Below are 144,179 nucleotides of genomic sequence, written 5' to 3'. Positions count from 1 at the left end.
CACTCATCTATCAGTGGGACCAATATACTTTCCAGATAATGATTGCTGCAATTTGTATTTAGAGAAATAGTTTATGTAATGCAATATGAAAATATGTGATTTCTATTGGTGACAAATTTACAGGTACTGCTAATATTACTAAAACATGTTACTTGCATTTATAATTGAAGAAAATGTTCATTTTCCAATTGACATCAGTAAAAATAACCACATTCTTTTCTCCCATCCAAGTTTATACAGTAAATTCTATCCCCAGACATCACTCTAGAACATTGCTTTAGAGTCATTTTCATACACTCAGAAGTCCATTTCTTTTCCCTAGCATCTGTCCTAGGAAAGGTAGGGTCAGTGTTTGCCAAGTGGAAGGTTCTATTTCAACTTGTTAGGGGCAAAGGATATCCTGAGCTAATTCCATGCAGGCTTTGTGGACTCCACCCCCACTCCAGATCAAAGCCATCAGGACATCGGGAAAGATGAATCCTATCACCACCAAAGGGAAGGTGGCTGGGACCTGAAGGTGGAGTTAAGCAGCCAGGTTGGGTATAAAACCAGACACGTGGGCCTTGGGGTCTCTCACTCTGTTGCTCACCTCCTGGCTTCACAGCTCCTGGCTCCCGGCCAGCTCTCAGAGCGCCATTTGGGATTCCAGATCCGCGGATCGGGTAGGACGCATTTAAAACTTTGTCTCCCACTTTTCTCCCTGAGCTGTACATTTCCTCATTTGCCCTTCCCTTGTAAATAAACCTTTTATTAACCTTTCGTGTGTGCCTGCAGTGGAGTATTGATAAGTCCTTTTAAGTGCGGGTGAGGACCCACAGTCAGGCACCCCGTTCTGTATCGGGGCTGCCCTGTAACAAACTAACTTGTTTCAGGGGTAGGAGGAACAATCCTTTGTTTTTTCCGGCTTACTGTCTTTCAAATATTTGACTTACATCCATGATAGGAAATGTGTCTTACAGATAAGAGTTGACGGGCTAGCTTCTGTGGAAAAGAGAAACTAATATCTCTTGAATTATTTCTTGAAATATATCAGACTCCATTGTAGAAGCTTTACCAATGTCATTTATTAATCCTCACAGCAATTTCCAGAGACAAGCACTAACTAACCCTACTTTACAAAAGAGGAAATGAAAACTAATACACAGCATACTGCAAGTGTGCTCGTCTCTAAAATCACGGTGTCTGCTACTCTCAGGCTATAGAGGTTGCAGAGAAAGTCATTTTCTCTGCCCTCAAGGAGATTCCAGGGAAATTAAATGTACTCAAGTAATTGAGTAAAACAAGATAGGAAGTAACAAAGGTTTCCAAGTTTTTGTAGAAGAAACTACTCCTTGATAAAAAAAAGGTGACTGGATGGATCGGCCTGAGTCTATGCTAATAATAAGAAACCTGACCCAATAAAAACTAAACTTCCAACATAAAAGCCAAAATTGGGATTTACAAAAATTTCTGCACCTATAAACCAAATAAATAACCTATGAGTAGCCTGTTTATATGTGCTTTGCTATAAACGTTTTTTTTTTTTTTTGAGAATATTCACTTTTCTCCTTGATAGTTTACAGGTTGAAAGGGAAAAACTGGACATCACTGAGGTTTGATACATAATTCTAAGAATTCCAGATATGTAACAGAGATATGTTATGTCAGACACACAAGCCCCATGTGTATGGAAAGAGAAAGAAATGTATCTTACACACATACACACCCACACAATTGACACTGTGTCATAAGTAGTGCATGTATAGTGTATTGCTTGCCTGTGCTGCCATAACAAAATATCCCCGACCATGTGACTTAAGAAGCAGAAATTTTATTTTCTCACAATTCTGGAGGCTGGAGTTCCAAGATCAAGAAGTTGGCAAGTGTGGTTTCCTCTTGGGGCTCTTTCTGTGGCTTGCACACAGCCTTTCTTCTGTGCTGTATACCTCCCTGCAATCCCTCTGCCCTTATCTGCCCTTCCCATAAGACCATCAATCAGATTGGATTAGGAACTATCTTAACAGGCTTCACTTTCTCGTCTTCTTAAAGGCCCTATTGATTTTTACTAGGTCAGGGATTAAAATCGAGGTCCACACAAGTAGACCGTGAACTGTGAGTAGCATAGCAATACATTCTTTTCACTTAACAACTGAAAATTTTTCATCTTACTTAATGTCTTACAATCATGCTTCAATGTAAGAAAAATCAGCTTATTCTTCAGACTCTACATTTAATTCAACTATCAGCCAACGGATATTTTATCTAAATATTTTTCTTTAACATTTCAAATTGTTCTTGGGCAAAGCAACAAACAAAAGTTTGCAGCTAATGTAACAAAATCTCTAATTGTGTTTGTTCAAAATATCTTCACTGTAGCAGTTTCTTTATATTGTAACCAGGGCAATCACTTTTTGTTTAGGCTTTTTTTTATTTGCTGTAACAATAAATTCTTTCTTTTTTTTTTTTAAAGATTTATTTATTTATTTATTTATTTATACAAGCACTGGGTACAGTCAGAAGCGCAGGAGGGTGACAGAATTCACCAGAGCCAGACCGGGAAACAGAACAGGCAGACTGATGAAATGCACTGCTGAGGGGAGCAGCGGGCGTGGCAGGAGAGGTCTGATGCGCCTTGTGGGACCCTCGCCAGTGGCCCGGGATCGAACCAGTGCTGCAGAGGCTGCAGGCAGCTTCACAGGCTTGCGCTCAACCACTGCACCACCAGGGGAGGCCCTGTAACAATTCTTTTGAGCCCTTAATTATTTTTGAACATGTGGAAATCATGCCGCTTCTTTGGTTTCAAATTTAATTTATGAAGAACAACAAAAAATTAACTAGTGATGCTAATTTTGCTGCCTGGATATCACCTTTAAAATATTTGCCAAGGGCCTCCCAGCTGGCACAAGAGTTATCCCAGCGCTTTGGAGCTATTGCCAGCCACCTTGGCCTGAGTTCAGTCCCCTGAGTTTGATCCCCAGCCAGGGGGCTGACCCACATATGACATAGCAGACCTCTCCTGTCTCACCCGCTGCTCCTCTCAGCAGTGTATTTCAGTCAATCCACCTGTTCTGCTCCCTACTCTGTCTCTGGTGAGTCCTCTCACCCCCATATCTCTGGCCTGTACTCCAGTTCTTGTATGCCTGAATATAAATCTTTTTTATAAAAACTTGTCAAATGACATTGTTTTTCACTTGAAAATGGGATTCTTCTTGCTCTGACATCCCTTGCTTAGTTAGCGTTGTTCCTCACCTTGACTTGAATAGGATACAGTCAGTGGGTCCCGTCTCCCATCTGGCTCTTCAGCAAGTTTCTTTTACTTTAATAAAATTTAAAACTTTCACTGCAGGGCCTCCCTGGTGGCGCAGCAGTTGAGCGCTGGGTTGCGAAGCTGCCTGCGGCCTCGGAGGCGCCGGTTCGATCCCCGGCTGCTCCCCGGCCACCGGAGGAGGGTCCCACATGGCGTGCAGACCTCTCCTGCCGCCCGCTGCTCCCCTCAGCAGTGTGCTTCGGTCCTTCTGCCTGCTCTGCTCCCCGCTCTGGCTCTGGTGAATTCTCTCACCCTCCCGTGCTTCTGACTGTGCCCAGTGCATGTATAAACAAAAACAAAACAAACAAATAAATAAAACATGCCTCTATTAAAAAATAAATAAATAAATAAAACTTTCACTGCATTTGGCAGCACATCTACAAGAATTGGCAAAATTTATTCAGCTACCAAACTCTCATGGTGTGTTAAGTTAATATTGCTATTAGCAGTTATAGATATTAGTTCACTGTGTTATGTTTTCTGGTCATTTTTACTACTCCTTCAATTCTTTTTCTTTTAATTCTCATTGTTTTCAAAGATTTATTTATTTATGCATCTAAGAACTGGGGTCAGGCCAGATGTGTGGAGGGTGAGAGGATTCACCAGAGACAGAGTGGGGAGCAGAACAGGCATATCTACTGAAATCCACTGCTGAGGGGAGCAGCGGGGAGACAGGAGAAGTCTGCTGCGCCATGTGGGTTGGTTCCCTGGTCAGGTATGGAACGTGTGCTGCTGTGGCTGCCAATAGCTTCACAGTGCTGAGACTTAACCCCTTGCACCACTGGGGAGGCCCTTATTCTTTTATTACACTTTAAGTTTAACTTAAATTGCTAAACACTGTAATTTTCTATTTATATAACTTTCCATTTGTAGACAGCACTAATCCTTAAGTGTCATGATAGAGGTCTGTTTTGTTCACTGCTATATCCCTACTGCCCAGAATAATGTCTGACTCACAAGGCATTAGATAAATATGTGACAAATAAACACACGGATGCTCCATATAGCATCTTGCCACATAAGTTGGATAAAGGTAAAGGTGCAAGACTTAGACCTTTATTATTCTCATAAAGTTGGACTGCAAATTATAAAAGTATTCTTTCTACTATTTGTACCATACAGCACATGAAACAGTTACTTAGAGATATTTTAAAATCTATTAATTTATCAAAAATAACATATATCCTATATACATGCATGATGGGCAAGAACTTCTTACATGACCTCTTTGTCACAAGGTGTTTTCTTTTTTATAATTTTTTTCAATTTTTTTTATTAATTAATTTTTTACTTTTTTACATCATTGTTCATTTTGAAACACTATTTGCTCCCCCCCACAAGTGTAGCCCCCATAGAGTTTCTTTCCCCAAGGCACCCATGCACCATCACCTCAGTCCCCTGTGCTCCTCCCTCCCTCCCTCTGATCCCTCTCCCGCCTCCTCCCCTGCAGCATGACTGTGATTTATAATTGTCTGATTTTGCTTTGTTGTGTTTTGTACTGTTATTATTTTTTTACACTGATGTCTTATTGGGTTCCCCTATATTCCTGCGATAAGTGAAATAATCCAATATTTTTCTTTTTCCTTCTGGTTTATTTCAGGAATGCACATCATTCCTTCTAGCTCCATCCACATTGCTGTGAACGGCATGAGTTTATCTTTTTTGATTGCTGAATAGTATTCCATTGTGTATATATGCCACATCTTCTTGATCCAGTCATCTATTTTTGGGCATTTGGGTTGTTTACAGGTTTTACCTATTGTAAATAGTGCTGCAATAAACATAGGTGTACAGGTATTCCTTTGGATCAATGTTTTTGTGTCCTTTGGGTAGATCCGTAGGAGTGGAATTGCCGGATCGTATGGTAGCTCCATTTTTAGTAGACTGAGGAACCTCTAGACAGATTTCCACATTGGTTGGACCAGTTTGCACTCCCACCAGCAATGTCGGAGAGTTCCTTTTTCACCATATCCTCACCAACATTTGTTGTTGCTTGTTTTTTTGATATGTGCCATTCTCACTGGTGTAAGATGGTATCTTAGTGTGGTTTTACTTTGCATTTCCCTGATTACAAGTGATGTTGAACATTTTATCATATGCCTGTTGGCCATTTGCATTTCCTCTTTGGAGAAATGTGTTTTAAGTTCTTCTGCCCATTTCTTGACTGGATTGTTTATTTTGTTTTTGTTGAGCTGTGTGAGTTCTTGATATATCTTTGTGGTCATTCCCTTATCAGTTGACTGGAGTGCAAAGATTTTTTTCCCAATCAGTGGGGTGTCTCTTTGTTTTGGTTAATGTCTCTTTTGCTGTGCAGAAGCTTTTCAGTTTTATGTAATCCCAGCTGTTTATCTTTGCCTTGTCACGAGGCATTTTCATAAAGCCTTGTGTCATAATACATTTTTACTAATATTTCTATAACAACTCAGAAATTGAAATGATTGCATTACTTCTTTTTCCTTTCTTTGAACATAATTCAGGATGAGTTAATTTTTATTTATGGTTTGAATTATGAGTCAATCCCCCCCCCCCACAACTATCCAATTGTTTCAGGAACAAGTATTTTAAAAGTGATTTTATTCCCATTGAATTACCTTTGTACCACTTTGAAACACACTTAGTCATATATTAGGGGAGTTATTTCTAGATTTTCTATTCACTTCCATTGAACAACACATCTATCCATACTGCAAAACCACATTGTCCAAGTTACTATAGCTTGAAAGACTTGAATTCAGGGAAAGAAACCCTCAGACTTTATCTTCATTGCCAAGATGTTTGGACTCATTTTAGTCTATTGCATTTCCTGACTCTAAAATGTATATCTCCATGACAACCATGGAGATGGTTTTCATATCTACCATGGTCCATATCTACCATGTATCTCCATCTACTTAAAGGTGCGCAGCTTGACCATTAAGCCCTCACCAAGTTGGACTGAAAACTCAATCAGAATTCTCATATGTATATACATGTCCATTTACTTTTGAAAATTGACTTGACAATTTCTGCCAAAAAAAAAATTTGCTGGGGTTTCATTGTGATTTTGCTCAATCTATAGAACAAATCAAGGAGCCCCTTAACAGTTAATCATGGAATCCAAGTTCAAGGTATATATCACTATTAATTTCATTCTTTCATTTCTCTTAGTACATCTTTGGAGAGTTCACTTATGTAGGTCTTACATACATTGTTATGTTTACCCCTGAATATTTTAAATGTTGCTATTTTAAATGGCAAAAAATTCATTTTCTGAAAGTTCACCTTCAGTTTATAGATATACAATTGGCTTTTATATAATGACCATATATTCAATGACCTGGCCAAGTTCACTTATGTTGTTGTTGTTCTCTGGTCCTGTAGATTTCCAGAATCCAGGCCCATTTGATTTCACTCCCCAGCCCATAGGCACTTGAGGGAAGCCAATCCCCTGTCCCCATATGTGCCATCCCAACTTTTCAAGGCTGCAGTGATCAAGTGATGCAATGGTGGATCAAGAGTTCAAGTCCAGCATTCATTTTTGTTGGGATAATACAGACGCACCATTGCTACAATGGACATATTATTTTTGGTGGGCAGAATTCATAAAATGAGAAAAAATAAAAAACAAACATTTGTCAATATTGTAAAATGTCTCTCCAACCCCTCCACATTTTGCTTTCAGTCCCTCCACTCAGAAACCTTGGGAGTGTCCATTTCTGGCACCCAGAGGGCTTCTCTGCCTGCGTACGTGCCCCTGGTCTGTGCACTGGTCAAGAGAACTGGCTAAGGACTCAACTTCAGCCTGAAGTTGAGGGACTGAACTGAAGTGCTTTTCATTTCTCTTCCACAAATCTGGGACATAGCCTGGCTCCTGACAAACTCTCGTGCCTCCCTTTTCCCATGTCTTTTCTTGCGTCCCTGCTCAGTTCCTCCCTCCCTCCCTCCCTCCCTCCCTCCCTCCCTCCCTCCCTCCCTTCCTTTCTATCTTCCTTTCTTTCTGTCATGGTGGGCAGTATGACATATGGGAGGGGGCTAGGATGTTGTCAGAGCTGAGGGGTAAAGAACTAAAAGAGCAGCAAGGGTGGTTGAGGAACACTGAAGGGATTAGAGATTGAGCCAAGAAGGTAAACAGAGGAGCTAACCAATATCTGGTTAATGGTATATAGCCACAAAGAGGTGACTATTGAGGTAGATGAAAATAGCATGGGCATGGAGAAAAAGAAAGAGCAAGGTATACTCACATGCTGAGAGGCAGCATTGCCAGCTTGAGAGTCATCTGAAGACACTTCACAAGAACACTGGACCCCAAGAATCAGGCCTCCAAAGGTGACTATCACGTTAAGTTGGTTTCTCTTAAAGCAGGTGATTTTTCTTAAGGTTAGCTTTCTGGAAAAAGAGGGCTGGGCATCGATTTTGAGCAGGACATTTCAGGTATTATGAGAGAAGCCAAATGACTTGGAGATCTGTGAATGAGGGAAAGGGTAAGGCCTTCACAGATTTGCCAGGTCCCCTGTATTTCCCCTTGTCCAGATCCAAGAGAGCTTGCTGCGGAAGTCTCTGTGGATCACCTGCTTCCTGAAGGGACTGGACCCAACTCGAGCTTTCACTGACCAAAAGTATGATCAAAGCTGAGCAGTGGGAACCCTTGGGGGCTTGCAAAATAAAGCCTGTAGGATGTGCAGGGACAGGCTGGAGCACATCTCTGCTCCTGGGTGAGCACCTACTGTGCACCTCTGTGTGGTGGGGAAAGGGAAGTAAGGTATATGGGAATGGGTCACAACCTCACTGCTTGGGGGGCCTTAGTTCACAAGGCCACTAGGTCAAAAGGAGCCCGGGAGCATGAAAAGGTGTCTGGAGTCATTTGAGAGTGGGGGTGTGAGCCAACCCTGCCACCTGTTGACCTGCCTGTTCCCTGATGCTGTATGACCTGCCACTCACGGTGTGGCTGACATTCACCATGTTAAGCTCCAAACGCCCAGCCTCTTCCTGCCTTTGTGGGGGTACCCCACTCCAGTGCTCTTGCTCTGCCTTTCTGACTTCCCCTTCTAGGAGCAGCCTCAGTTCTGCCATCCAGTGCAATCTAGCCTGATGCCTCTGGGAAGCCCATCTGCCCCATGTCAGCTACTTGGGCAGCTCTGCCAGTGAGGCTCACCAGAAGAGGAAGAATCCGAGCCAGTGTCAGAGAGCTGAATAGAAGCAAGGTTGATCTAGAAATCAGTTCCTGGAATTCTGGGGATTAATCGGCATGTAGAACAATGGCCCACGAAAGATGCCCACACTCTCACACCTGGAGCCTCAAAAGGCAAAAAGGAACCTACAGCTGTAACTACAGGTGTGAACTTTGAGATAGGGAGCGTCGTCTGAATTATGTGGGTGGGCCCTGTTTAAGTTTAAAGCAAAAGACCCTCTCCTGGCTGTTATCATTTAGATGGGCTAGAAGAGATTCAAAATGTGAGACGGACTCAGACACCTGCTAGCTTTAATAATGGAGAAAGAGGGCCTCCCCTGGTGGCGCAGGCGGTTGAACGCAGTGCTGTGGAGCTGTCTACAGCCTCTGCAGTGCTGGTTCGATCCTGGCCAGGCAGGGAGATTCCCACATGGCGCGGCAGACCTCTCCTGTGTCGCCCACCGCTCCCCTCAGCAGTGAGTTTCGTCAGTCTGCCTGTTCCCCCGCTATGTCTCTGGTGAATCCTCTCACCCTCCCATGCGTCTGGCCTGTACCCCAGTTCTTATATGCATGAATAAATAAATCTTTTAAAAATATATTGGAGAAAGATTTTTTTCATGAAGATGGCACTGAAAGCAAAGAAGGACCTGCCCCTCCCACAGCTGAAGCCAAAGCAAAAACCTTGAAGGCCAGGAAAGCAGTCCTGGAAGGACACCACAACCACCGAAAAAAGGAAAAATAATCAAAGAAGAGGTGTCACATATCACTCACCTTCCAATGGGCACTCCAGTTCCTAAGGCAGCCAAATATCTCACAAAAGCACCCCCAGAGAAAACAGTCTTGACCACTGTTTTGTCAAGCTCCCCTGACGACTAAGTCAGCCATGAAGAAGAGTGAAGACATGAGCAGATCTGTTCTTTGCAGATGACGCCCAACATCCAACAAGCACCAGATCTCACCAGCTCTGAGGAAACTCTATGACATTGACTGGCCAGGTCAATGGCCTGATCAGACCTGATGGAGAGATAAAGGTATGTGTACAACTGGCTCCTATAACGCTTTGGATGCTGCCAACAAAACAGGGATCTTCGAAATGGAATCCCATGGGCTAATTCCAAATATAAATCTTTTTACCATTAAGCAAATACCGAAGTAAGAAGTAAGAAATGGCCAAGTCATAAGAAACATGGGTGATCCCTGGGCACTGGGAATTGGCCTTAGTTAACAGCAGAGGAAACACAGATTTCAGTCCTATACCCTCAGAGAACTGAATTCTGGCAACAACCCAAATGAGTTAGGAAATGGATGATCCCCAAGAGCCTCCAAAAGGAAAAGCGACCCAATGGACACTCTGATGAGTTTTACGTCACATGGATGACCCCCAAACGGCAAGAGCATCCATGTCGGTTCTTTAAGTTTGTGGTGATTCCACAGCAGCAATAGGAAAAAAATAAAAATTCAGATACATACTGGAGAACAAACACAACCAAAGGAAGAGCTGAAGAAGCAGACTCCAGGGTGGCAGAAGGCCCGGCACTGCCAATCGCCTGTGAGCTGAGGCTTTGAGGGGCTGCCCTTAGGGCTGGGCTGCACGCACAGTCAGCGCCTGCGGGTCTGTACACAAGAATCCAGTTCACGGGAGAGAATGCCCTCTCCCAGGGGGAGGCCCGCACCCATCCCGGTGGTCAGAGCAAAGGGACATGGTTGTCGTTATGTTTGGGGTGTGAGGGTGAGCAGTTCCTGAAAGAAAGGGAAGTGGGTCAGTCGAGACACCAGTCACTCACTAAAATGTTCAGTCCTGTTGTTCAAGAACATTTGAACAAGAATTCTAAAATGGAGATTTCTGTGGCCACATGGCCTCAGAGTAAAAATATTATCCTAATAACGATCACAAATCATTGGTTCTTAGACTCCATCTTCACCCCTCTGAGGGGAAGTTTTTTGTCAGTGATGGGGCTGTTTTATTGGTTCTGCCTACCCAGCTGCAAAGCCTTTCACTCAGGCAGCAGCCCACTCTTTCTAGTTGTTCCATGAGATGTTTGCCATTGTCTTTTCCCTGCTGTCTACTGGGGTGATCTCTGCTGACGCTGCAGATACCACACACAGTAACCCTGTCTCTGATATAGACACACTCAGCTCTACTACTAGTTGCCACTGCCAAATTTCATGGTTGGGGTCCAGGACACTGGCATTGGTTGCCATAGAAACTGCTCACAGCCACAGTAGTGGTTTAGTGGTTCCTCGACATCTCAACTTCCACAGAGACTGCAGTGAAAAAAGTTCTTTCTTCCTTTTGTGTTTTTCTCTATTCTTTTGAGTGAGTTCTATGCATATTTTAAATACAACCGGTTGCCTATTGAATAGTCAATCTTCCCTTCTTTCTTAAAAATAGTATGTTTTCAGTTGTTAGCTGTCAAGGTAAAGACCTACATTCCCAGCCTCCTTGCAGCTCAAGGAGGCAATTGAGATAGAAGTGGAGCAGCCTGTATAGCTGCCCATCGTGCTCTTAAAGGAAAGGGATAAGGCCTTCTTGACTCTTTTTTCCTGGCTGGGATGCAGATTGGAGACTGTGGTGTCATAAATAATCTGTCTGGTCCTTGTGCTGGGTTCCTGGCATTGAACTTCAAAGACCTTAAGGATTTCCTGGGTGATAGGAGAGTCATTGTAATAGTAAGGCAGTAACTAATTAGCCTCTAGGTACCTTTAGAATGGGGGTAGAGAACAGGGACTTCAAGCTGTCTGACCACCAGGAATTGAAGACAAGCTGACTTTTTGTTCAGTCATGTGGCCAGTGATTTAATTCCTCATGCCAACATGGTAAAACCCCAATAAAGACTGTGGATATTATTCAGAGGAGCTTCCCAGTAGGAACACATTGTTGTGCGGGGAGGGTGATGCATCCAATTCTACAAGGAAAGGAAATAGGAGCATTTCTTGGGAGGCAAATGGTTCACAAAGCAGCATTATCAGGAAAACCCTTGATGCTATTTAAAGTTATTTAGTGGGGCCTCCCCGGTGGCGCAGCGGTTGAGCGCTGGGTTGTGAAGCTGCCCGCAGCCTCTACTACGCAGGTTCGATCCCCGGCTGCTCCCCGGCCACCAGAGGAGGGTCCCACATGGCGCGCAGACCTCTCCTGCTGCCCGCTGCTCCCCTCAGCAGTGTACCTCGGTCCTTCTGCCCGTTCTGCTCCCCGCTCTGGCTCTGGTGAATTCTCTCACCCTCCCGTGCTTCTGACTATACCCAGTGCTTGTATAAATAAATAAATAGATCTTTAAAAAAAAAAGTTATTTAGTGAAGGGCAGGTATATATTCCGGCCCAAAACCTAAATCAACAATCTCAGAAAGAACCCTCTGCAAGCTAACATTACCTTAGGTCCATTAGTATTCATTTACATACTAACACCCTTGCCAAGGGAGCATAATCGGCCATTTTCTGAATGTGCAATCCATGCAGAGGTATGATCTGGTCACAGAGCTACACTGCACCTGTGCAACCACGATTCTCCCAATCCAAGTACCAAAGTCCTCTAAGAGTCCTAACTCCTTTTAGAAAGGAAGACGGTGCTTTGAGAGGGATCTCATATCTCTTACTTGATTCAAGTAATATTATTTATCTTATATATATATTTACATTATTATTCTTTTTTGTACAATGTATGCTTTCTCCTCTCAGGTGTAGTTCCCGTAGAATTCCCACCACCCATTCACATGTGCACCATAGTCCCTTGTGCTCTCCCCTCCCGTTTTAATCCCTCACCCTTCCCCTCCCTGACAAAGTGTCTCTGATTTATAGTTTCCTGTTCATTGTTTTTTAATTTATTGTAAATATATTTTTCCTGATCCCTTATTTGGTTCCCCTACATTCCTCCATCTGATAGTTTTCTTTTTCCTTCTGGCTTATTTCACTGAGCATAATCCCTTCCAACTCCATCCCTATTGCTGGGAATGGCATTAGTTTATCTTTTTTGATTGCTGAGTAATATTCTGTTGTGTACATGTACCACATCTTCTTGATCCAGTCATCTATTTTCGGGTATTTTGGTTGTTTCCATAGCTTAGCTATTGTAATTAGTGCTGCTATAAACATAGGGGTGCAGGTGCTCTTTGGAATTAATGATTCTGTGTCCTTTGGGTAAATACCTAGGAGTGGAATTGCTGGATCATATGGAAGCTCCATTTTTAGTAGTTTGAGGAACCCCCAGACAGCTTTCCATAGTGGTTGGATGAGTTTGCACTCCCACCAGCAATGTAGGAGAGTTCCTTTTTCACCACATCCTTAGCAACATTTGCTGTTGATTGTTTTTATTTTTTTTTAAAGATTTACTTATTTATACAAGCACTGGGGTACAGTCAGAAGCACGGAAGGGTGAGAGAATTCACCAGAGCCAGAGCGGGGAACAGAACAGGTAGACTGACGAAGTGCACTGCTGAGGGGAGCAGTGGGTGGCAGGAGAGGTCTGCACGCCATGTGGGACCCTCGCTGGTGTCCGGGGATCAAACCGGCGCTGCAGAGGCTGCAGGCAGCTTCGCAACCCAGTGCTCAACCACTGCGCCACAGGGGAGGCCCTGTTGACTGTTTTTTAGTATATGCGGTTTTCGCTGGTGTAAGTGCTATTTCATTGTGGTTTTGATTTGCATTTCCCTAATTACAAGTGATCTTGAACATTTTTTATGTACTTGTTGGGCATTTGCATTTCCTCTCTGGAGAAGTGTCTTGTTAGCTCTTCTGCCCATTTTTTGACTGGATTGTGTCATGTGAGTTCTTTGTAGATCTTTGTGATCAGTCCCTTATCAGTGTGAGTTCTTTGTTAGTATTGAGATAAAAAATTTTCTCTCAGTCAGTAGGGTATTGCTTTGTTTTAGTTAATGTCTGTTTTGCTGTACAGAAGCTTTTTAATTGGAGGTAGTCCCAGCTGCTCACCTTTTCCTTCACTTTCTTTGCTTTGGGGGATATGTGTTTAAATATGTTACTGAGGTGTATGTCATGTAGTGTTTTACCTATATTTTCATCTATGCATTTTAAGGTTTCAGGTCTTATGTTCAATTCTTTATGCATTTTGAGTTGGTTTTTGCACATGTGAGCTTCATTCTTTTGCATGTAGCAGTCCAGTTTTCCCTGCACCATTTACTGAACAAACTGTCCATGTTCCATTGCATATTCTTTGCTTCTTTGTCAAAGATTAGTTGCCCTTAATATGTGGGTTTATTTCTGGGTTTTCTATTCAGTTCCATTGGTCTGTGTGTTGCTTTTGCTCTAGTACCAAACAGTTTCAATTATTATGGCTTTGTAGTATAGTTTGAAGTCTGAGAGTGTGATACCTCCATTCTCCTTCTTTTTAGTTAGGAGAGTGTTGGCTAGTCGTGGTTTTTTTTTTTTTTTGTTGTTGTTGTTCCATATGAATTTTGTCAATATTTGTTCTATCTCTTTGAAGAACGTCATTGATATTGCTATTGGAATAGCATTAAATATGGAAATTGCTTTTGGTAGGATGGCCATTTTGATAATGTTAATTCTTCTAATCCATGAGCAGGGGATGGCTTTCTATTTCTTAGTGTCTTCTATTTCTTTTAACAATGTTTTAAAATTTTCCTTGCATAGTTCCATCACCTCTTTTGTTAGGTTTATTTCCAGATATATCATTTTTTTTGTTTCAATTATAAAAGGGAAGGTTTTCTTGATTTCTTCATTTTCATTGTTTGCATATAGGAAGGCTACTGATTTTTGTGTGTTGATGTTGTATCCTGCTACTTTGCTAAACTGGTTATTTTGATTAGTTTTTCTGTGCAGTTTTTAGGGTTGTCTATGTATATTATCGGGTTGCCTACAAATAGTGATAGTTTTACTTCTTTCCCTATTTGGATTCCTTGTATGTCTTTCTCTTGTCTTATTGCTCTGGCTAGGACTTCCAGTATTATATTAAAAAGCAGTGGTGAGAATAGACATCCTTGTCTGTTCCAGATCTTTTATTTTTAAAGATTTATTTATGTATGCATACAAGAACCAGGATACAGGCCAGATGTGCGTGGGGTGAGAGGATTCACCAGAGACAGAGTGGGGAACAGAACAGGTGCATTGACTGAAATACAACAGGTGAGACAGGAGAAGTCTGTTGAGCCATATGGATTAAGTCCCTGGCTGGGGATTGAACTCATGTTGCAGTGCCTGCAGATAGTTTCGTAGTGCTGAGACTTAACCCTATGCACCACCAGGGATGCCCTTGTTTCAGATCTTAAGGGAAAGGCTTCCACCTTTTCATCATTGAGAATGATAGTGACTATGGTTTTGTCATATATATGGCTTTATTATGTTAAGGTATGTTCCCTTTATTTTGAGAATTTCGAGGCCTTCATCATAAACAGATGTTGAACTTCGTTGAATGCTTTCTCAGCATCTATTGATATGATCATATGGTTTTTATTTTTCTCTTCATTGCTGTGTTGGATCACATTAGTTGATTTTTGGATGTTGAACCACCCTTGTGCCCCTGGAATAAATCCCATTTGGTCATGGTGAATTATCTTTTTGATGCATTGTTCGATTCTGTTGGCTAGGATTTAAAAAAAAAAAAAAAAAGATTTATTTATTTATTTATTTATTTATTTATTTATTTATTTATATAAGCACTGGGTACAGTCAGAAGCGCGGGAGGGTGAGCGAATTCACCAGAGCCAGAGCGTCAGAAGCGCGGGAGGGTGAGCGAATTCACCAGAGCCAGAGCGGGGAGCAGAACAGGCAGACTGACAAATGACAAAGTACACTGCTGAGGGCAGCAGCGGGCGTGGCAGGAGAGGTCTGCGCACCATGTGAGACCCTCGCCTGCGCCGGGGATGGAACCGGCACTGTGGGCAGCTTCAGAGCCCAGCGATCAACCACTGCACCACCAGGGGAGGCCCTTGGCTTGGATTTTATTCAGGATTTTTGCATCACTGTTCATTAGAGAGACTGGCCTGTAGTTTTCTTAAAAAAAAAAAAAAGATTTATTTATTTATGCATATAAGAACTGCGGTATAAGCGAGAGGATTCACCAAAAACAGAGTGGGGAGCAGAACAGGCGGATCTACTGAAATACACTGCTGAGGGGAGCAGCGGGAAACAGGTCTGCTGTGCCATGTGGGTTTCTCCCTAGCAGGCCTGGAATGGAACTCGTGCTGCAGTAGCTGGCAATAACTTGATAGTGCTGTCTTTAACCCCTGCACCACCACGGTGGCCCTATAGTTTTCTTTTTTTGTGTGTTGTCCTTGTTTGGTTTGGGTATTAGTGTTATGTTGCCTTCATAAAATGTATTCCTTCCTTCTCAATTTTTTGAAAGAGTTTGTGTAGGACAGTCATTAGTTTGTTTCTGAATACATTGTGGAATGCATTTGTGAAGCCATCTGGTCCTGGGCTTTTGTTTTGGGGGAGGGTTTTGATTACTGCTATAAATTAACTGTAATTGGTCTGTAGGTGTTCTAGTTCTTTATCTAGCTTTGGATGATTATATAGTTCTAGGAATTTGTCCATCTCATCTAGATAGTTGAACTTGTTTGCATATAACTGTTCATAGTAATCTCTGATCATTCTTTTGATTTCTGCTATATCTGTTGTAATTTCTCCTTTCATACGATCCTATTTATTTATGCTTTCTCTCATTTTTTCTTTGTGAGTCTAGCTAGAGATTTGTCTATTTTGTTTATTTTTCAAAGAACCAACTTTTGGTTTCATTGATTTTTTTGGATTGCTTTTTTAACTTTAATTTATTTGTGCTTTTTTATTATTTCTTTTCTTCAACTGACTTTTGGGGTTTAATTCTTTTTCTAGTCCTTTAAGGTGGGAAATTAGGTTGTTTCTTTGAGTTATTTCTTGTTTCTTTTTTTTTAAGATTTATTTATGCATACAAGAACTGGGGTACAGGCCAGAGTTGTGGGGGGTGAGAGGATTCACCAGAGACAGAGTAGACAGAACAGGCAGACTGACTGAAATACACTGTTGAGGGGAGCAGCAGGTGAGGCAGGAGAGGTCTGCTGCGCCATGTGGGTTGCTCTGCAGCCAGCGGGGATTGAACCGGCACTGCAGAGGTTGAGGACAGCTTCACAGCACCGTGGTCAACCACCTGCACCACCAGGGAGCCCCTTTCTTGTTTCTTGATGTGCGCCTGTATTGCTATATATTTTCCTCATATAACTGCTTTTGCTGTGTCCCATATGGTCTGGAGAGTTGTGTTCTCATTGTTGTTCATCTCAGGTATTTTTGAATTTCTTCTTTGATCTCACTGATCCAATGATGTTCCAGTAGTGTGGGTTTCAATCTCCATGAGGTAGGAGGGTTTCTTGCTTTCTCTCCATGGTTTACTTCTAGTTTGATGCCTTTATGGTCAGAGAAGATAGTTGGAATGATTTTGATCTTAGTATATCTGTTGATGTTTGTCTTGTGACCCAGTATGTGATTGATCCTGGAGAATGATCCATGGGTGCTTGAGGAAAATGTATACTCAGATTCATTTGGGTGCAATGGTCCTTATTCAGAGCTCTAGTGTCCTTGCTTAGTTTTTGTCTCTTTGATCTACCCACTGGTGAGAGTGGTGTGTTGAAGTCTCCTACTACGTATGTACTTTCTCTAATGTCTGTTTTCAGAGATGATAGTAATTGTCTGATATATTTTGGTGCTCCTGTATTTAGTGAGTATATGTTGATTGTGTTATGTCTTCTTGATGTATTGTCCCCTTAATCACTACATCTATGTAGTGACCATTTATGTCTGTTTTTACCTTTTTGTTTGAAGTCTAATTTATCTGACATAAGAATAGGAGTTCCTGTCTTCTTTTTTAGCCCATTTGCTTGTAGGGTTGTTTTCCCTCCTTTTATTTTCAATCCATGTTTATCTTTTGTAGTTAAATGTGCTTCCTGTAGACAGCAAAAGGTTGAGTTCTGTTTTTAATCCATCCTGCTACTCCATGTCTTTTTATTGATGATTTTAGTCCATTTACATTTAGAGTTAATATTGATACAGTGGCATCCGTATTTGCTATTTTGTTTGCCTTTTTGTGATTTTATTCCTTACCTCATTCTGTTCTTCCTATTCATTCCTCTGCTGGTTTTGGCTTTAGGGTTTCTTGCAATATATTTTGGAGTGGGAGTTAGTAGGAATTAATTTCTGGAGGTTTTGTTTGAGAAGGTTTTTATTTTTTCTTCATAGAGGAAGAAGAGCTTTTCAGGGTCAAGTATTCTTGGTTGGAATTTGTTGACTTGGAGTTTGCTAAATATGTCACTCCATTCTCTTCTTGCCCATATTGTTTCTTCAGAGAAGTCTGATGTTAGCCTGATTGGTTTTCCTTTATAGGTTAACTGTTTCTTTGCCCTCATCAGTTTCATTATTTTTAACTTGTCTTGGACCTTTGGAAACTTTACTATTATGTGTCTTGCTGTAGTTTTCCTTTCATTTTGGTAATTTGGTGTTCTTCTCACTTCCTGTATGTCTATTTTCATTTCCTTCTTCATGCTTGGGAAGTTCTCTTCAATTATCTCCTTGAATAGTTTCTCGGTTCCTTAGTCTCTCTCCTCACCTTCTGGGATTCCTATGACACTAATATTTCCTTTCCTCAATGTGTCAGGTAGTTCTCAAAGTGTTCCTTCATTCTTTTTCCTCTGTACTTTCATTTACTTTTCTTTCTTGGTTCTTTTTTTTTTGTATCTTTGAGAGTATTGATTCATTCTTCCATTTCTTCTATTTTCACAGCTTTTCCCAGAATTTTTGAGCTCCTCTGCTAATCTCTGGATATCCTCCAGTTCTTTCACTTTCTTCCTTAGTTCACTGATTACATCTTATCTCTTTCTGGTTTTACTCTTAACACTTTGTTTTCATTATGGCCTTTTTGAATTCTTTTTCTGTTAGGTGGAGATAGTCTTCCATGTCTGTATTATCAGGTTCTTGAGGTTGACTTCCTTTCTGTGTTGTATTGTTCCCACAAGGGCCTGCTTGATCATTTGTATATTTCTTTCTTCTCATTGTTAGCCTTTGGCTTTGCTCTGTTTGTAGTGCTCCTGTACCACGGGTGCTGGTGGGCATGACTTCTGATTTCTCTTGCTGAGGCGTGGATGTGTCTGCCTAGTGTCTGAGCTGCTGTGGCTGGTGGGTAGAGGTGTAGGTGAGGGCTCTTGTAGCTGCCCCTTCCTCTCTCGTTAGCTGTACCCCTGCTCCAGGCAGGTGGTAGTTCCCGTCGCTCTTCCCAGGGTGTTGGGGGTTACCAGACTTGGGAGTTGGGGGTTCCTGCAGTTCCCACCTATAAGTCCGGACTCTCTTCTATTAAGGTAGGTGCTGTTCTGAGCTCTGCTTTGCTCCAGGAGCCCCTGCTTTTCCAGCCCCCACTATGTAGGATGGGACCTGACGTCTCAGCCTGTGGTAGTCGAGAGCCGCATGTGGAGTGCTCCACCTGCAGACACATGCTGAGGCCAGGTCCACTTGGAGGTGCGATGTGCTTCTCTGCTGAGCTGCTGGGTCCCTCGAGGCGTGTCTCAGAAGACCAGGATGGAAAGGGAATAAGGAGTGAAAGAAGGGAGAAGAGGAAAGGGGCGGGTGACCAGGAAATGTAAAAGGAATGAAGGTGGGAGAAGAAAGAAAGGGCTAGATGCGGGGAGAGGAGAGACTGTAACAGAGAAGAGGACACGGTGGCAGCGATGTTAAAGGAGAGAAAGAAGAAAAATAGGATGGTGCAGTGCAGTGGATTGAGTGCTGCGCTGTGATGCTGTCCGCAGCCTCTGCAGCGTGGGTTTAATTCCCGGCCGGCAAGGGAGCTACCCACATGGTGCGCAGACCTCTCCTGTCTTACCCGCTGCTCCCCTCAGCAGTGTCTTCAGTCCGTCTGCCTGTTCTGCTTCCCACTCTGTCTCTGGTGAATCCTCTTCCCCCCCCACCCCCTCCCCGTGCCTCTGACCTGTACCCCAGTTCTTGTATAAATAAAATCTTAAAAAAAAAACAAAAAATGTTAAAAAAAATAGAAAAATAGGTGAATTAAAAAATATAAATACAAAAGGCAGAAAGGAACAGCAGACAACCCACTGACCAGTGAGCAGACAGAAACGATGGGGGAAGAGTCACTTCTCAGGCCTCTGAAGTCCTTGCTGTTCTGCCTTGTCCCCTGGGGGTGCCCTAGGCTGAGTATGATGGTCTTCCCAGGGGGTAAAAGAAACAAGCACAGAAGGGCAGGGAATGAAGTGTGGGTGTGGGTGAGGGGGGGTTGGCACTCTTTCTGGGCCTGTGAGGTGGTTGGGCAGGTGATGGAGCTCCTCCGGCCTCCTTCACCTGAGGGTTTGGGGTACCAAGAGGCCCCCATTGTAGGTATCAGGCCTTTGAGGCTCCTCTTGATGTCCTGCCTGCTAGTAAGTGCCACCAGGTAAATGGTCCCAGCAGTCTCCAGGAGGGGGAAGGGAGGGACACGCCGTAATAAAGGGGACCAGCACCTGGCCCTGTGTGCCTGTGCCATGTGCCCATGCCAAGCCTCGTTCGCCTACCTGTCACTGTCTGGACTTCTCAGATGTCCCAGGATTCTTGGGGTGACATTGCCTCCAAGCTTTTCCTCCTTTTCTTCTAAATAAAGTGATCTGGCTTGGGGGGGAGGGGAGTAGGGGTCTAATGATTTCTCTCCTTCCCCTCTCTTTTCACATTTCCTCTGCATCCAGGCAAATCACCAGACTTACCAAGTTTGTCTAACGTGTCTGGGTCCCGCCAGGAACTCACCATTATTTCTCCCTGTCAGATTTTTTTTTTTAAAGATTTATTTATTTGTTTGTTTGTTTATTTATTTATTTATACAAGCACTGGGTACAGTCAGAAGCGCGGGAGGGTGAGAGAATTCACCAGAGTCAGAGCAGGGAGCAGAGCAGGCAGAAGGACCGAAGTACACTGTTGAGGGGAGGAGTGGACGGCAGGAGAGGTCTGCACGCCATGTGGGACCCTCCTCTCGTGGCCGGGGAGCAGCGGGGGATCGAACTGGCGCTGCAGAGGCTGCGGGCAGCTTCGCAACCCAGTGCTCAACCGCTGCGCCACCGGGGAGGCCCCTGTCAGATGTTTTTATGGGAGGGCTTGAGCCTGGCATCCCTTCATCACCACGTTGATCTGAGCCAAGTGATAAACTCTTTCTGCCACCAGTCTGACTTGGTTTTGTCAAGGGACTGACACACCAGATGAAGAACATCTTAAGCAGGATGACAGCAGCTCTGTGCTCCCTTTCGGGAGCATTATAATGGTAAGACTAGAGCTTTCCTGAGTTCTGTGAGTCATCCTAGCAATTGCTGATCAAATTAATGGGAACACCTGAAATTTTGGCCAGTCAGAAGTACAGGTAGCCAGGAAACCCCCTGAGTCAGGTGACACCTGAAGTGAGAATAGCTTTGTGGAGGACTTTGACCTCAACCTGCAGGGCCTGTGTTGGCTCTGGCTGGTCATGATCAGGATTAAATTGAAGTTCACTGCGGGTAAAACAGAGACCATGGCTTGAGTTAGTGCTGTCAACTTGGATCATGAGCAGTAGATGAAATTTGAAAGAGCAGAAGTAGTAATCATACCTTTATAGATTGTACAATCACACCTTATTAACACTACAATGCCTACCTTCAGCCTCCACATTTGGCTATGAGAAACTCACTAGAGTTGATGCAATTTATCAAGTTAGCGTTATGCATGCCTGTAAAGAAGATGGATGTTCATTCTGTCTCCAGAAGAGTGAGTTGCAAAGGAAGACCCATGAGGCTCCTGGTAGGTTCCAGAGACTGAGTTAGCAGGTTATTCTGGCTCCCTAAGAGATCTTTCTCCATCTCCCACCTACTGCCTATCAAATTGGTCCCTCTCTCTTTCTTCTTCTAGAAGCACTCTGCCAGTTGTCCCTGGAAATTCCATGCTGTAATTTTCTATTTTATGACTTCAGCCTGTTTTTGGTTTAACTTTCGTATGACTTTCATAGTACTCAGGTTTTTCAGCTTCTGTTCCTTCTACTCGTCTCTCCTCAACATTTGCAAATTCTGGAGAGAATTGAGAAGGTTGGTTAATTGTATTCCTCCTAGTTTGCAGATAACTTTCCTTCCAGATGGCCTAGAACAGCTACACTAGGGTCAGAGATGACCTTACTCTTGAAGTATTAGCTATTGTTGTGTAACAAATTACCACAAAGTAGCAGCTTAGAACAACCCACATTTATTATCTCAGTTTCTGTGTATCAGGTGTCTAGTGTGTCTTAGCTTACTCTGCTCAGCCTCTTAGTTATAGTTAGGCTATACTAGGCTCTCATCCGAAAGTTTGACTAAGGGAGCTTCCAAGCTCATTCAGATTGTTGGTAGAATTCATTCTGTTGCTCTGTAGGCCTGATCTTCTTGCAGGTGTTTGGCTGGAAAACACCCTCAACTCCTAGAAGTTGCCTGCAGGCCACCTGCAGGTCCTTATTGCCAGAGCCACATGGCAGCTTCATCAGGCCCTCTAGGAATTATGCAGGGGCATGAACACCAGAAGGGGGATCATGAGGGAGAATAGAGATGCTGAGTTTGGCTTGGGTAATAAACAGACAATGATTATAAAAACAATGAATGTGAGTTCAAAAGCTTCACATCCCTTCTATGCATGACTCATTTAATTTATATAGTATCATTGAGATAATTATTGGCATTCTCATTTTACAGATGAGTGAACTGGAAGGGACTAGGGTTTCTCTGGATGGAGAGTTGGGCAAAAGGGAGTTTTAGACTTAAAAGAACAAAAAATTCATTATCTCTAGAGCACCCAGGCTCTGACAGACTGAGAGTCATCTGGAGTCAGTGGCAAAAGCCCACCAGAATGCCTCCAACCTTGCAGACTACCTGCTGACACTTGCCTGACCACCACAGGACATCTGTATTACCAGCTTGTACTCCTTGTGGGCAAAGGGTAGTAGTTACTTGCCCATTTTTAAGTAGTCATCCACCAGAGGTGGCATCTGCTGGCCCTTTGCTCAATCCACCGAAACTATCACGTGCAGACTACATCATTCTCAAGAAACCAAGATACTATTAAGTCCTTGAAACTGTCAAGGGGCTCTAATACCTGAGACAATTTCAGACTGACCAAAACACAAAAAAGACTCAGTGAGTGGGAATTTTAAACCCTGACAATAAACCATCAGTGAAATTATTTCCTCAATTGTCCACTTCTTGAGGCTATTTGAGGTCCACTATTTGAGGCTATTGAAATAGTGGTGAATAAAGTAGCAGAAACTGTTCCTAGGAACTAAACAAAATCAAGGTTTCATTCATGTACCAAGGATATGTGACTATACTGTTAATATTTAGTGAATCCTTCCTTTGGTAAGCAATTATAAAGATGAGTGATTTCTTTTTCTACCTATTCCAGAAAGAATACATGGTAGATAGGTTACTGCTATAACAGAGGTACTAAGTTTCCACAGAGTATCCAGTTGGGTGGGTGAAGGAGAAGAATTCAAAGAAGGCTTCTTGGAGAAGACAAATAATTTTCTTTTCACTTGGGCATTGTAAAACTGGCTGTGCTCTAGTAGATGACTGCTGAAAGGTTGAGTAAAACCCCTGAAGACAAACTGTGGAGAATTGGTGGAAACTATTATTAAATCCCTTGCAGAGGAGGGGGGACAAAACTATTATGGCCCTTAATACTACACTTAGGGGGATTGAATGTATTCTGTATTCTGAAGTTATTGGATTATCATGGATGGGAGGGATACTCAGCTTAGTACTTTAGAGAAAGAACTCTGTGGAGGACAGAAAGAAGAAATTTGAGAGGGGGCAGCACCACTGTTGTTCAGATAAGAAATAGTGAAAGCTTGCTTAGGCTACAGATGTAATTGGAAATGGGGTACAAAAGTTGCTTTTCAAGATGAAAGAGTGGAAAATAACAAGAATAAAACCAAAGACACAAAGAATAATGATGTCATTAAGCAAACCCAGAAATCAAGAGGAGGAACACATAACTGAGGCAGATGAGTAATGGTGTTCACTATGTTGTGCTTCGAGGGTTTGTAAAACCCACGTATATGGATTGGGATAGCAGGTGGGACCGTGGTTGTATAACTCAAAGAGAAGTCACCACATAGGTTAAGCTTTGAGTCATTTTCGAGAATATAAGACACTGTGAGGAGCGTGCTAAACCAGTTAGGAAGAGAGTGCAGCACTGAAAGAGGTTGGAACCTTGAAAACGCTACACAGAAGTGTTATGCTTTGGGCTGCAGACAACCGCACGGAAGCCAGGAAAGCTGGAAAGCAAGTCACACGAATTTTTGGGTTTCCCCACTGCCTATGGAATTACGGTTACACTGATGTTTCTACTAAGTGTGCACTATTATGTCCAAAAAAATGCATGTGCCTTCATTTAAAAACTCCTTATTCCTAAAAAAAAAAAAAAGCCACCGCTCACCATTCGTCGGGAAGAGTCCATGCCCGGGTCGGTGAGGACGCCCGGGCCCGGCAGACACGACGCGCCCCGCCCGCCCGCAGACGCGGGGGCCGCGCCGAGCCCGGAACGGGGCGGGGCGCTGCAGGGGCCCCGGAGCCGGGTCCTCGGGGACCCCTGGCGCGGCCGGGCCCGGCGGGGCGCGGGGACCCGGGGGGCGGCCGGGCCGTCCCGTCAGTCACGCGCAGGGCTTTAGGATGTTTATTTCTCGACGCTGCCAGAGCCGGGGTCCGGGCCAGAAGTGCCGGGGGCGCTTTGAGAAGGACTCAGAGGGGCTGGGAGGGAAGGGCTGGGGAGTGCGGGGCGCTCCGTTCCCTCCGCCGCCCCCGCCGCGGCGCCCCGGAGGCGGGAGACGCTGTCCCGCCGCGAGAGCCCGCGCCGCCCCGGCCCCCGCCCCGGGCTGTCCAGGCGCGCGGGCGCCGGCGGGCGCGGGCGGCCCCGAGGCGGGAACGCGGCGGCCCCACGAGGCCAAGCCCGCCCGCCGCGGCCTCCGCGGGGAAGCCCGGCCCTGCCGCGGGCCCCGGCTCGCTCGAACGGCGCCGCGCTCCTCGCCCGCGCCCCGCCCGCCGCGGGGGTCCAGAGCCCCGGGGCCCCCGAGGGCAGGACCCCGTCCCCGCCGGGACGGAGCAGCTGCCCCGACCCCGGGAGGCGTGTGAGTCGCGCGGGGCGGCCCGGACGCCCCGCCCAGGCCCGCCCCCGAGCCGCCGGGACTACGTTTCCCGGAGGCCTCTGCGGCCCGGGGGTGGGCCCTCCGCTGCGCGCCTCACGGCGAGCTGTGACTGGCCGGCCCGATGAGGGCGGAGCCTGCACTGGCCAATAGGCGCGAGGCTCGTTACGGCGGCGGAAGCGGCGGCGCTGCTGCGGGGCGGGGGCAGAGCGCTCGCGCCCCGGCGGCGGCGGGTCCGGACCCGAGGACGGCGGCCCAGCGGCGGGAGCGCACGGAGCGAGCTCGGCGGCGCGGCGGCCCCTCGGCGCAGCGCGCAGGTAGCGGCGGGGCGCGCCCGGGAGGCGGGGCGGGGGCGAGGGGCGGGGCGGGCCCGGGCTGCGGCGTCCGTCCCGCGCGCGTCCCCGGGGAAGGGCAGCGGCGCCGCGGCTGCTGCGGCTGCAGCTCGGGCTGCTCGGCTGCGGGCGCGGCGCCGGCCCGGCAGCGGCGGGCGGCGGCGGGGCCGCGGCGGGCGGCGGGCGCGGGCGGCGGGCGCGAGCGGGGGCGTGGCGGGCGCGGGGCGCGGGCGGGCGGGCGGGCGGGCGGGCGGGCGGCCGGCCCAGGGAGTTTGGCTCCCGGAGCAGTTTAAAGTGACTCCCCACATCCGGGCCCTGCGCCCGCCGCTTTCAGAGCCGGCCGGGGCGTGGCCTCCCGGCCCCGCCCCCTCGCTGAAGCGCGCCTCTCCCGCTGCCATTGGCCCGGGTGCCTGCGCTTCGGGCGGCCCGGGCGAGGCTCGTGCCTGATTGGCTGGCAGGCGGCGGGAGGGGGCGGGACCGTAGCGCTCCCGCCGCCGCGGATTGGCGCGGGCCCCGGAGTGACGCTCCCGGCGACGGGCCAATGGGCGCGCGGGGGCGGGCTCCGGGGAAGGGGCCGGGGCGCCCAGCGGCGGTGGCGGCGGGGCGCGGGGCGCGTCTTCCCGGGGCCTCGGGCTCCCGCGCCGCCGCCGGCATGGCCCCCCGCGGCACCCGCGCCCGGCGGCTGCAGGGGAGCGGCGCGGAGCCCCGGAGCCCCGGCATTCCGGCGGCCGGGGGCGTGCCGCGGGGCGCCCGGGGCTGGGGGACCGGCGCCCCCAGAGCCGAGGCGGCCCCAAACGCGGGGCGCCGGGGGGTTGAGGGGCGCTTGGGGGGCGGGGGCGCCGGGGAGTGAGCGGGGCGCGCCGGAGAACACCGCCTGTGCCTTCCCGAGGGGAGTCGTCGGGCCCGAGGACGTGCGCACGCCCCGTCGCCGACCCGCCCGCCCGCAGCCGCGACGCCCGCGCCCGGAGATGAGCTCGCAGCAGTTCCCGCGGCTCGGCGCCCCCGCCACGGGGCTCGGCCCGGCGCCCGCGCAGATGGCCGGCGGCGCCCCGGGCCTGCTGAGCCCCGCCGCCGCAGGTGAGACCCCCCGCCACCCCCGCACCGCGGAGAGGGCCGCCCCGCCCGGCCTCCGCCCCAGCGCCCTGCCCGGCCCGAGGCCCTCGCCGCGGCTGCAGCTGCTGCTGGGCGCCCAGCCCGGCTCCGGCCCGCCGCCCTGCCCTCCGGGGGCCCTGGGCCAGGCCGCGGCGCTGTGGGCGGGGGCTGCTCGCGGTGGGCTCCGGGGCAGGGACACCGCGGAGCCGTGCGGGCTACGGGCCTGCCGCTCTCGGCCCAGCCTCCGCTGGGGAGGCCTCCGGACACTCCCCCGGGTGTCCAGGTCGTCGGGGGACGTGAGCGGAGGAGGCCCGGGGTCCTCCTCGGGCGCGGTTGCTCCCCCGCCTCGGAGCCCTCGCGCGTGCAGCCGCGTGCTCTGTGGCTCCGCTGCCCTCCTGCCGGCGTAGATTTTGATACAGGTTTATTTTAATTCTTTTTCGCCTTAAAGTAACTTCCAGCTGCTTTGTTCCTCCTGCTTAGTAATAGCGCCTCATGTTTTCAAAATGCGAGATAAAAAGTCCCCGATTTTCTTGAGTTTGGTACTTCAGGTTCTGTCTTCCTTCTTCCACTGTCCTCACCTTCATTTCTAATCTGTCAGATTCTTGTTCTTCCTTGGAACGTCACCTCCGATGTCACTGCGCCTCAGCAGGCGGCTGACTCCCTCACCCTCAGTCCAGGCCCGCACCCCCCAGAGTGACGGCGCCTGGGTGTGTGCCCTGGCTGCAGTGTCGGGCACAAAGAGGTGACCAGCAAGTTCTGGTAGACCCACTTCAAGTTTTTTAATCCTTAAAATATATTTTGCAGTATTTTCTCTTTGGTGTAAGTTGACAGCACAGCAGTTAAAAGAACGCAGCTAAGGGGAATAGTTTTGAACATTGATTTTTAAAGGAATTATACTGCTCAATTAAAATAGCCAATAATTTTCCTCAAATTTTGATAAGAAGGAAGTCATTGATAGAGACCAAAGTTGTCTATAACTTTACTAGTAGGTAGAATGTGTTTTTACCTTTAGTGGCTCTTGAAAAAGAAAGTAGGAGTTATCTATAAGTAGATCTCTCTCTGTAGTTCTTGTTTTTTTACCAGAAAACATAATTTGGAATCCTAAGCATATCATGATTTCTAGTACATGTTCACAGTATGGCTTAAAATCTCTTAACTAGTGCTTTAAGATTTTTTTCTTTAGAGAAATAACTTTTCTTAGTTCTTTAGAATTCCAAATGTGTGGAAAGAAATGGTAAAAATGATAGCAAAAAGAGTTTAATGGGAAATGATCAGTAAATTTTTTCCTCAATGAAAATGTCAAAAATCAAAATCTTTTTGGACAAATGAGTTTTGAGGAAAGTATAAATTGTTTACTTCCTTTAAAAACATAATTAAGGGAAAATCTGAGTAACGGGGAAAGAGAGCTGGGGTGTAGGCCTGAGGTGCAGAAGAGGGGTGGGTGAGAGGATTCACCAGAGACAGAGTGGGGAGCAGAACAGGCAGATACACGGAAATTCACTGCTGAGGGGAGCAGCAGGCAAGTCAGGACAGGTCTGCTGTGCCGTGTGGGTAGTACTGGACAGGTCTGCAGTGCCATGTGGGTAGTGCTGTAGTGGCTGCCTATATCTTCATAGTACTGAGACTTAACCCTTTGTGCCAGGAGGGAGGCCCCACAGCAGTAAAGCTTTTTATTCACAAACAGCATGATTAGATATACAGAGAATCAGAGAGAATTTTAAAAGTTGTTAAAAAGGTGAATTTTGTAAAGCTTGCAGGATAAAAGTTCAATATACAAAATCAATTTTATTTCTAAAAGTAAATGAAAATGAAAAATTTAAAATGTCTGTTACATTAAGACACAGCCTATGATGCTATCCACAGCCACTGCAGCATGAGTTTGATCCCCAGTCAGGGAGCTACCCATATGGTGCAGCAGACCTCTCCTGGCTCTCCCGCTGCTCCCCTCAGCGGTGTATTTCGGTAGGTCTGCCTGTTCTGCTCTCCACTCAGTCTCTGGTGAATCCTCTTACCCCTCATGCCTCTAGCCTGTGCCCCAGATCTTGTATGCATAAATAAATGTTTTTCTAAAAAAAAAAAACATTTGTGAGAGGAAAAAGATCTAGGTAAATGAAAAGATTTGTCATGTTAGTGGTTTGGAAAACTCTGTATTTTTAAAATACCAGTTCTTCCCAGAAGGATCTGTATAAATTTAAAAAAAATCCTAATCAAAATCTCCTCAAACCTCTTTGTAAAAATTGACAGCCTGAATCTGAAATTTGTGTTTAAACCAGATGACCTGGAGTGGTCCAAGCAATTTTGACACAAAGAAGAAAATTGAACCCCCCACTACCATATTTCAAGACTTACTGTATAGATAACCAAGATAATGTGATACTGACAGAAAGATAGAAGGATAGATCATTTTAACAAAGTAAAAGACCCAGAAATACACTCACAGGTAATGGTTAATTGATTTTAACAAAAGAAATGGTAATCTCTTCACCCAGATACTAATTTAACTCCACAATGTCCATATGGAAAAGAAGTCATCAGCCTTAACCCTTGCCTTGGTCATATGCAAAAATGAACTCAAAATGTATCATGGACCTAAATGTAAAACTTAAAATTTCTAAAAGATAACATAGGAGAGACTGAGACATTGGGGAAAATAAAAGTTGCTTAAGTCATAAAATACACTAATTATAAAAGAAGCAAGTAATGCATTGTGCTTCATCAAAGTTAAAAATGGGTGCTCTCAAAAGATGCCATTATCAAAATAAAAAGACAAAGTACATGCTAAGAGACTACGTTTGTGACAAAAACATTTTGAAAGACTTAAGTTACGAATATATATAGAGCTCATAGCTCAGTAAAAAGACACACAGCTTGATTTTTTTAAATGGGCAGAATATTTTAATAGACACCAAATAAACTATATAAATGCCAGAGAAACGTGAAAGATAGTATTACCAATAAGTAGGGAAATGCAAGTCAAATACACAGTGAAAAACTACACATTCATTTAGAGTGATTGAAATTAAAGATGGATAATACTAAATTTTGATGTGATTGGGAGCATGTACAACTCATACATTGTTGGTGGGAGTAGAAAATAAATCTAGCCACTTGAGAAAACAGTTTAGCAATGTCTTATAAAATTAGACTCAAACTTACTGTACTGCCCAGCATTCTATTCCTAGATATTTACCCAAGGTAAAAAAAAAAGTATGTCATACTAAAAAATACTTCACTTTTTGTGGAAGCTTTATTCATAATAACCCTAAACTGAGAACAACCCAGATTTTATCACCTGTAAGTAGATAAGCAAAGTTTGGTTTATCCATACAATCAAATACTACTCTGCAAAAAGAAAAAAAAGGACGGGGGTAGACTACTGATTGATACATGTGAGAACCTCAGCAACATATTGAGAGAGAAGTCTGCTACAAAGAGCCACGTATTGAATGATTCTATTCTTTTAAAATTCCAGCAAAAACAAAGCTGTGGTGATAGAAAGTGATTAGTGATTTCTAAGGACTAAGGATGGGAGGGAGGGAGCAAGGGAGTGGTAGAGTTGACTGCAGAAAGAAGTGAATGGAAAACTGTTGGTGTATCATAATTGTGTTGTGGCTACACTACTTTACACTTTAGTGAAGATACAAAGTATTAGTGAAATTTGTAAGTAAATTGTACTTGAATAAAGCTGATTGAATAATGGACAAAAGATATAGTCATATACTTCACAGAGGAAGATATATGAAATGTGGCCTATGATCACATGAACAGAAGTTCAGTATTACTAGTCATCTTGGAAATGCTCATTAAAACCATATAAAGATAACCCACTATACACCCACTAGAGAGACTATCAAGAATTGATGAGGATGCTCTAAGACAAGACACTGCTGATGGGACTATAAGATGGTACAGCCATTTTTGAAAGTTCATAGGCAGTTACTTACAAAGTTAAACACACATACCATTTGACCTGCATTCTACTCCTAGGTGGTAGGTGAGAGAATTTGTAAAAAAAAAAAAAAAATCATTGAGCTCTGTAATCTTAGATTAGCCATTTTTATTATATGTAAATTGTAATCCTCAATAAAATGGTCTGGAAAGTCAGTGTATTGCAAAATGCATAAATCTTTACACCCAGCACTTGTACGCTTGGAAGTTTTTTCTTGAGATCATGAAACAAGGGCATAAAGTACATACAAATATTTAACCTGGAGTTACTGATGAAAGCAAAAATTTGTAAATAGAAGCCTGTGCCTGATAAAATGGATTAAAAAGCTGTGATGGTCTGATACATGTATGCAATGGAATTCCATTTAGCATTTTTTAAATAATGCAGTATATATTTCATATTATTCGTCATTTCTACTCCTGGGTTTATATCCAGTATCTGCGTTCACCAAAAGAAACATACAAGAATATCATTGACACTTTTATTCAAAATAGCAAAAAACTATCAGTGCCTATTAATTGCATAGTGTGTAAGTTATCATTCATACAATGGCCTATTTGCATCGTTGGTAATAAAAATATTACGCCTATGTGCGGTAACATGGGAATCTCATTCCTATATAATAGGATCTATTCCTTTATGACTCTAATATTCAAAGATAGGCAACAGTAATCTATAGTGTTAGAAGTTGGGGTAGTGAGTGGAATGGGGCTGAACAGGTGGTTTTTGAGAAGCAGTAATGTTCTATCTCGATCTGAGTAAGTGCACTTACTCAAGTATACTTAAGCCTGTGAAAGTCCATTGAGCTACATAGTTAATATTTGTGTACTTGTATTTATGAAAGTTTTAGTTCAATAAAAAATTAAAACACTCCCAGAAATAGATGGGAAATGTCTGAAGGCTTTATTAAAATATTAAATATTGGTGTCTTGGGGGCATAGATTTGGGAGCAGCTTTACTTTCTTTGTAGTGCTCCAAATAATACAAATTATCATTTTTATGTCCATAAGAATGTTAGTGTTATTTCAGAAAAATTACGAATAAGACTAAATATTTTACAAACTCAATTACATTCATTTCTGAATGTTTTAAATGTAAAATTTAAATGTTACTTGTCTTTATGGCCCATAATTCCAAAAGAAAAAGCATTCAATGAAAAGTGTCCCCCCAGTCCTATCTCGTGGTCATCCACTGTCTTTCTCTCCAGTTAAGATGATTTTGATATGTTATCCATATTCAAATGTAAATACATAAGCTTGTATGTATTTCATTTACTTTTTCATTCTTCTTTACCTTTTTCATTCTTCTTTTCATTTCTGTATCCTTAAAGGCTTGCTTGTTTTATTTTTACAGTTTTCATAGTTTCTTGTGGGAGTATACTTATATAGCTCATACCCTATTGATTGACTTGTGGGTTTTCTTCAGTTCTTTTGCTAGTATAAAAATGCTGAGACCAGTAATCTAATGCATAAATGATTTTACACATTTGCTATGTATCAGTAGGATACATTCCTGCAAGTGGAATTGTTGCATATCCAAGGACATGCATTGTAATAATCATAGAGATTCCCATGTTAATTCTGCAGGAATTTGGACTGAGACATATGTTTTGAAAAATTACATGTTCTTGAATATAAGATTTTCATTATCTTTCAAAGGCTTTTGAAATTTTTAAAATATTTAAAAAATATATTTTTTGTATTGTACTTCAACTACATGAGTTCATTTTAGGTAGTTGTCAGCCTCTTTGTTCATAGGAGTGGGCAAACTACAACATTTAGAACAAGTTCTGTCTGCCACAAGCATGCCTTTTGGATATGATCTCCATATGGGAATGTAATGTCCATTTCTCCTTGTTAAGAAGTTTTCACAAGGACTCACATTTATCAATCCTGAGAGACTCATGACTTTCTATGTGCTGTTGCATCAGTTAATGTTGGAAGGCTGTGACGTGCTGTTTTACCCTTAATGTTTTTCCTAGTCAATGAAGAATCTAGTCGAGATGCTGAAGTCACTGCCAGGGAGCACATGGGTGGTTCCAGCAGCTCCCTACAGTCCCGAGAAGAGAAGCAAGAGCCTGTAGTGGTAAGGCCTTATCCACAGGTGCAGATGTTGTCTACACACCATGCTGTTGCATCGGGCACACCTGTCACAGTGACAGCCCCACCAGCACATCTGACGCCAGCAGTGCCACTCTCATTTTCGGAGGGACTTATGAAGGTAACGGAGAGGTTTAAAATTTCACATTGAACCACAGCTAAAGGCTGGCTAATATTCCTGACAGTTTTCACGAAGTCATAGGCTCATGTTATTTTTAACCTATCAATTCAGCTTTTCTCTGTAACTCAGAGTTGTGCTGTTCTGCAGTGCCTAGTCTTGTGTGGCAGTTGGCATCACAGGATCTTTTCTAGTATTCACTCAACATTGATTTTATTCACGTTATGGGCGTGTTAAGTCAGTTTTTATCTTGGAGTGATACTCCAAGGTGTGTTTTAATAGCTTTCTAATTGGGGGGTATTGAAGAATGTCACCTGGTGTATTACCTTGTAGTTATGTTTCAAGGCACTGGTGATTTTGTTTACTTCTGCCCAAACTTGGGAGGCAGCATTGTCTAGGAGAAAGAATTAGGCTCTGAGCCATGCAGATCTGGGCTTTCTTCCCAGTTCTAGTTTTTGCTTTCTTCCCAGTTCTAGTTTTTAACTGTGTGGCTTTGAGCAACTCACTTGGCCTTGGCTTCGTGTTTCCTCATCTGTAAAATGGAAATGCTAGTACTTCAGCAGAAAAACTCTGATGCTGATATGATATGTAAGGCTTCTGACATCTTTCCTGGCACTTTGCAGGTTTAATTTGTAGACTATTAACTGTAGCATAAAGTGCGTCACTGGTAAAAAGCTATTGATGTGTTTCGTGTGGTTTTCTGTTTGCAGCCACCCCCGAAGCCCACCATGCCTAGCCGTCCCATTGCTCCTGCTCCACCTTCTGCCTTGTCACTTCCCCCCAAGGTTCCCGGGCAGGTTACCGTTACCATGGAGAGCAGCATCCCTCAAGCTTCAGCCATTCCTGTGGCAACAATCAGTGGACAACAGGTTTTTTTCCTCATAAATTGCTGGTTTTTTTGAACTGAGATGCCAAACTGTTGATTATAATTTATCAAATGCCAGCAGTATATTAGGTACTGTACTAAATAAAATATTTTGTAGTCACTGATATCTGTAAGAGGAACATAGCAGGTTTGGGAGGGAAGGCCCGCTCCAGGTAGTAGAAGTCCATGTACTTAGTGGCGTGTTATGTATTGAGCACCTACTGTGTGGGGGGCACTAGCCTCAGTGTCAGACAACAGTCTGACTAAGAAAGGCCAGGTCTTCGAGGGGCTCAGTTTCTAGTTGTGCTGGGTAATGGTGGGGTGAGAACAGCCTATAGCAGTGTTTCACTAGGTTCTTCTCTGAGGAGTGTGAATTTGCATCTCTTGGATGGGTTTCCTCAAACAGCCCACCAGTCATGAAAATTTATTTTCAAGTCTCATGTTCTAAGTTAAAAAAAAATTTTTTTTTAGACTTAACAGTCTTACTCTGTAATAGACATTTAACTTATTTATTTAAATTACTTCCAGTTGGAGGGGAGGGGAACAGACCTGAATCTCAAAACTTTCCCTTCACGTTTTCACGAAAAAAAAAAAAAAAAGGTATTCCAAAAAGATGCACTATAGTTTACCTTTTTGTCATACTGCTAAAAGTACTGGAACCCCCTACCTGAGCAGCACTGGCACCTGCGTTGGGAGAATGAATGGAAGGGACATTTCAGGGGTGATTTGTAGATTTGATAGGGGAGTACCTGTCGGATAATTTTTTTTAGAAATTCTGTATAGCACAAGAATGAATGAATGCAGTGGCACGTACAGGAAATAGTGAAAATAGGAAAAAAGCTTCGACAAAGACAGAAGAACAAGTATGGCAGACTAATACTGAGATGAGTGTGTCCAAAAGTGGACAGTGAGGTGTGTCATCTGTTCCATATCTAGCAGCTCACTGGACTGGAGGCTGTTGGTGGGGCCTCACAGTCACTTGCACAGGTCTGTTGGCCTAAAGCAGTATGCTGTGTAAAAAAGACAGCCCAATATTCTTTCCCTTGGGGTGCTTACTACCTGAAAGGAACAACATTTAGAATCAGTTGACATCCTAGAAGCAATGGCTAAGTTCCACTGGCTAAGACCAAACACGTGAAAATAACATCACATCCTATTTCTTGCAGGGACATCCCAGTAACCTGCATCACATCATGACCACGAATGTGCAGATGTCTATTATTCGCAGCAATGCTCCTGGACCCCCGCTTCACATCGGAGCTACTCACTTACCTCGAGGTAAAGACTGACCGTTTTGTTCAAACTCTCAAAATACATTGACATCTAAACATTTGGTTGAAGATATGGTAGCATAAAACATAACCAGAATCAGTTAAAGTTGCAAGACAGCAGAAGGAAACTTAAAGCGGTGTGCATTTTTAGCATGGTCTAATATGTGCTTATTATAGTTGCACTGCGTGAGAGAGAAAAAGTGTGTGTGTGGGCCTCCCCGGTGGCACAGCGGTTGAGCACTGGGCTGTGAAGCTGCCCGCAACCTCTGCAGCGCCGGTTCAATCCCCAGCCTCCGGCAAGGGTCCCACATGGCGCGCAGACCTCGCCTGCTGTGCCCGCTACTCCCCTCAGCAGTGTACTTCATCAGTCTGCCTGTTCTGTTCCCCGCTCTGGGTCTGGTAAATCCTCTCACCGTCCCGCACTTCTGACTGTACCCGGTGCTTGTATAAATAAATAAATAAATAAATCTTTTTTTAAAAAAAAAAAGAAAAGTGTGTGTAAGTTTAAGGCAAATTTCAAAAATTTTAATTTAAAAATATTCTTGAGGGACTCTAAAGCATGGTCCAAAAATTGTCCTTTATAATGAAGAACTCCTTAAAACTATGATAGTCTAATCATGGTCTTCAGTTTAATAAATCATAATATCAATAATGATTTTTTTTTAATGCTGAGAATTTTTAACGTTTAGTGATAAGGTGTACTCAATCTTTTTTTACAATAACAGTAAGAAAAATTTATTCTTACAATTAAGTTCTAAAAGTTTGTAAGGTGTTAAATTTAGTGAGTTTTCTCAATAATTTAACTAGATGTTGTTAACTTCTGTTGGAGAGTGTAAAATCATTGTTGGCAAAATCATGGCAACAAATGCAAAACCAGATTAACTTGGTCATAACATAACACAGTGCTGCTCAGAATTGAGCCCGCAAGGGAGTCTGAGGTCAAAACTGATTTCATGTAAATATTAAAGCAGCGTTGGCCTTTTGCCAGTGTGTGACAGTTGCACTGAGGGCGCATGCAGTGGTGGCTCAGGGAACACTCTCTGGCAGTCACACTGCTGGTGCCATGGCCTGATCAGGACAGTGGCTTCACACTGGTTTTCTTTTTTTTCTTTTTTTAAAGATTATTTATTTATGCAAGCACTGGGTACAGTCAGAAGTGTGAGAGGGTGAGAGAATTCACCAAAGCCAGAGCGGGGAGCAGAATAGGCAGAAGGACCGAGGTGCACTGCTGAGGGGAGCAGCGGGTGGCGGAGAGGTCTGCGTGCCATGTGGGACCCTTGCTGGTGGCTGGGAATTGAACCGGTGCTGCAGAGGCTGCGGGCAGCTTCGCAACCCAGCGCTCAACCGCTGCGCCACCGGGGAGGCCCCACACTGGTTTTCATTGTATGCTTTGCTGCTACATGTGTGCAGTTAAAATACAAAATAGTTTTCCTTAATGTCCTTTAAGAAAGAAGCAATACAGATTTTTAACTATTAAAAATCTACTCATGAGTACATGTTCATGTTCATTTTCTCTTGGGTGATAAAATGGGAACTATTCATACGGTGCTTCAGCTGAATACTGACATACTGAGGTTTAGAAATTATTCTGAAAATATTCTTAGGGAATCTAATTGGAACTATTTAAATTGTGAGCCTGTAAGCCATATTAAATGAAATTTCTTTTTTTCCAGGTGCAGCTGCTGCTGCTGTGATGTCCAGTTCTAAAGTAACCACAGTCCTAAGGCCGACTTCCCAGTTGCCAAATGCTGCTACAGCTCAACCAGCAGTGCAGCACATAATTCACCAACCAATCCAGGCAGGTCAAGGAGATGGGTGGTCAGCTAACAAGTGTAGAGGACCCACTCTAAGTTAGTCACTCTGCTAGCACTGTGAGAGCACCTTTGCACTCCAGCAACTTTACCTATACAGTTCATGTTTAGTTGTGCAAAAGAGATACTAAGGGAAGACATTTCGTCAGGAGGAGTTTGGTAATAGGAATTTAAGGAATTGAAGGGGGCAATGCTGTGAACAGTGGTGAGGAAGACAGCGATGGTTACATACAATGTACAGCTAGAACTGAGGGGTTCTGATTTCCAAAGGAGTTAATGAATCCCTAAACATCTGGGGACATCTGTGCTTTTCAAGGAGGTGGTCTAAGGCTTTCAACTTTTTCTTTTTCCCCAAGGAAATCTGTGGTGTAAGTATTGGTGAAGTGCTATATGCTATTGCATGGGAGAGTGGTGTGTCTAAATTCAGAACTTGAAGATACGGAGTGTAAACTTGATTTTGTACATAGCAGAGAGTTTTTAAGTATTTGAACTCAGTAATGTGTAATCAAGGAAATGTCTTTGACAGCTTTACCTCGCTGAATTATATACAGGAAGAAGAAATTCCAGTGCCTTGGTGACCAGACTCATAGTATGTGTGAGAGAGTTGGGTTTAACACAACAAGGGAGAGTGCCTATTAGGATATTGGGTAGGACTTGTCCAGCCTAGAGCTTTCATTTTTGAAAGATTTATTTTACATCTAAGAACTGGGGTGCAGGCCAGAGGTGTGGGGGGTAAGAGGATTCACCAGAGACAGAGTGGGGAGCAGAATAGGCGGATCTGTTGAAATACACTGCTGAGGGGAGCAGCGGGCGAGACAGGCGAGGTTTGCCGTACCATGTGGGTCAGCAACCTGGCTGGGGACTGAACTCACTGCAGTGTCTGCCAGTAGCTTCATAGTGATGAGGCTTAACCCTTGCGCCACCAGGGAGGCCCCTAACCTTTCAGTCCTGTAACCATATTAATGAATTAAAACATCTTGCTGACTAACAAAATAATTTGGAGAGTGGTTAAGCTCCCAAGAGTATATAGGGAGAATTGGAGAAAGAGCAGAAGCAAAACAAGAAACTCACCAATAAGGAAGACAGAACAGTAGTCGTAGTGAGACGACAAGCTGTCCCTGTAGGAGCCGTGGCGCGTGGTCTGGCAGTGAGAAGCAGACCAGGAATGATAGTTTGCTGATTTCATGTATTAAGTCAAGAAAGAGGGGCTACTCAGAAATGCTCAGGTGATTGGAAGAATGGTAGTGGAGCAACAGGTGAAGCCCAGTATGGAACTTGTTTGTCAGGTGAAGAGTTTACACACAGATGTAGTTTGAAGAGAAGTATGTCCTTGTGGAAGCACTCAGAAAGCCTCTGGCCACTGGATCTTCAGCCAGCGAAGAAGACTGTTCCCATGTGTTTGCCTTTTGCACACTGACTTGATGACCTGACAGCACTAGCTCCATCCAGCACTGGCGTAGGCCCTCTGAAGAAAGTTCATCATGGATAGAAGCATAATGCCTGTACCAGGACCAGTAGCAGATCTGTGGGAACTCAGATCAGCAAGAGAGATCCCAGTTTGTACAAATACTAAAACAAAATTTTGAATCCAGTCCCACTTGGAAAGGAGGGACTGTGTACTATGCAACTAAAAAGGGAACTTTTGGGTAATTGTGGCTCTTGGTACTCCAACAACCCATCTGAGAAAAGTATTCCTTAATTAGAATGGCAAGAATTTACTTTCATGTGAGCACAACATACTTATTCTGAGGGCCAAGTTTCAGATTTTGCTTTTAGTGTTTGACTTACTGTGTTTTGTTTTAAATGAATTATTTTTTCTTTTCTCTTGGTAGTCTCGTCCACCTGTGACCACCTCTAATACCATCCCTCCTGCTGTGGTAGCAACTGTGTCAGCCACCAGAGCCCAGTCTCCAGTCATTACTACAACAGCAGCACATGCTACTGATTCAGCGCTTAGGTACATATGGGAGTTTGAAACTAGCCATCCTGCTGTCCTCACTCATTCTCTCCCTTTCCTTCATTTAACTCAACTGTTGATTGAGTTTTGTTTTTGATAAGTTAGGTAGTGTTCTGGATGCTGAGGATAAAGTAGTGAAAAAAAATAGAAAAAAATTCTTACCCTCAAAGTCTTTGTCTTTAGGGACTGCAGACATGCAATAAGAGAAAAAAAAAATACGTAATACGCACACACTTCTCTGTGCGTGTGTGTGTGTAAGTAGTGCTTTGGAATAGTAAGAAGTGCTTTGTGGGGGAAATAAAGTAGGGTGAGTGGGATTTGGAGCGACAGGGCAGGCAGTAATTACTAATTTCCTATAAAGTGATCAAGGAGGGCTTTGTTGATTGATTACACACAAGCCAAAAAGTAAAAGAGGTGATGAAGCAAGTCAGGCTGCTGTCTGGGATAAGAGCATTGTAGGCTAAGGAACAGCAAGGGCAAAGACCCCAAAACAGCAGTATCTTCACCACATACAAGGAACAGCAAGAGGTTATTTCAGGAGGTACCAGACTTCCTGGATCACATCAGACCTTATGACCATGCAGAGGATTTGGACTTTGCTGGGGTACAGTGGGAAGCCTTAGCAGAGTTTGAGTGGAGCAGTGTTGTGACATTTTACTTATATCAGCCTGGATGCTGAAGAGTAGACTGTAGAGAGGCATAGTTGGAAACAGATTTTTTAAAAGAGTATGGCAAGAATCCAGGAGAGGTGATTGTTGGAGGTGGACAGACATGGTTAATTCTGGATAGATTTTGGAACTAGTCAAGAGTACTTCAGAGGAATTGCACAGGATGGTGTGAGAGAAGAGCCATGATTAAGCCAGCTCTAATTAGCCTGTGCGGTAAGGAGTTTGGAGTTGTGTTAGCTCAGATTGGAAAACAATGGGGAATATTGGCCTGGGGGAGGGATTTCAGGCTTTGTGGGAATCTTAAGGTTGTACTGACTTCTGTGCATACATATGGAGATTAAAATAGGTTAATATTTGAGTCTGTAGTCCAATGAAGAGATCTGGAGGGGATAATCTAGGAAAACATTATAGATGGGAAAGCGAGAAAATGGCTCCGAACTGAGATGGCTGTAGTGGGAGAGCAGTATTCTTAGGGGAGAAACCTGAGGGGTAAAGAATCTATTCAGAGAGCTAGAGGATACAAGGGATTCTGCTGAAGAAAGAGTCCAAAGGAAAGAGAGGAAGGGTTGATGTTTGGAAAGCGGGAAAAAGTACAATTAAGAGATTGATAGAGCCATACACGAATAAAATCTTATGGATGAAGGATTATCTAGGATGCTGCTTTGTGTGACACAATAGGGATGAAGACTTGATTCCCAAGCCCTTTAGTGAAGATGAGGCTATGAAAATTGAAGTGGGCAGTGGGATAGGAGTCTTACCAGGAACACACAGCTCCAGTGGTCTTTCCTTATTGTTGCCATTGGTTATGTGGAAGCCAGGAAAAGAGCCTTCAGCAATACTAACAGGTAATTTACGGAGCATAAGAAGGGATCATAGGCATGGAGAACACAGCTCTCAACAGCTAGAGAGGCTCCCCAGGACTTAATTACCAGTTGGCAGGGGGACAGAGTGGTGAGGAAGAGGGAGAAGTCTGAGATACCTTCATGTTTCTCCCTGATTGGACTAAGTAAATGAAAAGGAAATGAAGGAAAGAAAGCTGTTTTCAGAAAGAAGGTTGAGTTTGTGGTACTGAGTTTATCTGTGGAACAGTCAAGTGGCTGTTGTCTACATGCTTGAAGAGATACTTAAATCAGAAATAAATGGGTTTATTAGGAGTCATCAGCATGTAACCACACTTCAAACCTTGACCCTATAGGGAATGAATAGCGTGAAAGAGGTCCCGAACAGAACTCTGAAGAAAATATTTAAATGCGGAGTAGTGCCTCAAACTTAACCTTTAAGCATTAGCTCTACCATATAGTAACATGTGATCCTATACAAGTTTCTCAACTTCCCTGACCCTTAGACTCCTCTTCAGGAACAGTTTACTTTTTGGTAATTGGATATATTGCTTGAGGTATAAAGAGATAATTGCCTAACATACTGTGAGTTGTTAATTTTAACTTCATATTACCTTTAAGGATTAATATATTCAGATGGTGTAAGAAAATTCAAAAAGTATAAATACGTGTATAATAACTAGGGTTAGGTTTGGTTTTTTCAAAGTCTATTTCTTCCAGATAATATTGTCGTACACTTTCAGCATACACCCTTGTAACAAATAATTGTGTTCCTCTTATGTACCAATATCTGCTTTAGGGTATAGCAAACCTAATTGAATTACACAGACAGAAACCCTAATGAGTGATTTTTCTACATATACCTGTAATTATGGTAAATCTCCAATATGTGCCTTTGAATTCTGGAGATAGACATGATAAACAGGCCTATTTCCATAGAAAAAATGGAAAAAATTTCAAAGCCCTATTTCCCAGAAAAGCACCAATGTTTCCATTAAATTTGACCAAACTATCAAAGATCAGATAAACCAGTGATAACTGTATTGGTTCAAGACACAGAAAAAGGAAAATTTCCCTCAAAATTTAAGTGTTAAATCTTACTCCTTCTGTTAAATAGATTCAGTACTGCCAGACAGGTCTTTGATAATTTTTCACTTATAAGTTGATTAAATGAAATTGTCTCTTCAAGAAGGGCTTCCAGGTGCAACACTTTGAGTTTTTGCATGCTCAAAATAATTTCCGCCAATGTTCTTAGTTTGTTAATAAAATATTGTTTCACTTTTGTGATCTTTCATGAGTATTTTCTAAGTCCTTTTCTTCTGCCTTCCATAGCTAGACAGTGCTGTGGAGAAGTCTGAGGACAGCCTGATGATTTTTAACCCCTTAAAAGGATATTGATTGCCTTGATATTTTTGCCTTAGATTGTTTATTATTTATCTTTGAATTTTGGCAGCTTTAACAGACTGTGCTTTATAGTGACCATTATGTATTGTTTCATTCTGGAACGATGATGTGTCTTCTTGAAATATAGCATGAAATTATATGAAAAGTTTCTTGAATTGTATCTTTCTGGCTGGGGATAGGGTGCCCAAATATGTGTATGTTGGATCTTTTTGTATGACTTCCTTATCTAATCCTTTTTTAATTTTTCTACTTTCAATTCTGCTTGTTTTCCTCACCATCTGCTCTGTCACTGAAATTTCAATATTGTCTCTCTCGTGTCCTACTTTTAATTTTGCTTTTATTCCTGCAACGGTGAGTGGTTTTCTTTGGCTTCTCTTTTAAGCTCTGCCCGTTTATTTTGTCTCCTGTTATTGTCATCTCTTCCACTGAGCTCTTACATCTTTGTTTTCATTTCATTAAGTTTTTAAATTTATGGCACAGTTGTAATCTGTTTGTTGAATGCATTTCTAGTGAATTTCCCCCATTTTGCCACCTTTTTTCTTAAGACATTTTTAAATCAATCCTGTGCTGGTTCCTTTAGAATTTTTCCTGGTTCCTTTACAGTTTCTGCTGAACTGGCTGTTTGCAATTGGCTTTTTGTTGGAGGCTGAGCTATATACTGGTTTAGGAGAAATTTTCCTTAACGATTCCGTATTCCACATTTCTGTGGCTGTTCTCTCCTGCTGGTGAGGTAGACTGCTTGAAAATGGCAAGGTTTCTCTCTTCCCTAGGTCTTACCAGACAACTTTCCCAAATGAACTTACTTCTCTTTGTGTAATTCTTAGTGCAACTCTATACCCGCGAGTCCTATTTCACTGTCAGAAAAGATTTTGGTTTCCTTTGTCAGAGTGTACGCCTCTCTTTGGAGAATTACACTTTTCTGCAGTTGTAGCGGCAGAAATCCTCTCCTTGGGTTCCTGTGTTGTTATCATTGCTTTGGCAGTTCTGTTGTCTATTCTGCAGTTTGACGTTTTAGATGGCTCGTCATTTTGTGAAATACAGGGATGCATTCCTCCTTGTTTTCCTTGTTACTGTTCTCAGAGAGAAGTAGAAAGTTTGAAACTGGCCATCTCTGCTTGGATTACTCCCCCCACAACAAACAAGGACCCAGCTGATCACTGGAGGGTGTCATAACTCTACTTTCTGTCAGTTTTCTCTGTTTTAATCAAAATCTCTCATTTTCACTTCTCAGTTGCCCCAAATTTAACTAGTGAGGACCCCTTCAAACTGGCACGGGTGTCCTTTTGCTAACTCTCCTGTTAGTCAATGAGCACTTTCTTGTCTCTGATTCATAACAAATTGAACTGTTTTTTTACTTCCTGTTTCCCTTGTCTTGAAATTAGTTATATCTTTAAGGATCCTTGGTTCCTGTTAATTTAGAACCCAAGATCTGATTGCTTCCAAGGTATTACTACTTTTGGGCTTTTCCTATGGACAGAAGTAGTCTGTGTAGTAAAGATGGCTGTATCTTCAAACTGGTATTTCCAAATAAAATTTAGCCATACAAACTTTTTGTTGCTTTCTTAGATTTTTTTTTTTTTTTTGGCTAAAGATTTTTATTTATGCATACAAACACTGGGGTGTAGGCCAGAGGTGTGGGAGGGCAAGAGGATTCACCAGAGAGTGGGGAGCAGAACAGGCAGGTCTACTGAAAAACACTGCTGAGGGGAGCAGCGGGAAGACAGGAGAGGTCTGCTGTGCCATGTGGGTTAGCTCCTAGACCGGGGATTAAACCCATGCTTCAGTGGCTGGTGATAGCTTGATAGTGCTGACTACAACCCCTGCGTCACCAGGGTGACCCCGCTTTTTTAGATTTTATAGCAGCAGTTCCTTAAATAGCATCACTTCATTCAACATCATTTTTATAATATGGATGAGAAAATAATTCCAGCTGACATTGAAGAAAACAGTATTATTTAAGAACCTGCTTTTGTCAGTTTCCAAGAACCTATTAAAGACATTAAATGAGGAATTACTATATATTTGTGTATCTTTTACTCTGAAAACCATGTTTCCTAAAGATACTAAAATAGCTACCTTTCTTCATAATATACAAAAAATATTTTCAGAGTTATAATTCAGAGTCCTAACTTCCTTGTCTTAAATTAACCCCTTGTTTTTGTAGGTTATAACTAACAACAGGACTACTGAGTAAAGTTTTACATTTCTTTACAGTACTTTTTATCTTCAGAATAGACCCAGAGTGGGAAAGTGCTCCAAAGTCATTTGATGTGACTTTTTTTCTGTGGGATATAGAATAACATCTTATTTTTCTTAATTTACATTCACATACTTCCAAATTATAAACATACAGAAAGGTATATGAGGAGTATCCAACTCAAATACCATTTTCCCGTTTTCTTATCCCTTTGCTTTTAAGGTAACATTTTAGTAGTTTAGTTATCTTTCCAGTATTTCTTACAATTTAGTAATTACTGTAATTACAGTTATAATTTAATAGGATTGTTTGTTTAAATTTGTTTTTAATTTTAGGATTTTTTTATTTATCTTTTTTAAAGTTGTAAAGTATTTTTCTGGTGCACGAGTCTAAGTTATATCCATAGATGGACTCATGAGTGTCCTTGTCCTTTGCCAAGTTACCTCATGCTCTTGGTAGCTCACCATTGACTTATCCTCTAATTTGCCCTCACAGAGTTCTTTTATGAGATAAAATAACTTTTATGTATATACAGATAAGCACAGAATATTTTCTTTTTTTAACTTTGACATATGCTGTTGCATGTTTATAATGGTATGTTTCTGAGGTGTACTTGTGGGAGTGGGAATTGTAGGTCATAGTAAAGGCAGTAATACCTACCTCAGATATCATTTTGAGGAGTAACTATTAATATGTGTAAAGCATAAACATACCTGGCATGTAATGTGAATTATTTAATATTAACATTTATCATTATAGTGCTATATGTAGTACCACATACAGACTGTTATAGTCTATTTTCAAAAGCACTTGAAAACATATCTAAACATCTAATATATGTTATCTTTTGGGGGTATATTTTTGTAAAAACTGAACCTCTTAAAGTGTAAGTTTGTATTGTGGAGATCCTTTCATGGTGATTTGTTGGCATTCTTCTTTGTTACTAGATCCTTAAATTGTTTACATAATTAGGTTCATCCATCCTAATATTTGTTACTGTTTCAGTTACGTATCCTTGTGTCTCTGAATATTCTTTGTTGTAAACACCAGGAGTGATGGTTTTCATGGCACTGTGCTTGGTTACCTGTGTCATCAGCTATTAAAAATCCAGTCTCCAGGGCCTCCCCCGGTGGTACAGTGGTTGAGCACTGGGCTGCCAAGCTGCCCTCTGCTTCTGCAGTGCCAGTTCCATCCCCCCTCGCTGCTAGCGAGGGTCCCGCATGGTGCGCAGACCTCACCTCCGCGCCCACTGCTCCCCTCAGCAGTGTATTTCGGTCCATCTGCCTGTTCTGTTCCCTGCACTGGCTCTGGTGGTTTCTCTCACCCTCCCGCACTTCTGACTGTACCCAGTGCTTGTATAAATAAATAAATCTTTTTAAAAAAAAAATCCAGTCTCCAGCAGTCAGCTTTCCCCTCAGTGAGTTTCTCTAAGTTCTGTGGTTTCATCTATTGCCAGATTTCCAGCTTTCCTTTGAACTTCAGCTGTCTACCATTTAGCTCGCTTTCTGCAGCTAAAGGATAAACTAAATAAAGAGTTTATAGGTTTGTAAACTCTATTCTCTGCTGTCCCACTGGGTCTGATTTCAAAGCATTTTGGGGAAACCATTGCATAGTTCGGGTCTCATGGAGTCTCAGTTGAGTTTTCACCCTTACAGCTCACTTACCCGGCTTCCTTTTTCCTGACTTATATTTACATGGTTCCAAAATATAAAAGCATAAAAAGTTGTACAGTAAGGAATGTCATTGTTCTCTCTCCCCACCCGCCAAGTTCTTAAAATCCTTTCCCTTTGCCTTTTCTAGTAAATTTTTGGGTATCTTTCTTGTGTTTGTTAAATTCATATTCAGTTGGCATTCTTTTATACATTTTACCCAAAAGATTGTTTGATTCATCTATTCCTCTGCACCTTACTTTTTTTCACTTAACAGCATATTTTGAAAGCTTTCCATTTTAGTATATGGAGTGTTTCATTATTCCTTGTAGCAGTAACAGTGTATAAATGGATTTGAGGCATTTTCCAGTACTTTATTATTTTAAATAATAAATAATAATAATAAATAATAAAGTGCATTGAATGACCTATCACTTGTGTCATTATGTATGTGTGCAAGGATATTTTGTAGGATGAATTCCTAAAAGTGATCAGAGTACATGCAATTCTAATTTTGATACCTACCATCTACTTTTATACCAATTTACACTCCTAGATTATTTAGAAGTGCCCATTGTTCTTGTAGCTTGAACAATAGTATACATTTTTGGATTTTTATCAATCTGATAAGTGAACAATGATAGTGTTTTAAATTAGTGTTTTAAATTACATTTCTTTTCCTGTGAGTGAGAATGAGCATCTTTTCTATATTAATAGGCCATTTGTGTTTTAGTGAACTAGCTAGTCATGTCCCTTGCCTGTTTTTATTAGACTGTTATTTTCCTCTGATTTTTCTAGGAACTCTTAGTACAATAAGGTTATGCTTTCCTCTTTGAGTCTTTTGACTCTGGTATGTTTTGTTATGTAGAAAGTTTGCTTATTCACTCAGAGTCAAATTTACTGATCTTTTATAGCTTTTAGGTTTCAGAGACTTTTAATAGAAAGCTTTCCCCAAGGTTATAAAAAGAATATGTTTTCTTCATACATTTTTTAATTTGCCATTAAATCCTTGATTCTTTTTGTCTTTGTCCTGTGTACTGTGTGAGGTGTGGACTCTTTTTTTTCCCCAAGTGACTATGTGATCTTCCCAACATGTTTTTTAAGTACTTCATTCTCCCCTTCTGCTTTGAGATGCTAGTTTTGTTTTGCTGCCAAATTTTCTTGCCATTATTGCAGTTTCAATGGCTAGCTGCCAGTTAATTTTACATGCTGTGTTAGTATCCCTTCTAATAATTAGACAATCATAGTTACAAATTTTTATCTGGTAAGGAATGACAAAACACTGGAGTTGGGTTCAGTGCTTCATGGTCACAAGTTAAGCTTTTGTTAATCAAAGTTGTCTGTCATCTTCCCTCATAACTTAAACTTAATATGGATCTTCATCTTTGCTCACGATGCAGTCTGTCCATTACAGCAGCGCTCACTGTAGAGGTGCTTGAGTTGATTAATTACATTGAGGATAGTAAGAATAGCCAATAATTAATTTATTCAGATCATGGTGCTTATTGATATTTTTAAAATGAGTCTTGAAGCACTTTGAGGAGAGAAACTCAATGGTTCTGCTGTGGATTTCACATACTTCTAAAAAAATTACGACTGTATGACTGTGATCTCACATGAAATCGTTAATGGCTTGTCTCCCTGCAGTGTCTGGAGACAAGTTATAAATTATAATGTCTTTTCTGCCTTCTCAGTCGGCCAACTTTGTCGATCCAGCATCCACCGTCTGCAGCAATTAGTATTCAGCGTCCTGCGCAGTCACGGGACGTGACGACAAGAATCACACTGCCATCCCACCCTGCATTGGGGGCGCCAAAACAGCAGCTTCACACCATGGCACAGGTGAGGCCAGAGGCAGAAACCCTCTATATACTCTGTGGGCTAAAGCATATGTAAAGCCTCCTATGAACCTGACAGTATTAAAGGCGTGATTGCTTTTAAACTGCAATGGGAAATGTTCTTATTCATAACTCTGTGTTTGGGGTCCCCCTCCCAGAAAACCATCTTCAGTACTGGCACACCAGTGGCTGCAGCAACAGTAGCTCCTATTTTGGCAACCAACACCTTGCCTTCAGCAACCACAGCTGGTAAGTTGATGACCAGTGTTCTTCCTGCTCAGAAAGATTGAGGTATAAGTGATACCTTAATTCTTCAAAGCTCGGCTTCAGTCAGAGAAAAAGAATCGGCTAGAAAAATTCTTTCAACTTAACCCAAGTGCTTTTTTAGGTTTTTGAGATTCTGTAATGTGTGCAAGGAGACCATTGTTGAAGAATTTCCTTTTTTCTCCCATTTCAGGATCTGTGTCACACACACAGGCTCCCACAAGTACAATTGTTACCATGACAATGCCCTCACATTCATCCCATGCTACTGCTGTGACCACTTCAAACATCCCAGTTGGTAAGTATCATGCAGCCTTAAAACACTAGTTTGAAAGGACTTCTTTAGCCCCTCTGAATGGGTCTTCATGTTGATAGCTAGTGCTGGGGGGTCTCGTTGTTGATTCTCTAAGCAATGCTGAATTTAGCTTTTAACATTTGACATACAGATTCAACATGGACAGTGGGGGGAGATAGGGTTTAACGATCTGTGAGTGCTCAGAGTATACTTAACTCTACTTTTGACTCATTTATCAAATTTTACCTCTTCCAGGGGTACCTTTTAAAGAATCAAGTTTTAAAATATATTGAAACTGACATAGCTAGAGAAGAACAGGAAAACAAGAAAGAAGCAAAGGTCTGGAATGCAGAAAAAATTGTACACTGATAGATTACTCAGGAAAAACCCTGGATAATGCAACTCTGGGAAGAGTACTAATCCTCTGGGCAGTTAGCCTGGCTACTCATCTGATTGCTCCCTCAATACTGCATGGCCATCCTGTTTGACTTTTATTCCCCTTTTAAATATGTTTGTGTTCTATTAAAAATATATTTAGTGTTTCTGGCGATTAGGTCCTAGTCATCAAGAGCAGATATTGGTAAACATTTTCTATAGGGCTGGACAGTAAATATTTTAGGCATTGTAGTCCACATTGTCAAACTGTGGACAATGTGTAAACAAATGGGAGTGTGTGTTTATTAAGACATTTTATGGGTGCAATCATTTGAATATGATGTAGTTTTCATGTGTCATGAAATATTCTTTCGAATTTTTTCCCCAACCTTTTAAAAGTATGAACCCATTCTTAGTTCACAGGTTATGCAGAAACAGGCAGGTTAGGTTCACAGGCCAAGGTTTACCAATGCCTGTTCCATGGGCTGCTACTCATAAGCCTATGAGGCAGAACAAGCCTCTCTTTAAACCATGAACCACAGGGTTAATAACTGTTTTTACCTTTGCCTCTGTTCTGTACCAAAGAGCATGTCATCTTACTGTCTCCACGCCTGAAGAGATCAGATAGCTGCTATATATTTACTTTCGTGTACTTTTAGAAGTAAGACTGATTTTTGTGCGAGGATACACTGAACTGTCAGAAATTGGGTTATCAGACACAAAGTGTGGCTCCCCCAGCTGTGGTATCCAAACACTGTGGTGTGCTTTTTCACCCCCCTCCCTGCTTCACTGTGTGAGATAGGCTGCAGCTTCACAGCCTTCTTAAGCAAACTTTAAGGACACTTTTCTAATGTCCTTAGTGTCTAGTTTCTAATAGGAGGACCAGAGAGATCCTGATTTCTCTTGTACGTAACTGGGTCCTACCAGCCCTTAAACTGTTACCAAACCCCACAAAAGCTTGTAGCAGACAGAGCACTGCTCACTACACTTTGGTATCTGAGAGACCAAACTTCTCTTATATTTGTCTGATGGAATTTCACAACTCTCTGAATATCGTCTTGGCACGTGTGTGTGTGTGTGGTTAGCATTCATATACTAGTTGAAAAAGATAGTTAACAGGAATAGTTGTCATTTCAAGCCATTTCCTGACTGTCGCTAAAAGTAGCCTCAGTTTCCTTGCACTTTAATGGCAGAGCCAAGCCCATTCTTCACCTTTACAGTCTAGAACCTCACTAGGGTCTCTGTAGATATGAAGAAAGCCAAACTGGTAAAGAAGGGGTAGTGTCTCACATTAGGGCCTCTCTGGTGTCATGTTGAACTCTCTCTGAAAAGAATTATTTTATAGATTAGTAATTTTTACTAATGCGACTGTATCTGCCTAAGAGATCACACTGGGAATAAACTCAGTAAAAAGTACCAGGAGACAGAAATAGTTTATTTATTGGCCAAAACCAGCAACTTTTTTACCCATCCTAAGTCGTTACATTACTCAGTTTTAATCTTTTCAGCTTGTTTATCTTTTAATTTTAATCATTTCCTAATTTCAGATAAGAAAATCCGGCAGAAGTATTCTAACAGATATAATATCTATTATATAATGTGGCTGTTTTTGTCCAGGTCCCATGAGCTTTATGTTCTGCTTTTTTGTTTTCCTCTTTCATAATAACCCAAATATTTCTTTGCCACATCATCGTGGGATCCCTGTACAAAGTTACCTTAGTTGAAAAGGGAAACTTGATAGTAATTCTCAAATTGAGGTGTAGGAGATATATTGAAATCATTGCTGAGTGGTACTTGGTATAGATAAGATTTAATATAGAATTTAGCCATTATTACTAACAGGAATGTGTTAAGATAGGGAAAAATACCCAATCAATCACAAGCAGAGGGATTTTGCCTCTAATGAATGCTAGTTTCCATCCTCATTTTCTCCAGCCCACAAATAACATTGATCTCCAAATTATAAAAAACAAAATCAGGGCCTCCCCTGGTGGCACAGCCGTTGAGCTCTGGGTTGCGAGGCTGCCCGCAGCCTCTGCAGTGCCAGTTCGATCCCCGGCCACCAGCGAGGGTCCCACCAAAAAATAAATAAATAAATAAAAATAAAAAACAGACTCAGATAATCATAATCACAGCATTCAGTAAATAGCCATAGTCTTTGGATATGGTATTATGACCCACTTATACTGATTTCCGCAGAATATTTTTTAGTTGATTTTTTTTCAATGATTCAGAATATATGGCTTTTTAATCAGAAGAAAAATAAAAATAAATTCATGGGTGCGTGTTTGGTTGCCAACCACTGGTTAGTTACTCTTCCAAATGACAGCTGCATTCCTGTTGGAAGCATTGTTTTTTTCACCCTTTCACGGGCACAGTGAACACAAGGCCTGGTTGCTTTCCGCTTGGCAGTCGCTCTTCTATGGCCACTTCTCTCCACATCAGCCAGTAGAAGTGAGCGCCTGTGGTGGGTTTGGGGGGGGTCCCAGCGGTCATCCTGCACAGGCTTCTCCAGCTGTGTTGTTGCAGAAGGAGCTGCACATCATGGAGAGTCTGTGCTGCTTCCCTTGGTGTTCTGTGCTCTGTACATGGGGCAGCATGGTGACCTCTTCCTGGCCTCTAGTGTCTACTGCTGGTGTGACTCGCATCTAGATGGAAGCTGTTCCTCTATATCTGTGATGTTTTTCTCAAATTTCCTTCGCAAATTCCCAGACACAGAAGTAATAGTTTGACAATAACCGTGAAGTATGTCCCAGTTCAGCTATATTTTCTAAACAAAATTTGATTGCAAATTGTGGAGAGTAGACTCTGAGACTCAGAATTAATTAGAACTCTTTGGTAATTTTGATTTTGCTGTAAAGTATTACATAAAATCATTGACATTCAAAACATCGTAGACATTACTAAGTGATAATCTTGAACAAGTCTCCTCACAGATGAGGAAACTGATGAGGAATTAAATTAATTGATTCATTACTAATTAGGGAGCCTGGAGTAGAATCTAAGGTCCTTTTTCTATATGTTTGCTTTCTAAACTCCCCTTAGTTGTGTTTTGTTGTTGTTGTTGTTGTTTTGTGGGCCCCTCGCCGTGGCCGGGGATCGAACCGGCGCTGCAGCGGCCACAGGCAGCCTCGCAACCCAGCGCTCAACCGCTGCGCCACCAGGGGAGGCCCTTCCCTTAGATTTTTAGGCTTTATTTTCGACCATAGAGACTTCATCAGACTCCTATCCTTGGTGTTCTTGCCCTTGCTCTTGGGAGTGAGGCTGTGCATTCATATCCACAGGGGGGTTTTGTAATCTTTACCAGGCAATGTGCAATGGCTTTTTTTTTTCCATTGTGCAAGTTTGAGAGTTATTTTTTAATCACTTGATTACCTTAATGACCTCTTTTGTAAATTAGAGTAAGGCATTCAGATATAAATCTGAGGATCATCTTTTGTTTACTAGTAAATGGATCACTAAGGGCCTGTGTGCTTGGTGTTAGTCACCTGTGTAGTCAGAACAATTTGTAAAACAAATTGAAGGAACACCAGAACAATCTGTCTTCACCATTTCTGTATTCAAAATTTTATTGTTTCTTTTTTTAATTTAATTTTTTTTCTTCTTTTATTAAAAGGTCTTCTAGAAGCTAGATTCCTAGTTATCTGGTTTTTTAATTTTTTTTTACGATTTATTTATTTATTTATACAAGCACTGGGTACACTCAGAAGTGCGCGAGGGTGAGAGAATACACCAGAGCAAGAGCAGGGAACAGAACAGGCAGACTGACAAAGTACACTGTTGAGGGGAGCAGCGGGCGCGGCAGGAGAGATCTAGTCGCGCCATGTGGGGCCCTCACCTGGCCGGGGATGAAACCGGTACTGCAGAGGCTGCGGACAGCTTCGCAGCCCAGTGCTCAACTGCTGTGCCACCAGGGAGGCCCATTGTCTGGTATTTTTATTAAAAGATTTACTGTTGCATACTGCTTTGACAAATAACAACAATATGACTATATCAGTGGATTATCGTGTGAGATAATTCATTTGAACCTTATACTCATCTTTCATTTTTCATTTTTATTAAAACTTTAAAAAACAGGCTTCTTATTTCTCTTTGCATCCTTAAGATTGCTTTGGCATGCCAGTACAAGCATATGAATGGTAATGAAATTGGATTTCACTTCTTTGTAGCTAAGGTGGTCCCTCAACAGATCACACACACTTCTCCTCGGATCCAGCCTGATTACCCTGCCGAGAGGAGTAGCCTGATTCCCATCTCAGGACATCGGGCCTCTCCAAATCCTGTGGCCATGGAAACCCGAAGTGACAATAGGTAAGAGGGAACAACATACCAGTTACACTACCCCACTGTGTCCTCATTTTGATTTTTTCAATAAAACAAAATATTCCACAGAAAAGACATGTATGTACTTTTATTTTCAATTTTTCCTCCAGAAAATAATACATTATGTAATTTCCTTTTCAGTTTATGAAAATATGTCATTCTTCTTTGCCCTATTGGTATCATTATTTTTGTTTTGTATGTTTATTTCGAGAGAAAAGGTATGCAGCTACGTGACCATTTCTGCCTACATGCTTCCATTCTTGTCTCCTGAGAACAGAGACTCTTAGGTCACCCAGGGCAGTGACCAGTTACCTGAAACCATTCTTATTCTTGTATTGACATTTTTGAAGAATCTAGATAGGCCAGTTATTCTTGTGGAAGATTTTTCAATTTGACCTGCTCAGATTGTTTCTTCATAGTGAGTTACGTATTTTTGGAGTGAATACCACTTAGGCACTATCTTTTTGCCATTGTTGTTATGCGCTTTCCCTTTGTCCCATTGTTAGTTATGTCAACATTAATTATTTAGTGGAGGTGATGTTTGCCAGATGTTTCTACTACAAAGATAGTTTTCTCTTGTAAACAACTAATCTGTGTGGAAATAATTTGAGACTTTGTCCTGTTCCCCAATAAACTCTCACTCAATAGTTTTAGCATCTATTGATGATTCTTGAATGAATCACACGATGGTTGCAAACTAGTGATTTTTGCTAAGTATCATATCTTTCATGTTTATCAGTTATCATTCATGTCCCCAATTTTTTTTTTTTTTAAATCAGAATGGACTTTAAAGATTTGGGGTTAATTTTTTTCCATAATCAAAACAGTACTGTCTTCTGTTTCAGTGTTCTGGTGACTCTGACTTAGTCCTTGAGGGCCCACTCATCCTGTGGGTTTGTCATGCCCCATTGTTCAAGCCCTTCTTGATGTCCCACCAGAATAAAACACTCCTGGGTTCTTGTGATTTTGGTCTGTCTGAACCCTGGAATCTGCCATTTCTCAACACCCCATGGTATCTTTTCATTATTTAAATACCAAGATTGAGACATTCACTCTGCTCATCTAGGCCCTTTCAGCAGGCAGATGTAGAAGTGTGTAACTTTTCAAAAAAAACTACTGCATGCAGATACCTCTGCCTCACCCCCTTACCCCCACTTTCCAGATTTCTGCCTCCCTTCTCCCGCAGTGATAACTTGCTACAGTGCATGGAAAATAGTTTCAGAATTGGATCATTGATAAATTTCTTAACTTGATTATCATGGTATGTAGGAATGCTTATAGGGTTTCAAACATTGATCTGTGGCCGTCCCTCTTGCTGAACACATCTATTAGCTCTAAAAGTTTGAAGATTCTTTTGTATTTCCTATAGATATAATTTTTATATTAATCTACACATAAGGACATTTCTTCTAAGGACTGAGGGAGCTTTTTTCATTTCCATTGTGTATATTTTCGTTGTTGTTGGCTAAAACTTCCAGTGTGATGTTTAATAGAGCAGAGATTTTGAGCATCCCTCTTATTCCTAACTTGAATGGGAATTCTGAAAATTTATTAGAGAATTTGGTAGAATATAGGGAGCACAGTGAAGTATGGTGGTGGACCATGGATGAGTTGATGGTGGGTATAGTACAGTGAGGAATACCTGGGAGGGAGGAATCTTATACTTCCAACAATAACAACCCAACATTCATTTTCAATTAATTTAAATTTTTTAATTAATTTTTAATTTGGTAGAGTACTATTTTTAATTTGAAAAACACAATTTTTTCTTTCCTGTCTTCTTAAGCATTTACATCATGAGTCAGTATTGAATACTGTTAAATATGTCTTGTATACCTCTTCCAGCATTGCAAATGAGTGTTCCCTTTACTATTTTCTAATATCTAAAACATTAATAGGATTTCTGATATTTAATCATTTCTAAATTTCTGTGATAAACCATTATTTGGTCAATATATTTAATTTTATGTAATTAATTCAGTTTCATGTGGGAATTTTTTTCATTAATGTGGACAGAGAGATTTGTGTTGTGTATAGCCTTTCTCCTGCTCTTCCTGTCCAGTTTTGGTAGCAAGAATACTTAGAAAGTAAGTGGATCTTGTCTCTTTTTGCGACAAGATCAATTTCTGTATGTTTGGGATTATCTGTTTCTTGTATATATATGTTTAATGATGTTTGTCAGTAAAGCATTCTGAGTTTAGTCTTTCAAGTAGAATTAAACAAGGAGGAGCTTTGACTACTGGGTTTTCTTTTTTTTCAGTCCAGTTTAGTAATTATTCTCTGTATATTTTTACATGTACTTAGTATAGTTGTTTGTAGTACACTTTTTTTTAAAGATTTATTTATTTATAGTAGCACTGGGTACAGTCAGAAGCACGCGAGGGTGAGAGAATTCACCAGAGCCAGAGTGGGGAGCAGAACAGGCAGGCTGACGAAGTACACTGCTGATGGGAGCAGCGGGTGCAGCAGGAGAGGTCTGTCGCGCCATGTGGGACCCTAGCCTGCGGCCAGGGATCGAACCAGCGCTGCAGAGGCTGCGGGCAGCTCACAGCCCAGCACTCAACTGCTGCGCCTCCGGGAAGGCCCCACTTTTTTATTTTTTAATTATGACTTTCTCTAGATGCGTGTCCTTTGATCTAGAAGTTTGGGACATAATTTGGGAAATGTTGATGTGGCAGTAAAGAATGTGAAGAGCATTTGAGAGATAGGATCGTTAGAAGGTAAAGAGGAAAATAGACCCTTTTGATTCATACTATTTGTTTTCTATCAATAGACCATCTGTTCCTGTTCAGTTCCAGTACTTTTTGCCAACATACCCACCTTCTGCGTACCCGCTGGCTGCACACACGTACACCCCAATCACCAGTTCTGTGTCCACCATCAGACAGTACCCAGGTATGAGCCTCCTGTTGAGTTGGCTTAGCATTTTAATTGTTGCATTTAATGAGCTAGACGTTGATCAGTGAGTATGTCTAGTATGGGATTTAATAATCCCAGCTTCTTTTTTCAAGTTCAGGTTATGCTAACATCTATAAAAAAGATTTTTACTTACCATCTTTGCATGGTTTTATCCCACCCTAAGGATAATTACATTAGTGATTTTTGCTAGACCTTAAAATAGTAGTACAGTTAAAATGGACAAAGCTGTACTTTTATGGGACTTGTCTCACTTTGTAGGCTACCTCTTTTTAGTTTTATTTATGCAAGAACTGGGGTACAGGCCAGAGGCGCAGGAGGGCAAGAGAATTCACCAGACAGAGCGGGGAGCAGAACAGGCAGACGGACTGAAGACACTGCTGAGGGGAGCAGCGAGTGAGGCAAGAAAGGTCTGCCACGCCGTGTGGGTTTCTCCCTGGCGGGCCGGGAATGGAACCCGCACCACAGAGGCTGCGGATAGCTTCACAGTACTGCGCTCAATCCGCTGCTCCACCGGGGAGGCCCGTCTCTTTAGTTTTAGTTATGCTCTACACTCAGCATCTTAAGTGTAGATAGTGTTCTTTTTCCAGACAAAAGCAATGCTTAGAGCTAAGGGTTTGTGTAATCTTTTACTGTGGGGCCCTTAGCTACCTTTTCTAGATTATGGGTGTCCTGCTGTGAAATCGAGGATTATAAAAGGGCTAGGGGTGACCGCAAAGCTGGCAAATGAAGACAACGTTTTGTTTTACTACTTTCCCACTGGTAGATTTTATGCAATCAAAATGCAAACCAAAGATTTTTGATGCAAGCTTAGTGTCTGAATTAAGCTACACTTTAAGAATAAAATATATCCTGGATTTTGAAGACTTGGTAATAAGCAAAAGAGAATATAAAATATCTTATTAAGTTAATTTTTATAGTGATCACATTTTGAAGTAGTATTTTGGATATTTTTAGTTAAATAAAATGTCATTAAAATGAATTTGACCTGCTGCTTTTTACTTTTTTAATGTGGCTGGCAAATTTTAAGTTGGGTATTTGACATATTTCCCTTGGACAGTGCTCTAAAATTGTCAAATACTCCAAGGTATTTAAGTAGCTTTGGAGATATACTCCTCGATCTCTGAATTGCTTTGATAACCCAAAAAAAAAAAGTCTTTTGTGTTTGTTTTTGTTTCACAAGTAGCGCGAAATCCCTTTTTTGTTGCTTTCTGGAAATCATTTGCAGTTTTGTTGGGTGTTAATATCCATAGTAGAATGTGTGTTTGTCTTGTAGAAAAAAGGGCAAATTTCTTGTTCTCTCCACAGTGGATTTTTTATAACTACTATATTTCAGAAATGCCCATGATAGTAGTTCTGTCAATTAAAGATTTCTGACCTGGAAGCCATGGCTATATCTCAGAAGCTTGAGGGTTTTTGTTTGTAACCTCAGAAGTCTTATGTTAATAATTTGACACAATTGTCTTGCCCACATTTAAAATTGGGTATTTTTTTTTTCCTTGTTTTAAGTCCTGTTCCCTGTAGTACAGAAAGAGCATACCAAAGTGGCAAGCAGTTGAGGGGGGAGGGGAGACATTCCGTATGTATAGTTTTAAGTAGTGCTTTTTTCTCCTGAGGATTCAGATGGTACCGTGAAAAAGTTCTGTTCTCACTTCAGTTTTTCTCTTTATGCGAACTATATCATATCAGAACTAATAATTTTGTAGTCACTTTATGCACCATTTTTAGTTTCAGCTCAGGCTCCAAACTCTGCCATCACAGCTCAGACTGGTGTTGGGGTGGCATCTACAGTCCACCTAAACCCCATGCAGTTGATGACGGTAGATGCGTCTCATGCTCGACATATCCAGGGGATCCAACCAGCACCCATCAGCACACAGGGAATACAGCCAGCCCCCATTGGAACCCCAGGAATACAACCAGCTCCAATTGGCACACAGGGAATTCACTCAGCAACCCCAATCAGCACACAGGGACTTCAGCCTGCACCACTGGGTTCTCAGCAGCCTCAACCAGAAGGAAAGACTTCAGGTAATTTTAATTCTTTGCCTGATACTTCTTGTGTAGGAAAGAAATACATGTGGGTTTAAATCCTGGTTCTGCCCTTTACTGACTTAGTGGTCTCAGTTAATTTCTCTAGGCTTTAGGTTCCTCTTATAATACAAGTAGCTTAGAACTTCCCTGTCAAGTTCATTATAAGAATTAGAAATTACATTAACATCCCAATTTGCTATTTGGCGAGATACATTTTATAAAGAGCTCTTAGTTGAGACAACAGATTTACCCAGTAGCAGTAGTCTTCTCATAGTTGAAGGTTTTCTTCAGAGTTGCTTGAAAAACTGTAGAACTAAGATGCACTGAAATGTTTGGAATTGAGCGTCAGCATATTTTACAAAAACTGTACGAGAGTATTTCTCGAAGCATACTATGTACTTTATGTATTTTTTCCTCATTTATTAGTAATTTCAACTATAAAGCAAAGAAAATTGTTTATGGATCATGCCTCAGTAGACTTAATAACTCCCACTTTGCCATCTGGTTTTTAGCAGATAGACTTTGTGCTCCTCCCACCCCTTCTCGAAATTAGGCAGTCATAGCAAAGGTATTCTGGTTCTGGTGATCCAGTCATTTTTCTTTTACCTTATGACATTTTAGTAATGTCTTCTATTTTTCTCTCTCCATTGTTCTTTTCTGCCCCCTCTCTCCTTCAGCAGTGGTGTTGGCTGATGGAGCCACAATTGTAGCCAACCCTATTAGCAGTCCATTCAGTGCTGCTCCAGCAGCAACAACCGTGGTGCAGACCCACAGCCAGAGTGCTAGCACCAGTGCTCCAGCCCAGGGCTCATCCCCCCGGCCAAGTATACTCCGGAAGAAACCTGCCACGGATGGGTAAGTAGACACACAAGTGCCAAGTGGCCACTCTGGTGCTGACTATAATTGGTAAAAACAACAGGCACTCTACTAGTGCTGGCAGTAAATTGTAATCGCTCCTCTTCTGTGGCATTTTTTAATTTCTTCTAAAGTAACTTGATCACAGGGTTCTTTAATAGAGCCTTGCTGAGCTCAGACTGCAGGATGCACAGAGCCCCAGAGTCACTGGAGTGTCAGTGTATAAGCATCTGTTGAATACAGTTGTGGCTGTTCTCTGGTTCTGGAGATTTCATCTTAAAACCCCTGAAGAGCCTTGTAGTGAACACTTTCGGCTTGTTTAGGTGGGACTACTAATGTGTGCCACATGAATTACTGCTCAGGGCAGGCAGCTTCCCATAGGCATTAAGAATCATATTTGACAGCAAACAGCATTCTGTGTTGCCATCTAAGCCTCTGAGTTGATGGGTCATAAGCAGCACAGTATGTGTTACGCTTTTCTTAAAAACTTTGCTGGTAGGAGGTGAGCAGTCACATTTGAGACGGGAGTTTCTGTGGTTTAGCTGAGCTAATAGTATCAACATCAGCAGATTAAAGCCTAGCAAGAACTTACTGCTGGATCTGGACAGAATTTTCATATGTGCAGTGCTTGCTTAGACCAGCCTCTGTTTTAATGATAAGTCAGTCCATGGCATGGTGAAATATCCGTTAATGAAAACACAAGGTAAAGTTTGTAGTTAGGATGGTAGAACACATACTTCTAAACTTCCTTTCAAAAACTGTACAGAACTTTAATAGAAGGACTTAGCAAAAATTATAAACACACAAGGAAGGAGAGATGAAGGATGCAACAGCATCAAAACTTTGAAGTTAAGAGGTTAGACAAGTGATGGCTGTGAGGAAACTGAGTGTTCAATCTGCAGAGGAGAACGTTGAGGGCTGTCCTCACTTAAATTGCTGAATCTTCAGAAGAACCATGAAGAACTGGGCATAAAAGAAGCTGACTGAAATCTGAGTGATAAGAGCCCTACACCTGCCTGTTTACTCACACTGTGGTGTGCATTCCCCGCTCCTCCACACTCAGCCTGCCGGATACCTGCAGGCGGTCCATTGGAGCAGCCGTGTAATGGAGCCGTGAGCACATTCCTGGAAGCAAAGTAGTGATCATGCATTTCAGAATGCTGAGGCTTCACACCAGCTCTCCCTTCTAGCTGACAGAACCCCAGCAGGTGAAGTTCACTGCAGGGACAGAAAGCGAAGAGAGGACTGTTTCCCTGCATCTGTTCAGCCCAGCGGGGCAGACCTGAAGATCCCAGGGCTAGGGGTTCCCTCCAGACGGGGTCAGATCATCCTGTAGAGAACCGTAAAGTGCATAAGCCCTTCCGCAAGCTCAGAACTTTCAGGTAGCTTCTTTTTTTTTTTTTTAAATTTTTTTTTTTTATAGAGGCATGTTTTATTTATTTGTTTGTTTGTTTTTGTTTATACATGCACTGGGTACAGTCAGAAGCGCGGGAGGGTGAGAGAATTCACCAGAGCCAGAGCGGGGAGCAGAGCAGGCAGAAGGACCGAAGTACACTGCTGAGGGGAGCAGCGGGCGGCAGGGGAGGTCTGCGCGCCATGTGGGACCCGCCTCAGGTGGCCGGGGAGCAGCCGGGGATCGAACCGGTGATGCAGAGGCCGCGGGCAGCTTTGCAACCCAGCGCTCAACCGCTGCGCCACCGGGGAGGCCCTCAGGTAGCTTCTTAGTACCCCTCGTCATCATGGACATAAAGCCACAGATACCTGAGGGGCCTTCTAATAATGTAAGATCAAGACTACAGCAACATGCTTTTAAAAGTACTGAGGAAAAGAGGGTAGGCAAAGACAATAAAGCAAACAACCAAAAAGAAAAAAAAAAAAACAAGATAAAAGCTGTCAGTGACATCTTCCATGAACGAATGAAAAATTGCATCCACAGAAAGGGAAGGCCACACTGCACAAGGTATATTGAGAGGGCCTCTCTGTGGCACCGGGGTTAAAGACAGCTCTAGCAAGCTATTGCCAGCTTCTGCAGCATGGATTCAATCCCGGCCAGCCAGGGAGCAACCCACATGGCGCAGCAGACCTCTCTCTCTCTCTCTCCCCCCCTCCCCCCCTCTTATACCCCAGTTCTTGTATGCATAAATATCTTTTTTTAAAAAAAAGTATATTTTAGAGAACAAAAGAGTATATCCAGAAACTAAAAGGAGGATAGCAGAAATAGAAAATTGGTGGTATAATTAAAAATTGGGGAAGTCTCTCAAAAGTAGAACAAAAGGGCCTCCCTGGTGGTGCAGCAGTTGAGCGCCGGCCCGCAGCCTCTGCAGCGCTGGTTCTATCCCTGTCTACCAGCGAGGGTCCCACATAGCGCGCAGACCTCTGCTGCGTGCCCGCTGCTCCCCTCAGCAATGTACCTCAGTACTTCCTCCTGCTCTGCTCCCCGCTCTGGCTCTGGTGAATTCTCTCACCCTCCTGCGCTTCTGACTGTACACAGCGCTTGCATAAATAAATAAATCTTTAAAAAAAAAAAATAAGGTAGAACAAAAAAATAGAAAATTAAAGAACTAGGGCCTCCCTCGTGGTGCAAGGGGTTGAGAGACAACCTGTGAAGCTATCCATAGCCACTGTGGCACAAGTTTGATCCCTGGCCAGGCAGAAGCCCACATGGCAGGCAGACCTCTCCTGTCTCCCCGCTGCTCCCCTCAGCAGTGTACTTTGGTCAGTCTGCCTGTTCTGCTCTCCACTCTATCTCTGGTGAATCCTCTCACCCGCCACACTGCTGGCCTGTACCCCAATTCTTGTATGCATAAACAAATAAGTCTTTTAAATAAAAAAAAGAAAAATAATTAGTTCTTACCTTTAATTATGGGATTTCAGCAAGAAAGGAGATGGGCAAGTCATTTAAAAACAAAATACAGAAGATCTCCCATTAAAAAAAGTTATAGGGAGGAAAAGCGGCAGGTCCCAGTGAGAACTGGGACACGGAAGATAAACGGGTGACTCCAGCAAACTACCCGAAGAAGAAAGTGGCCATAAAAGAGGACTAGAAGGGAGGGAAGCGCAGAACCCTGCTCCCCTCCCCCGCCCATAGAGGCGGCACTCTCCGACCGGCAGAGAGGAGGAAAACAACAAACCAAAACGGCCAACAAGAACAAACGACACAGCAAGCGGGACTGTGAGTGGAAAGGAACTATTGCAGCCACCACACCCCGTGAACGGGAGCTGAGGCGAACCCTGCAGGATTCGCCGCGGCGGTGAGCGAACGGCTCCGGGCGCCATTAGAGAAGAACAAAGACCCCGGGAGACGCGCACACAGCCCAGGCTGCCGGTAAGCTTGCGCGGAAAAGCGGCGCGCTTGGCGCGCTTGAAAAGCAAATGCAGACCTGGATCGCGGCTGCCCAGGTACCCGCGCCTGCGACCTAGGCTTGCGGGGAGATGCACAGAGGTCCTCACTGAGGTGAAGGTCCCTCCCTGAGTAAGCAGGAACCAGGCGCCCAGGCACGGGAGCGGTGCAAAAGGTGCCATTCCCGCACCACTGAACTGGGCTACAGCCCGCGTCCTGGAACTGAGGGCTTTGAACTGAGACCCGGGGCACAAAAATTCGGGGCGTGGGTTCTCCACGACGGTGGGGCACGAGGCAGACACAGCACCCCAAAGCTGTTGAGGTGTACCCTACCATTCCCGCTCTGTTCCCTGTCCCACGGGGTGGGGGTAGGCGAAAAACAGCCCCCCAAGGACAATAGGAGAGATCTCTGGCGCCACCTAGCGACCAGGAAAAAAAAGTCACTAACACCCCATAGAACAGGAAATTTCTTAAGACTGCTTGAAAAGGGCAGAAGGCTTCTGGAGGACCCAGTGGCCAGCCGGGAAGTTAGCCCACACCAGGCCCCTTCCGACCAGCAGTCTGAGCCCACAGAGGGAGCAGGCACCCACGTCCGGGGCAGGCTGGGTGCGCAGAAGAGTGTGCCTGAAACCGGAGGCGCAGGGACTGCATCCCGCTTCGCCATTTTAGAACAGGGACATTTCTTCAGTAAAAACTGCCTAAAACCAGCAGAAAGCTCCCCCAAAAGACAGAGATGGCTCCTGGAAGAGCCAGAGGGGAGTGGAGAAGTTCATCCAAGATGCCAGTCAGTCCGAGCAACACAGTGTCCCAACGCATACGACAAATTAGAAAACAGACAGTAGGGAGTAGAAGAACCACAGGCAACCTAACAACTCCTCAGGAAAGAAGCACACCACAAAAAGAAAACCACTCCCCAGATTGCAACAACAGCAACTTGGAAGAACTTCTGAGCCTTCCAGAAAGAGAATTTAAAATTGCCATGATTAAAAAAGTGATAGATCAGAAGAAGGAAATTGAGTCCCTAAAGAGGGAAGTAGATCAAAGAATTAATGGAGGAACTAAGGAACTCTGGGAAAAGCAATGAAAGCAGAATAGGTGAAATGGAAGAGCGAATAAGTACTCTTGAAGACACAGAAATAAAAAGAACCAAAACAGAAAAGGAAAGAGAAGTACGAAGGAAAAAGAATGAAGAAAGACTTCGGGAACTATCTGACTCCATGAGGAAAGGAAATATAAGAGGTATAGGAATTCCAGAAGGAGAGGAGAGAGATGTAGGAACAGAGAAAATATTCATGGATATAATTGAAGAGAAGTTCCCAAATGCGAAGAAGGAGCTGAAAATTGATATACAAGAAGCAAGAAGAACACCAAACTTCCACGACGAAAGGAAAAACACAGCAAGACACATAATAGTAAAGCTCCCAAGAATCCAGGACAAGGAAAAAATAATGAAGCTGACAAGAGGGAAGAAACAGATAACATTCAAAGGAAAACCAATCAGGCTGACATCAGACTTCTCTGAAGAAACACTACGGGCAAGGAGAGAGTGGAGGGACATAGTCAACAGACTCCAAGAAAACAGATGCCAACCAAGAATACTCTATCCCGCAAAGCTCTCCTTCCTCTATGAAGAAAGAATATGGACCTTCCCAGACAAAGAGAAACTCCGGAATTTCATTACGACTAAACCCCCACTCCAAAAAATACTACAAGGAATCCTAAAGCCAGAACCTCAGAGGGACGAATAACAACGAAAGAAGACCAAAAAAAAAAAAAAAGTTATTAAAAGAATAAATAAATGAAATCAAAGGAAAGACAAACATAATGGCAAATACAGATGCTAACATATCAATATTAACTCTAAATGTAAATGGACTAAACTCTTCAATAAAAAGACACAGAGTTGCAGCCTGGATTAAGAAACAAAACCCAACCTTTTGCTGTCTCCAGGAAACACATTTAGCTACAAAAGATAAAAATAGGCTCAAAGTCAAAGGATGGAAAACAATCCTACAAGCAAATGGGCCAAAAAAGAAAGCAGGAAGGGCCTCCCCGGTGGCGCAGCGGTTGAGCGCTGGGTTGCGAAGCTGCCCGCAGCCTCTGCAGCGCCGGTTCGATCCCCGGCTGCTCCCTGGCCACTAGAGGAGGGTCCCACATGGCGCGCAGACCTCTTCCTGCCGCCCGCTGCTCCCCTCAGCAGTGTACTTCGGTCCTTCTGCCTGCTCTGCTCCCCGCTCTGGCTCTGGTGAATTCTCTCACCCTCCCACGCTTCTGACTGTACCCAGTGCTTGTATGTATAAATAAATAAATAAATAAATAAATAAATAAATAAATAAATAAATAAATCTTTAAAAAAAAAAAGAGGAAGGTGGTCTTTAAAAAAAAAAAAAGAAAGCAGGAACAGCTATACTTATATCAGATAAAACAGACTTCAAACAAAAAAAAATAAAAAGAGACCCCAATGGTCACTACATTATGATTAAGGGGACAATACTTCAAGAAGAAATAACACTCATTAACATATACTCACCAAACGAAAGAGCACCAAAATATATCAGACAACTGTTGTCCTCTCTGAAAACAGACATCAGAGAAAACACATACGTAGTGGGAGACTTCAACACACCACTATCAACAATGGATAGATCAACAAGACAAAAAATAAGTAAAGAAACTAAAGCTCTAAATAAGGACCTAGAGCATTTGGGCTTAACAGACATCTATAGAACACTAAACCCCAAAAAAAACGGAGTACACATTTTTCTCAAGCACACACGGATCATTCTCCAGGATCGATCACATACTGGGGCACAAGACAAACATCAACAGATACACCAAGATTGAAATCATATCAACCATCTTTTCTGACCATGAAGGCATCAAACTAGAAGTAAATCATAAAAAGAAGGCAAGGAACTATCCTACCTCATGGAGATTAAAAGCCACACTACTGGAAGACCACTGGACTAACGAGGAGATCAAAGAAGAAATTAAAAAATTCTTTGAATTGAATGACAAGGAGGACACCCATATCCTAAATGTATGGGATGCAGCAAAAGCAGTAATAAGAGGAAAATATATAGCAATAGAAGCTCACATCAAAAAACAAGAAAGAACTCAAGAAGAAGACACAAAGAAATGGAAAGACATCCCCTGCTCATGTATTGGAAAAATAAACATTATTAAAATGGCCATCCTACCAAAAGCAATATACAGATTCAATGCTATTCCAATCAAAATCTCAATGGTTGGGCCTCCCCGGTGGCGCAGCGGTTGAGCGCTGGGTTGCGAAGCTGCCCGCGGCCTCTGCGGCGCCGGTTCGATCCCCGGCTGCTCCCCGACCAGCAGACGAGGGTCCCACATGGTGATCAGACCTCTCCTGCCGCCCGCTGCTCCCCTCAGCAGTGTCCTTTGGTCCTTCTGCCTGCTCTGCTCCCCGCTCTGGCTCTGGTGAATTCTCTCACCCTCCCGGGCTTCTGACTGTACCCAGTGCTTGTATAAGTAAACAAACAAATAAAATAAATAAAAACATGCCTCTATAAACAAACAAAAAAAAATGGCATTCTTCAAAGAAATAGAACAATTATTGATGAAATTCATATGGAATCACCAAAAAACCCAAATAGCCAAAGCTCTACTGAAAAAAAAAAAAGAAGGGAATGGAGGCATCATACTCCCAGACTTCAAACTCTACTACAAAGCCATAATCATCAAAACTGCATGGTATTGGAACAAGAACAGACATACAGACCAATGGAATCGAATAGAAAATCCAGAAATAAACCCACAGATTTATGGTCAACTAATCTTTGACAAAGGAGCAAAGACTATGCATTGGAGCAAAGAAAGTTTGTTCAATAAATGGTGCTGGGAAAACTGGGTCGCTACGTGCAAAGGAATGAAGCTTGACCACTACCTCACACCATACACAAAAATCAACTCAAAATGAATTAAAGAACTAGACATAAGACCTGAAACCATAAAATACATAGAAGGAAATATAGGCAAAACACTACGGGATTTGCACATCAAAGACATCTTTACAGACCCATCACCCAAAGCAGTGATAGTGAAGACAAAGATAAACAGCTGGGGGCCTCCCCGGTGGCGCAGCGGTTGAGCGCTTGGTTGCGAAGCTGCCCGCGGCGTCTACAGCGCCGGTTCGATCCCTGGTTGCTCCCCGGCCACTGGAGGAGGGTCCCACATGGCGTGCAGACCTCTCCTGCCGCCCGCTGCTCCCCTCTGCAGTGTACTTCGGTCCCTCTGCCTGCTCTGCTCCCAGCTCTGGCTCTGGTGAACACTACGGGATTTGCACATCAAAGACATCTTTAGAGACCCATCACCCAAAGCAGTGATAGTGAAGACAAAGATAAACAGCTGGGGGCCTCCCCGGTGGCACAGCGGTTGATCGCTGGGTTGCGAAGCTGCCCGCGGCGTCTGCAGCGCCGGTTCGATCCCTGGTTGCTCCCCGGCCACTGGAGGAGGGTCCCACATGTCGTGCAGACCTCTCCTGCCGCCCGCTGCTCCCCTCAGCAGTGTACTTCGGTCCCTCTGCCTGCTCTGCTCCCCGCTCTGGCTCTGGTGAATTCTCTCACCCTCCCGCGCTTCTGACTGTACCCAGTGCATGTATAAACAAAAACAAACAAATAAATAAATAAATAAAACATGCCTCTATAAAAAAAAATTAAAGATAAACAGCTGGGACTACATCAAATTAAAGAGCTTCTGCACAGCAAAAGAGACAATAACAAAAACAAAGAGAAACCCCACCAACTGGGAGAACATTTTTGCACCCAACACTAATGATAAAGGACTGATCACAAAAATCTGCAAAGAGCTGATGAGACTCAGCAACAACAAAGAAAATAATCCAGTCAAAAAATGGGCAGAAGAGCTAAAAAGAAACTTCTCTGAAGAGGAAATGCAAATGGCCAACAGACATATGAAAAAATGTTCAACATCACTTGTAATCAGGGAAATGCAAATCCAAACTACCATGAGATACCATCTCACACCAGTGAGAATGGCACATATTAAAAAAACTAGCAACAACAAATGTTGGCGAGGGTGTGGAGAAAAAGGAACTCTCCTGCACTGCTGGTGGGAGTGCAAACTGGTCCAACCACTATGGAGAGCTGTGTGGAGATTTCTGGACCTACTAAACAAAGAGCTTCCATATGATCCAGCAATTCCACTCCTAGGTATTTACCCAAAGGACACAGAAACATCAATTCCAAAGAGCACCTGCACCCCTATGTTTATAGCAGCACTGTTTACAATAGCTAAGCTTTGGAAACAACCCAAATGCCCAAAAATAGATGACTGGATCAAGAAGATGTGGTACATATATACCATGGAATATTACTCAGCTTTCAAAAAAGATAAACACATGCAATTTGCAGCAACATGGATGGCGCTGGAAGGGATCATGCTCAGCGAAATAAGCCAAAAAGAAAAAGAAAAATACCGGATGGTCTCACTCATAGCAGGAATCTAGAAAACTTAAATAAGGGACCAGGAAAATGAATAACTATAAGAAAGTGAAAATCAAAATCAAAAAACTATGAACCAGAGACACTTTTTGGGGGGTGGGGGGCGGGAGGGGAAGGATTGGGGTCAGAATGGGGCGTTTGCAATTGTATGGGGGAATATAAAAATAAAATTTTATTATTTAAAAATAAATAAATAAATAAATAAATAAATAAAAACAAAATACATAGAAAATTGTCCAAACTAGGCCTCCCTGGTGGTGCATCGGGTTGAGTGCAGCACTGTGAAGTTGTCCGCAGCCTCTGCAGCACGGCTTCGATTTCCAGCCAGCCAGAGAGATTCCCACATGGTGCGGCAGACAGACCTCTCCTGTGTCCCCCACTGCTCCCCTCAGTAGTGTACTTTGGTCCTTCTGCCTGTTCTGATCCCTGCTCTGTCTCTGGTGAATCCTCTTGCCCTCCTGTACCTCTGGCCTGTACCCCAATGCTTGTATATTTAAGGAAAAAAAATTTACATTTGAAAAAGTAGTTTCACGTAACCAAATTATTCTAGACACAGTGAAAGGTTTGCCAATAACCAGTCAGGTATTAACCTTTACATTTAAATTAATCTAAGTGAAATATCATTAAGATTTTTTTTTTTTTTTTGGCTGCACTTGCTACCCCTCAAGTGCTTAGTGGCTCCTGTGGATGGCTAGTGGCTGACATGTTGGACAGAGCAATTCTAAATGCTTAGCCATTCAGGTGTGACTTCCAAAGATGGTTGTATGTCTGAAGTTTCTGTCTTTAACTTCATTAGCATTATGAGACCTCAGCCAGGCTTCTCAGTTGCTTGACTGCTTCTCCAAGTACTGGTCCTCCTCAGCACAGAAGTTCAGCCTGCTTTCCTTGACCTTTTTCTGTCCTCAGTGTATCACAGTCTGTCACCTCTCTGCCTCACTAGCAGCTGAACCTGCCTTTTCACTTGTCTCCCTGCCTTTCAGCAACCCTTCTCTCCTCTTAGTCAGGTTCCAGGGCCAGTTTGCAACCATTTCCTTGCACACTGCCTCAGCTTCCTTGCCTTCTTCACTTTGTCAAAACCAGAATTAAATCACTTAATTTTTGCTTGCAGATTATGGCAAGGAAGGCAACCAGGTTGACTGGTCTAGTTTCACCTCGCAAACCTCCGGCAGGACCTTACAGACCTCCACACACATTTCCACTAAACCACTCTGTCTGCTGGGCGGTTGTTACACGCTTGCCTCGCTCAGAACCTCACACCTTCTCCCTGGGTCACTATAACTGATGATTTTGCTGCCTTTGTTTGCTTTTAAGAAAATGGAAACAACTAAAAGAACTCTCCGGCCTCTAGTTATCACCTTCTCTAACCTGCTAGCATCTGTACCCCTGCTCTGCTTCACACCTGTCACTGTAGATGGACTGTAGGGGTTCTCCCCACAGCACCTGAGAGCTCCAAAACACTAAGCTCCCAAAGCTCTTGTCCGTTCACCTCCTCAAGAACAGTGCTGTAGCGTTTGTCCCTTTCTCCTACACAATCATCTTTTCCTTGCTAGTGGGACATTTACAGAGAAAGTATAAAGATATCATTTATGTCGTCTTAAAAAAACTCCTTATGTGGAGTCACTTGGTGCCACTATCTACCTCATTGTTTTATTTATTTATTTTTTTGCTCCTATTTGCAAAGAAAATAAAAAGTCCATCTCTCAGTCTTTCAGTATTTTCATGGAAGTATGGAAAACCACACAGATAATGTGTGTACAGCATAATGGGTTAGCACAAAGTGAACACAATGTACAACTCTATAGGACAAAACAAAAGCCAGAGCATTTTCAGCACTTTCTTCCAGAGGTAACCAGCCATTTTTCCTCTCCACCCTATTGGTTGGTTTTTCGTCTTTCTGAACATACACAGAATTATACATTACCCGTTTTTTTTGTGAGTCTGTCTTCCTTCACTTGGTTTCGTGTGATTCATCCACATTGTATTTTTTTGGTTTTGCATTTTGTAAAATTTTTATTGAATTGTGATTATAATTTTTTATTGCCATATAAAATGCCTTTATATAGTAATACCATAGTTAATCCAAGAATATTTTTATTTTTCCAGTTTTTGGCCATGATATTGTCCTGGGCATTTTTGCGCATCATCTTTGATGCATACATAAGTGCATTTCTTCTGTGTACCTGCTGGGTTGTAGGCTGTGATAATGTTCAGCTCTGGCAAGTACTGCTAGCAGATTTTGCAAGGGCTTGTCCCCATTTATGCACCCATGGGTGGATTCTAGCCATTTTCTCTTGAAACCCACTCTCATCTTAAATTTGCGCTCACCCCCTTGGCAAAACTAAGCATGTCAGGATGACTAATGGTTTCCATTGCTAAAACCAGTGGTTAACTCTTCGTCTAAGCCAAATGTGGCCTCTGTTGCGTAATGCAATTAGTTGGTCATACCTTACTCAACTTTTTCCACATGATCTTGCGCAGGTCATCATAAATACATAGACATATAAACACTTACTGTGGATTTAAAGTTTAATATCAAGTAGAAAGAAGATGTGGTATGCCCGAAGAGGCAGCTGAAAGAGTCACAACAATTGTTTCTTGAGAGAGATGAGTGTGTGAAGAGAGGTGGTGGGGAGCTCTGGAAAAGGGATCTGCTGTATTTTGTCAAAAGCCTTTTAGTCCTGTTTGACTTCTTTAGTTGCGTGCCTATATTTGATAACATTTTAAAATTAATTGAAAAAACACTTGGAAGTACAGTGCTTTTATTTTACTATAGGGTCTGCTAGTAAATGTGTCTTATATTTCTTGTCCTCTAATGCCCTCTGCCCTCTGATAGCTTTTCTCCGGGTTTGTCTCTTATTTTTCAGAATGGCAGTTCGTAAAACCCTCATTCCTCCTCAGCCTCCTGAAGTGTCTAGTCCTCGAGTGGAGAGCTCTATGCGGAGTACATCTGGGTCACCTAGGCCTGCAGGGTGAGAACATAAATGTTCTATCACTCTTCCAGCTGCACGTAACTAGAGAGGAAACAGCCTAATGCAAGTGACAAATTTCACAGTTTGCCTGTGTGCATCTTTTATAATGTACTCTCTAGCCCCGGGACCTGGATGTGTTTTTCTTTTTATTTATTTTACTGAAGTGCCATTGTTTTATATCCTTGCTAGTGTTTTGTTGTTTTTCAGCCTCTGATCTTTATGTACAAAATGGAGAGCCTTACAGTATTTACTTCAGAGGAGTCGTCTGTATTTAAATGAGATTACGCTTTCAGAACATCGCCTATCACAGTTGTTACTGATGTCCAAAAAAGACTTCATGACAATAGTTAACACATGTTTTTTTTTCCTTTTTTTCTTTATAGTCTTATTTCCAAATAATTGGGGGGGGAGGGGAGTGATAATACTTAAGTGAAAATCATTGTCCTCTTTCTCACCGTGCCAGGCCCACTCTCTCGAATATAATCTATTATTAACATAATTGCCAACAGTTTAGGTATCTTTCCACATCTTTTTCTACATACACATTTAGATACCTTGATTTTTCTTTTTAATCGAGGTAACAGTTTTAGGGGTATAGGGTCACACCTCTTTGAAGGTCTATTCCCACACCATGCACACCTCCCACCAAAGCACCGAGTAACCCTCTCCCCCTTCCATTGGGTCCACTCTACCTTTTGTTCCCCTCTGGCAGTCTCTGTCCTGCAGATGCCAAGGGTTTGTTTTGGTTTAGTTTGATAGTCTTAAAAAACAGAATCTTGCTGATAAGAATGTTCTGTATCTTGCATTTTTACCTATCCCAATAATAGCCTAGCATGTGAATATACTTGAATCCATTTCTTCAAAAAATTTCAAGAAAAAAGTTATGTGTACTGTTTTAGAATTTGGAGATTTATAAGAGTGACTAAAACGAAGTGTCCATTTTCCTTCAGTTTACATTCCAGTGAGTATAGAGAAGTAATAAATATATGAAGAAAAAGAAAGCAGTTTAAAGGAAATACAAAGTGAGGGGAGGAAGAGGTCGCCACTCCTTACAGTAAGGTTTCTCGTGTAGAAGTTTAAAAGCCTGAAGGAAAAGCCCTGTGCACCCAGTGTTGGCCTGTGCAGGCTGAGGGAAGAGCAGGGCCAGGACTGGGACGTGGGAGAGCTTGTGATCATCAGTGCAAGAGTGCAAAAATGTGCCAGCCCAAGCCGTGCATGGGGTCTCAACGGGGGAAATTATGATTCTTCTGAGACGTTTAAAATATTTGTGGAAATGTTTTTAAATGTCAGTTATCATAGCTAAAGAAATGAAAAAAGTAATAAAATTAATATTGATGCAGTACACTCTAATCTTCCATATTGAGAAGTAAACTTTTTGTTTCTAGAAATAAAAGCAGTTCAAGAGCAGTTGAAACAATGTTTGTTTCCCATTGGCTTGGTAAATTGTCACACCCCTTTGTAAGTTTAGATCTGCTTCTGATGAGCAGGAGTTTTTCCAAAAGGGCAGATTTATTATAAAAAGGAAGAGTAAAGGACACTTGCGCAGACCCAAGCAGACAGAAAGGGCTGCCCCTGGAAGGGACAGGTGTGCTAAAAGAGAGGCCTGCATGGTCATAGGCAGACAGTCTGATGGGGAGAGCTGCCTCTGCTGCTTTGCACAGGAGGAAGGTTGGTGAAGAGAAGCACCTGCATCGGCGCAGCTGGGCAGGAGAGCTGCTGCCTCCAGGAGCTCCTTTAATGGGAACTTTTTTTGTCCATCGCCTCCAGGGACATCTTCATTCTGTCCATCAAAATCATCACCACCTTAACTAGACCTTGGGGTCTGGCTGCACGTTTCACAACAGCCTCTTTGTACTGGCAGCTTCTGTAGACAGCTTAATGTTAATCCCAATCCGTGCTCATTTTTGAAGCAATTTTTCTCATTCTCCTTGTAAAGGCCAGTTTCAGCATGATGACTAACTTAACACTTTGGCCCCCAATGATTAGGTTTTGTTGTTTTTTTTTTTAAAAGTTTTCAAGGTAGAAGTAAATACTCTGTTTCACCATAGAGATTTTCTGTTTCTACTGCACTTCAAACTGTCATTTCCAATCTGTACCTGTTTGTAGCATAATGAAATATGTGTCTCCATTTTCTCCACATTGTTGCCAACAGTAGATATTAAGTTTTTCAAATGTAATATTTTTAATTATTTAAAATGTTTTAATAAGCAAAGTAATGTACGAAGTCGCTTTTAAAGTGCTAGAAAAGGGGCGTCCCTGGTGGCGCAGGCAGTTGAGCGCAGCACTGTGAAGCTGTCCACATCCTCTGTGGTGCCACTTCTATCCCGGCTAGCCGGGGATATACCCACATGGCATGGTAGACCTCTCCTGTCTCCCCCGCTGCTCCCCTCAGCAGTGTATTTTGTCAGTCTCTCTGTTTTTTTTTTTTTTAAAGATTTATTTGTACAAGAGTTGGGGTACAGGCCAGAGATGCGGGGGTTTAGAGGATCCACCAAAGACAGAGCAGGGAACAGAACAGGCAGGCTGACTGAAATCCACTGCTGAGGGGAGCAGCGGGCAAGACAGGAGAGGTCTGCCGCGCCATGTGGGTAACTCCCTGGCTGGCCGGGGATCGAACCGGCACTGCAGAGGCTGCGGACAGCTTCACAGCGCTGTGTAAAACCGCCTGCGCCACCAGGGAGGCCCCTGCCTGTTCTGTTTCCCACTCTGTCTCTGGTGAATCTTCTCACCCTTCTGTGCATCTGGCCTGTACCCCGGTTCTTGTATAAATAAATAAATCTTTAAAAATAATAAAAAAATTATGCGCTAGAAAAAAATGTCCTGAAGGAGAAAAGCACATTGAAGCATGAAACTCTGTCCCTTGTAAGCACTAACATGTATGGAAATATGGTGAGATGGGGGTATTTGTAAAGAACCTTCCCTGGACTTTATGGTGCCAACAAGTTGTAGAGGCAGGGACCACGCAGCACCCATTCTGGCCATACGTATTTGCATCAGCAGTATTTATGGCACCTAGAGGAAAAGAACATTTGTGTTGTGAAAAATAATGAGCTGAAAGCAGGACCCCCACACTCCCACGCTCAAATAAAGGAATCTCACATAAATAGCTGCTTTTAGAAATAGCCCAAATCATTTACTGATGAGTAATAAAATAAAGATTGCTATGAATAGAACTAAAATAGTAGGAAAAGAACAACAAAATATCCTAGTTTGTTCACAAAGAACACTCCATGGAGGGGACAAATGAAATTTATAATAAAATATTTGACTATGAATTTAAATTATGTAATGAAGTGACCATCACCTCTATGAATGGAAACAAAAGGATGAAATGCAAAGACTTCCAGGAGTAAATGATGAAACATGACATAAGTTAACACAGCTCAGTAAGGATCTAGGAGAAGCCGTCACAGATTGAAGGCAAAATTAAAACAGAAACTATGTAGACATTGAAGATAGAAATGAAAATTTAAATACTCAAAAAATTTTAAAGAGAAAATTAAAATAGCCATTCAGGCATATACTGTGATATAAAATCAATCATGTACAACATAACCTTGAAAGATTGCTTTAACATGTTTGTAAAGAAAATGTCCTTTTTAAGTTAATTTTATTGCTGCTTATAAAAATTTGGGGTAAAGCAAAGGGAATTTTTAAAAATTTTGAATTCCCGTTAAAAGGTCAGCTTTTAAAGTCAAGGAATAGAGCTTCCTTTTTTCTGTGTTACACCAAAAAAGTTGGGCAAATAAATACCCATCTGCTAAGATGTTGCGTATTAAGGCAGTTTCCTGTCATTTGTTGTATCATTTTTGCCTTTGTCTTTCAGTGCCAAACCTAAGTCAGAAATCCACGTGTCGATGGCCACGCCAGCCACTGTGTCCATGGAGACTGTGTCCAGTCAGAGTAATGACCAGCCCACCATTGCAGTCCCTCCCACCTCGCAGCAGCCTCCACCAACGATTCCCACCATGATCGCAGCAGCCAGTCCCCCATCACAACCAGCAGTGGCCCTTTCCACCATCCCTGGGGCAGTCCCCATCACTCCCCCCATCACCACCATTGCAGCGGCCCCGCCACCATCCGCAGTCGTGGGTGGCAGTCTCTCCTCTGTTTTGGGGCCTCCTCTGCCTGACATAAAAGTTAAAGAAGAAGTAGAACCAATGGACATCATGAGGCCAGTTTCTGGTAAGTTCATTCAGAGAACACGTTTCTTTGTCAGTTGCTTCTCCCCCCTTTTCAGAACCCTTGACCCTTAGCTAGGAAGCCCTACTCCTTTATGCCCATTTTATTTTATTTTATTTTTTTTTAAACAGAGGCATGTTTTATTTATTTGTTTGTTTGTTTATACATGCACTGGGTACAGTCAGAAGCGCGGGAGGGTGAGAGAATCCACCAGAGCCAGAGCGGGGAGCAGAGCAGGCAGAAGGACCGAAGTACACTGCTGAGGGGAGCAGCGGGCGGCAGGAGAGGTCTGCGCGCCATGTGGGACCCTCCTCCGGTGGCCAGGGAGCAGCCGGGGATCGAACCGGCGCGGCAGAGGCCGGAGGCAGCTTCGCAAACCAGCGCTCAACCGCTGCGCCACCGGGGAAGCCCTATGCCCATTTTAAATTTGCATTTCATTGGTTTTTAATACTTAAAAGAAAGCATTCAGCTGCTTTTGAAAACAAAGTATTTGCTGCCCTTTTATTTTTTCTTAGCAGAATTTAAAAAAAAAAATTACTGTTTCCCTAAGAACATCCTTAAATGTAGCTTTTTGGTAATTAAGAAAATACTTCCATTTAAATGAGTAAAGAACTGATCATAGCTAAGTGCTGGTTATTTACAATTTATTTCCTGGCAATTTTTCTTGCCTTGTTATGCAGTAAAATAAAATGTATGTTGTTGAAAATACTCTCGATAAGCTTACCCATGATTAGTAAAATATTAAAACTACATATTCTGTTTCCTCATAAATGTCACCTTTGTCAAAGGCAAGTAACTTTGGAGATTTTCTGTTTCTACGTTTTTTATAATTGATGGTAGAATCTTGTTTTTCCTGACTATGAAAGCAACATTCATTGTATGGAATTCATGAATTACAAAGTCAAAGTGGAAAGCAAGTTCATGTGCTCATTGCTCAGCATCACCCTCTCACCATTTTGGCAAGAAAATTTCTATTTCCCATTCCATTTTTTAGTAAGAGCTATGGTTGTGCTCTATCTATGGTTTTTAAAACTGCTTTTTTTTTTTTTCCCCTGCTTATTTCTTTATTTTCATTTATTATGCTTTAACGTATTCTTCTGTAGTACCCATAGTTAGCCTCAGCACTTCCATCGAATGATTCCATGTGATCTCCCTGGTGGCGCAAGGGGTTAAATAAGCACAGCACTGTGAAGCCATCTGCAGCCTCTGCAGCACGAGTTCCATCCCCAGCCAGGGAGGTGACACATGGTGCAGCAGACCTCTCCTGTCTCGCCCGCTGCTCCCCTCAGCAGTGTACTTCAGTCAGTCTACCTGTTCTGCTCTCCACTCTGTCTCTGGTGAATCCTCTAACCCTCGCTTGCCAAATTTCTTTGGCAAGAAATTTTCTTGCCAAAATGGTGAGAGGGTGATACTGAGCAATGAGCACATGGGCTTGCTTTCCACTTTGACTTTGTAATTCATGAATTCCATACAATTCCATTCCCCCGCACCTCTGGCCTGAACCCCAGTTCTTGTATGCATAAATAAATAAATCTTTAAAAAAAAAAAAAGGATTCCATGGATAACCCAGGAGGAAAAGGTAAATGTTCTGTTTTACTGTTCACCTACTCTCTCATTTATCTAGTTCCTGTTGTCTCTCAGTGCTAGGAAGTGCTGCCTCAAACTATTGGGCTCGGTACCAGACTTGTTTTGTTTTTTTTTTTTTAAGAGTGACAGCTCACATTTGTTTAGTTTTTGGTTTTTTTTTTTAATTAATTAATTATTTATAGAAGCACTGCGTACAGTCAGAAGAGCGGGAGGGTGAGAGAATTCACAGGAGCCAGAGCAGGGAGTAGAACAGGCAGAAGGACCGAAGTACACTGCTGAGGTCTGTGCGCCATGTGGGACCCTCGCCGGGGATCGAACCGGCTCTGCAGAGGCTGCAGGCAGCTTCGCAGCCCAGCGCTCAACCGCTGCACCACCAGAGAGGCCCATCAGACTTGTTTTCTTGCGCTTTCCACCAGGGCAGTGATGATACAGCCTTACCTAAAACAAGCACTTCTCCATCCTCTTGAATCTTACTTTCTAGTAAGGATGACAAACAGTAAAAGTGGGGGCAAAACATAAGAGGAAGTGAGGGCTGGAGCTATGATTTAAAAAGAGTTCTAAAAGGAAGGCCTTACTGGGCCTCTTCAGTGGCGCAGCAGGTTGAACGCAGCACTGTGAAGCTGTCCACAGCCTCTGCAGCTTGGGTTCGATTCTCGGCAGGCCAGGGAGATTCCCACATGGTGCAGCAGACCTCTCCTGCCCTGCGTCAAGAAGATGTGGTATATATATACACAATGGAATACTATACAGCAATCAAAAGAGATAAACTCATGCCATTCACAGCAACATGGTTAGAGCTGGAAGGGATTATGTTCGGTGGAAAAAGTCAGAAAAAGAAAAATATCGGATGGTCTCACTTATAGGAGGAATATAAGGGAACCAAATTAGGAATCAGGGAAAAAAATAATTATAATAAATTAAAAAAACAAAAATAATCAGACTTTCTACAGGGAAGGGAGAGGGATCAAAACGAGGAAGGGGAGAGCACAGGGGACTGTGGTGATGGGGCACGGGTGAACTGGTGGTGGGAATTCTATGGGGACTACACCTGAGAAAAGAAAGGAAACATTGTAAAAAAATGAAAAATGATGTAAATATATATATATATAAATAAAAGCAAAAAAAAATAAAAACATCTACATAAGCCAAAAAAAGTAATCCTCTCAGTTCTGCTTTAAAATTATTCTGACGTTCAACCACTTCACGTAGGATTGCTGTTATTCCAGCTTAAGCTTTCATTGTTCCCTCAATTATGAAAACCCCCCTGATTCCATCCTTGTTCCCAGGCTGTTGTCTAGCAGCAGCCAGTGTGGTCTGTTTAAAATTGAAAATGAATGCGAAGGCTCTCTCTGCTCAAAACCTTCTAAAAGCACCAGACCTCGCAAAGCTTAGGTCCTTCCAGGGTCCTAGAGGAACCATCTATTTTTGGACATTTGAGTTGTTTCCATAACTTGCCTATTATAAATAGTGCTGCAGTAAACATAGGGGTGCAGGTATTCTTTTGAATTAGTGTTTTTGGATTACTTCAAAGGTTGGATGTTGAGTGTGAGAGGATGGCATCAGGGTCAAACTACAAAGTTTTTAGCCTTAGTAATAGGAAGCATAACGTCTTTGTTAGCTGAGATAGGGACAGGTTGCAAAAGGAACTGTGTTTTGTAGGACTAGAAAAGGAAGGAACTGATACATATTTGGGAGTAATTGCTATATGTATAAATTATATTTGAAGTCTCGAGCCTGAATAAGATCACCTGAATGCCAATAAAAAATAGAAGCAGCTGTGGCCTGGCCCCTCGGGCACTGTACTATTTCTGAGCAGGAAGAGGAGGCAAAAGCCAGCAAAGAAAACTGAACAAGGGGCCAGCGTAGTTGGAATAGAACTTTGGAGTTGGTGTTGTCCTGGTCAGCTAGGGCAGAAGTAGTTCAGAGAAGAGGGAGTGATGAGTTGGGTCACATGCTTCGTCAGATCAGACAAGGACTGAGCGTGACCACTGGGTTTAACGACACAGAGTTCGTGACGATCTCGAAAAGACCAGTTTTCATCGGGTCCGTTGGTCAAAGCTTGGTTGAGAGAGAAAGCTGGGGAAGAAATATTGCAGACAGTGCGTGTAGACAACAGTGGAGGAGTTATAAAACAGATCTACAAAACGAAGTTATCTTTAAGGGGAATAGTATCAGTGTTAGTGGGAATGATCCCGTGAAGAGAAAAGAATTGATGGCAGAAGGGAAAGAGATGAAAGTTCCTGAGCAAACTTGAGAAGGATTTATTGTGTAAGTGACCTTGCTCAAAGCCCAGAGGCGAGGAAATAACACGGCCACAATGCCTGTAAGTGGGTATGTGCGGAAGGCATTTATGGGGATTTTCTTTTGATTGTTTCTTGTTGGCTTGGTTTGTTTTTTAATCTAAAAAAAGCAAGGTCATCAGCAAGCGTAAGGGGCTTAAAGGAGGTGCTGGAGGTATGATAATGTGTGAAATAATCATGTAGAGAATGGATGGTCTTCTCAGGGTAGAACTGTCCTGGAGCAATTAGTAACCACTGGAGATGTGTGAGCATTACGACATGAGAGAGTCAGCTTCACTTTCTGGCTCCTTCGATCTGCCTCGGTGCAGGCTAGTCGGAGAATTGAATTTGAACTACTATGCTTTTGCTAAGTACAACGCAATGCAATGAATACAATTGATGGGAGAATTAGAACCCAGTGATGGGAGAGCGAGAACACTAACTGATGAGTGACAACAAAAGAATTGGTAAGGTGAATTGATATTTTCTGGTGGGTCTAGGGATTGTTGGGGACTGGTGACTTAAGAGGAGTGACTTGGAAAGATGGTGGGGCTAGAGAGTCAGATGCAAGGCATTGAGGTGTGATGATAGTGTAGGGTATGACTATTAAAAGTATAAAGGAGAGGGCTAGGGTGAAGAAATGGTAGTGAAAACAAGAGTGGAGATGAACTTACTCATGTTTTGTAATTCCCTGATGTATGATCCATACAAGCACTAACAGATGTTGTCGACTCCATCCTATGAATCCCATTTTTCTGGACTCACTGTACTGTGCTAGAAGTGCTGTGAAGCCAGACTGCATCTGTGTACTGTCCACTCTGCCGCTCCCTACACTATGATCTGTGCAACATTTATCACCTTTAAATTGGGGAATGGTAATCCCTGCTTATTCTGGTTATTTTTAAGACTATGTGAGTTAATGGGATATCTCCTAGGAATTTATGCTAAAGGGCTTGAAAAACAGTGACTTGAACATAGGTTCTATTGTCTCCCTTGAGCAAGTCCTCGGACCGCCCAGGGATGGTCTGTGAATGCCATAGAATTGTTAGGGACCCAGGTTCTACCATCCCTAAGATTTGACCCTCATCCTCTTCATTCAAGGAAGCTCCTGGAACTATAGCTGTCACAGACAGAAGATGAGGTGTAGACAGTCAGACCTTCTCTCAAAGAAACGTCTTAAAATGCTACAGGACATGTCTGTGTTTACTATCACCAAAGCTAACTGTGAGAGCCTGGTAAATAGTCTTTGTGCTGAGGAGCAGAGTACCCTTTTGAACTAGAGGGGCCCTGTGCTGAGGCCAGGGGAAGACAGGAGACACTAGGAAGCAGAGTGCTTGGCCAGTGCAGGCACATGGGAAGACTCGGTGTTTCCTCTTCCCTGCCTTCTTAATTGTGCTCTTTGGTGGGAACAAGTGAGGCCTCCCACGGTGTTTGGGCTTTCACATAGGAGGTCTGTGCTCTTCTTCCTGACAGCAGTGCCTCCGCTGGCTGCCAGCACTGTGTCTCCATCTCTCGCGCTGCTGGCTAACAACCTCTCCATGCCGACAAGTGACCTACCACCTGGTGCCTCCCCAAGGAAGAAGCCTCGGAAGCAACAGCACGTGATCTCAACGGAAGAAGGAGAAATGATGGAGACCAACAGTACCGATGATGAGAAGTCCGCGGCCAAGAGTCTCCTGGCCAAGGCTGAGAAGCGCAGGTCGCCGCCCAAGGAGTACATTGGTACGATCGCTTGGGTTAGCTGCATGAAGCTGCCTTGCTTATGTCGGGGACTGTCCCTGGGGCTGTTCATATAGTCTGGTTCACACGTGGCTCGCTTACTGAGACCATTCCTAGAGGGTGGTTGCGGGTCTGTACTACGCTATTTACCGTCTCCTTCCCTTTTGGATAGATGAGGAAGGCGTGCGGTATGTCCCAGTGCGTCCAAGACCTCCCATTACTTTGCTGCGTCACTATCGGAACCCCTGGAAAGCTGCCTACCACCACTTCCAGCGGTACAGTGATGTCCGGGTCAAAGGTTGGTTTCCCCAGACACATCCAGTGTCAATGCATAGAACTGGTCTTCCACTTGGTTATACTGCAATCACAGTAGGCCAGAAAGACAGCCAAAATTTGTCATTTTCCAAAAAAATTTACGTTTTTGTTATAAAATATTGGGACTTCAGTGTTAGGGAAGATACCCAGTTGAGCATAAACTTTGGAAGTTTGTCTTTTGCCTTAGGAACCTGTATGTATTTATTGAAAACAGTCGAATGAATAAATGACAACATTGGTTTTAGTAAAATTCATGATAAACCCACTCCCCTAGTGGTGACAGGAAGAGCAATGCTGGATTGTTGATGTCGTTCACAGTAGTCCCCAGGGAACTCGCATGTCCATGTGTCATGAGCCCTGGAAAGTTTATTTTCCAACAGAATTTTGCTGTTGAACTTGAGGCTAGCATTTTAATAAATCCATATATAGTAAAAATGGCTGATAGTATCTTGCAAATACCTATAAATATTCCCACTGATTTAACATGACACTCCATAATGAAACTTGTGTCATTAATCTCAATATAATCAATGCACAGAAAAGTATAAGTTTTCCTTCCTATCTACTTTGAAACTTCTGAGACTTCACTGGAAGCTTCAAGATGATTCAGAATTAGGTGGTACTGACTGATTTCTGTGAGCAGCAGTGAAGGTCCCAGCGGTGAGTATGGACTCTGAATGGAAGTACAGAGGTGGCTCTGCTTCCCAGATATTCCTCACAAATATACCAAGGTTTGAAAGATGGTACGATTTACAAGAATCGGAAAATGTTGATATTTGATGGAAGCCAGCTGTGGGCCACTAAGTATCCCTTCACAATACTATGATAGTATTCCCTATCATAGCAGTAAAATTTTTAAAGGTTTGCCTGGTAAACGCTTAAGTTATACTAAAGGATTCTTACTGTTTATTGGGATTCATCATTCAGAAAGTACTGCAAGAGGGGGTATAGCTCAGTGGTAGAGCATTTGACTGCAGAAAGTACTGCAAGAAAGGTAATTTTGACAACTGAAAAATATCAGAGATTCCTTAACCTTCCATTTAGGTAGGTATATACTAACTGCCTCCTTGCTCCAAGTAAAGTAACTTCACCTCACTCATATGACTAAGTCAAGATAGATTGCTAGAAATGGGTCAGGTAATTCACAGGAAGGACAAAACAAAAACAGGAACAAAAAGTGTAGGAAACAAACAATAAATATTAGCAGGATAGTTAGCCTTGCATATCAGTGACTACACTAAATGTAAATAATCTGAACATACCAATTAAAGCACAGATTAGCAGAATGGATTAGAAAAAAAGCTCCAAGTACACTCTGCCTATGTAGTCAAATAGAATGATGATAAAAGAATGGGAAGATACAGTACAAAAATAAATCAAAAAAAGCAAGAGCGGGCCTCCCTGGTGGCGCAAAGGGTTAAGCACTGCACTATGAAGAAATCCGCAGCCTCTGCAGCACAGGTTCGATCCCCGGCCAGCCAGGGAGAAACCCACATGGCGCAGCAGACCTCTCCTGTCGCGCCCGCTGCTCCCCTCAGCAGTGTATTTCGTCTGTCTGCCTGTTCTGTTCCCCACTCTTTCTCTGGCGAATTCTCTCGCCCCCCACATCCCTGGCCTGTGCCCCAGCTCTTGTATGCATAAATAAATCTAGACTTCATGGGAAAGGATACTAGAATAAAGAAGGACATTACAGATTGATAAAATATATACATAGGCAACAAAAACCAAGAGCTTCAGAATACATGAAGCAAAAAGTACACAAGAAAAGGCAAATGTGCAGTAATGGTTAAAACTAAAACACCACATTCTTGGCAGTTGATGGAACTACTTGTCAAAGAACTAGCCAGGATATTGAAAACTACAAACTAGTGATATCTAGTAGACATTTATGAAACACTCAAACAGCAGTATTTTTTCACGTGCCGACAAAACAGAGATATACCGTATCCCAGATTATAAAACAAACCTCAACAAATTTAAAAGACTTGAAATCAACAGATATCTTCCCTGTCTGTAATGAAATTAAACCAATAACAGAGAGGTAACAAAAAAATCTCTATACCGTGGAAATTAAACAACACACATCTATATAATGTGTCAAAGATATCTTAGGGAAATTGTTTAAAATACATAAAGCTGAATAAAAATAAAACATGACATAGAAGAATATGTGGGAGGCAGTGCTCCCTGGTGGCGCAAGGGGTTAAGGCACAGCACTATGAAGCTATCCACTGCCACTGTAGCATGAGTTCGATCCCTGCTAGGGCACAACCCACATGGCGCAGCAGACCTCTCCTGTCTCCCCGCTGCTCCCCTCAGCAGTGTATTTCAGTCAGTCTGCCTGTTCTGCTCCCCACTCTGCCTCTGGTGTATCCTCTCACCCCCCCACACCTCACCCCAGTTCTTGTATGCATAAATAAATCTTTAAAAAAAACCTGGTTCTTTGAAGACAATAAACTTAATAAATCTGTAGCAGGACTGAACAAAATAAAAAAGACACAAGTCAATAATATAAGAAACGAAACTGGCATATCAATTAGGCCACCATTGAAAGCATAATAATGAAATACTATGAACAACTTTGTGCTCAGAAAGTCAACAACTTAAGATTAAACAGACCAGTTCCTTGAAAACTTCAACGATTAAACCTCAATCAGAACAAATAGTTATTGTGAATATTGAGATAAGCATTAAATAAGTTTAATTACAAGCTTCCAAACAAAAATCTCTAGGTTAAGATACTTTCACTGGGTGATTCTACCAAACTTTTAGAGAAGAATCAGCATCAGTTTTCTATAATCCCTTCCAGATATAGAAGGAAACACTTCCAGGATCATTTTATGAAGGCAGCATTTTCCCTGGTTAAGACCAGACAGTGAAACAAATAAAACTGCAGATCAGTATGCCTCAGGAATGTAGATACAAAATCCCCAACAAAATCAGCAAGTTGAGTCCAGTAATACATAAATAGAATTTCACACCTTGATCAAGTGGAATTTGTTTTAGTTATGCAAACCTGGTTCTGTTTTTGAACATCAATGTAATTTACCATCATTAACAAGCTACCATAGTTTCTAGGGCTGCAGATTACAAATTACCACAAACTAGATGGCTTAAAATACCAAATTTATTCCTTCTGAAGTCTAGATGTCCAAATTCAGTTTATTAATGGGCTCATGCTTCCTCTGACAGTTAATGGAAAAGAATCCATCCTTGCTCCTTTTTAAACTGGGGTTACCAGCAAGCCTTGATATTGTTGGGTTTGTAGCTGCATCACTCCAGCCTCTGCTTCTATCTTTGCAGATCACATTTGTCAGTGTGTCTTGTCTCATTCTCCCTCTCTTGATGAGGACATCAGCCATTGCAATTAGGGTTGTCCTAATTCAGTATGAATTCTTAACTTGATTACATCTGCAAAGGCTCTGCTTCCAAATAAGACACATGAAAAAGTTATTTGACAAAATTGAATACTTTTTCATGATAAAAACTCAAAAACAGGAGGACTTCCTAGCTTGGTAAAAAGTCTGCAAGAACTTACAGCTAATATTGCACTTAGTGGTGAGACTGAAAACTTTCTACCCGAGATTAGATTTGGTGACTGGTTGATTAAATGAGTGACTGCTGATGGCCTCCACCCTATCACCAAGTGCTAAGTCTCTGATATTACTCCTCAGGGAAGCACAGTTTTGGCTACATCCATAGTCACCCTGGGATGACAGTGGCACTCACAGTTTTGGAATTTGTGCCAGAACACAAATTCCTCTGTACACTAATCCTATCAGATTGTAACTCCTTGACTGGTTTTTGAGGTCAATGTTTGATATTTTGCCCACAGGAGAGTTCCTCCATCTGCCTTATTCTTTGTTCTCTTCTGCAGATCAGCCACCACCTACAGTCTAGACTATCTTCAGCTGATCTACAAATTACCTCCTACTTGCCTTTCAGTACAGCCCCACTGTACTTGGGAGTACCTTTATATTTGAACTTCATCATTGCACATGGAGTTAACTCCTTTGGGAAGAGATTAGAAGCCACCTGTTTCATGGCCTCATCCTTCCCTGACCCCCAGATCTCTGAGCCTAGGGCCCTGGTGATAGGGGTCAAGACAAAAGCAACCTTGTCTGTGAGTAACACCCTACTCCAGGAGGTGAGCACCCAGTGGAGGGGAAAGAGAAGTAAACAGCCTGGGTCCTCTTGGCTTCCCCTAGTGTGAAACCACAAGTCAGAAAAGATTTCCACTGCCTGAGGTACAGTTTCCATTCCACAAATGGGGCCTGAATGGAAAAAAGGCGCCCCACATCTGGATTGTACATCTGGGACTTGGCTTCAGCAGCAGGTAGAGAAGAGCAGGATGAGACTCGCTGGTGCTCTGCTCCTCCTGAGGAGAGAAACCACCAGGGAGCTGGAGGAGAGAGAACCCTATGTTCTTGGCTACAGTAGTCTGGTTGGAGTCTGCATCGCTGAGCTGGAAGAGGGAGTGACAGAGGGGATGATCTTGGTTCAAATACCTCAGACTCACCATTTCTTACCACATTTTAGTAGATTTGCTTGAATAGAAGTTTCTTCATTTGCTGTTTGCCCTTAGGGCCTTTTCCAAAAGTTTAAATTTATATATTTTTTAAAGATTTATTTATGCATACAAGAGCCTGGGGTACAGGCCAGAGGTGTGGGGGGCAAGAGGATTCACCAGAGACAGAACGGGGAGCAGAACAGGCAGACTGACTGAAATATACTGCTGAGGGGAGCAGCAGGTGAGACAGAAGAGGTCTGCTGCACCATGTGAGCTGCTCCCTGGCCGGCCAAGGGATCAAACTCGTACTGCAAAGGCTGCGCACAACCCCACAGGTCACGTAACACCTTGCGCCACCAGGGAGGCACAATTTATTTATTTTTTTAAAATACTACTTTATTATGTTTTTTTAATTTTATTTAAGATTTGTTTATTTATTTATACAAGCACTGGGGTATAGTCAGAAGCGCGGGAGGGTGAGAGAATTCACCAGAGCAGAGAGCAGAACAGGCAGACTGATGAAGTGCACTGCTGAGGGGAGCAGCAGGCAGCAGGAGAGGTCTGCGTGCCATGTGGGACCCTCGCCCAGTGGCCGGGGATTGAACCTGCGCTGCAGAGGCTGCGGGCAGCTTCGCAACCCAGCGCTCAACTGCTGTGCCAACAGGGAGGCCCGGCACAATTTATTTTTTAAACAGCCTGGGGAGCAATTTGCTGAACCACTGTCTACCACATGTCAATTGTCTCTTATACACTGCTGAGCTACTTTGGAAAATAATATGACAGTTTCATAAAAACTAAACATACACTTACCATATGACTCAACAGTTATATTTCTGGGCATTTATCCCAGAAAAAATGAAAACTTCGGTACACACAAAACTCTACACAGCAATTTTTTGGTAATAACCAAAAACTGGAAAAGCACAGATGACCATAAACAGGCTAATGGTTAAATAAACTGTGGTACCATTGACTACTACTGAAGAATGAAAAGGAAAGAAGCATTAATCACGCAGCAGCTTAGAAGGATCCCAGCAAGCATTCTGCTTATTGGAAAAAAGCCATTCTTAAAATGATGCGTCCCTTCCCCCTCCAAAAAGACATACCATGTTATTTCATCAATAAATTATTCTCAGAATGACAAAGTACAAGACAGATCAATGGTTTCAGTGCCCAGTAGGGGCGGGGGGGGGGGTGGTGGTGACTAAGATGTCGCTCCAGGGAGCGCTTTCGGTGGTGCAGTTGTTCTGTGTCTTGCTGGCAGTGGGGTTGTGTAAAAGCAGATGAGATGAATGCCAGAACTATCCTCACACTTCTCATCTGTTGCCTTTTCCTGGTGTGGTGCTGTGCTGTGCTTCTGTGAGCTTCCCAGTGAGGGAAGTTGGGTGAGAGGGAGACACTTGACCTCTTTACAATCTGTTTTTTTTGAAATGCATTTCACGTGGTATACAGTTCACAATTCAGTGATTTCAGTGCATTCACAGAAGCACCACATCCCCAGTCCTGCTAGCGCCACTCACCCTCCCTGGGGTGAGAGAGACCCTCTTACCCGCTTTCTATAAATTGGCCGTTGTTGGGCGTTTCATGCAACATGATCTTCTGTTACTGGTTTATTTCTCTGAACATTATTTTCAGGATTTGTCCATGTTGTAGCGTGTGTCAGTACTTTTCCTTCTTGTTGCTAAATACTGTTTCACAGAAAAACTACATTTTATTTATCCATCACTTGGTAGGCATTTGGGTTCTTTATACTTTGTGATTATTGTGACTAATGGTGCTCCTAGCTTTTGTGCACAAATTTGTATGTGGATACCTGTAACTTGTTTCTCTTAGTTATATAACTTGAAATAGAATTTCTGGGTCATTTACTAATTCAGTATTTAACTTTCTAGGAACTGCCAGACTGTTTCCAAAGCAAATAGATCATTTTACAGTCCCACCAGCAACACATGAGGCTCCTCCACAATTAACTGTTTTTGACTTTCGCATCCTAGTGGGTGAGATGCAGTACCTCCTGGTTCTAACTTGCATTTCCCTAATGCAGACGTCCCCTCTGACTGCATACCTACTAAAGTTGCATATCTTTGTGTGCTTACTGGCCATTTGTGTATCTTGTTTGGAGAAATGTCTATTCAGATCCTTTACTCTTTTTAATTGGTTTGTGCTTATTATTGAGTTGCAAGAATTCTCCACATGTTCTAGATTCAAGTCCCTAATCAGATATATTGCTATACTATCTTTGCAACTTTCTGTGAATCTGTAATTATTTCAAACCCAAAAATTGTTTAAAATGTTTATAAGGAAATACACAAGTACCTCTAAAATGAAGAGTGTCAGTAGACTATGTCAGTGTCATAGTTATGATATTACAGTTTTGAATTTACCACTGGGCAAAACTGGGTAAAGAGTACACAGGCTGTTATTTCTGACAACAGACTGAATCTCAATAAATTTTAGAATTACTTAAATTACATTTATGCTGATATTTGCCTACTAGATAGAATGGTTATTTTTAGTTGATAAGACTTACTTTTTAGGCACTTTTAGACTTGCAACACAATTGAACAGAGGGTAGAGATTTCCCATCATCCCCACTTCCACACACCTGCACAGCCTCTCCCACTGTCAACATTCCCCCCACAGTGGTTCATTTGTTACATTGATGAACCTACACAGACATGATTATCACCCAAGTTGATTGTTTACCTGGGGTTCAGTCTTCTTGTGCGTTCTGTGGGTTTTAAAAATATATAGGTGGGGCCTTGTCAAGATTAATTGTTGAATTTTTTAACAATATGTAATGTGTGAATACATTTTAAGTCCTAATAACCAGTAACTAAAACTTCATGGATAGAGATGAATTCAACTTGGGGGAAGCAATCCTCAATCCTGATTTGTCTCTCTAGGTGATACTTTTCATATTCATTTTATTACATATACATTTTATTACTGGACTCCTTTACCCAAATTTGAATATTATTCACATATGAGTCCTGTGATTTCTCCAATATCTAGATAATATCAAAGAGCTTCTGGGACTTCATATCCACATGCTTACAAGCATCACACATGAGCAAGGCTTCAACTCACTGAAGACTGTTTCCTCTCCTTAAAAGATTAGAGTATTACTCTGTTTTGAATTGACAAGATTAGCAGAATATGCTTTTGAAGCATTTTTCTAGGATGGCCCCCCCCCCAAAAAAAAAAGCTTTTATTCACATTGTGATCTCTGTAAGGGTCTTAAATACAAAGGGTTAAAACTAGCACACGGTGATTTTTGACTTTATAAAATTGAAATATGCTGTTCTTTTTTTTTTTTTTTTTTTTTTAAATGGTTCCAGAGGAGAAGAAAGCTATGCTGCAGGAAATAGCTAATCAGAAAGGAGTATCCTGTCGTGCCCAAGGCTGGAAAGTGCACCTCTGTGCTGCCCAGTTGCTACAGCTGGTAGGTGGAGTTCTACAGTGATTATGTCCTGCTGAAGAGAGGGACAGATGCTGGAGATGTTTGAGTTCAGAGAGTTGTTTTTTGGGTTTGTTTGTGTTTTTTTTTTTGTTTTTGTTTTTTTTTTACTAATTCTGAAACATTCCTAATTAACATGGATAATAGAATTTTTGTGCATGCTAGATATTATTATATCTATTTCATAGATGTAATTATAGTCTAAATATATTTTAGTTCTGATGCCCAGAATCAAAATATATGGAATAACTGGTTTAAGTTGAAACCACAATTAAAAATGAAGGGTTAATATTAGGTGTTCTCATCACATGTGAAATAGGTGTAGCCTCAAATGTTCTAACCCCTCCACTCTGCTCTGCTCCTTGCCACAGATACCAGATAGGGTTCCCCTTTTCCTTGAGCAGTGGGCTTCATTTCCTGCCAGCTTAAAATATTATTCAAATAATCCAACCACATCCTTCCACAGAAACCAGGGTGTACCTCTCCTTGATGCTGCAAAGCCTGCCTCCTTTAGCCCCTACTTGTTTCTGAGTGCAGCCCCCAAGTGGCCCTGTGTGGTTTGTATGAGGCTGAGTATATTGACTAGCAAACAACAGTTGACCTCATCTGTCCTCTGTCATTAGGTGATAGGTGATCAGCCATTTCCATAACCCTTGGGTGGGAATTTGTTCTTCACCAGTAAGGTGAAGGGGTGATGACCAAAACATCAGGCTCCTGAGGCTTTTCCACCTTTGGATTATTGATCTTGAGAACATTGTCTGTTACGAGGATCTCAAGAAAAAAAAAAAAAAAGTATTCAATAGTTTATGAATTTTGCAGAAAAGCTTATTTCTATGAAACTAAGAATTATTTTCGGAGAAAATGTGAATTCAAGGTAGGCTTTACAAGTTATCCTAGATGATAGATTCTGAATTATGACAAAGGGTGACACGAGTATTATTGATCACTTTCCTTGACTGTACCATAATCTGCAGGAGAAAGGATTTTATTACCCCAGTAGTTCTTATGCCAGTTTCCAAAGTTGATTTAAGGTGGGCTTGTTTGCCTGAGGTTAACGGAATTATCTCTAGCATCACAATGCCTTCCCTCTGTGTATTGCAGACTAATCTAGAACATGATGTTTATGAAAGACTCACCAACCTGCAGGAAGGGATTATCCCAAAGAAAAAAGCAGCAACTGATGATGATCTACACCGAATAAGTGAACTAATACAGGTTTGAATGAGCCCTTACCCTTCTAATCATCCACTTCCCGGAGCCATTCACATGAAGTTTCACTTCTCCCATGTGCCTCCCTCATCAGCTGACATCTTTAGTTAAACAAAACCTTTCTACTTCAGCCTGCATTACTAAGAAACACTAAAACTTTAGGATTTTTTTGAGGTGAAAACCTCAAAATGGTTCCCATACTGTCCTTGGTTAGTGATTGAGGGTATACTGTCTTTTGTTTCAGGGAAACATGCAGCGGTGTAAACTTGTCATGGATCAAATCAGTGAAGCCAGAGACTCCATGCTTAAGGTTCTAGATCATAAAGATCGTGTCCTGAAGCTTTTAAACAAGAATGGGACTGTCAAGAAGGTTTCAAAATTGAAGCGAAAGGAAAAAGTTTAGACTCAGAAGAATCAGGACTTTGAAAACAGAATTTATGAAGAATGATGTTGGGAATGGGGGAGGGTTTTGGTTATTTTCAAAGTGGAACATTGAAATAAAGGAAGCGTTTCACACGTGACAGCAGAGTGACCCATGCCATCGAGTGGCACAAAAGGATCTGGGGGAAGTGACACAGTGAACTCCACTCTCTCTGGCACGTTCCCTCATAACCCTGCTGTGTCATGATGGCTCCTGGCACATTGGTGTCCGACAGTTGGCATCAGTGACAGTACATGGCTGGCGTGTTCAGCTTCCCGGTTCCTGAGCTGTATTTATCTGCTGGAGTCCTGCAGAACCCATGCTGAGCCTGGACTGAAAGTATCCACTTGGACCATCTGTTGTCTCTACGCTGAGAATCCAAACTCTTCTCCCCACCTTTTTCTGTCTGACCTTCAAATGCCCATGCTGGCCTTTTTCAGCAGTGCCATGGCACCCAGAGACCTGCCACATCTCACTCTCTGAAGGGGTTGAACTATCAATTCTTGTCATTTTTTTAAAGAACCATTTCAAGGTGAAATTGTTCTCGTCTGTCCCGCGTGTGTCAGGTTGGGTTTTGTGGTGGCAGAGCAGGTCCCACCATAGCTGCTCTGAGACCCTTGTTCTGAAGTATGTTTGGGTTCTCTGTACTCCCCTAGCTGGTATGATGCTGTTAATGTATGCACCGCGCATCTCCAGATGTTAATAAAGGACTCGAAGAGGTTTTTGTACATGAGCAATTTGCAACTTTTTATTTAATCAGTGCTGTGCTGATCATTTGTGTGTTTACTGTGGTCTTTCAGACGTGGACAGTCTGTTCTGTTAAAATTTTATTCTCAGCGTTCCACTTTCTCTGGTATTTTGAAGATGTCTTGATGGTGAAGTCTACTGGCACTTTTTATCTTAAATCCAATTACAGACACATGGTCAAGTATAGGCCAGCTCCTGCTGCAGTGGTGGGTGTGGAGCTTCCAGCAGGTGGATGTACTCACAAGGTGATTCTTGCTACTTTTGAACCAGTCTGAGAGGTGAGGCAGCCAGTCCCTTTCCCGTGGACACAACTGTCTCTATCCCTGCTCTCCAGGTGTTCTTAGAAATGTGTTTCCATTTGCCAACTTGGGGGCTGGAGCTCTTCTCTCTGCTGTCACCTGACAGGTTGAGACAGGAAGTCTGTGCTAGTTCTGACCAGGGCTTGGAAACCAATGCCTGGGCTTCCCTTGGACTACCTCACCTGCAACAGCCTCCCTCTGAGGACTAAACAAGTATCTGATATGAGTTGGAGGGGGTTAAGGGGGCGCCAAGAGGAAAGAAAGCAGACGTTTGGCCTTCCTCACATTAGGTCGACAAAACCCAAGCTACAGAAGTCATCAGAACAATGAAGGCTGCTTCTAGAATGGAGCCAACTTTAAACAATGCTACTGATTGTTCACTCAACATGACATCTCAAGCGACATGCTAGAGAAGGACGGGATTCAGGCACTGGAGACCCTGCATTCCAGCCTGTTCTCTCCAAGTCACCTCATAAGTGCAATCTAGGAACCTTGACCAAAGAAAACTTTACAGCGCAAGCTTTAATGTCGGTGTGGGTTAGAACAATTGTCTTCAGTGCTCCCCTACCTCGTGAGGCCGGCAGAATCAGAAGTTGGAATAGGCAGGAGGGATGAATCCTGTCTGTGTACAACTTAGCTGTACTGAGGATTACTTGACGTACGATACACATGTTGAAGTGTAAAATTTGATAAAATTTGATGTTTATACTCATGAAAACAAAGTAATGAAAATACGGGACCGAAAGCTTTCCTGTACTTGCTGTTTGCCCTTCCTCCCTGCTCATCTCCAGGCAAACATTAATCTGCTTTCTGTCACACTAGATGACTTTGATTTTCTGGAATTTTATATGAATTAAATCAGTATATTATTTTGGGGGAGGAGTGTCACATTTCGCACCATGGAAAGTTATGCTGAGATTTAATTCATTTTGCTTACTCCAGTAGTTTATTGCTGAGTAGCAAATGTTCCATTGTATGAATAGTCTACAAGTTGTTGATTCAGTTACCTGTAGGAAAACATTTGGCTGCTAGCAGGGTTACTTATTACAGATGACTTTTTTGCACATTTTTGTTTTTTATATGGACACGTACACAACTTTTCTAAATGGTGATTTTATGTTAGTTGTTCTCTCAGGGATTTATGACCAGGAGATAGTGCTGAGAAGTCTGGAGACTAAGTAGCTCTTGATATGGAAATATAATTGAGGTAAGACTTGAATTTGCCTTCTGTTCTTAATAATGGAAAATCAAATCTGGGGTAAAAAAGTATTATCTGCTATAGAAAATCATTTTTAGGGGGGCCTCCCTGGTGATGCAGGGGGTTAAGTAAGACCAGCACTGTGAAGCTCTCCTCAGCCACTGCAGCACGAGTTTGATCCCTGGCCAGGGAGCTACCCACGTGGCACAGCAGACCTCCTGTCTCCCGGCTTCTCCCCTCAGCAGCATATTTCAGTAGATCTGTCTGTTCTGCTCCCTGCTCTGTCTCTGGTGAATCCTCTCACCCCTCCCCCACACCTCTGGCCTGTGCCCCAGTTCTTATATGCATAAATCTTTTTTAAAAAAAAAAAATCATTTTTAGGGCCTCCCTGGTGGTGCAGGGATTAAGTCCCAGCATTATCAAGCTATCACCAGTCACTGCAGCACGAGTTCGATCCCTGGCCAGGGAGGTGACCCACGTGGCGAGGCAGACCTTTTCTGTCTCCTGTTGCTCCCCTCAGCAGTGTGTATTTCAGTGGATCTGCCTGTTCTGCTCCCCACTCTTGTCTCTGGTGAATCCTCTCACCCCCACACCTCTGATCTGTACCCCAGTTCTTGCATGCAAAATAAAAATAAGTCTTTAAAAAAAATTTTGCTGGTCACCTCAGAAGACCCACAACTGCTCAATCCCAATCACAACTCTTTAGCTCCTGATGTTTTTGGAGTCAGTGAATTTGGGGTCCTGGGGTTCACTTTGGGAAAGGTGTCCCCAGAGCTCCCGTTTCAGCAGCATGCAGCGAGTTTCTCCATTAGACAGAGATGTTAGTTATATTTAAAGAACAGGTTTATTAGGGAAGGGATAAAACAGTCAAAGACACTTGCATAGACACCAAACGGCAAAAAGAGCTGCCCCCAGAGGGACAGGTTTGCTGAGAGGGGCCTGTGTGGTCGCAGGCGAGGGCCTTGAGAGCAGCCTCCGCTGAGGGAGGTCAATGAGGAGCAGTCCTGACAGGTACAGGTCACGGGCAAGCAGGAGTCTGCTGTATTGCCCTGCGTAGGAGAGAGTGGGTGACAGGAAGCACCGGCATAGTCACAGGTGGGCAGAGGGTCAGCTGCCCCGCGCCAGAGCAGAGACTGCGCCAGAGCAGAGACTGCACGGGCACAGTCTTTTTCTCTTTGGGAGGCGTCACTCCTCCGTGGAGCGGCCTGTTTGTTGCTGATGTTGGATAACTTGGCAAAAGTAGAAAGGGGCCATGGGTTCCAGGTTGGACCCAATCTCCCCATCTTTCCCCTCAGGCCTGTGCGCCACTCCCTAGAGCATCTGGTCCCGCCTGGGCCTTAAGCCTTGTGATAGGGCACTGGCCTGGGGGCCTTGATTCCCAAAATGGGTTAAAGATCATGTTACATCCCTCTACCCCCACCTTGTGAGGAGGGTTCTTGTCCTCCATCACCTCCCCCCAAGATAACTATTATCTTGACTCTTCAAATAATTTTATTGTGGTATATTTATACCCAAACCTTACCATTTTACGCATGTATTTTGACAAGTACATAAACCTAACATTGGAATGAAGACATTAACCCCAAAATCAGTGCCCCTCTTCAAAATACCCTGCCCCAGCTCCCCAGAGGCAAGTATGCTCTGCTGTGCTAGCAGAGGCGCACCTTGTCTGTTCTTGAACTTCATGTCGTGGGGGTCATGGAGCACACACATCTGGCTTTTTTCGCTCAACATAGTTTGAGGTTCTGTTGGTGGAAAGGATGTCCTGGGCCAACTCCACACAGGCTTTGCGGACGCCACGCCCGCCCGCCGCAGACCCGAGCCGCGAGACAGCGGGCTTGGCGGCCCCGTCATCACCGCGGCGGGCGGCCGGGACTGCGGGCGGGTTAAGCTACCCGGGCGGCTGTAAAACCTGACCCTGGGCCTTGGGGCGCTCTATTGGCCTCAGGGCCCTCTCAGCCGCCCCTGGGGTTCCGGGTTGGGTAGGCTGCGTTTAAGACTTGATCGCCCTCTTTTTCTCCTTGGGTTGCTCATTTCTTCCTTTTCCCCTTCCTTTGTAAACAAACCCTGTATTAACCTTTGAGCGCCTGCAGTCGGGCCTCAGGAAGTCCCTGCGAAGCGCGGGCGGGGGGCGGGGGTCCCCACAGTCAGGCCCCCCGGGTGCCCTGGGGCAGTCCCGCCCCGCGCTCGTGTCCTGGGTTGCTCCTTCTTCCTTCGGGGCGGTTGTCCGTGAGCGCGCCGCCCTGTTCCCCCGCCGCCCCCCGCGGCCGTCTCGAGGCCGGCCCGGCGGTTCTCCCGAGGCCGAAGGCGGCCCGCGCCGAGCACGCCCCCCACACACACACGACCGCGGGGAGAAGCGGCGGGGCCTCGGGAACCGACACCTCGGATACGCCGGCGCAGGGCCGCGAGGAGGGGAGCTGCGCGGCCCCGTCGACCCCCGCCCCCGGCGCCCCGGCCCCCCCAGGCCGCGCTCGGGCTACGGGAGGCGCCGAACAGGGGCAGCCAGAGACCGAGGGGCGGTGGGCGGCGGGGGGCGACGCGCCCCGCGGCCGGAACCCCGGGGAACCGCGGGGAGCCCTGGGGGGCCGTGGGAGCCATAGGGAACCCTGGGGAGCCGCGGGGAGCCCTGCGGAGGCGCCTCGGGGTGAGCGGCCCGGCGCCTGTGGGGAGACGAGGGCTCCCCGGAGCGCCCCAGTGGCCCGGCCTGGGGGCGCGGGGAAGAGGCCAGGCAGCCGCGCGGGGGCGCCGCGGCCGGCCCGGGACTGAGGGGGGCGGGGCGCAGGGGCCCCGGGGAGCGGGCGCCCGCGGGAGGCGCCGTGTCTGCGGCGCGGGTTGGGCCCCGCCGGGCCTGGGGGCTCCGGACGGAGACGCGGGGCTCGGAACGCGCGGCCGGGAGCCCCCCACGGCGGGTGCGGGCGGACACGGCCCCCCGCCACTGAGGCCCCGCGCCGCCGGAACCCCGCCACTGGGGCCCCCGCGCCCCGAAACCCGAGGCGCGCAGCGCAGCTCGGGGCACGGGGCCTCGCGCCGCCTCCGGCCGGGCGACTCACCCCGTAGCTGAGGCGGGACGCGGGGTCCGGCGCGCCCCGCCCCCAGAGGGTGGCCGCGCGAGCGGGCCGCTGGACCCCACTCTGGAGCGGGGAGCCGCGCGCAGGATGGGGTGCCGGCCAGCCATGAAGCGGGTACCGCCCGGGGCGACAGCCGGCGTCTCGGACTTGACTTCCCCCTGCCCCCGCCCAGCGCCAGGCCCCCCCCTCGCGCCAGGGCCCCCCCAGCGCCAGGGCGGGAGCCGCAGGCCGGGCACCGCACCCGGGGGGCTGGGGGCGCACGCGGCACCCGGCTTGAGTAAAAGCCCGCGTGGAGGCGCCCCCTTCGCGGACAAGCGCGAGGGGCACGAGCGCAGCCTCCCGCTCGCGGACGGGGCGGGGCGGGGAGCCGGAGGGGCTGGGGGCGCCCCCAGCTCTCCAGCGGCCCCCGGCGGGCGTGGCCTGCAGTGCCGGCCTCCGCCTGGGGAGCAGCTCCCGCGCCCCAAGAGCCGCCCCCAGCCCCGGCCCCGCGCCCGGGCAGGGAGCCCGTGGGAGAGGAGCGGCGGGAGCGGGAAGCGCGACACCCCCGGCCCCGGGGCCGCGGCGGGCAGAGGGTCTGCGACCGTCCTGGTTAAAAGCAGAAAGAAAACGGAAGGAAAAACACGAGCTGAGACACGTGATCACTGGGCTGAAGCCCGAAGCTGAGCCGGCGAGGACGGGCGGGGCGGGGAGGCCGCGGGAGCTGAAAGACCCGGGACAGGGGGGCGAGGAGGCCGCGCGCCCACACCCAGAGCAGCCGCTGCCGGCGCCTCGCGCAGTTTCTTGTGCGAAACTGGAATCGGAGACGGGCGACGCCGGCGCCCGCGGCACGAAGCGATTCCGTTTCCCGAGCACGCGCGAGCGGCCGGGCCCCCCCGGCGCCGCCGCCCCTCCCGGCCCGCGGGCCGCGCCCGCCGCGGCCTCTGCCCGCGCTCCAGCTTCGCCGCCCGAGAGGCGCGTGGCGGCGTCTCGGCGCTGTTTGGATGTGCAGTTTCTCAGTAACATGGTCTGGAGCCTTTTTCCGTACGTTCACCGGCCGTCCTCGCCATCTCGGCGCGGTGACTGTCCGGCTCTGCTCCCGCCGAGTCTCCAAAGCCCGCGTGTGCCCCGGACGCCGCTCGGGCCTCCCCGCGCCTCGGGCGCCCCGGTCCTGCTCGGGGACCGCCTGTGCTTTGGGGTCTGCCTGCAGGCTGATCGTCACACCCGGGCTGGCTGGAGTGTCTCTTCTGTTTTGTAATGGTTTTATAGTCCTTCATTTTACAGTTAGGTCTGTGACCCATTTTGAGATGATTTGTGAGGGAGTTGCTAGGTCCTTGTAAAGATCTTTTTATTTTGCGTGTGGACATCCAGCCGCTCAAGCACCATTTGTTGAAAAGACTATCCTTTCTTCATGAAATTGCGTTTGCTCCTTTACCAAAGACCGATTGACCGTATTTGCGAAATTCTATGTCTGAACTTTCTATTCATGGTTCTCATTGTTTATTCCATCGCCAAAAACACTCTGTTTTGATTTGCTATTGCTTTATAGTAGGTCTTCAGGGTGAGAGGTGTCAGCTGTCCAGCTGTTGTTCTTTGCTATCATGTACGCTATTCCGGGTCACGTCTTCTCATACAAATTTTAGAACCTGTTAATATATACAAAATAACTTGCTGTGATATTTTATTAAGATTACATAGAATCTAGATCAACTTGGGAAAGAATAATGAGGAGTGTTTTAATCCACAAACAAGGATTGTTTATTTTGATCTTTGATTTATAGTTTTCATCTTATACATCCTATACTATTTTCTATCATATTTATAGCTAAGTAATCTTTTGTGCTATTGTCAAGGTACTGTGCTTCTAATTTCAAATTCTAATTGTTCAAATTCAAATTCTAATTGTTCACTGGTGGTACATGGGAAAGAAGTCAACATCTATAATATGGTGTTTAACCTTATGTGCTATGATATTGATGTTTTCACAGAATTTTTTTTTGTCAATTATTTGGGACTTTCAACATAGTAATACCATCTGTGAACAAATACAGTTTTATTTCTTTCCCAATCTGTATGTATTTTTTTTTTCTTATTGTACTAGGCAGGACATCCAAGTAAGATAATTGAATAGGAGAGGTAAGAGGGGATAGTCTTTCCTTATTCCTAAGCTTAAGTGAAGGGTCCAGTTTCTCACCATTATGATGTGAGGTGTAGGGAGGTTTGTAGATGTTATCAAGTTGAGAAAGTTTTCTATTCCTAGTTTGCTGAGCATTTTAAATCACACAATGGATTGTGATTCTGGGCCTCCCTGGAGGCGCAGGGGTTAAAGACAGCGCTATCAAGCTATCACCAGCCACTGCAGCACCAGTTCCAGCCCCAGCCAGGCAGCTACCCACATGGCGCAGCAGACCTCTTCTGTCTCGCCCGCTGCTCCCCTCAGCAGTGCATTTCAGTAGATCTGCCTGTTCTATTCCCCACTCTGTCCCTGGTGTATCCTCTCACCCCCTGCACTTCTGGCTTACACCCCAGTTCTTCTATGCATAAATAAATAAATGTTTAAAAAAAGAATGGATTGTGATTCTATCATATTGCTTTTCTTTGTATTTCTGCATCAACTGACTGATATGTTCATATTTCTTCTTCAGCATGTTCATATGGGAAGTTAATTGATTCTTTTATTGCTGAACCAGCCAGTCAAGCCAGCATGTCTGGAATAAATCCCATTTGGTTATGGTTTATATAATTCTTTTAACACATTGTAAGTTTGTCAATATTTATTTACATCTATATTGATGAGAGATTTTAGTCTGGTTTACTTTTTGTACCATCTTTGTCTATTTTCAATATCAGGGTAATGCTGGCCTCATAGAATGAGTTAGGAAGTTCTGCAAGAATTGTAGAGAATTGGTTTAATTCTGTCCTGAAATATTTGGTAGAATTCACCAATGGACCCATTTGGATTTGGTGCTTTCTTTTTTAGAAAAGTATAAACTATTAATTATTAACTAGTTTTATATGTAAAGGCTTATTTTTAAACTTATTTCTGAGTAAATCTGGCCCATTGATCTATATATTTAGGTTTAGGCCTCTCCCACACTGGCTTGTTTACTGAAGCTTTGCACTAAGTTTTGAAATTGGGAAGTGAGATAACTGTTTTGTTATTCTTTTTCAAGATTGTTCTGGCTGTCTTAGATACCTTGAATTTCCGGGTAAATTTTATGATCAGCCTGTCCATTACTGCGAAGAAGCAATCTGGGACTTTGCTAGGCTTTATATTGAATCTATTGATAAATTTGGGAAATTTGCCACCTTAATATTAAGTCTTCTGAGCATAAATGTGAACTGTTTTTCCACTATTTCCCACTAATTCAAATTCTTTGGACAACGGTCTGTATTATTCAAAGTTTTTCATTAAACTCATTCCTATTTTATTGTTTTGATGCCACTGTACATGAAATATCTCCTAATTTCATTGTTGTACACTCACAGAAAATTGTCATAGAAAGAGAATTGATTTTGTATTTCTATGTATAGAATTACATGAATTTCTGTGTATAATAAATTTATACTATATGTTTTGAAACAACTGAAATACAATTCATACATCATATAAATAGCCCACTTAAAATGTACAATTCAGTGACCTTTGATGTTTTATATTATTAATTTTAAACAATACATAAATTTTGCTACATTAATTCTTTTAAGCATACAATTCAGTGGTATTATTTACATTCATAATACTGTGGCAGGGTGGTGCCCAGGAAAGTGGGAGGTTCCAGGTTCCCTGCCCCACCCACAGGAGAGTGGATCGGAGCAGGGAGGAGAAGCTGGAGGGGAGACTGAGAAGGAAGGAGCAGGATGGAGCCAGAAGGAGATCTGAAGGAGGCACACGGAGCAGAGACACGTAAAGAAGCTGCGCTTGCCTTGTTATTGTGAATGGGGTGACACAGATGTGGATGAGACCTGTGGAGAGGTGACGATGGCAGCCTTTACCTTGATTTTGATTTTGTTCTTTTCCTCCCAGACTTGTCTAGTTGTTTCTGACCCTTTTCTGTGGGTCCCCACCGGAAGGTGTTTTAGACTTGGGGCAGCTTTTGGGCCTTGCTCTGGGCCAATCCCACTTGGGTGGACCTTTACCCAAGAGGGGACAGGCAACTTTGGGTGCTTGATTTAGGAACTATATTCTTTGTCTTTTCTGTATTGTTTACTAATTGTATTAAAGTTCCTTTCTATTTTTTTTAAAGATTTTATTTTTTTATTTATATAAGCACTGGGTACAGTCAGAAGCATGGAGGGTGAGAGGATTCACCAGAGCCAGAGCGGGGAACAGAACAGGCAGACTGACGAAGTACACTGCTGAGGGGAGCAGCGGGCAGCAGGAGAGGTCTGCGCGCCATGTGGGACCCTCGCCAGTGGCCGGGGAACGAACCAGGCTCTGCAGAGGCTGCAGGCATCTTTGCAGCCCAGTGCTCAACCGCTGCGCCATCGGGGAGGCCCTAAAGTTCCTTTCTATTAAAAGTCTCTACGTTTTGTGTTGATGCGGCAGACAACAGAACATATTTATAACAGGCATGTTTGGGAGTTCGGGTCTGCCCTGTAACAATAATATCATTATCTATTTCCAAAATGTTTTCATTACCCCTTTGTAACCATGAAACAATGACTTCCCATTGGGTAATCCCTTCCCCATTCCTGTTAATCCCTAAAAATCTTTTCTGTTTTTAATGGATTTGTCCATTTTAGATACCTGTATAAATGGAATCATACAATAATTGTTCTTTTGTGGCTAGATTGTTTCACTTAGCATAAGGTTTTTAAGGTTCAGCCATGGTGTAGCATGCATCAGAACTTCATTCCTTTTCATGTCAAGTAATATATGTTTATGTCACATTTTATCTTATCCATCATCATCAGGACAACATGTATTGATCCTGGAAAGTCATTGAATTCCTCAGGATTGTTGATGTGATGCTGGACACAGGAAAGCGAGGCATTTGATGTATCCAAGAATAGTCACCCAAAGCCCTCTAGTGCTCCTGGACCACTTGGTGTCACTGCAATAAGAACATATCACATTTGTGACAATTCCACCCTCATGACCTAATGGTGTCCCAAAGGGCTAACCTCCTAATACCATCACTTTAGGGTTAGGAATTCAACACATGAGTATGGTGGATGTAAATAACCAGTCTAGAGCATAAATATTCATACTTGTTATGTGCAAGTATTTTAATTACTCCCCTTTAAAGGTCCCTATATTTTGGAGGACTGCAAGGCATTTATTATCCAGTTTTTCCATCCCTTAAAGATTTTCACAGATTCACAATATCCTTGTAATTATGTTTTGGAGAGACTCCAGGCATGTCAGCAGATTCATCATCAATCCACCTTTTTCTAATTTGAGTCTTTTTACTGGGAGCCAGTTAGCATAATGTATATGCAGAAACTGATGCAAGTTTTGAGGACCAAGTCCTCTAAACATGGTGTGCTTTGCCTTTGTTTTCTTATATGTATTTTATGGCTTCAAGTCTTATATCCAAGTCTTTTATCCATTTTGAGTTGATTTTTGTGTATGGCATGAGCCAGTGGTCTAGTTTCATTCTTTTGCATGTGACAGTCCAGTTTTCCAGGAACTTTTATTGAATAGACTTTCCTTTCTCCAGTATATAATCTTGCTTCCTTTTCAGATTTTCTATTTCTTCCTTATTCAGTCTCAGATGCTTGTATATTTCTAAGAATATGTCCATTTCTTCTAGGGAATTCAACTTACATACAAATGTTCATAGTAATCTCTTATGAACCCCTGAATTTCTGATGTTTATATTAACTACTCTTTTACTTCTGATTCTGTTTATTCTGATTCTGTCCCTTCTTTGTGACTTTAGTTATAGGCTTGTCTATTATATTGATTTTTTTCAAAGAATCATTTTTTGATTTCATTAATCTTTTTTATTTTATTTTTTATTTTATTTATTTCTGCTCTAATTTTTATTATTTCCTTCATTCTACCTGTTTTTTGTTTTTTTTTTTTTTTTTGGTTTTTTCTTTTTCTAATTCATTGAGACAAGAGATTACTTATTTGAGCTCTTTCTTGTTTCCTGGGCTTGTATTGCTCTATACGTCTCTCTTAGTACTATTTTTGCTGGGTCCCAAAGTTTGGGAAGATTGTGTCCTCATCATTTGTCTCAGGTTTTTAAAAAATATTTTCTGATTTTCCTGTTAACCCAATAGTCGCTCTGTAGTGTGTTGTTCAGTCTGCACATATTACACATTTTTCCTCCTTTGTTTATGTGTTTGATTTGTAGTTTGATACCATTGTGGTCAGAAAAGATGTTTGGTGTGACTTCAATCTTCATGAATTTGTTAATACATGTCTTGTGGCACTGTATGTGATCATTCCTGGAGAATGCTCCATGTGCACTTGAAAAAAATATGTATTCCATTCTATTGGAGTGCAGTGTCCTATAAATATCTGTTAAGCCCATGTGGTCTAATTCTTTGTTTAAGGCTATTGTGTCCTTATTTTCTGTCTATCGGTCCAATGGTGAAAATGGGGTGTTGACATCCCAACAACTAATGTGTTTTTGCCATGTCTCTTTTCAATTTGATGGTATTTGCCTTATATATATGTTTGGTGAGCACATGTTGATGAGTGTTAAGTCTTCCCTTAGACATTATATAATGTCCATTTCTATCTCCTGTTACCCTTTTTAACTGGCAGTCTATTTTATCTGATATAAGTAGGGGTGTCCTTGGAGCCCCATTTGCCTGTAGGGTTGTTTTCCAATACTTTACTCTGAGCCTATGGAGCCAGGTGTGTTTCCCGGAGATGGCAGAAAGTTGGATTCTGTTCTCTAATCCAGTCAGATACTCTGTGCCTGAACACTGTGAGTTCAGTCCATTTACATTCAGGTTGATTATTGATTTAGGAAAGTCTACTACCACCATTTTGTCCTTTATTTTGAGGTTTCCTTTTTCACTTCTTTGTGGATGTTCTTCTCTTTGGTTTAGACACAAGAGCTCCTTTCAACATTTCCTGGTGGAGGGGTCTAGTATTTGCACACTCCTTCAGCTTTGCTTTGTCTGAAGGCCTTTATTTCTCCTTCATAACTGAAGGAGGACTTTTCGGTATAGAGTATTCTTGGCTAGCAGTTTTTATCTTCAAGTATTTTAAACACATCATTCCAGTCTCTCCTTGTTCCTATTGTTTCTTCAGAGAAATCTCATGTAAGCCTGATAGAGGTTTCCTGATAGATTATATGCTTTTTCCCTCTAGTCAAATTCAATATTCTCTTTTTTCCTTTTATTAGTCCTAAGATGACTGGCCACAATAATCTTTCTTTATCTTGAAATCTTGAATTTTCACTACTATGTGTTGTGGCATAGATCTGTTTAGGTAGCCTGATTTTCTTTTAGCTTCGTGGACTTATATATTTATTTCTTTCTCAATGTTTGGGAAATTTTCCTCTATTATTTCTTAAGATAAGTTCTCTACTCCCATCTCTCTCTCCCCCTTCCAGAGTACGCATTATTCGTATATTGCCTTTCCTCATGGAGTCAAATAATACTCAAAGTGTTTCTTCAATTTTTTTCTTCACATATCTGCTTCTACCTGGATATTTTGTGCATTATCATCTCCAAGGTCACTGATTGGATCTTTCAATTTGGTATATTTTACCATAGCTTTCTCAGAATGTTTTATATCCTCTATTGATCTCTGAACATCTTACAGCTCTGTTATGTTTTTATTTAATGTTTTAATTTCAATCTTCTGTTCATTAATTTTATTTCTCAGGATATGCATTTGTTTTTCTGAGTTTTCTTGTATATCTTTGATCAGATTTTCTGCTTTTTCCTTCCTTTTTCATGGCAATTTTGAACTTTGTATCTGATAGTAAGAAAAGATCTCCCCTGTCTTTGTGCTTGGGTTTTAAAAATTTGGCCTCTCTGCCTCTCCGGTGGCGCAGCGGTTGAGCGCTGGGTTGCGAAGCTGCCCGCGGTCTCTGCATCGCTGGTTCGATCCCCAGCAGCTCCCAGGCCACCGGAGGAGGGTCCCACATGGCGCGCAGACCTCTCCTGCCGCCCGCTGCTCCCCTCAGCAGTGTACTTCGGTCCTTCTGCCTGCTCTGCTCCCCGCTCTGGCTCTGGTGAATTCTCTCACCCTCCCGCACTTCTGACTGTACCCAGTGCATGTATAAACAACAAATAAATAAATAAAAGATGCCTCTATTAAAAAATAAAAAAATTTAAAAAAAAAAAAATTTGGCCTCTCTGTGTGTAGTATTCCCTTAAATACTCAAGTTGTTTTTTTGTTGTGCTTTTTCATCTCCCCTTTATTTATTTTTTATTGATAAATATTAAGAGTGCAGAGCTTCTATTTTTCCTGAAGATAATGCTATATGTGAGGGAGAACTAATCTGTAGCCAGATCTTAAGTAAGTGATGGAGGGGAGGGTGGTGCTCCTGGCGTGTGCAGGCCCAGTTCATGTCATGGTACTGCTGCTAGCCCTCCTCTCAAGCCATCAGACCTGAGTCTTCACAATATGCAGGGTGGGCTTTCAATGCAGTCCTGGCATGTTCCAACATGGCTTCACATATCTGTCTGTACCCATATCCACACATTCCTGGAGGAAATGGGCAGGGGAATCACACCTTTCTGAGCTTTGTCTTCCTCACTGAGACCATGTCCATGTTGCTCACCCTGTTAGAGCCACAGCAATCAGTTTTGCCCTCCCCAGGTGTAATTATGCCTGCAATTCCCACCCAGTGACTGCCTCTTCCACAGCTCACTTTTGTTGTGGCCAGAGTTGAATTCCCTCTACATTTTATTTGGTGGAAATTCCAACAGCATTGGTCTCCAGTAATCATGACATATTCCAGTTTCACCCCAGGTCATAGGATCCTCTGAATCCAGTGCCTATGTGGATTTCTTCTTAGTTTATTCTCCTCAGGGAAATTTCTTTAACAGCATCTTCCTGAAGTCATTTATATTTTTTCTTTAAAAATTTATTTATGCATGCATACAAGAGCTGAGGTACAGGCAAGAGGTGCAGGGGCAGTGAGAGGATTCACCAGAGACAGAGTTGGGAGCAGAACAGGCAGATTGACTGAAATACACTGCTGAGGGGAGCAGCGGGCATGAAAGGAGAGGTCTGTTGCACCATGCTGGCTGGAGATTGAACTCATGCTGCAGTGGCTGCCGATAGGTTCATAGTGCTGAGACTTAACTCCTGCACCATCAGGGAGACACAGTCATTTATATTCTTCTAATGGCAAAAAAAATGTATATTTAGAATTAAGCAGGTGGATGAGGTTTAGATGATCCCAATATTGTTGGCAATATCCAAAGCATCATATTCAGGAGCCAGTCAAACAAATAACTTCTCTCCATCTCTATGACTCTGATGTGTTCAAGGTCAATACCCTGATCACATCGGTGTCATAGAGCATCTTAACAGTCTGTTTGATCTGATGCTTGTTGGCCTTAATATCTACAATGAACACAAGCATGTTGTTGTCTTCTACTTCAGGGCTGACTCGGTGCTAAGGGTATTTGAGTTGCCTTCAAAGCTGCAGTGTCGTGGGTCGCTGGAAGTGGGTGATGTGTAGATAGATTGTGTGTGTGTGTGTGTGTGTGTGTGTGTGTGTGTGTGTCTTTCATCACTGCTTTGTTGGCCTTCAAACTTTTGTTTTGGTGTTACCTAATGCAATACCAAAGAAAAGGGAGTCAGGCCTCCCTGGTGGCACAGCAGTTGAGCGCTGTACTGTGAAGCTGCCTGCAACCTCTGCAGCATCGGTTCGATCCCCGGCCGCTGGTGAGATACCCACATGGCACGGCAGACCCATCCTGTCATGCCCACTGCTCCCCTCAGCAGTGTATGGCCCACTTTAAATCAAGCTTCAGACCCCCACCCATGGTTCCGATCTTATTAACGTGGCATTCTCCTGATTAGTTTCTGGGACGCAAAGTTACATCTCAGCCTATGGCTCCCCAGGCGTTCCTGTCATGCCTCATGACATAAACTCATTGTCCCAGGGGACTGAGCATCCTGCTCTTGTTTGTGGTTTGCAGTTTGCAAACTTCTCAGTGTCTGTGGTTTGCATTCTCTAACTTTGGGTAATTGATTGACGGGGCCCTATGGACTTTGTAGGAGAAAGGCCGAACAGCATGGCCAGAATGGCAGCTGAAGCAGCCCTTTAAGCCTAGCAGACCCCACTTTGGCTTCAATTTTGGGCAGGGCAGGGGCTTCCTTCTTTGCTTTCAGCACCATCTTCCTCCTTTTATTTCCAACATAGACATGAATAGGCAGTGATGGATTTTCCCCCACGCACTGCTTGCACTGTAACCCATTATTTTTGCTATGTTATGTTGTCCTTCTTATTTGTCTAAATGCATTTTCTAATTTCCATTATTCTTTCTTTCTTGATCCACTGGTTGATTAAAAGTATTTAATTTCTGTGTATTTGTAAATTGCCATTTTTCTTTCTATTATTCATTTCCACTTTCATTCCATTGTGTTGGAAAATACAGTAAGTATTATTTCAATCTTCTGTTTATTGAGACTTGTTTTGTGACCTAACTCTTGTTCCATATGTGCTTGAAAAGAACGTATATTCTCCTGTTGTTGATTTCTACATATGTCTGTGAGTTCTCATTAGTTTATAGTGTTGTTTTCTATTTCCCTATTCAACTTCTGTCTTGTGTTCTATCCATTACTGAGAGTTTTTGCCGCAGACCAGCACAGCAGTAGACGATGAGGCCACCTCAGGGTTGAGAGAAGCGGGCAGGGTGGTCAGGGCGTCGGCGAAAGAAATGACAAACAGACACACTTCAAGAGTGAAAATTTGAGTGTAATTTTCTCTAAATTTGTGACCAGTATATATATGTTTTCCAAAAGCACAGGAATGAATATCAAGGAAATTAGTTTGCTCATGGGCTCAGTCTATCACTATCAGGGAGGTGATCTACATAACAAGCAATGACCATTATAGAAGAAAGAAGGAAGTTTAGAAAGACAAATAAGGGATTAAAGTTTGTAGTTCTAGGAAGAGGGATAAGATTTTTAGCATTCTTGTAGTGGTTCTTGGTGGTCATTGTCTTTTGATAAGCTTCTGCCTTTTCAGGGAACTTCCGCTGCACTTCCTCTGCTTCAGGCTGTTCTCCCACCGCGCGCTGGTTGCCCAGCCGGATCTAGGGACCCTGGCGAAAGCCATTCCTAAAGATCACTGCGGTGGGAGGTGCAGCAGGTATGTAGGGTTTTGCTGTTCTTCCCCTGCGCGCTGGTTGCCCAGCCGGACCTAGGGCCGGTTAGCCCTAAAGGTCACTGCAGGGGAAGGTGCAGCAAGTTTTGACATCTCCAATTAATATTGTAGAACTAGCTATTTCTCCTTCAATTCTGTCAGGTTTTGTTTCATATATTTTGCAGTTCATTAGATACAAATATGTTTATAACTGTTATATCTCCTTGTAGTAAAAGTTATAGCTATATAAATGGTCCTTCTTTGTCTCTTCTAATCCTTTTTTCATTTTATTTTTTTTAATTTAAATAATAAATTTTATTTTTATATTCCCCCATACAATTGCAAACGCCCCGTTCTGACCCCAATCCCTCCCCTCCCCACCCCCCACCCCCCATAGACTGTCTCTGGTTCACAGTTTTTTGTTGATTTTGACTTTCACTTTCTTATAGTTATTCATTTTCCTGGTCCCTTATTTAAGTTTTCTAGATTCCTGCTATGAGTGAGACCCTCCGGTATTTTTCTTTTTCTTTCTGGCTTATTTCGCTGAGCATGATCCCTCCCAGCCCCATCCATGTTGCTGCAAATTGCATGTGTTTATCTTTCTTGAATGCTGAGTAATGTTCCATGGTGTATATGTACCACACCTTCTTGATCCAGTCATCTATTTTTGGGCATCTGGGTTGTTTCCAAAGCTTAGCTATTGTAAATTGTGCTGCCATAAACACAGGAGTGCAGGTGCCCCTTGGAATTAACGTTTCTGTGTCCTTTGGGTAAATACCTAGGAGTGGAATTGCTGGATCATATGGAAGCTCTTTGTTTAGTAGGTCCAGAAATCTCCACACAGCTCTCCATAGTGGTTGGACCAGTTTGCACTCCCACCAGCAGTGCAGGAGAGTTCCTTTTTCTCCACATCCTCACCAACATTTGTTGTTGCTAGTTTTTTTGATATGTGCCATTCTCACTGGTGTAAGATGGTATCGCATGGTAGTTTTGGTTTGCATTTCCCTAATTACAAGTGATGTTGAGCATTTTTTCATATGCCTGTTGGCTATTTGCATTTCCTCTTCAGAGAAGTTTCTTTTTAGCTCTTCTGCCCATTTGAAAGAGGAGAAATCACAACGGACACAGCAGAAATCAAAAGAATAATCAGTAACTACTATGAACAGTTATATGGAAACAAGTTCAACAATCTAGAGGAGATGGACAAATTCCTACAACTCTACAATCACCCAAAGCTAGATAAAGAAGAAATAGAACACCTAAACAGACCAATTACAAGCAGTGAAATTGAAATGGTAATCAAAAACCTCCCCCAAAACAAAAGCCCAGGACCTGATGGATTTACAAATGAATTCTACCAAACATTCAGAGATGAATTAGTGCCTATCCTTCACAAACTCTTCCAAAAAATTGAGAGGGAAGGGATAATACCAAACACGTTCTATGAAGCCAACATCACACTAATACTGCAACAGGGTGGTCCCCAGGAAAGGGGGAGGTGCCCTGCCCCACCCAAGGGAGGGTGGAGCTGAGCAGGAAGAGGAGAAGCGGCAGAAGAGACTGAGGAAGGAAGCAGGATGGAGCCAGGAGACCTGGAGGAGGCACATGGAGCCTAGAGACACGTGAAGAAACTGCACTTGTCTTTTGGTCGTGGACTGGGTGACACAGATGTGGGTGAGACCCGTGGGGAGGTGACCATGGCAGCTTTTATCTTGATGTTGATTTTGCTCTTTTCCTTCCGGGCTTGTCCGGTTGTTTCTGACTCTTTTCTGTGGGTCCCCACTGGAAGATGCTTTAGACTTGTGGCAGGCTTTGGGGCCTTGCTCTGGGCCAATCCCATTTGGATGGACTTTTACCCACGAGGGGATGGGTAACTTTGGGTGCTTGATTTAGAAACTAGATTCTTCGACTTACCTGTATTGTTTCCTAGTTTTATTAAAGTTCCTTTTCATTAAAGTCTCCTATGTTTTGTGTTGATGCGGCGGATGGCAGAACCCACTTAGAATAGACAGGTTTGCGGGGTTTGGGCTGCCCCTCTCCCTGTCCTATAACAATACCAAAACTGAACAAGGACAACACAAAAAAGGAAAACTACAGGCCAATCTCCCTAATGAACACTGATGCAAAAATCCTTGATAAAATTTTAGCTATCAGAATCCAACAATGTATCCATAAGATAATTCACCATGACCAAGTAGGATTCATTCCAGGGACACAAGGATGGTTCAACATCCGAAAATCAATCAACGTTATCCAACACATCAACAAAAAGAAATATAAAAACCATATGATAGTATCAATAGATGCTGAGAAAGCTTTCGAAAAAGTGCAACACCCATTCATGATAAAAGCCTTTGAAATCCTTGGGATACAAGGAACATACCTCAACATCATAAAGGCCATATATGGCAAGCCAACAGCCAGTATCATTCTCAATGGTGAAAAGCTGAAAGCATTTCCATTAAGATCTGGAACAAGACAAGGATGTCCACTCTCACCACTGCTTTTCAATATAATACTGGAAGTCCTAGCCAGAGCAATAAGACAAGAGAAAGACATCCAAGGAATCCAAATAGGAAAAGAAGAAGTCAAACTATCACTATTTGCAGATGATATGATAATATACATAGAGAACCCCAAAAACTCCACAGAAAAACTAATTCAACTCATCAATCAGTTCAGTAAAGTGGCAGGATACAAAATCAACACGCAAAAGTCAGTAGCCTTCCTATACACAAACAATAAATCTGAAGACGAAATCAAGAAAACCATCCCTTTTATTATTGAAACAAAAAAAATCAAATACTTGGGAATAAATCTAACAAAAGAGGTAAAGGACCTATACAAAGAAAACTATAAAACACTGTTAAAAGAAATAGAAGAAGACACAAAGAAATGGAAAGACATCCCCTGCTCATGGATTGGAAGAATAAACATTATTAAAATGGCCATCCTACCAAAAGCAATATACAGATTCAATGTTATTCCAATAAAAATTTCAATGCCATTCTTCAAAGAAATAGAACAATTATTGATGAAATTCATATGGAATCACCAAAAAACCCAAATAGCCAAAGCTCTCCTGAAAAAAAAAAAAGGGAATGGAGGCATCACACTCCCAGACTTCAAACTATACTACAAAGCCATAATTATCAAAACTGCATGGTATTGGAACAAGAACAGACATACAGACCAATGGAATCAAATAGAAAATCCAGAAATAAACCCACAGATATATGGTCAACTAATCTTTGACAAAGGAGCAAAGACCATGCATTGGAGCAAAGAAAGTTTGTTCAATAAATGGTGCTGAGAAAACTGGGTTGCTACATGCAAAAGAATGAAGCTTGACCACTACCTCACACCATACACAAAAACCAACTCAAAATGGATTAAAGAACTAGACATAAGACCTGAAACCATAAAATACATAGAAGGAAATATAGGCGAAACACTACGTGATATGCACATCAAAGACATCTTTACAGACACATCACCCAAAGCAGTGACAGTGAAGGCAAAGATAAACAGCTGGGACTACATCAAATTAAAGAGCTTCTGCACAGCAAAAGAGACAATAACCGGGCCTCCCCAGTGGCGCAGCGGTTGAGCGCTGGGTTGTGAGGCTGCCCGCAGCCTCCGCGGCACCGGTTCGATCCCCCGCTGCTCCCCGGCCACCGGAGGAGGGTCCCACATGGCGCGCAGACCTCTCCTGCCGCCCGCTGCTGCTCCCCTCAGCAGTGTACTTCGGTCCTTCTGCCTGCTCTGCTCCCTGCTCTGGCTCTGGTGAATTCTCTCACCCTCCAGCGCTTCTGACTGTACCCAGTGCTTGTATAAATAAATAAATAAATCTAAAAAAAAAAAAAAGAGACAATAACCAAAACAAAGAGAAACCCCAATGACTGGGAGAACATTTTTGCACACAACACTAATGATAAAGGACTGATCACAAAAATCTGCAAAGAGCTGATGAGACTCAATAAAAACAAAGAAGATATACCTTCTTAATGAGGCCTCCCTGGTGGCACAAGGGTTAAAGAGAGCGCTATCAAGCTTTCACCAGCCACTGCAGCCTGAGTTCAATTCCGCAGCTGACCAGGGGGATGACCCAAGCTCTTTTAAAAAACAACTTGCGGGGGGCCTCCCTGTGGCACAGGCGGTTGAGCGCAGCGCTGTGAAGCTGTCCACGGCCTCTGCAGTGCAGGTTCGATCCCCGCCGACTGGCGAGAATGACCTTGTGTGGCAGACCTCTCCTGTCGTGCCCGCTGCTCCCTCTGCGTTTTTTCGGTCCGTCTGCCTGTTCCATTCCCCTCTCTGTCTCTGGTGAATCCTCTCACCTCCCACACCTCTGGCCTGTACCCTAGTTCCTCTATGCCTAAATAACTAAATCTTTAAAAAAAAAAAATAAAAAACAACTTGGGGGGGCACTCCCTGGTGGCACAAGGGGTTAAGTCTCAGCACTATGAAGCTTTCAGCAGCCACAGAGTTCGAGCCCCAGCGAGGGGGCTACCCACATGGTGCAGCAGACCTCTTCTGTCTCCCCTGCTGCTCCCCTCAGCAGTGTATTTCAATCTGCCTTCTCTGCTCCCCAGTCTGTCTCTGGTGAATCCTCTCACCCTCCCACATTTCTGGTCTATACCCCAACTCTTGTATGCATAAATAAATAAACCTTTAAAAAGAGAGAGAGGAGAGAGAGAAGATGTTCCTTCTAAGGGAATTGCTACATTTGGTTATTCCTACAACCAAGAAAGAGGTATAACATCTACTGGGCATCTTTGGATTTGGAAGGTAAGATAGTCCTAACTTAGGTGTGTTACTGTGACCATTTATCAAATGATGAAAAAGGAAAATCTGCTAGTTTTGAGTTGAGATTCAGAACAAGAGAAGACTCTGCAACAGGTCCAGGCTGCTGTGCAGTACTGGGGTCATGTGATCCAGCAGATCAATGGTGCTTAAAGTGTTGATGGTGATTAGGGATGCTTTTGGGTGGGAACTTTTAGCAGGCCCCTATAGCCAAATCACATCCCAGGTCTTTAGGATTTGGGGACAAGACCTGACATCCTCTGCAAACAACTAATCTCATTTGAGAACTAACCCTTGACCTGCTACTAACCTTTCTATGAATTGAATGTTTGATCATAGTCTACCAGATTACCATGTTATCTGAGTTGCCCATCAACTAAGTGTTGCTGACCCAACAAGCCATGAGGGTGACTTGTAAAGCAAAAACTCCATCATCAAATAAAAGTGGTCTCTGGGTGATCTGCCAAGGCAGGCCATGAAGGCCCAATGCACAAGAAAGTTACACACACAAGGGGCCCAAATGCCCTTGGTCCCCATTCCCATCTCATTGCCTTCTTTCTCTGAGTCAGCACCATAACCTCCTGGGGAGTTCCCTACGCTCAGTTGATGGAGGAAAAGAGATAAGTCTGGAGGAGGTTCTGTATGATATGCCAGCACCACCAAAAAGTGGAAAATTGCAGCCCTTGAGGCCTCTCTGGGACATTCCTGAAAGACTGTGGTGAAGAAAAATCCTCCCAGCAGGCAGAACTTTGGACAGTGTACCTGTTTGTTTGCTCTGCTTGGAAGGAGAAATGGTCAAAGGCACAATCTTATACCAGTTTAGAACTGCAGCCAGTGGTTTGCTTGGATGGTCAAGGACTTGGAAGGAATATGATTGGAAAGTTGATGACAAAGAAATTTTGAGCAAGAGGTATGTGAAGAGACCTCACTGGGCAAAATGTGTTAATGTATTTGTGGCCTAATGTGAAGGATCACCAAAGGGCGGCCTCTGCAGAGGAGGGTTTTAATAATCAAGTGGATACTGTTCAGCCTCTATTCCCAGCTGCCCCTGTTACCAACAAATGGGATCATGTACAAAGTAGCCATCATGGCAGGAATGGAGCTTATGTACAGGCTCCGCAACATGGCATTCCACTCATGAAGTCCAGCCTGGCTGCCGTCACTGAGAGTGCCCAATATACCAGCAGCAGAGACCAGCATTGAGCCTCCACATGACACCATTCCCCAGAGTGGTCAGCTACCTCATGGCACATTGATTACTTTGGATCAATTCCATCATGGAAGGGGCAACATTCTGTCCTCCCTGGAAGACAGTCTGGATATGGATTTGCCTGCCTTGCATACAATGCTTCTGCCAAAACTACCATCCATGGAATTTTGGAATGCCTTTTCCACCATCATGGTGTTCCACCACAGCATTGCTTTGAATCAAAGGATTTGCCTCACAGCAAAACAAATGCAGCAAAGGGCCCATGCTCATGGAATTCACTGATCTTGTATGTTCCTCCACCCACCCTGAAGCAGCTGGTTTTATACAAAGGTGGAATGGTCTTTTGACAGAACCAGCTTAGTGGCAAGGCCTTGCAAGGTGCAACAAGGTTCTCCAAAATGCTGCATTACATGCTCTGAACCAGTGGCCAATACTTGGTCCTGTTTCTCTGATAGTCAAGATTCACAGACCCAGCAATCAAGGTGGCAATTGGAGTGGCGTCACGTATTACTACCATTCATAACCCACTAGTAAAGTGTTTGCTTCTTATTCCTATGACCCTAATCTCTTTTTTCCTAGAGGCCTTAGTTCCATAGGGAGGAAAGCTTCTACCAGGAGACACAACAAAGAGCTTCCCAAAGAGTTAGTAAAACACTTTTTCTGGATATATCTGTGAGGGTATTTCTAGAGGAGATTAACATTTGAGTCAGTAGCCTGTGTAATGATCTGGCCTCCCCATGTGGGTGTTACCCAAACTGTTGGGGATGTCATGGAACAAAAAGGGGGAAAGGCAAACTTTCGCTCTTCTTGGAATCAGACATCTGACTTTTTCTGCCCAGGAACATTAGAGTTTTCGGTTTTGGGTCCTTCAGACCATGGGGCTTACACCAGCAGTGCCTGATTCTCAGGGCTTCAGCCTCAGACTCAGCCATACTACCAGCTTTTCTGGTTGTTCAGCTTGCAGACAGCAGATTATGGGACTTATGGACCTGGATAATCACATAGGCAAATTCCTATGATAAATCTATTACATATGTCTATACATAATTGGTTCTATTTCTCTAGAAAATCCTATACTCACGGTTTCCATGGGCCCAGCCCATGAGTGGGAGCCAAACCAGGGCTTCGCATGGCTGCAATCATGATATCACCCAGGACCAGGGCCTCATCTGAGTCCTCTCCAGGCTCACATGCTTTTTGGCAGAATTGGCTTCCGGCTGAACACATAGTGGTTTGCCTCTTCAAGTCCCAACAGAGCCTCTGGCTTTATTTACATCTCTCCTTCCTGGGAAGGCTTCTTTTAAAGGGCTGACCTGATTAGGTCAGGACTGTTAGAGGAACAGTAAGGAGCAACCTCCAAGACAGTGGGCGATGCTTATAGTGAAGGTGGAGCTTTCCAGACTCAACTCCTGCCTCCTTGAATAAAAGCAGCTGGGAGCTGGAGGTGGACCTGAGCTGCCATGTTTACCTGAGAACATGGGACACAGTCATGCCTGCTGTCTGTTCAGATGGCTGCCAACTGAACCCCAGCCTCTCCTCAGCAGATGCTGACTGGGGTAGGACAGATGGCAGCACCTGGCCATTTGCTGACTAGTAAATTTTGTCTTATCTAAGCTTCCCCCCATGTAAATTAATCTTTCTGATTTTACTTCTCTTTGTGTATCTTGCATTCCTAAACATGTGGTTGAGGACTCACAAACGGTCTTCCCTGGTCCTCTGGATCTGCACTATTTCACACTGGCACTCGATATGGTTGACCATCCCAAGAGATTCTTCCTTGCACTGGCCACCATAAGTACATTGTTGGACGCATGGCAGGATTTCTCTGTTTCCAATTTAGACACTTTGGTTGTACTTCAGTGGAGTTCTGTCAGTGTGTATTTTGATATAGACACAGGTTCAACCATTAGTTTAAGCTCTTCCTCTTCTTCATTTTTTTCTTTAAGTTTTGGTTTTCTCGTAAAATGTGGTGTATGGAAACTGATTTTAGTCTTATGAGACGTCCACAAGGCAACAGATGTGGCTAGTTTGCAACCTCTGACTTAGGACTGTTGTTTCTGGAGGGCCTCTCTGGTGGCTTCTCGGGTATATTTTCTGTAACTTTGTTTGGGAGAAGGTGAATGAAACATATCATTTATTTCTGAAACACTGCTTGGCCTGTGTATGTGCTACAGTTGGAAAAAAAATGGCCTATTGCTAAATCTTTGAATGATCATGCTAGTCTGCAACTGGAGAAGCTGTATAAAAGATCAGGCAAATGAGACAAACTCATATATGTATGTACATAGATATGACTTTATGCTTCTCCATAAATTAGATTTGGGAAAGACAGAGATCCATTTGATGATACAAAGAAAGGCAAAGCAGGCTTCCACTTCCCCTGATAACTGTAAAGGGGGGAAGCAGGAGGAGGGGGCGACTATGATCCCAATAGAGGAGACTCTCTTTCTAAAGGTCAGTACCCCCTTTTTTAAAAGATTTATTTATTTATGCATACAAGAACCAGGGTACAGGCTAGAGATGCAGGGGGTGAGAGGATTCACCAGAGACAGAGTGGGGAGCAGAACAAGAAGATGTATTGAAATACACTAAGGGGAGCAGTGAGCAAGATAGGCGAGGTCTGCTGCACCATGTGGGTTGCTCCCTGGCAGGCCAGGGATTGAACTCATGCTGCAGAGGCTTCGGCTTGCCTCCTAGTGCGGGGCTTAACCCCTTGCACCAGCAGGGAGGCCCAAGGTCAGTACCCCTTTATAGTACTCACTGGCACCACTGGAATGGGCTTCTCCTCATACCAGACGGGCACCCAGTTTGGCCAAAGGAAATTCCTTGGAGTAAGACTGTTTCTTCTTCACCAATTCCCGATGGGGGCACTGAATGAGCAGGGACAACCTGCAGTGTACTGGTGGCCATACAACCCCTTTTCCTTTGCTGGCCAGTGACCGGGAAATGGAAAGACTAGAACCTACAAGAAATGCTTCTTTGCAGGACCAAGGAAAGGAATACCTAAGCAAAAGAGTTTCTGGAAAGATATTAGAGTTTCAACAAAAGACCAGTGAGGATCCAACTGAGTTTCTTAAAATGATATTCAAACTTAAACTGATCGAGGGCTAGGGAGGAAGAGCAGGGCACACACCTCGTATAGGAACCCGCACTAGATGACTAATGGTCTGCTTTCTTTCTTTCTTTATTTTTTTTTTAGAGGCATGTATTTTATTTATTTATTTATTTGTTTGTTTGTTTGTTTGTTTGTACATGCACTGGGTACAGTCAGAAGCGCGGGCGGGTGAGAGAATTCACCAGAGCCAGAGCGGGGAGCAGAGCAGGCAGAAGGACCGAAGTACACTGCTGAGGGGAGCAGCGGGCGGCAGGAGAGGTCTGCGCGCCAGGTGGGACCCTCCTCCGGTGGCCGGGGAGCAGCCGGGGATCGAACCGGCGCCGCAGAGGCCGCGGGCAGTTTCGCAACCCAGCGCTCAACCGCTGCGCCACTGGGGAGGCCCTGGTCTGCTTTCTTTAAACCAAAACTCTTGCCTCGAACTGAGATTCCTGCCCCGATGATGCCCAAGTGAGTGCCGTACGTTGGCACCATCAGAAATTAACCAAGCTAAGCAGGCCAGGATATACCAAGGTGAAGATAACCTACAAGCTGATAACAAACTTTAGGGGCTGAGCATGATGAACCCCAAGAACATCAACTACGACGAGCTGTTCTGATAAACTGGTTCAACTCTGATGGGCTACTCAGATGGACTGTTTGCTTATGACTGTTTCTGTTTAACTCATTATAGAAAGGCCAGCTCGAGATAAATGGCAGAATGGTCTCTCCATTCTCTCAGATCAGTGGCCAACAATCTGAAAAATAAAGTGCTTATAAATTCAATTCCTGTCTCTGCTTATTGGCTTTTTGGTAGTGACAGTCAGCAGAACCCAGGCCTAAACCCAGTAACAGTACTGACACAGACGTGAATTCAGACACTCCTGAGAATGCTTGGACAATTGCATGATAGTCACTGGGCAGAGCACTGCAGCTCTCAGGGGGGAAAATAACCAAGGTAGTGCATAGAGATGAGTCCTTCCCAAGTGGCGGCTACACCCTTTGGAGTTTACAGTGCACAAGAAGAAAGGACACCTAAGCCTGCAACTGTTTTTATAGAAAAAGAAGACAGGGCAAGATTTAGGACAACAGAAGGGACGTGTAGAGGAAACAGGAGAAGTGAATCCTTAAGGAAGAATTAGAGTGCTTATTGCAGGGAAGAGGGATAGTGCAAAGACAGGTGTCCCAGGTTAAAAGAAAGGAAGGGGTGAGAGAATGAGAAAGTGAAGACAAAGCAAAGCAGAAGATGGCACAGGATGAGGATTCGGAGAAGCGTCACAGGGCAGCATTTAGGCAAACTAAAAGGAATGAAGCAAAGAGGGAGGAAAGGAGACAACTGGTGGTCCAGGATGGTGATGCAGATGAAAAAGAGGGAGACTCAGGGCTCCACTCTCCCCCACCCCCCACTTCATGGGGTCATTTGGTTGACTGTTCGGTGGATACTGGAGCAACCTCTTTGGTTTTAAATTCTACATTAGTTCATGCAGCAAGAGGACTGACTGTACCAGTCACTGGGAACTGTGAGAAAGCCACAAGAGAAAGCCTTCCTACAACCTCTGGAATGCTTCTTTTTTTATATATATTTCCTTTTTTAAAAAATATTTATTTATTTATACAAGCACTGGGTACAGTCAGAAACACGGGAGGGTGAGACAATTCACCAGAGGCAGAGGGGAGAGCAGAGCAGGCAGACTGATGAAATACACTGCTGAGGGGAGCAGCGGGCACGTCAGGAGAGGTCTGCGCGCCATGTGGGACCCTCCCCGGCAGCCGGGGATCGAACCGGTGCTGCAGAGGCTGCGGACAGCTTCGCAGCCCAGTGCTCAACCACTCGACGCCACCAAGGGAGGTCCTGGAATGCCTCTTTATGATATGAACCTCCAGCATATCTTTCTATATATAGAAGAATGTCCAATCCCCCTCCTTGGCCAGGACTTCCTTTTTAAAAGATTTATTTTATTTATTTATGCGTACAAGAACTGTGGTACAGGCCAGAGATGTGGGGGGTGAGAGGATTCACCAGAGACAGAGTGGGGAACAGAACAGGCAGACTGACTGAAATTCACTTCTGAGGGGAGCAGCGGGCGAGACAGGAGAGGTCTCTGCGCCATGTGGGTAACTCCCTGGCCGGCCAGGGATGGAACTTGTGCTGAAGTGGCTGGGGACAGCTTCTTAATGCTGAGACCTAACCCCTTGCGCCACCAGGGAGGCCCAGCCAGACTTCAGGTTGTTGTTGGTTTTTTTTTTCAAATCGTTTTTATTTTTTAATTTTTTAGAATTTATTTATTTACATATATTTTACATCTTTTTTCACTTTTTTACAATGTTTGCTTTCTTTTCTCGGCTGTAGTCTCCACAGAATTTTCAACCAGTTCACCCGTGCACCATCACCACAGTCCCTTGTTCCCTCCCTCATGATGGTCCCTCTTCCTCCCCCTTCCCTAAGGCTGTCTCTGATTTATAGTTGTCTATTTATTTTTGTTTTGTTTTATGTTTTTTATTGTTATTTTTCTTCCCTAATGCCTTATTTGGTTCCCCTATATTCCTCCTGTAAGTGAGACCATCTGATATTTTTCATTTTCCTTCTGGCTTATTTCACTGAGAATGATCCCTTCTAACTCCATCCATGTTGCTGCAAATGGCATGAGTTTATCTTTTTTGACAGGACTTTTTAAATAAACTTAAGGCACGGATTATTTTCTCACCTCAAGATCGAAGGTCACACCTGCAAGTACCCCCACAACATGCCTTGCAATTCCAGATGGTAGTCATTCAGGATGCTCCAATGGAAAGGCATGAGATGGAGCTCTGGGTTGTGCCAAAAAGGCAAACCCTGTCAGAATAGAAGTGATGAAGAAAAAAAAAAAAAAAAAAAAGCCCAAGGGAAAGGCAATATGCCCTAAGTGAGGAGGTCTTATGGTAAATTTAGTCAGTTTTGGGCCTCCTCTGGTGGCGCAACGGTTGAGTGCTGAGCTGCAAAGCTGCCTGCAGCCTCTGCAGCACCAGGTTCAATCCCCAGCCTCTGACGAGGGTCCCACATGGCACGCAGACCTCTCCTGCCGCCTGCTGCTCCCCTCAGTCTGCCTGCTCTGCTCCCCGCTCTGGCTCTGGTGAATTCTCTCACCCTCCCGCGCTTCTGACTGTACCCAGTGCTTGTATAAATAAATAAATAAATCTTAAAAAAAAATTTTAGTCAGTTTTACAAAAGTTTCTTCAGTCTGGCCTCAGCTGTTCCCCCTACAGCACTCCAATTCTATCAGTAAAGAAAACCCTCAGCAATGAGCACCAATTTGTGCAGTATTAGAGAACCACATCTGAGATTATAAAGGACACAACCAGCCACGTGAAATCCTTACTCCCTGCCAAAGGCCATACCTGGGGACTTTGGCTGGTTTTCAATATTGGACTTGAAAGACACCTTTTTCTGTATTACAGTAGATGCCTGAGATCAGCTAATCTTTGGTTTTGAGCAGCAGAACCCTGGTTGGAAGAACACTCTCCTATATTGCCAGACTGTGCTTCAGCAAGAGTTCAAGAACCTCCCAACTATTTGGGGGGAAATATTGGCCAGGAATTCCCAACCAAAACAGAGCATGCTCCAAAATATTCAGATGATTTACTAGTGCCATTCCTAACTATTAATCTTGTTTGGGGAAAGACCATATTGTGGCTAAAATGTGTTGCGTTAGAAAGCTCATATATACAAACAATCCCACACTTGGGATTTGAGATTAAGAAAGGCAAACAAAGCCTCATTACTGAAAGAGAACAGATGATTCAGCTCTCAAAGTCCCCAGCAATCTAAGGTAATTACATGCATTTGGGGGAATGACTGATTTTATAGAATTTACATCCCCAACTTCGGACTAACAGCAAAACCCTACACAAAGCTGTCAAAGGCCCAGACCTCAACCATTTGATTTTGGATTCCTGAATGTCAACAGGCCTTTGATCAAGTAAAGGGAAGGCTGATCGCAGCACCAGTCTTAGGATTTCCAGATCCCAGGAAGCCTTTCTACTTCTAAGTGGAGGAGAAACAGGGAGTTAGACTAGGACTGTTAATCCAGTTATTAGGACCAGAAATGGGCCATTGCATAACTATTCAAACAACTGAACCACTCACAAAGTAATGGCCTCCAAGTTTGCTGTCTCTCGCTGCCAATTGTGGCCTTGTGCGTGATGCAGAAAAATTCATCTTAGATGGGGCCATCACTGTGTCACTCTTAGAACTGAAGGCTGGACTTTGGTTGGCTGCTGGGTGCATGAGGAAATATCAAGCAGTCTATTAGATAATATTTTTAAAATTTTTTGTTAATCAACTTTTTTTCTTACATTGCTGTAGTCCCCCATATTTCTCTCACCACCTTACCTCCCACAAATCATCACCATGTTCCCTTGGATTCTTCCCGCCCGTTTTCCCCTTCTCCCACCCACACCTTTGCTGTATGCCACAGTTCTATGGTCAGTTTGCTAGTTCTGACTTTTTCTTGACATTTTCTGCTTTCTTTATATTCCACATATGCATGAGACCATCAGGTATTTATCTTTTTCCTTCTGTCTAATTTGGGCTAGCACAACCCCCTCCAGTTCCATCCATGTTGCCACAAATGGCATGAGTTTGTCTTTTTTGATCGATGAGTAATATTAAATAATCTTAATGTGCAGTTGCAAATGACTAGCTTTTTAAATCCAGCTACCTTGCTCCCAATCAATGCAGAGAGCGTTGAGGTTGAAATCTTAGTCCATAACTGTCCAGAAACTATTGAAAGTTTATACTAGCTGACCAGATATTTCTGAGCAGTCCCTGCCAGATTCAGCGTGGGAGCTGTTTACAAACAGGAGCAGTTTTATGGAGCAGGGCCCCTGATAAGCAGGATGTGAGTGGGGGTGCCTCAGGACACCACAGAAGGCCCTCTCAGCAGAGACACCTGCACAGGAGGCTGAACTGAAAACCCTGACCAGTGCTCTGAGCTCTTTTCACGGTGAAGGTAAATGTATACAGGGACTTGAAATCGTGTTCATGATTTTGCATGCATGCCACCGTATGGGAAGAAAGGGCTCCTCACAGCCTGCCACCGTATTGGAAGAAAGGGCTCCTCACAGCCTGCCACAGAGACATGAATCACCGTCTACGGGTCTTTGCCTTGAGAGAACAGTAGATTTGCCATCAGCCCCATGTCCCAAACACCAAAGGGATGGGACTGAAATTGCAAAAGGCAACAGAGCAACTGACAGTGAAACTAAGGCTACTGCTTGTTCCATTCTCTAGGGGGCACTCACTCCTCTCACAATTTGCTTTCCAAATATCTTATCACATTGTGTTCCCAAATACACTGGCCAGGATGAAGAAAGGGTCTGTGAATGGGGATTTACTAACTCCGACCCCAGCTCCACTTGGACAGTGAACACATATGGCATGATACTCCTCCTGGAGGCCCTAATATACCTGGTATATGTCCCAGATCTATGTGAGGGACCCCACTATGGGACAGATGACTTGCTAGAGTCCATATATCCATACTTGTAAGTCCTCTATTTGTACAAAGTGGCTCATGGTTGACACGTACACACCAAGAATAATATCAAGACTGACTGACATCCTAAAGCTACTGAAGTTCAATATCAGGGCATACGTCATTTTAAAACTTGACAAGTGAGCTTTACCCAAATACCCAGGACCACTGGCAATTATAAGCATCTTCTGGGGTTTTTTTTTGTTTTTTTGTGTGTGTGTATGTGGGACCCTCGCCAGTGGCCAGGGAACGAACTGGCACTGCAGAGGCTGTGAGCAGCCTCGCAGCCCAGAGCTCAACTGCTGCGCCACCAAGGGAGACCTGACCATCTTCTGGTTTTTATGGATAGCTTCTTGGGATGGGTGAAGGCATACCCCACCAGGACAGACAAAGTTTCAGAGGTTGCCGAACAATCACTGAAGGAAAAAATTCCTCACTTTGGGTTGCCGAACTCTATTCAGAATGACAATGGGCCTGCATTTGTTCCAGAGGTCACTCAGAAAGTGAGGCCTTACACACTACTTGGAAATAACATGCTGCCTGGAGACTGCAACCTGTAGGACAAACCTGGAAAATGAGTCACAGCCTAAAGAACTTGGTAAAATTGTGCTGAGGAAATCATCTGCTCTGGGATCAGGTTTGTCCATCGCCTTTTTTGATGCAGAGTGACTCTTAGAATGGGCTACCCCTTTAAAATTAAGTCTTTGGGGGCCTCCCCGGTGGCGCAGCGGTTGAGCGCTGGGTTGCGAAGCTGCCAGCAGCCTCTGCAGCGCCGGTTCGATCCCCAGTTGCTCCCTGGCCGTTCCCCGGCCACCGGAGGAGGGTCCCACATGGCGCGCAGACCTCTTCCTGCCACCCGCTGCTCCCCTCAGCAGTGTACCTCGGTCCTTCTGCCTGCTCTGCTCCCCACTCTGGCTCTGGTGAATTCTCTCACCCTCCCACGCTTCTGACTATACCCAGTGCTTGTATAAATAAATAAATAAATAAATCTTTAAAAAAAAAAAAAAAAAAAATTAAGTCTTTGGAAGATCATTTGAAGCTTCAATTTTGACTGTGTACAACACAGTCAGGAAATTTTAACTGTAACTCACAACTTTGCTCTCTGTAGGATGTCTCTGCTTCCACATGACCCCCTGCACTCTCAAACCTGGTCATCAGGCCTTACTCAGTCCTGGCACATTGGAGATGCCAAGCTCAACTGACAGAGAAATGGTCTGGTCCTTATAATATTTTGCTATTAACCGCTCACACGCCTTTGAAAATTAAAAGTGTAAAATCCTGGCTACATTACTTTAGGGTGAAGAAAATTCTGAAAGGTAATGACCCAGACATCACAACCCACGGTCTTAAGAACCTTTCAAAGACCTGAAAGATTTTTTAAGAAAAAGACAAAAGTTCGAAGGTTCTCTTTTTCTCTTTCAGCTTCCGTTGCATGATACCCTGGGTTGACTTCCCAATGAACGCTAGAGACTCTGAGATGATGAATAAGGCTATGAGTATTCCTAGCTCTAATTTTTTTATCTCCTTCCAAAGTCTAAAGTTTGCAAGACGGAGTCCAAAACCACATGGCCTCTGCAGTTATCACTCCCCAGCTTTGGGAATTTGGTCTTGACTCCATGGAAAGAATTTAGTTTTGATTTGGGCTTTTAATTTTGGACTTTTTGTTACAATTTTGATTTTTGTGAAGTTTTTTTGGTATATGGGCATATACTTTATTTCCCCCTTTCTTTCTTTGTAGACTGCTTTTGCAAGTACATGCATAACCTGGGTGGACAAACAGCCCCAGCTACTTCAATGGAAGTAAAGCTGCATTTCCATTGGGCAATGGTGAAAAGAATCTAGCCTCAGGGCCTCCCCGGTGGCGCAGCAATTGAGCGCTGGGTTGCGAAGCTGCCTGCAGCCTCTGCAGCGCCAGTTCAATCCCCGGCTGCTCCCCGGCCACCAGAGGAGGGTCCCACATGGCACGCAGACCTCTCCTGCCACCTGCTGCTCCCCTCAGCAGTGTACTTCAGTCTGCCTGCTCTGCTCCCCTCTCTGACTCTGGTGAATTCTCTCACCCTCCCGCGCTTCTGACTGTACCCAGTGCTCGTATAAATAAATAAATAAATCTTAAATAAATAAATAAATAAATAAAAAGGCAACTTTTAAAAAAACAAAAACAGAAAACTAGGATTTATTCTATTAAGAAAGCAAATAGAATGTTCAGGGTCTTTGCAAATGAGTTAAGCAGCAATTTCATAATATGAATTAACTGAAAACTGAGGGAACAGTCTATATCTATATGCTAGATGACTATATGTCTTCCCCTTTGGGTCTAGTTATTTGGGCCTCTGGAACATAAAATTTGGTATGAAGAGCACTTATAGAAATTTTGAGCTCAGAAATATAATGGGAACATGTTCAGGTGCTTCCACGAAGCATGGTGTGGGATAATCTTTGGGTAATGAGAACTAATTTGGAATTTAATGGTTTGGTTTGAAATGTGACTGACTTTGAAGCTATGGTATTGAGTGTAGTGTATTTTTCTTTTCTACCAATATCATTTGTGTTGGGTACATGCTATACAGAAGTAGCAGCCTAAGGTGAACTTGCTTAAGTCTTTGTATATTGGGTAGAATGGGAATTAGGAATCTAAGGTAGTTATTTGGAGGTTAAGAATTCCAGTTGTGGAAGTGGTAGAATACATTAAGTCTTGATGGAGGGAAAGTGGTTATTTTTACAATATGATAACATAAGAAGATGGGGAGGGTTTATTTCTGTAAGCACTGTGATATTGAGTCTAGTCAGAGCTTTTATATCTTAAATTATCACTGTTGTGTAATTAAATGGTATTTTTCTTTTTTTAATTTATTTATTTATGCATACAAGAACTGGGGTACAGGCTAGAGGCACGGGGGTGGGGAGTGAGAGGATCCACCAGAGACAGAGCGGGAAGCAGAACAGGTAGACTGGCTGAAACACACTGCTGAGGGGAGCAGTGGGCGAGTCAGGAGAGGTCTGCTGCACCATGTGGGTAGCTCCCTGGCCAGGGATAGAACCCGTGAGCAGGTGGCTGTGAACTCTTGCAGCAGTCTCACAGCGGTGTGACCCAACCCCTTGCCCCACAAGGGAGGTCTTAAATGGTGTTTTCTCTAAAACATATATTACAAAGCTTGCCAGAAATCTTAATTTGGAAAAATTGGTAGTCTTTTGTTTGCTTGATTAAGGGAATTTTTATGGAACCTCAGTAGAGTTCCTGAGTTACCCCCAAATTCTGTCCCTTTATTTACTTTTTTTTTTCAAAGATTTATTTATTTATTTATACAAGAACCAGGGAACAGGCCAGAGGAGCAAGAGGGTGAGAGGATTCACCAGAGACAGAGTGGGGAACAGAACAGGCAGACTGAGGAAATACACTGCTGAGGGGAGTATGGGCGTGACAGAAGAGGTCTGCTCCACCATGTGGGATTCTTGCCGGAGGCTGGGATTGAACGGTGCTGCAGAGGAAGCAGACAGCTTCACAGCACAGCAGTCAACCGCAGGTGCCACCAGGGGAGGCCTGTCCCTTTATTTATTGGAAAGACATTAGATGAATTTGACCTATTTGGTATTTACTTGGTAAACTGGTACTTAGTGTGAAACACTGTCACTTCAGAGAACATTTAATATTAGCATACATGTGAATATGTATGCTGTTTTTAATATGTATGGTGTTCTTAAAATTATGTGAAACTTTTTGTGTCTGATATGTTTTGATGTAATATTGCTTGTCAACTACATTATTATCAAATCTTAAATTCTGGCTATTTCAGAGTTTCAACACTTGCAGAAATTTTTGCCAGAGAAATTAACAGCAGGAAAGACCTCAATAATATTTTAAGGCCCATGCTAATTAATGAAACTCAAGACTGAGAGCTGTCTACATAGTGCTGAATGGATATGAACATGTTATGATTTTTGTTTGAAGTGATTTTGGTTTGGTTTGGTTTGGTTTGGTTTGGTTTGGTTTGGTTTGGTTTAGTTGTGATTCAAGGGAAAAAAATAGCTGAACATTATCTGCAGTAGCATTAAAGTGCTTTTAGTGAGCAGAATTAAATTATGTTTGCATGTTCTCTCTCCTTGATACCATTATGAGAAAATGGTGATATGTGTTCTTGTTACTCAGAGCAATGTGTCTATCCTTGCATAATTTCAATAAAGAATATTATTTTGGGGGAGCGGGCACCCATGGCTGGGGCAGACCAGGTGCACAGGAGAGTGCATCTCTGAGTCACCATTTTAGAACAGGGAACTTCCATCAACAAAGACTGGCAGAAGGCTCCCCGCGGAGCCAGAGGTGAGCTGAAGGCAGAGGTGAGCTGAAGGCCAACACAAGCCTGGTCCCCCAGGGCAGGGAGTAGAGTCCAGAGGGGGATCCAGCGATTCGGAACCCAAAGTGTAATCCAGCAACCCCACCTCCTGGGGGAGTCTGTGGGACTTCAAGACACACCTTTGGAATTAAACAAACACAGAAGGAGGAGATATTCTCTGACAGCAACCATTAACATACTCAAAGTACAACTGCCTGACTAGACTTCTGGCATAACAGTATTCGACACCTTTGGACCACCAGTTTCCAAAATCCCAGAAAGAGCACACCAAAAAGATGCCAGCCAGTACCAGTGACACAGTATCCCAACACATAGGGCAAATTAGAAAACAGGCAGCAGGGAGAAGAAAAACTACATGCAACTTAGCAACTCCTCAGGAAAAAGACACACCACCAAAAGAAAACCACTGAGTCTTCCAGAAGGCTCAAAAGAAGAACTTCTGAGCCTTCCAGAAAGAGAATTTAAAATTGTCAGGATTAAAAAAACTGAAGGAAGTCAAAAATGATATGGGAAAAATAATCAACGATCAGAATAAGAAAATTGAGTCCCTAAAGAGGGAAGTAAAAGAAATGCAGGAGATCAAATAATTAATGGAGGAGTTAAAGAACTCTGGGAAAAGCAGTGAAAGCAGAGTAGATGAAATGGAAGAATGAATAAGTACTCTCAAATACACAGAAACAAAAAGAACCAAAACAGAAAAGGAAAGAGAAGTACAAAGGAAAAAGACTGAAGAAAAACTTCAGGAACTATCTGACTCCGTGAGGAAAGGAAATATAAGAGTTATAGGAATCCCAGAAGGAGAGGAGAGAGACATAGGAACAGAGAAAATATTCAAGGAAATAATTGAAGAGAACTTCCCAAACGTGAAGGAGCTGAAAATAGACATACAAGAAGCAAGAAGAACACCAAACTTCCATGACGAAAGGAAAAATATAGCAAGACACATAAGAGTAAAGCTCCCAGGAATCCAAGACAAAGAAAAAATAATGAAGCTGACAAGAGGGAAGAAACAGAAAACATTCAAAGGAAAACCAATCAGACTGATATCAGACTTCTCCGAAGAAACACTATGGGCAAGCAGAGAGTGGAGGGACATAGTCAACAGACTCCAAGACAACAAATGCCAACCAAGAATACTCTATCCTGCAAAGCTTTCCTTCCTCTATGAAGAAAGAATAAGGACCTTCCCAGAAAAACAGAGACTCTGGAATTTCATTACGACTAAACCCCACTCCAAAAAATACTACAAGGAGTCCTAAAGCCAGAACCTCAGAGGGACGAATAACAATGGAAGAAGGCCAAAAAAAAAGCGATCAAAAGAATAAATAAATAAAATCAAAGGAAAGACAAACACAATGGCAAATAGAGATGCTAACATATCAATATTAACTCTAAATATAAATGGACTAAACACTTCAATAAAAAGACACAGAATTACAGGCTGGATTAAGAAACGAAACCCAACTTTTTGCTGTCTCCAGTAAACACATTTAACTACAAAAGATAAAAATAGACTCAAAGTTAAAGGATGGAAAATAATCTTACAAGCAAATGGACCGAAAAAGAAGGCAGGATCAGCTATACTTATATCAGATAAAACAGATATCAAACTCAAAAATGTGAAAAGAGACCCAGATAGTCACTACATTATGATCAAGGGGACAATACTTCAAGAAGAAATAACACTCATTAACATATACTCACCAAATGAAGGAGCACCAAAATATATCAGACAACTATTATCATCTTTGAAAACAGACATCAGAGAAAACACGTATGCAATAGGAGACTTCAACACACTACTATCAGCAATGGATAGATCAATGAGACAAAAAATAAGTAAAGACTCTAAAGAAGGATCTAGAGCTCATGGGCTTAACGTCTACAGAACACTAAACCCCAAAAAATCTGAGTACACATTTTTCTCAAGCACACAAGGATCATTCTCCAGGATGGATCACATGCTGGGACACAAGACAAACATCAACAGATACACCAAGACTGAAATCATACCATCTTCTCTGATCATGAAGGCATCAAACTAGAAATAAACCATAAAAAGAAGGCAAGGAACTCTCCTACCTCATGGAGATTGAAACCCACACTACTGGAAGAGCAATGGACTAATGAGGAGATCAAAGAAGAAATTAAAAAATACTTTGAAGGCCTCCCCAGTGGTGCAGCGGTTGAGTGCTGGGTTGCAAAGCTGCCTGCAGCCTCTGCAGCACCGGTTCAATTCCCCCGCTGCTCCCAGCCACCGGAGAAGGGTCCCAAGTGGCGCACAGACCTCTCCTGCTGCCCGCTGCTCCCCTCAGAGGTGTATTTCGGTCCTTCTGACTGTTCTGCTCCCTGCTCTGGCTCGGTGAATTCTCTCACCCTCCTGCGCTTCTGACTGTGCCCGGTGCTTGTATAAATAAATAAATAAATCTTAAAAAAATATACTTTGAGTTGAATGACAATGAGGACACCAATTTCTTAAACATATGGGATGCAGCAAAAACAGTAATAAGAGGGAAATATATAGCAATAGAAGCTCACATCAAGAAACAAGAAAGATCTCAAACAAACAACCTAATCTCAAAGCTCAAAGAACTAGGAAAAAAACAACAAAAAAACCCAAAACCAGCAGAAGAAAAGAAATAATAAAAATCTAAGCAGAAATAAATGAAATCGAAACTAAAAAAACAACCCAAAAGATCATTGAAACCAAAAGCTGGTTCTTCAAAAAAATAAATAAAATAGACAAACCCCTAGCCAGGCTCACAAAGGAAAAAAAGGGAGAAAGCACAAATAAATAGGATCACAAATGAAAGAGGAGAAATCATAACAGACACAGCAGAAATCAAAAGAATAATCAGAAACTACTATGAACAGTTATATGCAAACAAGTTAAAAAATCTAGAAGAGATGGACAAATTCCTACAACTCTACAATCACCCAAAGCTAGATAAAGAAGAAATAGAACACCTAAACAGACCAATTACAAGCAGTGAAATTGAAATGGTAATCAAAAACCTCCCCCAAAACAAAAGCCCAGGACCTGATGGGTTTACAAATGAATTCTACCAAACATTCAGAAATGAATTAGTGCCTATCCTTCACAAACTCTCAAAAAATTGAAAAGGAAGGGATGATACCAAACACGATCTATGAAGCCAACATTACACTAATACCAAAACCAAACAAGGACAACACAAAAAAAGAAAACTACAGGCCAATCTTTCTAATGAGCATGGATGCAAAAATCCTCAATAAAATTTTAGCTACCAGAATCCAACAATGTATCCATAAGATAATTCACCATGACCAAGTAGGATTCATTCCAGAGACACAAGATGGTTCAACATCTGAAAATCAACACATCAACAAAAAGAAATATAAAAACCATATGATAATATCAATAGATGCTGAGAAAGCTTTCGACAAAGTGCAACACCCATTTATGGTAAAGGCTCTTGAAATTCTGAGGATACAAGGAACATACCTCAACATCATAAAGGCCATACATGACAAGCCCATAGCCAGTATCATTCTCAATGGTGAAAAGCTGAAAGCATTTCCATTAAGATCTGGAATAAGACAAGGATGTCCACTCTCACCACTGTTTTTCAATATATACTGGAAGTCCTAGCCAGAGCAATAAGACAGGAGAAGACATACAAGGAATCCACATAGGGAAGGAAGAAGTTAAACTATCACTATTCACAGATGATATGATAATATACATAGAGAACCCCAAAAACTCCACAGAAAAACTAATTCAACTAATATCAGTTTAGGAAAGTGGCAGGATACAAAATCAACATGCAAAAATCAGTAGCCTTCCTATACACAAACAATAAATCTGAAGAAGAAATCAAGAAAACCATCCCTTTTATTATTGAAACAAAAAAAAATCAAATACTTGGGAATAAACCTAACAAAAGAGGTAAAGGACTTATACAAAGAAAACTATAAAACACTGTTAAAAGAAATAGAAGAAGACACAAAGAAATGGAAAGACATCCCCTGCTCATGGATTGGAAGAAATAGAAGAAGACACAAAGAAATGGAAAGACATTCCCTGCTTATGGATTGGAAGAATTAACATTATCAAAATGGACATCCTACCAAAAGCAATCTACAGATTCAATGCTATTCCAATAAAAATTTCAATGACATTTTTCAAAGAAATAGAACAATTATTGATGAAATTCATATGGAAGCACCAAAAACCCCAAATAGCCAAAGCTCTCCTGAAAAAAAAGAAGGGAATGGAGGCATCACACTCCCATTCTTCAAACTATACTACAAAGCCATAATCATCAAAACTGCATGGTATTGGGACAAGAACAGACACATGGACCAATGGAACCAAATATGCACTGGAGCAAAGAAAGTTTGTTCAATAAATGGTGCTGGGAAAACTGGGTTGCTACATGCAAAAGAATGAAGCTTGACCACTACCTCACACCATGCACAAAAATCAACTCAAAATGGTTTAAAGAACTAGACATAAGACCTGAAACCATAAAATACATAGAAGGAAATATAGGCAAAACACTCCATGACATGCACCTCAAAGACATCTTTACAGACACATCACCCAAAGCAGTGATAGCGAAGGCAAAGATCAACAGCTGGGACTACATCAAATTAAAGAGCTTCTGCACAGCAAAAGAGACAATAACCAAAACAAAGAGAAACCCCAACGACTGGGAGAACATTTTTGCACACAACACTAATGATAAAGGACTGATCACAAAAACCTACAAAGAGCTGATGAGACTCAACAAAAACAAAGAAAATAATCCAGTCCAAAAATGGGCAGAAGAGCTAAAAAGAAACTTCTCTGAAGAGGAAATGCAAATGGCCAACAGGCATATGAAAAAATGTTCAGCATCACTTGTAATCAGGGAAATGCAAATCAAAACTACAATGAGATACCATCTCACACCAGTGAGAATGGCACATATCAAAAAAACTGGCAAAAACAAATGTTGGCGAGGATGTGGAGAAAAGGAACTCTCCTGCACTGCTGGTGGGAGTGCAAACTGGTCCAACCACTATGGAGAGCTGTGTGGAGATTTCTTGACCTACTAAACATAGAGCTTCCATACGATCCAGCAATTCCACTCCTAGGTATTTACCCAAAGGACACAGAAACAGTAATTCCAAAGGGCACCTGCACCCCTGTGTTTATAGCTGCACTATTTACAATAGCTAAGCTATGGAAGCAACTCAAATGCCCAAAAATAGATGACTGGATCAATAAGATGTGGTTCATATACACAATGGAATATTACTCAGCAATCAAAAAGACAGACACATGCAGTTTGCAGCAACATGGATGGAGCTGGAAGGGATCATGCTCAGCAAAATAAGCCAGAAAGAAAAAGAAAAATTCCGGATGGTCTCACTCATAGCAGGAATTTAGAAAACTTAAATAAGAGACCAGGAAGAATACTAATCAATACGAAGTAAAAATCAAAATCAACAAGCAACTATAAATCAGAGACACACTGCAGCCGGAGTGGGGTGGTGGTGAAGAGGGAGGGGCGGGGAGAGGAAGGACTAGAGTCAAAATAAGGGGGGGGGAGTGCAGTTGTATGAGGAATATAACCAAAATGAAAATGCATACATTGTGCAAAAATGAAAAATGATGTAAGAATTATATAAAATAAAATATTTTTTTAAAAAGAATTTTTTTTCTCTTTCAGTGGAAAATTGGAAACATGGTTACATTATGTAGATTTGATCTGGGATTTGAGATTGAATAGTCAAGAAGAAAATAGTCTGCCTATGGGATTCCAGAAAGCTCCCAGGAGAGTGAGGTGAGCTTACTCCTATTGGCAGGACTGAAGACCCTAGAGAGAAGAGCCCTGAAAACCTCAGGAAGAGGAAGTCCACCCAAAGTTCAGAGGTTACAGGTGCAGTCTGGTTGGACCATAGCCTGGCACGGCTCCGAGCCCTGAACAAGCCATATGTTGAGAGTTCAATCTACGCTCCCTTAAGGAAAATTCCAACGAAGGCATCATAAACTCTGCTTGGTTATTCTGCTTTTTGAACTTTCACAAATTTAGATCACATGCATTGGAATTTGATGTAGCTTACAAGTATATTTTGCTATACTACAATGACTTAGTGGAGAGAAAATGATTTTATTTATTTTTTTTAAAGAGAAGATGATTTTAATAGTAGCTCCTCTTAACCATTTTTGCGATTTTATTATTTTTTTTTTTGCATCTGGTTTTTCTGATATCTGTTTGCTTTTGTTTGACTAATGTCTCCAACACTTTTTCTCAGCATTTTTTTTTCTGTCTTGGACTAATTAACTATTTCCTAGAATGATGACTTTGCCACACTGGCTAAGCATGCCCAGTGCCTTGTGACTGGTTGCCATTCCCTCTGAATGCACTGAAACCTCAGGGGAAATTGTCTTTTGAGGTTGGACCCCAGCATCCAGACATATGACTTATCACCACAGAAATGCGACAAAAGTCAAAAGGGGAGAAGTTGTTAGAGGAACAGCAAAGAGCAACCTCCAAGTGCTGCTCCTAGTGAAGGAGGAGATTTCCAGACTTCACCCCTGCCTCCCTTAATGGAGGCACCTGAGAGCTAAGAATGTAGCAGAGCCACCATATTGGCCTTAAAATATAGAATACAAACAAACATGCCTGATCTTAGTTTGACTGGCTGTCAGCAGAACTCTAGTCTCTGTCTCGTTAGGACGTGTGGCAGTGGGATGAAATGGATTACTCAGAGTCCATGTCCAGAACAAGGAGAAGCCTAGAGGGATGTACCAAGAAAGTGCAGCTCAGCTCCAAGGGCCATTTAGGTTTTATTTAGAATCAGACAGAAAATGAAAAGATCAAAGAAGCAAGCAGGCAAACGGGGAATGCACAAGTGTATGGGGGATGCGTAACCAGCTGGCCCCAGCCAAGGATGAGAAATAAGGAGAAAGTCAAGGAAAGTCTCAGTGTTTATGCTGCTCTAGCTATCACACCTATTGCTGTTTTTGCACATGCTGTTTTCAGCATGTATAGAGCCTCACAGCAGGACTTTTCCCCTTGGAGGTTCCTTATCAACTTTCCCTGTTTCTGCACACTGAGAGGCACAGAAGAGTCAAAGCAAAGAATAATCAAGGCAAAGACAGAATAGTTGAGGCACACAATAATACAGGCTCCCACAAGTCTCTGCTTGGTGCATGATATTGTTAGGGGAAAAAGAATGTCCTAAAGCTAATGCCATACAGGTTTTGTGGACTCCACCCCCACCCCAGGCCAAAGCCAAAGACACTGGGAACTCCAAATCCCATCACCACCAAAGGGAAGGTGGCTGGGACCTGAGGGTGGGGTTAAGCAGCCAGGTTGATATGAAGGCAGAGACGTGGGCTTTGGGGGACCCCCCATTTTGGCTCTCCACCAGCTCGCAGCATCCGGCCAGCTCTGAGAGTGCCTTTGGGTTTCCAGGTCGGCGGATCGGGTAGGACGCATTAAAGACTTAATTTCCCTATTTTCTCCCTGAGTTGTACATTTTCCTTATTTCCTTTGCCCTTGTAAATAGACCTTTTATTAACCTTTTGTGTGTGCCTGTAGTGGAGTATTAATAAGTCCTTTTTAAGCGCGGGTGAGGACCAACAGCCAGGAACCCGTTCAATATCGGGGCTGCTCTATAACAATATCTGTTGTAGAACAGATAGCATCTTGTCACATCCTGACTAGTAAATTTTGCTTCCTTCTCTCACTTTCGGCATTCCCTTTTTCACATTCCCTGTGTAAATTAATCCTTTTAATTTTTGTTCTCTCTGTGTGTCCTGCATTTCTAAGTAAGCAGGTGAGGACTCATTGACCAGGTCATCCCTGGTCCTTTGTTTTTGCCCCATTTCAGCATACCCAAGATGATCTTCCTTTTATTTAACTTAAAGTTGACTGATTAGAAACCTTAATTACATCTGTAATATCCCTTTAGCTTTGCCGTAAAATGAAACCAAATCATGCAACTGAAACCCCATCATATTAACATGTCCTATCCACATTCAAGGGGAGATTTATAAAGGTCATACACTCCCAGAAGGCAGGAATTTTGGAAGCTATCTTAGACTTCCTACCACAATTTATTTGAGTTTTGATGTTGTTGTTTTTAAGATTTTTTATTTTGGGCCTCCCAGGAGGTGCAAGGAGTTAAGACACAACAGCACTGTGAAGCTATCCGCAGCCACTGCAGCACAAGTTCGATCCCCGGCCGGGGAGGTGACCCACATGGCGAGGCAGACCCCTCCTGTCTCACCTGCTGCTCCCCTCAGCAGTGTGTTTCAGTCAGTCGGCCTGTTCTGCTCCTCACTTTGTCTCTCACCCCCCCCATCTCTGGCCTGTACCCCAGCTCTTGTATGCATAAATAAATTAAATCTTTTTTGTAACCATTCAACAATGTCTTTTATTATGTATGCATATTTAACATTATTTCCTCAATCCATATATAGGCAAAAGTGTATTGTTCGGCAGTACACTTGGAACTTTCCAACTTAACCCCCCAGAGAAGAGAAAACCATCCCTAAAACATGCTTAGCCAGGTACTCCAAGAACGTGGAGATGAGTATGATGGGCGGTCTGTCCGCCATCCGAGTCGTCACTCGCCACCGCGCCGCCCCCTTCAGGCCCGACCGGCAGCACATCTCCTGCCAACAACATTAACTGTCCAAGGAGACTTTCATCAGCATCTTCCGCTGCAGAAATCTGAGGTACAGGTTTCTTGGGTGTCGACAGAAAACGTGTTGGTGCTTGCGGGAAAATACCACGGAGAGCAAGCCCCTGGTCCTCCTCATGAATGACCTTGGCTGGGATTTCCTTGCGGACGACCTTCCCGAGAGCGCGTCACCCCGGGCCGGCTGTCCGCCCTGCCTTTTCCAGGGGGCGCAGAGACCGGGCGAGGGTGGGGGGGGCGCAGAACAGGCCGACTGACGAAGTACACTGCTGAGGGGAGCAGCGGGCACGGCAGGCGAGGTCTGCGGTGCCATAAGTAGGTCAGGTCACTGGCCAGGGATTGAAGCCAGGCCATGACATTGTGGTGATAACGCTGAGACTCAATCCCCAAGCCTTTTTTTTTTTTCAAGGGTACAATAATTGCATTTGGGCATACACACCATTTTCTTCTCTAACATCATCAAATCTAATTTCTGATGTGAACAACCCTTAGGGCTGTTTGAGGACAGATAGAGCAACGCATGGCTTGCACTCTTCTGTCTGTTTTATTGTAGACTGTGTACATTTAAAAGAAAGGTAGTAATAGCACCATGTGCTAAGTGGCAAATCAGAAACAAAATAAAAATGCTTTCTTTTTTTTAAGATTTATTTATTTATGCATAAAAGAGCGGGGGTACAGGCCAGAGGTGTGGGGATGAGAGGATTCACCAGACACAGAGTAGGGAACAGAACAGGCAGACTGACTGAAATACACTGCTGAGGGGAGCAGTGGGCGAGTCAGGAGAGGTCTGCTGTGCCATGTGGGTCACCTCCCTGGCTGGCCGGTGATCGAACTTGTGCTGCAGAGGCTGCGGATTGCTTCATAGTGCGGTGCTTAACCCCCTGCACCACCCAGGAGGCCCTACTTTCATTTTTAGAGAAGGAAGTGACAGAGTAAGATTACCAACTGTTCTGGACCTTGAAATTGAATTGAACAAATATTTATTAAGCCCTGTGCAACATTATGGGGCTACAAAGATAAATCAGATCGGCTGAGTTTACTAGGGATGCATGTTCTGGTGGAAGAGATAAACATTGAAGAAAATTAATGTGGGAAGGCTAAAATGTTGGTAGATTAGGAGTAGGATACACAAGGGACACATCCCAACATTTTTAGGGATAAAAAGGAGTCTGCCAGCTAGTTAAGGTTTTAAATATCTTTTTTTTAAAGATTTATTTTTGTTTATTTATACAAGCACTGGGTACAGTCAGAAGCGCGGGAGGGTGAGAGAATTCACCAGAGCCAGAGCAGGGAGCAGAGCAGGCAGAAGGACCGAGGTACGCTGCTGAGGGGAGCAGCGGGGGGCAGGAGAGGTCTGCCCACCATGCGGGAACCTCCCCCTGGTGGCCAGGGAGCAGCCAGGAATTGAACCGGCGCTGCAGAGGCTGTGGGCAACTTTGCAACCCAGCGCTCAACCGCTGCGCCACCGGGCAGGCCCAAGGTTTTAGATATCTTTGCAGAAAAAGGGAAAAATAAGAAATGGCAAGGCTGAAGGAAAGGGGAGCAGAGGAATGAATAATTGAAACGAGAACAAAAATGTGTCAGAGATCAAGTCTTGTGGCCTTCTGCTACATAATTTTGATTATGTATCTTAATTTTCATTAAGATACTTAGAGAGGGAACTTGAGGCCACTAAAAGTATCAAATAGGGCTTTTTTCCTGTATTTATTCAAGTACCCTTAGGTAAATTAATTAACCCCTCTAAGCCTCACTTGCCACATCTGTTTCAACTGAAATAGCAGCAATTTCTATTTCTGAGCTGTTGACAGGTGACTAACTGGTACAATTTGTGTAAAGGCTGTAATACCCAAGGGCCAATGTGTGCATATATCAGGTGATTATGTTGTACACTTGAAACCAATACAGTGTTATGTGTCAATTTTGTATAAATAAAACTGGGGGAAAGGAAATTTGTGAAGTGTAACGATGCAGTGACAGTAAAGAATGAAAGTGGGGCCTCGCGGGTGGCGCAAGGGGTTGAGACACAGCCTCTTCTAGTAAATAGTGTAGTTTTCACAGACGCAATTTAGGTGAACACACCTAAACTGGACAACAAAGGGAAAGGCATGAGGAAAAGTGATATAGAACAATGGCAGTAAAAAAACCACACGTGGGCCTCCCCGGTGGCGCAGCGGTTGAGCGCTGGGTTGCGAAGCTGCCCGCGGCCTCTGCGGCGCCGGTTCAATCCCCGGCTGCTCCCCGGCCACCGGAGGAGGGTCCCACATGGCGCGCAGACCTCTCCTGCAGCCCGCTGATCCCCTCAGCAGTGTACTTCGGTCCTTCTGCCTGCTCTGCTCCCCGCTCTGGCTCTGGTGAATTCTCTCGCCCTCCCGCACTTCTGTCTGTACCCAGTGCATGTATAAACAAAAAACAAACAAACGAACAAAACAAAATAAATAAAACATGCCTCTATAAAAAAAAAAAAAAAAAACCACACGTGATTGTTGCTGAACTTTAAAGATAAACCAGACTTCCAGGAAGCTTAAATTTCCACACACAATCCAATGGGGCAAGAATGGTTTTTTTAACAAATGATGCTAGGGTAACTGGATAGGAACATGGGAAAGAAGTATCTGAATCCTTGCTTCTTCATATCTACAAAAACTGGGTGGAAATATGGATTAAAAGCCTATATGTGGGAGCTAAGAAAAATATTTTCTTAGTAGAAAACAGTACATTGAATTAGGCAATAGCTTCTTAGATATAACACAGAATACAATAAAAGAAAAAATTATATATTTAATCAAAATTTCATTTTTAAAAAATTTTTTAAGATTATTTATTCATGAATACAAGAACCAGGGTACAGGCCACATGGAGGAGAGAGGATTCACCAGAGACAGAGTGGGGCGCAGAACAGGCAGTCAGAGACCGAAAGCACTGCTGAGGGGAGCAGCAGGCGAGACAGGAGAGGTCTGCTGCGCCATGTGGTATTCTCCAAGGCCGGCCGGGATCGAACCTGTGCTGCAGAGGCTGCGGACAGCTTCACAGCGCTGCGCTCAACCGCCTGCGCCACCAGGGGAAGCCCTTAATCAAAATTTTAAACTTTTGTGCTTCAAACAACACCACAAGAAAAGTGAAAAGGCAGTAATCAAACAAAGGATCAAAGGATCAAAGAAAGACAATTTTAAAACCAACCCTTGATGTTGACCATAGATCTGAGGTATTTAGGAGGGGAGGGGCACGGGTGGGACAGGAAGAAGGGAGAAAGAAGGGGAGGGGAGCACAGTGGACGATGGTAGAGGACTGTGGGCCCTTTGGTGGTGGAAAACGATGGTGACCACACCTGACAGATGAAATCCTATATTGTGGGAAAAGATAAAATAATGATTTATCATTAATTTCAAAAGGAGGGAGGGGGGCAAAAGAAAGTGAAAAGTCAATCCACATAAATATATATTTGTAAATATTGTATCTGCTAAGGGACTTGGATCTAGAATATTTAAAGAACCCTTACAACTCAATAAAAAAAACAAGTAACCCAATTTTTTTAATGAGCAAAGAATTTAATAAACATTTATTCAAAGAAGATAAATAAATATGGGCTCCATGGTGGCACAAGGGGTTAAGTTTCAGCACTATGAAGTTATCCACAGTCACTGCAGCACAAGTTAGATCCCCGGCCAGGGAGCCATCCACACGGCGCAGCAGACCTCTCCTGTCTCGCTCACTGCTCCCCTCAGCAGTGTATTTCAGTCAGTCTGCCTGTTCTGTTCCCCGCTCTGTCTCTGGTGAATCCTCTCATGCCCCTCCCCCATACCTCTGGCCTGTACCCCAGCTCTTGTATGCATAAATAAATAAATCTTTTTTAAAAAAAGACAATTCAAAAGATCTCCTTTTAAAAAATTCAGGGAAATGCGAATCAAAACTACAATGAGAGGGCCTCCCCGGTGGCGCAGTGGTTGAGCGCTGGGTTGCGAAGCTGCCCGCGGCCTCTGCGGTGCCGGTTCGATCCCCGGCTGCTCCCCGGCCACCAGAGGAGGATCCCACATGGTGCGCAGACCTCTCCTGCCGCCCGCTGCTCCCCTCAGCAGTGTACTTCGGTCCTTCTGCCTGCTCTGCTCCCTACTCTGGCTCTGGTGAATTCTCTCACCCTCCCGCGCTTCTGACTGTACCCAGTGCTTGTATAAACAAACAAACAAACAAACAAATAAATAAATAAAAAAAAATGCCTCTATAAAAAAAAAAAACTACAATGAGATACCAACTTCAACCAGTGAGAATGGCACATGTTAAAAAAACTAGCAACAACAAATATTGGCGAGGATGTGGAGAAAAAAGAACTCTCCTGCACTGCTGGTGGAAGTGCAAACTGGTCGAGCCACTATGTAGAGCTGTGTGGAGATTCCTCAACCTGCTAAAGATGGAGCTTCCATATGATCCAGCAATTGCACTCCTAGGGATCTACACAAAGGACACAAAAATTCAAAAGAATAGCAGCACCCCTATGTTTATTGCAGTACTATTTATGATAGGGAAGACTTGAAAATACCCCAAATGCCCAAAATGGATGACTGGATCAAGAAGATGTGGTACATATACACAATGGAATATTACTCAGCATTCAAAAAAGATAAACTAATGCCATTCACAGCAACATGGATGGAGCTCAGTGAAATAAGTCAGAAAGAAAAAGAAAAATATCAGATGGTTTCACGGGTAGAAGGAATATAAGGGAACCAAGTTTAAACTAAATACACTAAAATCCATTAAATGGTACATTTTATTTTATTTTTAAATATTTATTTATTTATTTATACAAGCACTGGGTACACTCAGAAGCGCGGGAGGGTGAGAGAATTCACCAGAGTCAGAGCAGGGAACAGAATAGGCAGACTGATGAAGTACACTGCTGAGGGGAGAAGTGGGTGCGGCAGGAGAGGTCTGCGCGCCATGTGGGACCCTCACCCGGCGGCCGGGGATAAATGGTACACTTTTTTTTTTTTTAAAGATTTATTTATTTATTTATACATGCACTGGGTACAGTCTGAAGCACGGGAGGGTGAGAGAATTCACCAGAGCCAGAGCGGGGAGCAGAGCAGGCAGAAGGACCGAAGTACACTGCTGAGGGGAGCAGCGGGCGGCAGGAGAGGTCTGCGCGCCATGTGGGACCCTCCTCAGGTGGCCCAGGAGCAGCCGGGAAACGAACCGGCGCCGCGGAGGCTTCAGGCAGCTTCAGGCAGCGCTCAACTGCTGCGCCACCAGGGAGGCCCTAAATGGTACACTTTAAACAAGTGAATTTTATGTATGTAAGTTATCTCTCAATAAAGCTATTTTTTTAAGATTTATTTATTTATTTATGCAAGCACTGGGTACAGTCAGAAGCACGGGAGGGTGAGAGAATTCACCAGAGCCAGAGCGGGGAACAGAACAGGCAGACCGAGGAAGTACACTGCTGAGGGATGCAGCAGACACATCAGGAGAGGTCTGCACGCCATGTGGGACCCTCCCCGGCAGCTGGGGATGGAACCTGCGCTGCAGAGGCTGTGGGCAGCTTCGTAGCCCTGCTCTCAACCGCTGCACCACCAGGGGAGGCCGTCAATAAAGCTATTTTAAAAGATAAGAAGTTTCTTCACGGAGTCAAAAATCAGACTCACCTCAGACTTCTCCACACCATATCCCATGACAGAAAACTATGGGGCAATAAATATAAAATTGTAAGGGAAATATTAACCTATGAATTTGACTATTCAAATACAAAAGCAGCAGGCAGACTGCTGAAAAATCTACTCAGTGATGAAATCTAGTCCAAAAGAAAGATGTAAACTAAAGAATTTAACAACAGCATAGTCAAGGTAAAAAAAAAATTGGACGGGAAAACAGAATCAAGTCAAATATAGAATTAAGGTTAAACAATAGGGGAAATCTGATTTGAAATAGTGTAAATATTATAAACAAATGAGGATAATTGAGAAGGAAAATGATATTATGCTCCCTTCCTCTTCCCCTTCTTCTGTCTTTTGAGTTTGTTGCTTACATCTATAAGTATATGTATGTAAAAAAAAAAAAATATATATATATGTTTTTTAACGTAGTCAGGTAGACTCTAGGTTATACTCTCCTAATGGAACAAACAACCCCAAATTCCAGTGGCTCGACGGCATACATTTATTCCTTGCTTATGTTCCATACCTAATTCTGGTTGCCCCACAGCCCTGTTCCACCCAGTCAGACCCAGACAAAGGTTCACCACCTTGTAGCTGCCATCCTGGGAACAATGGCCCCTTGACTGTCAACACCTCAAGGGGATAGATTGCTGAAGCATGAACCCCCATTAGATAAAATGTTTCCCCCGGAAGTGAGACTTGTCACTATGATTCACAGCTCTTTACCCTATCTTAACCATAAGAGCACAAGAGAGCATAACTTTTTTTTTTACAGTGAAAGTGTACTTCTTTATTAACAGATTAACAAGTTCTAGTAGTATATCTAATAGCTATTATACAATTTCAAACTAGTGATAAGTATAAATTGTATTTGCAATATCTGCAAAAAATAAAATGTAGTATGAAAAAAATGATTTCAGTTTGTGATAAAGTTAAGTGTTAAGCTAACTTCTGCTACCTTAATCTGTTGCCTGCACAAAGGAAGGAAAATCTTAATTTGATTTAGAGTTAATAAAAATAAAATACAACTTTCCCCCCCTATATCAATCAATTCTTTCCAAAAACTTGTGCGGGGAGGGGGGGAGCGGGGCGGGGGGAAGGATTCTGTTTTTAGACTCCAAGAGTTCCTATCTAATACTTCTTCCTTCTATTACAAATAATTTTATAAAAGATAGCATAACTTTTTTTTTTAATATGGAGTAGCATTTTTTGCTGAGCTTATTTATTTATTTATACAAGCACTGGGTACAGTCAGAAGCACGGGAGGGTGAGAGAATTCACCAGAGCCAGAGCGGGGAGCAGAGCAGGCAGACTGAGGGGAGCAGCAGGCGGCAGGAGAGGTCTGCGCCCCATGTGGGACCCTTTGCCAGCGGCCAGGGATCAAACCTGCACTGCAGAGGCTGCGGGCAGCTTCACAGCCCAGCGCTCAACCACTGTGCCACTGTGCCACCAAAGATAGCATAACTTTTAATGCCTGTCAGAGAGCCGGGACTGGCTGTGGGCAAGTTTTACAAGGTTCAACCATGGCATATCACTTTAGCTTGACTCATGCAAATCATCTTCCCTGAACTTGAAGCACATAGCCAAGTTGCAAATAGTCAGGAATGGCAGAGAATCCTAGACCTAGAAATTGTGGGAAAGACTCCGCCTTTCCTGGGGCATTGTTGGCAGCAGCACCATGTCTGTGGAGTGAGATTGAAGATCGATCTGTCAGCCAAGCTGCTGTCTTCACAGGACCTCGGGGAAGGTACAATTTTTTAAATTTTTTATTGAACGTTGGCTTATAACAGTATATAGGTTGCAGGTGTGCATAATTGCAAATCAGCATGTGAATATACTACATTTAGTTCACCACTAAGAGGAATCCCATCCTTCACCACACCACTGACCCCTTGTACCTATTTATCCACTTTCTTTACTCCTTACCTTCCCGTCACCATGATTTGTGCTTAAGTATGAAAGTTTATTTTTACTTTATTTGTTTTGTTTCTGTGTCTACTGCATGAATCATTATTTCTTCCAGATCCATTCATGTTGTTGCAAATGGTGGGTTTTCATCTTTTTTTTATAGCTGAGTAGTATTCCGTTGTGTATATTTATTAATCCTTTTTATCCAATTATTTGTCATGGGCACTTGGGTTGTTTCTAATTCTTAGTTATTATAAATAATGCTGTAATGAAAATGGGGGTGCAAATACACCTTCAAATTAGTGTTCTCATATTCTTCAGGTAAATACCTAGAGGTAGTTAACTGGATCATATGAAATTTTTATTTTTAACTTTTTAATGAATTCCTATACTATTTTCCATAATGGCTGCACCAGTAAGGTACAATTTTGCTTGTTCCTCTCCCTGCACAGCCTGGGAACTAGCCCAGTTCACCAGCTCTCCAAAGAAGTCCATGTCTTTGCATAAATTCTTTATCTCCTTAAAGCAGCCAAAGGGGATTGTCATCATTTGAAACAGAGAACGCTTGCAAAGAGGGCACTGACATGCGTACAGAGTTAGGATAATCAAACCACTGGGAAAATTGTCTTTCTCATTAACTTGCCCTGTTCTTACAGATAAGATATATGATAGAAAAGCCAAATTTATGATTTGAGCATAAAAGATTTTACTCCCAGTCCCCAAATGGGGCTACTAGTAAAATCATTGTTGTTAGTTTGGGTTTTATGAGATCTTTACTTCCTTTAAGAATAAGAAGAGGGCCTCCCCGGTGGCGCAGCGGTTGAGCGCTGGGTTGCGAAGCTGCCCGCAGCCTGTGCAGCGCCAGTTCGATCCCCCGCTGCTCCCCGGCCGCTGGAGGAGGGTCCCACATGGCGTGCAGACCTCTCCTGCCGCCCGCTGCTCCCCTCAGCAGTGTACTTCGGTCCTTCTGCCTGCTCTGCTCCCCCTCTGGCTCTGGTGAATTCTCTCACCCTCCTGTGCTTCTGACTGTACCCAGTGCATGTATAAACAAACAAACAAAAAACAAATAAATAAATAAATAAAACATGCCTCTATTAAAAAAAAAAAAGAATAAGAAGAAAATGGGTCTCATCCCATTTTCTTAAAGACATGGGGCTATCAAGCTATGGGCAGCCACTGCAATAGGAGTTTGATCCCCGGCAGGGAGCGGACCCACATGGCGCGGCAGACCTCTCCTGTATCGCCCACTGCTCCCCTCAGCAGTGTATTTCATCAGTCTACCTGTTCTGCTCCCCACTCTGTCTCTAGTGAATCCTCTTACCCCCCCCCCACACCTCTGACCTACACCCTAGTTCTCGTATGCATAAATAAATAAATCTTTTTTAAAAAAGAATAAGAAGAAAATAAATAATGTATTTTATCAACTACAAGGACACATTCGTACATGCCCCCATTTCTTCCTCAAAACTTAGGATAGTTTTTATTCATTGGTAATTGAGCACTACCTGCAGTTCTGCCGACACCTCAGGGTGAAATATGGGAATAATTTCTCCAGTACCAAACTCCAGTACTAACTGCCAAGCCCATTTTGTGAAGGGAAGTAGATGCCAAGCAGTTTTTAGCTATAAAAAGAACATACATAGACTGGGAGAGCATATTTGCAAATCATCTATCTGACTTGTATCCAAAGTATATAAAGAACACAATCCAATTAAAACATGGGCAAAGGATTTAAATAGATATTTCTTCAAAGAAGATTTATAAATCAAAGATATACAGTAAAAGATATTAAAGGAGTGCAAATCAAAACCACAACAAGCTACCACTTCATGCTCAGCAGATGACTATAAAAAAAAAAGACAGACAATAATGAGTATTGTCAGAAATGTGGAGTAATTGAACTCATCATACGTTGCTGGTGAGAATGTGAAATGGTGCAGTTATTCTGAAAAACAGACTGTCACTTCCTCAAAATGTTAAATCTAGACTTACCATGTCACCCAGCACAAGAAACGAAAATGAATGACCACAACCAGACGTGTACACAAATGCTTGTAGTAGCATGATATGTAATAGCCAAAAACTGGACAGACAAGCAACTCAAGTGTCCATCGACTGATGGATGTGTAAATATGATGCCGTAACACCCAGGCTAGAGCGCAATTATTCAATATGGTGGGGTTTATTTAACAAAGAGGAGATTGGAGAAACAAGAGTTTCTAAGGTGGTCAGCTGTCTCACCCCAGATAGTGTCTGCAACGTCCAGTAGTCCTAAACAAAAGCAGTGGTGCCAGATGGTGCTGTCTTGTCAACAAGGGCCTGGAGCTGATAAGCAGTGGGCCAGCATCCAACTTATGGTGGCAGCTGGAGGTGCTCACAGGTGGGGCTGCTGAGGTGTCACTGTTACCAGAACCCAGCCGCCTCAGCGGTGGGAACAGGCAGGAGCAGTGATGTCTTTTCAAGCTGCTGCTCTACCACAAGTCAATTGTGGCGGTTGCTCCTCAGAGCCCTTTAATATAACAGTGTGCTTCCGGGATTGTGGAAGGGACCAATCGGGTGCGAGCGGTGAGCTGATTGGTGCTAAATGGCCCAATCAGACTTTCGCTACCAGGACCCGCCTCTCACCCGCAAGTCAGTTGAGGCAGGTGCGCCTCAGCGCCCTTTTATGTAAAGCCACTTCCTGGCTGTGGATTGGACCAATCAGGGGCTATGGGCTGGTTGGCAAATGGTCCGATCAGCCACAGATTGAAAAACGGGCCAATCAGACTTGTGGGCGGGGCACTAAGAGAGGATATAAGCCAGGGTGGGCAGGAGCCGAGAGAGACGACCCCAGTCCCTGGAGAAGAGGGGTTGCTCCAGCCTCCACAGGAGAAGGAAAGCAGGGGACGACGCCGTTCCTGGCCTCGGAAGACAGAGGAGAAGCAGCATCCAGCAGCCGCCCTCGGGGTGGAAGGGAGCCCGAGGACTCCATGGACGGGCCTGGGACTGCTCCGGCGCTGAGAGGAGCCCAGAGGCCCTGGGCCTGGCGCCTCAAAGAGCTGTTTGTGGTTGGTGTCGCCCCACACCCCATAGAGAGCGGTGAACATGGGGTGTGTCTCTGACACCACCTCTGGGGAACCAGGAGTGGCCATCACACTGGCCAGTGCTGTCCAGACTCCTGGTGACCGGTGGTGACCGTCACTTATGCTGCCTGGGGAGACACTGGACACTGTGGGGACAGGGGGCTCTTTGTTTCCCTGTTTGTTGTTCCTGGAGCCTGAGGCCTCCTGCAGTTGTGCATGTGGGTGAGAACGCCA

At 43.4% G+C, this 144,179-nt stretch overlaps 1 protein-coding gene across 4 annotated transcripts; it reads left to right on the top strand.

The window, feature by feature from the left end:
* Window positions 1-25,711: 25,711 nt before the first annotated feature.
* SAP130 (Sin3A associated protein 130) lies at window positions 25,712-89,133 on the top strand (the record flags this gene model as incomplete). Of its 4 annotated transcripts, none has more annotated exons than XM_084236700.1 (20): window positions 25,712-25,926; window positions 31,872-32,110; window positions 32,818-32,976; window positions 34,139-34,250; window positions 35,917-36,041; window positions 37,887-38,011; window positions 46,463-46,610; window positions 46,765-46,855; window positions 47,064-47,168; window positions 51,710-51,851; window positions 54,637-54,758; window positions 56,508-56,810; window positions 57,494-57,668; window positions 69,365-69,469; window positions 73,296-73,654; window positions 78,991-79,239; window positions 79,409-79,534; window positions 87,403-87,506; window positions 88,623-88,736; window positions 88,975-89,133. In XM_084236700.1, the coding sequence occupies exons 1-20, from the start codon at window positions 25,818-25,820 to the stop codon at window positions 89,131-89,133; spliced, it is 3,171 nt and encodes a 1,056-aa protein (XP_084092826.1). In that variant the 5' UTR covers window positions 25,712-25,817. The 4 variants fall into 4 exon arrangements, with proteins under 4 accessions (XP_084092826.1, XP_084092825.1, XP_084092828.1 ...); XM_084236699.1 differs by having other exon boundaries at window positions 57,491-57,668; XM_084236702.1 differs by lacking the exon at window positions 69,365-69,469.
* Window positions 89,134-144,179: the final 55,046 nt, after the last annotated feature.

Source organism: Talpa europaea, assembly GCF_964194135.1.
Source record: "Talpa europaea genome assembly, chromosome: 1".
Classification (NCBI taxonomy): domain Eukaryota; kingdom Metazoa; phylum Chordata; class Mammalia; order Eulipotyphla; family Talpidae; genus Talpa; species Talpa europaea.
This window is presented reverse-complemented; position numbering and strand designations above follow the sequence as displayed.